Raw genomic sequence first — 119,556 nt, forward strand, 5'->3', positions numbered from 1 at the left:
ACACACACACAAGAAATCTCCCTTTATTCATAAGAAACATAGATTTAGGTATTCTATTAAACTGAACAACAGAACTAAGTGGGAGTGACCGCATACGCTCTATCACAAATTGCCTGAATGTCTGAAAAGGTCAGTGGGCCATTTCGCTCCGTGCTGTGCCACAGGCAAACCACAAGAGCTGTCAGTGACTCACTGCGTGGGTCACCCAGGGCATGTGGTGCTGAGGCTGTCAAAGAGCAAGACGGGGCTGCATCTAAACTCAGGCCTCTGCTAAGTGTCCGAACTCGGGCGAGATGCTAAAGACTTTAGAGACGTTTCCTTTTCTATAGATGGGGTTATAACACTCACCCTGTCAGGTTCTCGTGTGTGTTGACAAGGCCGGCACGTGACACACCAGGGGCAGAGTTGGATGGGAACCGTCTTCCTCAGACAACATGGTCCTCATAAGCATCAACAAAATAAGGAAAGCAGGAGAGCAGGGTGTCTCCAGCTGTGTCAGGACTGCAGCAGGGACTCAGCAACAGTCAGTCTCTTTCTCTTGTTTCATCCAAATCATACATTCAAAAAAAAAAGGTGGGGTTATCATGGATGTTTATATGGATTCCTGGGATCAGGCAAATATACCTTTCCTTGTCATTCCTTCAAGAGTTATGTCCACACACAAACTCGCACACAAATGTTCAGAGCTTTACTCAGGATTACCAGAAACTGGAGGCAACCAACATGTCCTTCAGTAGGTGAATGGATAAATAAATTCTGGTACCTACAGACAATGGAATATCATTCAGTGAGAAAATAAATGAGCTATCTAATCATGAAAAGGCACACAGGGACCCAAAATGCATACCACTAAGTGAAAGAAGCCAAAAAGGCTACATACTGTATGATTCCAATTACATGACATTTTGGAAAAGGGAAAATTACAAAGATAGTAAAACAATCAATGGTTGACAGGGGTTGGGAAGAGGAAAGGATGGATAGGCAGAGAGCCCTGGCTGCTTAGGGCAGTGAGACCACTGTGTGCGATTTCACCACAACGGTGGACCCACGACAGCGTGCAGATGCCCACACCCATTGAATTAAGACCACAAAAAGGTATTAATTACATCAACTATGAACTTTCATAATGAAATAAATCATGTTTTTTAGAAGTGGACAGTTTTGTTCAGTTTCTGTCTACTTTCTGAAATGGAGACGGTGGAGCGCTTCCATGGTTGTGAGGATAAAAACAGCTTAGAGAATGTAATAACTAAAATAGGTGCGTAAACATTGTTAAACTATTTTATTCTCATTAAAAAGCATTGCTTAAATATATTTATATTTAAAAATTGAGCAAGGAGTGCAAACACATTAACGTAATTCTCCTCTAGCTCCACTCAGAAGTCAGGACTGCACGGCTCCGCTTGCACCTGCGAAACACAACAACCTTTTTCAGCGTCATTAAAATATTTCAATGGGAGGATTGACTTTAGACTCAACCTGTGTTTTCTCCCCTGGAAAACAAAGGTTTTGTGAAACAAACAAAGCCTTTACCGTCCTCAACCGAAACACTCAGACATCTGTGATGTCTGCTGTAAGTGCCACCAGGCTCTCCTCTGAAATCTCGTAATGGGAAAATAGAGACTGTAGATTCTTTTAGAAAGGGGAGAATCAGAACTAATGTCGAAAGGCCACATCCTCATTCATAAACACCTTTTACAAATTCCACAGGTTTAGTTACTTTGGGATTAATATGGACCTATTTTAAAGTGCATTTATTAATTTAGCATGAATTGTTCAAATTCATTCTGGATCCTAAGCCAACATCCAGCAATGCCGGGTGTGCGCCTGGGAGAGTCACCAGCCCTGATGAGCCTCAGATTATTGTATTTGTAAAATGAAGGTTAGGCTTGCTCCAATTTTTTTAAAACCATTTTTAATAGTAAAAACTTTTTTCTTGTTACATAAAAATGTACAAGAAAAACTCAAACATTACCAATGATAATCATTTTATTAATATAAATATTTTTGTGAGCTCAATTTATGACTTATAGAAGAAATAAGCAACATGAGGTGCCATTATAAAATATGGTAACCATACTTTCCTACTTTGTCTATATGTTATTGATAAATCTTGATGTATACAGAAAAGGAGTTTCAAAGAATAATAATTTAAGGCCGGGCGCGGTGGCTCAAGCCTGTAATCCCAGCACTTTGGGAGGCCGAGACGGGCGGATCACGAGGTCAGGAGATCGAGACCATCCTGGCTAACACGATGAAACCCCGTCTCTACCAAAAAATACAAAAAACGCCGGGCGCGGTGGCTCAAGCCTGTAATCCCAGCACTTTGGGAGGCCGAGGCGGGCGGATCACAAGGTCAGGAGATCGAGACCCCAGTGAAACCTCGTCTCTACTAAAAATACAAAAAATTAGCCGGGCGCGGTGGCGGGCGCCTGTGGTCCCAGCTACTCGGGAGGCTGAGGCAGGAGAATGGCGTAAACTCGGGAGGCGGAGCTTGCAGCGAGCTGAGATCCAGCCACTGCACTCCAGCCTGGGCAACAGAGCGAGACTCCGTCTCAAAAAAAAAAAAAAAAAAAAAAAAAAAGAATAATAATTTAAAATAATGTCTTGACTTGTAATTTCAGGGACTTTAAAAAAATTCCTGCAACTGCTTTTTAAAGGTTCTAGAACAGTTTTCTATGTCTTCCAGCTAAATAACTACAAAGAGCTAACTCTTCTCACATTCTGTATTATAAATATGAGTCAAAAAAGGAACAAACAACATCACAAAACACATGCATGAACAAATGGGCCTTGGCTCACATTTAATTGCATCTGCCAATGCACATAGGTTATAGCAGAATTGTGTGTAATTTTACGAGTGGATTTCTGTCAAAATAAAAATTGTCTACTATCTCTATTCAGTGGTATATTTGCACAAATCGTAAACATATTCATAGAGATAGTGGGAGAAATTTATTTCACGGCTTACAAGAAGACAGGTTAAGTTGGGACATTCGATTGTTTCATTAATGCTACATTTTATAATGCGCTTGTATGGGCAAGGTATTTAAATGTATTATAACAACTTTTAAATGCTCATTGTTACAGATGGAATTACTAGAGAAAGTACTAACTGATATTGTCTTTGTGTGTGCTTTGAAGGCACAAGGAAATCATAAAGCAGCCCTTTTCCCTTTTCCCATCTATTTCCTGAAGGCCAAGCTGTGCTTTTGCAGATTAGGCCTCTCTGTAATACACACACACACACACACACACACACACACACACACACACACACACACACACACATGCATATGGCCTTTATGGTTTTAAAGGAGGAAAAGAGAATTTGCCGGGATAACTCTCACCTAGGTATTTTCAGGGGAGATCTAGAATCATCTAAGGGGTTAAGCTGGACTAGCCAATGGGAAAACAAAATGAAGATACCGGGGAGATATTTCCAGAAGAGAAGCATTCCTAATGGGCTAGGCCCTAGTCACATGCGGTTCCCCAGATGTGGTTGGTGTGGCCAAGGTTCCGGCATGTGACGGCTGCCTTCCTGGCACTTCCCGTGCTGTGAGGAGCATCCCCTCCCCAGTGCCAGGGCAGTGGTCCTCTCACCCCCTTCAGAGCAAAGGGCCAGCAGTCGGCAGTCACAGGAAAAGTAGTGAGACAGGAAGGTGAGGAGCATGAAGTGCCACCATCCCAGCCTCCAGTGTCTGGCACAGGATATGACGAGGAACCTCCGTGAATTGGAATCTTCCACATCTCGACACTTGGGAGTTTCTGCTAGATATAATTTGGCTTATAAAAAGAAAGAAATATTGTCTTCTTGCATGTAAATCTTGTAGAAGAGTTAATGATTGTAACCTGGATGTTTTACATTCTGAGATGCTATTAAATCAATATTCATCACAAAACTATTGATAATTTTTTAGAATAACAGATCTCATCATATTTAATGCAGTGGATCAATTGTAAGATGCAGGCTAACTCCAGAAAAAGTAAAGCATAAAAAAATCTGTCTTAGAATGGAAAAATACAGTAAACTATTTTTAACTAGAATTTAAATGCAACATTTTAGGATATGAAGCCATCAGCTCATTTTGAAAACTACTGGCTCAGATGACCTCAGCGATAGGAAACCTCTAACAGATCACAAATCTCATAATGAGATAATTTTCTGTGTCTTTGCCTAAGAGTCTTTCTGAAAGTGGTGCAGTTTTTACAGAAGAGGAATAACGTGTCCCAGACTGAGAACGATTCACAGGCCACCATTCTGGGCAGTGCTTCAGTGTGGAGTTTTAGCAGTGAGTATTCAGAAACAGTGGAATAATTTGTACTTTTTATAAAAAATATTATCTTGTCTATTTTTCTTTAAATATGCAGCAGAAGCTTACTATTATACAACTAAATTATGTGGGTTCTCTAACTACCCACTTATTCTACCTGGATTAACATGTGGTTTATTTCACTTGATGTTTTTTAAAGACACGCATGTGCTGTGTGAGGGTTAGAACATGAGCCATAAATAAGGAGGCTTGAGATGGCAGTGCCTCCCCAAAAATGCAGTACCCCAGGGCCTGCGCAGAGAACACTGCTTGGAACCTTAACACTTCTGAAATGGCTGGACATCTCTGCATGAGCTGTGCTTACCCAGTTGTTCCATTTATTCTTATATTTTACAAGTATTTACTCAATTCTGGAGCTAGGCCATGTGGTCTACCAAAGGAATAAGATATCTGTTGTTCTTATTTTATTTTATTTTATTTTATTTTATTTCAACAGTTTTGGGGAACAGGTGGTTTTGGTTAAATGCTAAAGTTCTTTATTGATGGTTTCTGAGATTTTGGTCCACCCATAGCCCAAGCAGAGTACAATGTACCCAATGTGTAGGGTTTTATCCCTCACCTCCCTCTCACCTTTCCCCCTAAGTCCCCAAAGCCCACTTATCATTCTTAGGCCTTGGACTCATCATCATAGCTTATGTCCCACTTATAAGTAAGAACATACAGCCTGGTTAGGTCAGCAGAGGGCTCCAGGGGACTGGTGGGGCAGGCCAGGACATAAAAGAGGGCCTAGAGCCAGGGTTACCCAGGAGAGGGTGGACCCATTTTGCCAAGCACCCTAACCCTAAAAGCTGTAATCCTTACCCTTAACCCCAACCCTAACCCTAAACCTTAACCCTAACCTTTAACACCTTACCATAACCCCAACCCTAACCCCTAACCATAACGCTAAAACGCTAACGCTAAAACCCTAACCCCTAACACTAAACCCTAATCATAACCCTAAACACAACCCCAACCCTAACCCTAACCCTAACCACAATCCCAACCCCAGCCCCAAGCCTAACCTTAACCCTAACGCCTACCCCCAGCCTTTCTTACCTTTTACGTCTGTCCAGATTCTCCAGTAGAAGCAGGAACGCTTGGTTCCCAGGTGTGCACCACTGCATCTGGCACAAGACTCCGTATCAGTCCCCAAATAAGCACCTGAATGCTCACAGTGCAGCCATGCAGTGGAGGCCCAGGGTGTATTCTCACCTCCAGAACCAGGGCCCAGCGCCTGCGTCAGGCTGATCAGGGCTGAAGTGAGCTGTGGCACCCAAGGTCTTCGTAAGACCAAGGCCACATTGTGCCTCCTATCACGGAGCGAGACGCAGAAGCCTTCAAAGTCGGGGCCCTTCCCTGATGACACTCCGAGCACAAAGTACTGGACTTTCACACAATGAGGCTGCACACATTATTCTGTTTAAGTTCCCACCTAGGCCACTGGGAGAAATGGTGATAGAGGGACCCTCGTGTTGCCCTGTGGTATACATGCTCTGGGTTCATACGACTGCAAGCCATTTACAAGAAACTCAAGCTGAAACGCTACTTGTTTCCAACTTCTTGTTTGCAGAGGATTTACAATTTACACCCCAAAACAGACAGCCACAGAGCACACTACTTCTCCTCTGAAGTCGCTCTGAGGGCCTCCGCATCAGTCCTAGAACTGGAAGATTGGTGGACAAGAACTGGGATGTTGATGGGGCACTGGATACTTGCTGGACACCAACCTCCTCTCACCTAACCTTACAGACGGCCCAGATCTCACCTGCCTGAATCAGACATTTTAACACACACAGCTCTCAACAGCAGGACTTACAGACACAAAACTCCAAGGTAAAGAATTGTCTCAACTCCTTGGTGTCTCAACGAACTAAAACACTGCCTAGCACAGGTGCACCATCAACCTTATTCACTAAATAAACCTCCGTATATTTTATTCATCTTTGATTGTGGAAATGATATAATGAACAAAAAGATGTTTTATAAATTGGATTAAAGACCTTTGAGGTGTCTTCACAGGATCCTATCTGGTGGACCCCCAAATCTGCCAACACAGAGAAGTCATTCGTAAACACGTGCAGGGCAGAGGCCAGACAAAACCACCTCTCTCAGCCTCAAAGTGGCCTGGCAGTCACAGGAACGGCCATGTGGGGTCTGGCCTGTACGAGGAAGTCAGGCTTTTGGTTTGAGGCGCCCCACTGCACCACAAAACCAAGTTCTGCCTAACAAAGAAAAAACAGCCCACTCACTCTCCCTAATATCCCAGCTGGTAATCTAAGAGCAATATCTGCTTGACACCCCTCCTGCTCCGCCCTCCACATCCAAGCTATCACCAAGGCCCCGGCAATCCTACCTCCTAAATGTCTCTCAAATCCACTTCTCTCTCTTTGGAGTCCAGGCCACCAGTGTGACTTCTGCATGTGTGTAGCAGCCTCCTCGCAGGATCTAAACATGCAAATCTAGTCATAGGCTCTGTGAAAAGAAAATCTTGGGGCCCCAAAATTACTAAGCTAAAGGGAAAAGCCAAGCTGGGAACGGCTCAACGCAAACCTGCCTCCCATTCTATTCCAAATCACCTATCTCCTCACTAAGATAGGTGCACATCCGATCGCCTCCTTTGGAGAGACTAACCAGAAACTCAAAACAACGCAACATTTGTCTCTCACCTACCTGTGACCTTGGAAGCCCCCTCCCTGCTTCCAGTTGTCCCCACCTTTCTGGATGGAAGCAAGGTACTTCTGACATGTACTGACTGATGTCTCATGTCTCCCTAAAACCAAGCTGTGCCCTGACCACCTTAGGCACTTGTCGTCAGGATCTCCTGAGCCTGTCACGGGTGCACGTCCTCAACCTTGGCAAAATAAACTTTCTAAACTGACTGAGATCATCTCAGATAATCGGGGTTCACAAGTCCATGTATGTGGACGTCCCCTGGGGTAGTGCCCCTCCTCCACTGAGCTCATTCCAGTCCTCCTTGTGTGTTTTCTTCAGAAGAAATTTCACAGCTACTTGGTCCACACCTGTCGGCCCTACAGGAACGCTGTTCTCCACAGGCACATGGGCAGTGGACCAGCTGGGCTGTGTGGAGAAGAACAGGCTCCTCTCCTAATTCCCGCTCAGTTAAAAACAAAGATCGAGAAGTGAAGAAATTTGCTAACCCTAACCCTAACACCAACCCCAACCCCAAACTGAACCCTAACCCAGCCCTAACCCCAACCCCAACCGTAAACCCAACCCCAACCCCAACTCTAACCCTAAACCCTAACCATAACTCTAAACCCAAACCCCTAACCCCTAACCCTAACCCTACCCCACCCCAACCCTACCCTAACGCTAACCTAACCCTAACCCTCACCCTCACCCTGCCCCTGCCCCGACCCAACCCTGCCCATAGCCCTAGCCCTAGCCCTAACCATAACCCTAGCCCGAGTGCGAACCCCAGCCCTAACCCGAACCCTAGCCTTAGCCCAAACCCGAACCCGAACCCAAACCCAAACCCTAACCCGACCCCGATCCCCACCCTGACCCTAACCCAAACCCTTAACCCAAACCCTTAACCCAAACCCTAACCCTAACCCAAACCCAAACCCGGACCCGGACCCGAACCCAAACCCAGCCCTAACCCCAACCCTAACCCTAACCCTAGCCCTAGCCCTAACCCTAACCCTGACCCTGACCCCCAATCCTGACCCTGACCCCCGACCCTGACTCGAACCCGAACCCCGACCCTTAACCCAAACCCGAACCCGAACCTGACCCTGGCCCTAAGAGGCATAGCTAAGGCTTCCTCTTGGGGTCAGGAGTCCGAGACTAGCCTGGCCTACATGGCAAAACCCAGTCTCTACTAAAAATACAAAAATTTGCCAGGCCTGGTGGCACATGCCTGTAATCTCAGTTACTCCGGAGGCTAAGGCAGGGGAATCACTTGAACTTGGGAGGCAGTGGTTGCAGTGAGCCGAGATCACGCCACTGCACTCCAGCTTGGGCAACAAGAGCAAAACTCCGTCCCAAAAAAAAAAAAGAAAAAAAACCATAGTATCTCAGCCGGGCGCAGTGGCTCATACCTGTAATCCCAGCACTTCGGGAGCCCAAGGCGAGTGGATCATGAGGTCAGAGTTCAAGACCTGCTTGGCCAATATGGTGAAACCCCGTCACTACTAAAAATACAAAAATTAGCTGAGTGTGGTGGCATGCGCCTGTAGTCCCAGTTGCTTGGGAGGCTGAGGCAGGAGAATCCCTTGAACCCGGGAGGCAGAGGCTGCAGTGAGCCGCATTCATGCCACTGCACTCCAGCCTTGGCGACAGAGCAAGACTCTGTCTCAAATAAATATATATATATATATATATATATATATATATATATATATATATATATAAATAAAAATAGTATCTTATACATTTAAGCAACCCTAGGAAGCAAATCAGGGAAGGTTCAAAAAAATGAATAAGGGAGTAAGTATAGGAATAAAGAAAGAAATTGAAATCTCAGTGATTAGTATTTTCATAGCCTGTTCAAATCTAAGTATGTAGTCAATTCTGGGATCACTGTGATTTGGGGTTTGCTTTCTACCTCTTAAGCTATTTAAAACACTGAGAACGCAATATTAGAACTTTCATTTGAATGAAATACTCAGAATTGTGATTAAAATAAATAATAAATTACACAAGTTTACAAGTAACAGTTAAATATTTAGGGTTAAGTTTTGCAAACAGTACAAATGTTTAAGAGTGTTGATTGGGAGTAAGGGAATGTCAACTGCCAATAAATATGGAAGATGAAAGAACAGGACTTTAAACAGAGCATATTTACTTATGGGTCTCTGTCTCCTCCCCACACAGAAAAACTCCCAGACATTCATGACTTCATCCACTCTGACTGGCAGATAGATCACATTTCCTGACCCCCCAGCTCTTCACCTCAAAAGGTTTATCTTTCCACCACACCAGCAAAAACCCTCAGGACACACGATTCATACTGCCAGCTAAGCATCTACGCCAAGGGACAAGGTAAGCACATGCTAAGGCAGCTGGGCCATCCTGGCCCTAATCCCTCCAGCGGTGTCCACACTGAGCATTGCAGCACTTGTAGAAGGTGGTCATCGGCTCATCTGCAGAGCGGGTCTGAAGCTGCATGAAGTAAGCACGAGGATGTTCGCATTTGGGACACGGCTCTGGCAATGAGAAAAAAGAAGTGACCCACATTAAAAGAAACATGATGCTCATGACTGTTAAAAGTAGGTATTACTTAATATGTGCGAGGCGAAAGCGGGCGGATCATCTGAGGTCAGGAGTTCAAGACCATCCTGGCCAACATGGTGAAACCCCGTCTCTACCAAAAATATAAAATTAGCCGGGCGTGGTGGCAGGCCTTTAATCCCAGCTGCTTGGGACGCTGAGACAGGAGAATCTCTTGAACCTGGAAGGCAGAGATTGCAGCGAGCTGAGATTGTGCCACTGTACTCCAGCCTGGCGACTAAGTGAGACTCCATATCAAAAAAAAAAAAAAAAAAAAAAAAAAAGAAGTAGGTATTATTTAATGTCTTTTTTTTTTTTTTTTTTTTTTTGAGATGAAATCTCACACTGTCACCCAGGCTGGAGGGCAATGGGGTGATCTCGGCTCACTGCAACCTCTGCCTTTCGGGTTCATGCAATTCTCCTTGCCTCAGCCTCCCAAGTAGATGGGATTAAAGGTGCCCGTCACCGCACTCGGCTAATTTTTTTGTATTTTTAGTAGAGACGGGTTTTCATTATGTTGGCCAGGCTGGTCTGGAACTCCTGAACTTTTGATCTGCCCACCTCAGCCTCCCAAAGTGCTGGGATTACAGGCGTGAGCCACCGTGCCCAGCCTACTTAATATCTTTAAATATGGTAAAGAACCTCCCTGCTCATTTGATGCCCCTTGACAAGGGTAGGTCTACAAACAGTGATGTCATTCCTACTACACTCTAACACTAAGGGAATCTGAGAGACCTGTGACTCACAAACGCCGCTCCTCCTCTCCCTGATTCCCACAGTTCTTCTCAAGTCCAGCTGAAGGCTGGTTGGAAACATAACATGGAAGGTGACTGCTCTGGTGTATTTTGTGCTGCTGTAACAAAATGCCTAAGACTAAGTCACGGTTAGACAGTACAAGAGTTTTGAAGTAAATGCTGGGAAAAGTCTGCATTGTTAAGAATTGAGCATTAAGGGCGATTCTGGTGTGGACTCAAAAGAAGAGAAAAGGCTGGGTATGGTGGCTCATGCCTGTAATCCCAGAACTTTGGGAGGCTGAGGTCAGGAGTTCAAGACCAGCCTAGCCAAGATGGTGAAACCCCGTCTCTATCAAAACTACAAAAATTAGCCAGACGCAGTAGCAGGTGCCCGTAATCCCAGCTACTAGGGAGGATGAGCAGGAGAATCGCGTGAACCCAGGCAGCAGAGATTGCGTCACTACACGCCAGCCTGGGGGAAAGAGACTCTGTCTCAAAAAAAAAAAAAAAAAAGGCCAGGCACGGTGGCTCACGCCTGTAATCCCAGCACTTTGGTAAGCCGAGGCCAGCAGATCACCTGAGGCTGGGAGTTCGTGACCAGACTGACCAACATGGAGAAACCCTGTCTCTACTAAAAATACAAAATTAGCCAGGCGTGGTGCCACATGCCTGTAATCCCAGCTACTTGGGAGGCTGAGGCAGGAGAATCGTTTGAACCTGGGATGTGGAGGTCACGGTGAGCCGAGATCGCGCCACTGCACTCCAGCCTGGGCAACAAGACTGAAACTCAGTCCCAGCCCAAAAAAAAAGAATAAAAAGTAGACTGGGCATAGTGGCTCACACCTGTAATTCCATTAACTTGGGGGCTGAGGCAGGAGGATTGCTTGACCCAAGGAGTTCAAGACCAGCCTGGGCAACATGGCAAGATCTAGTCTCTACAAATAATAATAATTATTATTAATTATTATTAGCTGGATATGGTGGCAAGCACCTACGGTCTCAGCTACTCAGGAGGCTGAGGTCGGAGGAATGCTTGAGACTGGGTGGTGGAGGCTGCAGTGAGTCATGATCGCACCACTAGAACTTGGGCACCAGAGCAAGACCCTGTCTCAAAAAACAAAAAAAACAAAAAAGTGGATTTAGGAGAGAAAACCAAGGGTATGGTCAAGGGACCATGTGATACAGAGATGAGTACGGACAGAAGGAAGCCAGATGCTATTCGTCAAGCAATGGGAGGATGACCTCTTCAAGGCATTTTGGAGATCTTGGGGTGGGATGAAGGGATGCCATGCCCATCACAGGCCCAGAGTGGTTTCGAGGGACCTCAGGGTTTCCTATAGCTCCCCTGGCTCTCTGCTCCCTGTATTCCAGGGCACCATTACTAAGCCAGACCCTACCAGACACCAAACCTGCTGGTGATTTGTACAAGGACTTCTCAACCTCCAGAATTGTGAGCAATAAATTTCTGTTCTTTATAAATTACCCGGTATGTGGTATTCTGTTATAGCAGTGCAAATAAAGATAGTGATTTATGGGCTGAGTGCGGTGGCTCATGCCTGTAATCCCAGCACTTTGGGAGGCCGAGGCAAGCGGGATCACGAGGTCAGGAGATCGAGACCATCCTGGCCAATATGGTGAAACCTGTCTCTATTAAAAAAACAAAAAATTAGCCGGGCATGGTGGTGAGCATCTGTAATCCCAGCTACTTGGGAGCCTCGGGCAAGAGAATTGTTTGAACCCAGGAGGTGGACATTGCAGTGAGCCGAGATCACGCCATTGCACTCCAGCCTGGGTGACAGAGCAAGACTCCGTCAAAAAAAAAGAGAGAGAAGTACATATTTCCCTTCAAAGCGATTTCACTTTGAGAAACTTATTCCACACCTGATAGAAATGACTTCAAACACTCTAACACTATTTCTGACATTAGGTACTTAATCTTTTTTTTTTTTTTTTTTTTGAGACGGAGTCTCGCTCTGCCGCCCAGGCTGGAGTGCAGTGGCCGGATCTCAGCTCACTGCAAGCTCCGCCTCCCAGGTTCACGCCATTCTCCTGCCTCAGCCTCCCGAGTAGCTGGGACTACAGGCGCCCGCCACCTCGCCCGGCTAGTTTTTTGTATTTTTTTAGTAGAGACGGGGTTTCACCGTGTCAGCCAGGATGGTCTCGATCTCCTGACCTCATGATCCACCGGCCTCGGCCTCCCAAAGTGCTGGGATTACAGGCTTGAGCCACCGCGCCCGGCCTTAATCTTTTTCTTTTAAGACAGTCTTACTCAAGCTGGAGTGCAGTGGCATGGTCTCGGCTCACTGCAACCTTTGCCTTCTGGTTCAAGCAATTCTCCTGCCTCAACCTCCCAAGTAGCTGGGATTACAGGCATGGACCACCACACCCAGCTACTTTTTGTATTTTTAAAAGAAACAGGGTTTCACCATGTTGGCCAGGATGGTCTTGATGTCTTGACCTCATGATCCACCCGCACTGGCTTCCCAAAGTGCTGAGATTATAGGTGTGAGCCACCGCGCTGGCCACTAACTTTTTCACATAGCAGATTAGATTTCTATGTTCTTCTTTTTTTTTTTTTTTTTTTTTTTTTGACAGTTTCCCTCTTGTTGCCCAAGCTGGAGTGCAATGACGCAATCTCGGCTCACTGCAACCTCTGCTTCCCGGGCTCAAGTGATTCACCTGTGCCAGCCTCCCGAGTAGCTGGCATTACCAGTGCCCGCCACCACACCTGCCTAATTTTTTGTATTTTTAGTAGAAACGGGGTTTCTTCATGTTAGCCAGGCTGCTTTCAAACTCCTGACCTCAGGCGATCCGCCCGCACTGGCCTCCCAAAGTGCTGGGATTGCAGGTGTGAGCCACCGCACCCGGCCTATATGTTCTTCTATCGGGGGAAAAACACAGTACTAACCATCAGTTCTCTCTCCCCTCTCAATACAACTTATATTTAGGGCCTTCCCCTTTCCTCTGCTGGTCACATCTATCTCTATCAGACATGCAATACACATTTATTTTACCCAATCTGCAGTTTAATGCTCATGCTCATTGGTATTAACTTCTAGAAATCTATATGAGCACAGTGTATTAGTCCGTTCTCACACTGATATGAATACCTGAGACTGGGTAATTTACATAGAAAAAAGCGGTTTCGTTTGTTGGTTTGTTTGTTTGTTTTGAGACAGACTCTCACTCTTGTCATCAAGGCTGGAGCACAATAGTGCGATCTCAGCTCACTGCAACCTCTGCCTCCCGGGTTCAAGCAATTCTCGTGCCTCAGCCTCCTGAGCAGCTGGGTCTACAGGCTCGCACCACCACGACCGACTAATTATTTTATTTTTAGCAGAGACAGGGTTTCGCCATGTGGGCCAGGCTGGTCTGGAACTCCTGACCTCAAGTGATTTGCCAACCTTGGCCTCCCAAACTGCTGGGATTACAGGCGTGAGCCACCGCGCCCAGCCAAGAAAAGGGGTCTAAATTTACTCACAGTTCTGTGTGGTTGCGGATGCCTCAGGAAACCTACAATCATGGAGGAAGGTACCTCTTCACACAGGCAGCAAAAGACAGAATGAGTGTGAGCAGGGGAAATGCCAAACGCTCATAAAACAATCAGATCTTGTGAGAACAGCACGGCGGGGGGGGGGGGGGGGGGGGACCACTCCCATGACTCAATTCCTTCCCAGTGAGCCCCTCCCAGGACACCTGGGGATTACAAGAACCATAATTCAAGATGTTTGGGTGGTGGCCGGGCACGGTGGCTCAAGCCTGTAATCCCAGCACTTTGGGAGGCCGAGACGGGTGGATCACGAGGTCAGGAGATCGAGACCATCCTGGCGAACACGGTGAAACCCTGTCTCTACTAAAAAATACAAAAAACTAGCCGGGCGAAGTGGCGGGCGCCTGTAGTCCCAGCTACTCGGGAGGCTGAGGCAGGAGAATGGCGTAAACCCGGGAGGCGGAGCTTGCAGTGAGCTGAGATCCGGCCACTGCACTCCAGCCTGGACGACAGAGCCAGACTCAGTCTCAAAAAAAAAAAAAAAAAAAAAAAAAAGATGTTTGGGTGAAGACACAGCCAAACCATATCAAACAGAAAGAACATACTTTTTTCCTTAGATTCTTATTTTTATTAATCTACTCATCATTGCCATTATCAAAGCTATCACCTGCTCACTGCCTCTTATATACCAAGCACGGTATAACTCACTTTATGCTCTCACGATCTACGAATATGGATTAGCCCCAGAGAAGTCAAGAGACCCAAGGAAGGTCCTGCCACAGTACAAGGGCCTGAGGATCTAACATGGGCCTGTATGACTCCAAGGCTTGTATAAATATTGCTTGTGTAACAGATTACTAAACAGTAACAAATACTAATAAATTATTCAAAAACCATTTCTATTTTTAGAAACCTACATCATTTATATGACATCACAGACTCTGCCATGCAGTGGCATCAACAGCCTCATAATTATCCAGTTTAGCAACAGAAACAGTGTTCCCTCTTACCTGCAGTAGAGTCAACATTCTCCCAGGCAGCTGCTCCACCAAGCACATCATCCACTTCTTTCAGTTTTGGGTACTTCCGATTTGTTACCTAACAAAAACAACACTTCAGACTCCAGGTAACTGCATAGCGCAAACCTGGGCTGCCAAACCTCGAATTTCAGGATTATATAAGAGTTCACTCTTCCCACAGTTTCCAACTCCAAACTCCCACAACACAGTACAAAATGTAGTAGCATGCAAACATTAAGACTGAGGTAGCACCAACACATTCTAACTTCTAAAAATAAAGGTATTCTGGCCAGACGTCGTGGCTCATGCCTGTAATCCCAGCACTTTGGGAGACCAAGGCAAGTGGATCACCTGAGGTCAGGAGTTCGAGACCAGCCTGGTCACCGTGGTGAAACCCCGTCTTTACCAAAAATACAAAAATTAGCTGGGGGGTGGTGGCAGGAGCCTGTAATCCCAGCTACTCAGGAAGCTAAGGCAGAAGAATTGTTTGAACCCGGGAGGCAGAGGTGGCAGTGAGCCGAGATTGCACCATTGCACTCCAGCCTGGGAAGCAAAGCCAGACTGTGTCTCAAAAAAAAAAAAAAAAAAGCTGGGCACGGTGGCTCGCGCCTGTAATCCCAGCACTTTGGGAGGCCAAGGCAGGCGGATCACAAGGTCAGGAGATTGAGACCATCCTGGCTAATACACGGGGAAAGCCTGTCCACTAAAAACACAAAAAAAATTGGCCAGACGTGGTGGCTCACACCTGTAATCCCAGCACTTTGGGAGGCCGAGGCGGGCGGATCACAAGGTCAGGAGATTGAGACCATCCTGGCTAACACGGTGAAACCCTGTCTCTACTAAAAATATTAAAAATTAGCCGGGCGTGGTGGTGGGCGCCTATAGTCCCAGCTACTAGGGAGGCTGAGGCAGGAGAATGGCGTGAACACGGGAGGCGAAGCTTGCAGTGAACCGAGATTGCGCCACTGCACTCCAGCCTGGGCGACAGAGGGAGACTCCGTCTCAAAAAAAAAAAAAAAGTAAAAGTATTCTAAAAAGTAAAAAGAAAATATGTATTATCAAAGGAAAACAACAAGTTATAATAAAGCATGCATCATCTGCTTACTGAACACCTACTATATTCTAGGTTTCATTTTAGTTGTTCAGAATATAACATAGAAGGGAACAAAACGGAAAAACTCTGCCCTCCTAGACCTTAGGTCCTACTTTTTTTTTCTTTTTTTTGAAACGGAGTTTCACTCTTGTTGCCCAGGCTGGAGTGCAGTGGCGCGATCTTGGCTCACTGAAACCTCCGCCGCCCAAGTTCAAGCGATTCTCCTGCCTCGGTCTCCCGAATAGCTGGGATTACAGGCGCCTGCCACCATGCCCGGCTAATTTTTGTATTTTTAGTAGAGATGGGGTTTCATCATGTCAGTCAGGCTGGTCTCGAACTCCTAACCTCAAGTGATACACCCGCCTCGGCCTCCGAAAGTGCTGGGATTAGAGGCGTGAGCCACGGCGCCCGGCCAGGTCCTACTATTAATAAACAAAGCACACGATACATTACGTAATGTATTCGAAGGTAACAAGCCCTGTGGAAACAATTACAAAGGGAAGGAGGATACATTGGACGGAGGGGCTGCAATTTAAAATACGGTAAAGACAAGACCAATGAGTAAGGTGGCTATCTAGGGGAAGAGCGAAGTTAGTAACAGTAAGTGCAAAGGCCCTGCGAGCGCCATGTGCACAATGAGAGATCGTCCAGGAGGCTGGTGTTGATGGGGCAAAGGGCAATAGGACTTGAAATCGGAGAAGCAAGTCGGGGAGGGGGTCAGTGTCTGAACATGGTAGGCCCTGGAAGAATTCCGGCTTTTCGTCTGCACGAGCTGGGGAACGGCCGAAGGTTTCTGCGCACAGCACGGACCTACGTGCCTCAGCTTTAAGGGAATCGCCGTGGCCGCTGCTGTGAACGCAGAGGAGGGCGCAAGCGTGGGAGCAGGAACCCAAGGAGGCGGGAAACGGTGGGGCTTTCTGAGTGTGCTGGAGCCCACAGCAAGAGCCCACAGATCTGCTGCAGACCGGAAGGGGGCGCGAGAAGGAGCGGACAGAGGCAGACGCCGGGGCTGGCGGCGATGGCGCCGCAGTCGGAGGAAGGGGAAGGCCTGCGAGAGGCGCCCGCGGCCCAGCGCCGGCCTTCGGGTCCCACCTTGCGGGTGATGTTGTGCACGTAGGGGCACGTGTTGCAGGCGAAGCGGTGGCAGCGTTGTCCCTCCTCCACGATCAGCCCGTTCCCGCAGCCGGGGCAGAATAGCAGCATGGTCTCGAACTCCGCAGGCGCCAACCACCGGCAGCTCACACTGCCGCTCAGCGCCGACGCGCGGCCCGCCTCGAGCTTACATTGGTCCTGGCGGCCGCCTCGCCCCGCCCACCAACCAATAGACAGGGCGATTCTGCGCTCCCAGCCCTGCGGCTGGCTGTCTCGCACTTGTCATTGGTCACTGCAGCCGCCCCACCCCTCGGCGCACCAATGGCTGGGCGGCCTCGCTGGGACCGGCCGCAGTTCCTGCGCGTGCGCGCTTGGCCTCCCTAGTGCGTACTGGAAGTGCCGGCAGAGACCGGCTGAGACGTGCGGCCCTGGAGGAGATGGAGGCCGCGGGTGGGTCCGAGGCGCAAGAGGAAGATGAGGACGAAGAAGAGGCGCTGCCGCACTCCGAGGCCATGGACGTGTTCCAGGAGGGTCTGGCTATGGTGGTGCAGGACCCGCTGCTCTGCGATCTGCCGATCCAGGTGTGTGCTGGCGGGGGCCGGGGGGCGGGAGTCGTTCCCCGGGGGCCGGGCGTCCGGGCGCGCGCAGCCTCTGAAGGTGCTGGTGGGAGGCTGCGGCCCAAGGCTGAGGAAGGCGCCTCTGGGCGTAAACAAGGGTCTTTACCTTGGCCAGGCACACTCGCCTGCGGCGCGAAGTTTAAAGAGGAACCAAAAACCTCATTAGTGAGTGACATTAAATGAAATTTTAATGTAATTGTATTTAGGGGGCTGGGGGGACAGGGTCTTGCTCTGTCGCCCAGGCTGGAGTGCAGTGGCGCGATCTTGGCTCACTGCAGCCTGCACCTCCTGAGCTCAAGCCATCTTCCCACCTCAGCCTCCGGAGTAATTGGGACCACAGATGCGCGCCACCACACCCGGCTAATTTTTAAATTTTTTGTTCAGAGGGAGTCCCACTATGTTGCCCAGGCTGGTGTCAAACTCCTAGGCTCAGGCGATTCTCCTACCTCAGCCTCCCAAAAAGCTGGGATTATAGGTGTGAGCCACCCACTCGGCCTGTAATAGCTTTAAAAGTCAAAGGTGATGCAAAAAAAAAAAAACAAAACCCTACGATAAACGAAAAAACTTAGTTCCATTTGCCTCAAGCGTCAATATGCTTTGGCACGATACTTTTTATTTATTTGAGACTGAGTCTTGATTTGTCGCCAGGCTGGAGTGTAGTGGTGCGATCTTGGCTCACTGCAACCTCCCACTCCCAGGTTCACTACAGGAACACGGCACAACGCCCGGCTAATTTTTTGTATTTTAGTGGAGACGGGGTTTCACCATGTTGGCCAGGATGGTCTCGATCTCCTGATCTAGTGATCCGCTGGCCTCGGCCTCCCAAGTGCTGGGATTACAGGCGTGGACCACCGCACCCGGCCAGTTTTAAATGTTTTATATTTTGCTCATCATGGATATTTTAATTGCCTTGTATTTCTTAAATGTTGTATTAAAATATTTGTTATTACCATTTTTTGTGTACACCTGCCTTACTCAGTCCTGGGCCCTGGCCTGGGTCCTGATGATCAGGGATACTCAGGGTGAACTGACAGGCCCCCACCCACCCCTGGGGATGGATCCTCATGTGAGTTTATTCTCTTGCCTGTTTTTTAGCACCTCTTTCCCCCAGAGACTCTGTCCACTTTGGACATTAAAATGTGAGTGGAACATGAGATTGGGGCTCTGATGAATTGGGAAACCCTAACATATATGCAAGTACCCTTCCTTGCCCTTCGTAAAATGGAGCACCACTTTTTGGCCACTGTCAGCTTGTTCTTTGTTGTTGTAAAGACAGCCAGGGTTCCCACTTCTGCCCTTGGTCTTTTCTAGGTTACTTTGGAAGAAGTCAACTCCCAAATAGCCCTAGAATATGGCCAGGCAATGACGGTCCGAGTGTGCAAGATGGATGGAGAAGTAATGCGTAAGTGTGCCCTCCTCCCTTCAGGTTATGTGGTCCAGGCTTTCACAGCAGCAAAATGTAACAGTGCTGGTCAGCCTGCTCCGCAACTCACAGGCCATGCCCAGGGGTACTGGGGCAACCACAAACCTGCCCTGTGCACAGAGCTTCCGGGTTCCTTTCCTGCCATCGGAGGCTATGGCTTTGGGTTCTCACTGTGGATCTTCTCCATCTGTGTCCGTGGTTGCAGCTGTGGTGGTAGTGCAGAGTGCCACCGTCCTGGACCTGAAGAAGGCCATCCAGAGATACGTGCAGCTCAAGCAGGAGCGTGAAGGGGGCATTCAGCACATCAGCTGGTAAGTGGAACGACAATCCCTTCATTATAGCCCTTCCTGGGGCTAGTGCTGTTCTTGGCACTGTCACCAGGCACCACCTGGAAACAGCTCTCAACTCTGCATGAGTACAGCACCACTGAAGTGATGAGCTCCCCGTCACAAGAGTTCAGACAGTGCAGGTCCTTCTGTGCCTGGGACTCCTGCCTCGGCCATCCCTAACATACTGCTTTCATCGCCATCACCCCATCCAAGCTGCTGGATATCCTCACTTGGGGACCCCGTCGGGCATTTCCAGTGTGTCTGGAAGTGGCCTCCCTAGTTATGGATGGTACACCTGTAGTGGCTACCATCCCCTTCTCACCTGGGTGCTGGCAGCCCTCGCTCTCCTATTGGATCAACTGTCCTGTTCACTGAGTCTCAACACTGTCACCTATTGCATTAGCAAGGTGTGTTTGTCCAAGCCGCCCCATACAAGCCTCTGAGAACAGAGCCTCCGTGCAGCCGCCTCAGAGCCAATTTGCACATTGTACAGAACAGCCCAGGTAGGGAGGACAGCTGCCCCAGGTCCCATAGGGCTGAATGCCTCAAGCCCACGCCATGCACAGCCACTCAGCTCACCCTGCTCAGGGCGTGTGGTTTACCTGCGTTCCCCTCTTGCAGGTCTTATGTGTGGAGGACGTACCATCTGACCTCTGCCGGAGAGAAACTCACAGAAGATAAAAAGAAGCTCCGAGAGTAAGTGCCGGCCACATCTTGAGCTGTAGGGGACAGCTGTTCTGTTGCCCCCTAGTCCCCCGTGCTCTGCCAGAGGGCTGCGGCTCACTCTCTGGAGGTAACACCCTCCTCCAAGGAGCTTCCTTGGGGCCCTCCCCACTAGGAGAATGGCAGGCAGAGGGCACTGGAGGGGCCTTGCTGCTTCCCACCAGTGGCAGCTTAGGGCTACACAGTGCCAGGAGGGAGGAAATCAGAGTGGGCATGGAAGCGAAAGGCTATGACTATCTGACACTCAGTTCCCTGCCCCAGGGACTTATGAGTCAGAGTGCTTCTGGGTCTGTGAGAGGATGGCCACTACCACTTCCTGGCCTTCCCAGAGGCCACATGCCTCCCCTCTGTTGTTTCTTCGTGGCCCCCCACAAGCCTCAGGAGGGGAGTCACAGATGTGTCCTTCTGTAGGGCAGGTGCTTTACGCCTTTCCTTCTTTTTCAGTTATGGCATCCGGAATCGAGATGAGGTTTCCTTCATCAAAAAGCTGAGGCAAAAGTGAGCCTCCAGACAGGACAACTCTCTTTATCACTGGTGGCTGAGCTTTTTCCCAGCAGGATCAGATCCTCGAGTCATTGTGCCTCTTTCACACAAAGGCACCCAACAGGAACTGTCAGCATGAACCTGGGGGCCCTCAGGACTAGGACAGGGTGAGCCAGTGCTCCCTTCTTTCATGTACTTGGCCTGAGACTGACCTCTCCTTGGGTCCAAAGACCCTGGTCACATGGCAGAGCCACGGCCTGGCCCTGTGTATAAAATAAACCTGTGTGCTTCTAAAAGTCAAAAGCCACAGTACCCTGGGTAGCAAAGACTGAGGTTGCCCCATCACAGAGGTGAGTTAAGGGGAGAGAATTGGTACACGTGAGTCCTGTAGTCCAAGATGTCACACCACCAAAGCCTTGTGGCCACACCACTCCCCAAACCACACAACTGTGTTACCATCATCTCCACAGGAAGGAGGAAATAAAAGCAGAGTGGCTTTAGGGTCTGCGTCCTGGAGCTCACAGTGGCAGGTGGCAGCGAGCACAGCACGGCTATGTGTGGGCCCTCCAGCGTCAGCCTTTAGGGTTCGCCTGTAGCAGTGCCTTCAGCAGATTCAGTGGACAGGGAGGTAGTGCAGGGTGGAAATTGGAGCTGCTGAGGGTAGGGGCGGGGTGTTTCCCAGCACGTGGGGAGGGTGTGACAGCACATCCCTAGGTCCTTGTCCCAGCGTCGGCTACCAGGCACTCTAAGGAGAAAGAGCAAGGTGCACGTGCCCGGCTGAAGGATTTCACTGGGAAGCAAAAGAGCCTGTTGACTGTATCTGACACTCAGTTCCCTGCCCAGTGAGTTGGCTGCAGGCCCCTCCACAGCTCCCAGCCAGAAACAAAGAAGGAAGGGGAAGCCCTGGTCAAGTTAATGGCAGCTAAAACGCTGCCAGTCCATTTATTGGCCACATGAGGTGGTCGTCAAGAAACAAGTTAGAAGGTTATCACGGGAAGTAGTATAATAAATGCCCAGCAGTACGAGGGGTTCAACAGAAGTGAACAAGGCACAAGAAAGAGGTCTGTGTTCAGGAAACAGGCCAGTCCCCGCATGGAGCAGGTGACTCCTGTAAGCCTGTGAGGCTCAGAGTTGTGTCTGGCTCTGGCCTGCTGGAGCACACGACCCCCGGAGCCCGCAGCCAGCTCAGTGGAGCTGAGCGTCCAGTTCGTACTTCTCGCAGAACTTGTCAGTGAAGGGGATGCAAGTGAGGAACTCGCACCACTCACAGCGGACAGGATAGAAGTAGAAGAGGACCACCAGGCCAGCCAGGAGGCCCAGGAAGACCACCTGAAAGATGATGATCTGGCAGCGTTTCCGGTACAGGTCGAACTTGCCAAAGCTGATGTAGGGCAAGAAGGCGAAGGAGAGGAAGAGGCCACTGATGAACCCTGAGATGTGGGCAAAGTTGTCGATCCAGGGCAGCAGTCCAAAGGTGAAGAGGAAGAGCACCACAGCCAGCAGCTTGAAGAAGGCACGCCAGGGCCGCGCCAGGATCTGCCAGCTCTGGAAGAGCTCCACAAAGAGGCAGGCCAGGATGCCAAACTGGGAGCCAGCCGGACCCACCTGGGGGATGGTTGGGGTAGCTATAAGGCTGTGGGGCTGGGCAGGCCCCGTGGACCCCAGGCCTCATCTTTGTGCCCCACTTCCCATGGCCCAGAGCATATTGGGACCGAGGCCCCAACTGGAGATGCTCCCAGACAGTGCTCCATATGGACAGGTTCACAGCAGGCTGCAGATGCACACGGAGGATCCCCACCCCGAGGGCCAGCCTTACCTCTGCTCGGTACGGCAGGAAGATGGCACTGGCCAGGTTGCCGGTGACACCACTCAGCAGGTAGATGATGGCTATGCGGTGCCAGCCTGCCAGCTTCTCCAGGTCCCGCAGGACGGTCATCTGGAAGCAGATGGACACCAGGCAGTGCAGGATCCTGTAGTCAGTAGCAGGTGGAGGTTGGGAGACATTCAGCAGGGGTGACCTCTCTGCCACCCCCAGCCAGCCAATCCTGGGGACCCTGAGTCCCCCACCCAGCCCACAGTGTCACTTGCCCGGCGTGCAGGAAGAGGGACAGCCACAGGCGGTAGAACTGGTCAGGCACCTCGGGGTTGAGGAAAGGCAGGAGCCCACACACATCATCCATGCAGTGCACCTGTGCAGAGCAGCATATCAGCACTCACAGCAGCTGGGGGAGGGGAAAGACGGACACTCCGGACACCTACCTGAGAGCAGAGCGTGGCCTCCTCATGGAAGTAGCCCCTCATGAAGTCACAGTACTCCCGGGAGGTGATCTCACACCTAGAAAGGCAGGCCGGGGTTCGGAGGCTGCTGCCTTGCCGAGGGGGATTGCTGACATCCCGGGAAAGTTTCAGCCGCACCTACCCACCTTTGTTGGCCCCGAAGAAGTCCAGACCCCCTCTAACCCCACACCCTTGGTATAGTGGGCTATTTCAGGGTTTAGTTAGGGAGAAGGCACAGCCCTAGGGCGATGCTCTGAGCCCAGAGACCAGCTGCACTCGCTCACACGCACACCTACCTGCCCTTGGTGCCAATGCAGCAGGGCCGTCCTGTGATGACACAGTCCATATGGGGATGGTTAGTGTGGTTCCCGGCGCTGTTTTTGGTGCAGATCTGGGTCACAAATGGGGACGAGCTGGGTCAGGATCTCCCCCAACCTTTGGCCCCACACCATGTTTGGGGGTAGAGGCAAAGATGGGTAGGCTCATAAAGTAGAAAATGGTGTGGCTTCCTTGACTTCAAGCCACCACACTCTGAGTCTATCAAACTGGAATCATGTCACTTGACCTTTCAAGTCTCCATCTAGTTCTCTTGATCTACTTGCTCAGAGGGGCAGGCGTTGGTTGATGGACAGGCTGTGCAAAGGCCAGGTGCACAGCATCTGAAAACGTGAGGTGGTCCCATGATGGGAATCTCTGGCATCGCCAGTGGGTGGGGTGTGGCATTCTCCCCACATGACAAGGAGGATTCCCTAACCACCCCCGACTGCAGCTCACCGGCCACTTGGTGATATCTTCTGGCCACTCATGGGGGTCTTCAGAGGAGGGCTCATCACATACCCTGCACAAGCCAAGTATGTGGTCAGGCCCTGCTTCGAGCCCCTAGCATTGGCACCCTTCCAGCTAAGTCCCCAACAAGGGGAGCCCCTACACCCTCTGCACCACGCCCCCCGGGGAAGATGTGGACAAAGGCAGGTGAGAGAGCTGCCGGCGGGACCAACCTGGGATCCTGGTGGCAGACAGAGCCAAACTGTCTCTTGTGGCCGGCAAGCTCTGGGGCGCTGGGATGGATGGGCCACTTCACCCACACTGCCAGCGTGGACTGTGGGAGGGGGACACAGGGTCAGGTCCAGATGGGTCAGGGCAATGAGGGGCACTCAGGGAGTCAGGAGTCAAAGGTAAAACCACTGAGCTCTTCCCTCGGCTTCTACAAGTCACCCCCACTCTTGAGATACACATGTATGTTGGAAAAGACTCTTAGAAAGAGTTCAACAGCATAATTCCTGTTAGCTGAAAATCAGAAACAACCTCTGTCCTAAATCAGGGAACTGGTATGGACTACGGCATCTCCATATAAGATGATGTGATTAAAGTTTGGATGAATCTTTTTCAAAAAATTGCTTAGTGGAAAAGAGGCCAATACCACTTATGTAAGCTTTAAGACACATGCTTGAAGAGTACCCCCAAATCAAAAGACCAAATCAGGTGATGGTCTCTGGAGCCAGGAGCTGGAGATGGGGGAGGGTGGGGATAAGGAGGAATGAATATGACAAGAAAGGCCTTGCACATAGGGACGGCGGGATGTGCCAGGAACGAGGGCGAAGGATCACTCTGCTGAGTCCATCTGAAATCTGAAGGAAAGAGCGACCACGAGGCAGACGAGGGCGGGAGCCCAGGGCGGGAAACGCACCGAGCATTCCTCCTCCGAGGTCTGCACGCAGCCCGACCTGTCGTTGCGCACGCAGCAGGCCGAGTGCTTCTCGCGCTCACGAGCTGAGCGAATGAAGCTGTGCACCTGCGGGTCCTGGCGCATGCAGGGCGAAAACTTGGCGCCCAGGTGGATGAGGGCCTCCTGCGGGCGAGGGAGACGAGCAGCTTCAGTCCGGGCCTCCTGCCCGCCGGGCACCTCCACGTCCCGCCCCCGCCGGCCCCGCCCCAACCCCGTCCTCACCGAGCTGGGCCCGATCCAGAAGTTCTCCTGCTGCACGTACTTGACGTTCTCGTAGACCCCGCGGTTCCGCAGCACCTGGGAGGTTGGGGAGCGGGATCAGACGGCCCGACTCGGGCCCTCTCCTCCCAGAGCGGGGCGGGAGGGGGTCCAGTGCCCAGACTCCACTCGTCTGGGCCCAGCAAAGGCACAGGGGCTCACCGAGTCCACCGTTTCATGCTGCGAGAAGCCCACTGGCGCGATGCCATAGATGCACACGGCTAGAATGGTGACGAGCGAGTGCACGAAGGTAAGCCAGTAGGTGAAGAAGGGCCTGCGGGGTGGAGCGTCAGCAGGGGCCTCATCCCCAACCCGGAGCCGCACCCTCCCCCAGGAGCCTCCATCCCAACCCAGGCCTTGCCTGCCACGCCTACCTGTGGTCGTCCATGTCCTCGATCTGGCGCTTCACAAAGCTGTCGATGCGCTTGCGGTAGGTGCGGTTGGTGAGCCGTCCCACCATGCCCAGCCCATACGGCCGCTTCTCCCGGGCGAAGAGCTTGCGCACCGGCACCGCGATGCGCTGGCCCCGCCGCGGCCCGGCGGTGCTCACCACCTCCTGTCGGAGCCGCACCTTGGGCTGCGGGGCTGCGGCGCCCTCCTTCTGCTTCCGCCAGCCTCGCTCCAGGGGCCTGGAGGGAGCCGGCGTTCATCCCCGCCCCAGCCCCCCAAGCTGCTGCCGTCCCTCCCCGGGGGTACCAGGGCACCCTGTCTCTATCCTGGTGAAGATGCGCCCAGCATCTGCCTCCTCCTTGCCCCCAACACTGCGCGCCTCCGGGGATGGCAGGGAGCCGGAACCCGGGCCCACTGAGTTCTGCAACTCAGCAAGTATCACCTGTCACCTCCGCCTCCCCATTGGATTCTGTCTAGCCCCTGGGCTCTAAGATTGCTGTCCCATTCACAGGCTAGCCATGAGGCCATGCCCAGCCCTGGGTCTCCCACCCCCGGTGGCCAGTGAGTTCCCAGTCCATCAGTCCATGGGGCTACCCCTTCCATCGCCCACAGAGGTGAATGCGATACTCGCTCAGCTGTTCCTGAGGGGCCCCCCGGGTCTGTCTCTGGCCCCCTTCCCTGCCTGGGGCACTCACAGCATCAGATGGCTACGCTCAAGCTCACTGCGGTCCAGGGCCCCGCCGGTGAGGTCCGCCTGCTCCGGTGCCTTCTCCCAGTCCTTTAGTGCTGCCTCTGATGGGGACTCAAAAACTTCGTCTGGGTATGTGGAGAGCTCTTCATGGAGGATACCTTCCTGAGCAAACACATGAGGTCAGGGTGGACGCAGGGAGAAGGGAACAGGGAGGGGGGGTGACGCCCTGGGCGCTTCTTACCCGGGCAAAGAAGGATGTGTCCAGCTCATCGGGGAAATCAGTTGTGTCCTCCTCCAGAAAGCTAGCTGGAGTGAAGCTTCGGCGCTGTGCGCGGCGCAAGGTGCCATCCCTAACAGAGCGGCCCTGGGGAGGGGAAGTGAGCATGAGACCCGGCTGCTGGCTCAGCCCCCACCCCCACCTTTCGCCCCTGCACCCACTTTCATCAGTGCTGCAGCCGCCCGGAAGCTCATCTTGGCCACCGACTCTCGCTTGCGCCGCCGCGGGAGCCGGTGGAAACCGGAGCGGGAGCTGGAGAAGGAGCAGAGGGAGGCAGCACCCGGTGTGACGGGAGTGTGAGGGGCACTCAGGCCTTCTGCAGTATCATCTGCCACACGGAAGGCCCGACCACGGGCCAGGGGGTCTATGATCTGGAGGAGGGGAGGAGATGCTGGAGTCAGGACCATGGGGGCTCCTTGCTCACCCAGACACACAGAGGCCTTGCACAGACAGTGTGACTACTGCTCCTGACTCCTCATCGGCCCCTGGACAGCTGTATGGGCACCACTCCCACCCCACAGCACCTAGAGGTCCTGCCTGGAATGCTCCCCCATCCAGACACTGGTCCCCTGGTGCAATCCCAAGACCATGTCCCCATCCCAAGGTGCCCCTTCCCAGAGACTGTTTCAGGTGCCTTCACGGGCAGGCTGTCTGACTGCCCTTCAAGACAGTGAACTCCCAAAGAGTCTCCTCTGCTCAGGCTAGCTGTGTCTGCAGCCCCAGCCCCTGGGAGCAGAAGGAGGGGCCTGCAGGAGGCAGCAAGAGGCAGGCATACCTTCTGCATGCCCAGCTGGCATGGCCCCACATAGAGTGGGGGTGGCGTCTCGGTGCTGGTCAGCGACACGTTGTCCTGGCTGGGCAGGTCCAGCTCCCGGAGGACCTGGGGCTTCAGCTTTCCGTAGCGCTGGCTGCAGTGACGGATGCTCTTGCGCTGCCATTTCTGGGTGCTGTCACTGTCCTTGCTCACTCCAAACCAGTCAGCGGTCCCCCTGGCATGGCAGGGACTCAGCAAGGGGCAGCCAGATCGCCCCCTCCCAGGCAGGGGACTTCAAAGGCCCTCCTCTGGGGCGGCATGCCCTGCCCTAGGCCTGCAGTCAATCCAGGGGCCAGGGTCTGGGTGGGCAAGGTCTAATAAGAGGATGAGTGGGTTCCAGCCACCCCCTGAACTGTTAGCCAACTTCAAGTTCCCACTAGACCACAGCTGGCAGGCCCTGCCCAGCTGAGTGCTTCACAGAGGCCCTAATCCCACCATCCCTGAGGGGCAGTTGAGGGGAGACACTGAGTCCAGAGAGGGAGCGGAGAGCTCAACCCAAGAGAGCTTGGCCCCAGGACACCACAGAGCTCAGACAGCAGGTGCTCACAGGCCCAGGCAGGCTGTCCACAGCACTTGGACATGCAAACAAAAACACTGCCAGCACCTGCCGTTAGGAGCCCCAGGGAATGCCAACCACGCTGGCAGCTCCCAAGAGGCCACATGCCAAACACATGCCAGAAGCACCAACACACTCATGACCTGTATGAGATACCTGAGCAGGGACCGAGAGACAGACTGGCGCTGTGGGAAGGCCCTGCGGGCAGCCCAGGGACCCAAGAGGGGTAGAGTGTGGACACGGCCGAAGTGTACTTGTCGGCTGCTAAGAGGCCAGAGCATCCGGGTGGTGGAGACAGAGAAGGAGAGAGTGAGTGCTGAAGAGAAGGGAGTGGAGCACGGTAGTGGGGTGAGAGCGGTCAGTCTCCAGAACAGGAGGAGGGCAAGGGGGTGTGGGGACCAACATGGAGGAGGAAGCTGAGACAGGAGGGTCCCTTGTTCTCATTCCCATCCTCAGTGTACCTGCCTCTGCCCCGCCAGCCCCCAGCTCCCACCCCGTGGAGCAGTTGGGAAGCGTCGGTACCTGCGGATGGTCTGTGTGATGGACGTCTGGCGCTGCAGCACCGACCGCCGGAGCTCATGGTGGGGCGAAGAGATGTGGGCTGTCTCGGCTGGCATACTCACACTCCTCAGGAAAGCCTGTCGCCTCAGGGGCTGGGCAACAGGGTCATGGTGAGGGTATTGGACAGGGGGCGCCCACAGTCCCTGCTGGCCGGGACCTACCTGCAGAAAGCTGGGCTCTTCTGCTGTCGGGGGCACCGCAGAGGGAATGTCCAGCTTTAGCCACGGTGGCTTCTTGCGCTGCAGGCTGCTCGTGCTGTCCCTGCGGGCCTCACTCATGGTTCCCGGCAGAGCAAGGCAGGCCTGCAGGGCGTGGTGTGTTATTCAATAATGACAACGCTGACAGCTGAAGATTCATTGTGCCCAGACCCAGGAGGGAAAAGCAGTGATAAGCCCAACTGTGGTGCTCATGTCCCCTATTGTCAGAGCCCTACTATGTGCTCAGCACTGACTTGCTCTGTGCCAGCCTTGTTCACTCCAACAGACAGTGCTGGGCACATCCTAGGTCCTCAGACAACATAAGTCCATGGGACAACAATCTGAGCACCCACTGTGATCAGGATACTGCTCTAGGTGCTTGAGGCACATTGGTGGAAAAACGAGACAAAATCCTTGCCCTCCTGGAGCTTATAGACTAGACAATAAACTTTTTAAATAAGTGAATGTACTGGTTAAAAGATGCTAAGCGTGATGGGGGAAAGAAAACAAACTAGGGTTGCTTGACAGGGGGCAGTGAGGCCTCACTGTGGAGTGACATCTGAGCAAAGGTTTGAAGGAGGGGAGTGAGCACAGCTGGGGTCCAGGGGTTTACACACACAAGGAACAGCCAATGTGAGGTCTTACTGACATGGGGCTCACCCTAGTCCGTGCCCAGGGCAAATCTCAGACCTGTCTTACCCAGGCCTCACCCTCTTACCCACCAAAACTTCCACTCCAGAGACAAAGGGCCCACTATGCACATGACAGCCTGTAAGGGGTGTGTGATCGGTCCACTGCATAGAGTCACCACATTCAGGAAAGAGGGTGACAGAGCAGCAGCTGGTGGCCCAGGCTCCCGTGTACAAATGACTTTCCAGAAACCACCTGGGCGCAGACGCCATAGTGACCACCAGGTGGCAGCACGTGCCCAGAAACAGCAGCGAAGCTGCTCGGTGCTGGGGCTGCCGGGCATTGCGTGGTCAGCTCCACCATGAGCATCCCAGGCACCGTGCCAGAGCCCAGGGAAGGCCCCAGAGCAGAAAGACCAGGGTTCGATTCTGGCCACCACTGCCTGGCTGTGTGACTATGACTCCATTTCCCCCTTACACCTTCCTGGCAGACCTGCAGCTGTCCCCAACCCAGGGGGACCACACAGGGATTCCAGTGGAGACCCAAGTTGAGAAGGGCCCCTGAGCATGACATGAGACAGATAGTAGGGGGTTGGCCAGAGCTTCCTGAAGCAATTTTGGACAGAAAACCCCAAATTCCTCAGCCTCTTTAAGGAGCTGCAGCCTCTGACAGGCTCGGAGCTGCAGGGTCTGCAACCCACCCACTAAGGCCCCAGAAATGGCTTTCACTCACAGGTCTCACTCTCAACTGCTTGAAGGAAAGTCTCACCTATGCTGTACAAATAGGGAAACTGAGGCCAGGAGAACACAGGCTTGCCTTGCTCAAGGTCATATATGGAGGGTAGCACAATTAGAGACAGCCCAGGGTGCTGTTCACAGTTCCTGATGGCCTCATGCCAACCAGGGGCAGGCCTGGGACAGAGCTCACGGCTTCTTCCGACCCTGCACTACCAGGGAAACGCTGGGAATGCTGCTCACAGCTCCTACGGGTCCTACATGGACCAGGACACAGGTGGGAGGGGGTCCTTCAGGGATGCCTTCTATTGGCTCCTATCCTACCCCTCACACTCCAGCCCCTGATCTGAGCTGACTGTGCACTTCAGGTCCCAGGTGAGAGTTGGGGGGCAAAGCTTTGGGGCACTCCCCAGACATGGTGCCCAGGGGTCGTTCCATCCACATGGCCCCCTAAGGCTGAGTTCCTGTCCCTGGCCCATACTTGGCCTGGAATCAGGGGCAAGAGCCAAGGGCGGCAGCTTGCCTCCACATCACTGGGAATCCCTCCAGGGCTCCTCGCCCATGCAGAGCCCCAGAGTGCAACAGGGTCAGACAGGAAGGCATCCTGAGAACTGGGTGGGTCAAGATCCCTCTGGGAACAGCACCAGGAGACCCCCCTGCATCTGACGCATGGCCCAAACCCAGCCCAGACCTGCGTGTCCTGGATACGGCCCAGCCACAGTGTGAAGGGGTCACAGCTCAATTTCCTCATCATCCCCCAGCCCTCTCTCCGCAGAGCATATGGACTGCAGCACCATCACCCTGCTAGTAAGGAATAGTCAGGAGGGGCCACCTCTGAGTCTCAGACACTAGGGGTGGAATTTCAGACAGCGTCAGGCATGTTGGGAAGGCAGGTCGTGCTTGGGAAGGGGCTTCGAGAACCCATAGTGCTGGGACAGCATTCTGAGTACACCCCCAGCATGTTCTCACCCAGAAAACGGACAACTGCTCTTAGTGAGGTCATTATAGGGGCCAGAGAGGAGCAGGGCGCAGAGTAGAGACTGGGGCCACTGCCATGAATCAGCAGGCTGAATCCAGGGGGCCAGCCTCTCCAGGAGTCTCCACCTGTGCCCAGCGGCACTAGGCGACATCCAGCTGGTTCTTCACTCAGGAGTGTGAATGACTTTTGCCAACAGAGACCTTTGCCAGCTGATGGGCTCACATACACCCATGACTCCCATGGCTCCTGCTCTCCACCGCTCCTCACACCTGACTCCCTCCCATCGCAGAGCCCCGCAAATGCGCTCTGCCCGACCTACCCTGCGTTGCAGGACCTGCAGCCTCAGGCTGCCCCACTCCCCAGAGGTGGTCCTTGGCCTGGATCTCCGGGTACAGCACAGGACAGGAGTTCATTCACATGTGTATGGGCCACTGTCCTGTCACTGCTGGTTCCACAGTGCTCAGGACCAGCCTGGTCTGAAGCCACCAATGGGTAAACTGATCACTGAAGAACACAGGCCATCTGGTCCCTAACCTGGGGTAATGGGGGATTCCTCAAGATGACCCCTCAACTGGCTCTGGGAGGAGAAGCTGTCTGGCATAAGCGGGTGCGAGCAGGAACAGTTAGAGGGTGAGAAGAGCTGAGAGCTGTGAGCGTGTACGGGGAACCTGACCTCCCAGTACTGTCTCAGCCGGGGCCCACAGGCGGCCCCAGGAGGCAGTAGAGTACTCAGCTCATGAGGGAGGCACCAGCCGCCATGCCTGTACATCCAGGTCTCCTGGGGTTCCCCCACCTCCACAAAAACCACTCCTGTGCTAGGAGTGCAGGCAGAAGGGAACCTGAGAACCCACTCAGTTACAGGTCCTGCGGGTGGGCAGTGCTGGGTGTTCCGGCCTGCCCCACCCCTGTGCCTAGATCCCCATCTGGGCCTCGAGTGGGTGGGATTCACAAAGGAAGAGCCAGAGTAGGCGTGGGGAGAGGCTGGCCCAGGCTGGACAAAGAGTCTGGCCAGGGAGCGGCACATTGCCCTCCCAGAGACAGTGGCTCAGTGTCCAGGCCTTCCCCAGGCACACAGTGGGCTCTTGTTCCCAGAAAACCCCTCGGGGGGATCCAAACAGTGTCTCCCCCACCCCGCTGACCCCTCAGTGTATGGGGAAACCGTGGCCCATGGAAGGCCTGACTGCCTGGGGTCACACAGTATCTGAGTCACTGCAGCAGCATCACAGCTGCCAGCCCAGGCCCAGCCCCATCAGGAGACACCCAAAGCCACAGTGCATCCCAGGACCAGCTTGGGGACTGGGGGCAGGACTCTCAATGAGGCTGAGGGACGAGGAGGGTCAAGGGAGCCACTGGCGCCATGCACAATGAAGTCCACTCTGGCGGCCTGCGGAGCCTGGTGTGGAAGAGCTGGGTGGGGGATGGTGGAGAGTCCTGTTAACTCAGGTTTTTACTCTGGGGATGTCTGGGGACCCATCAAGCTGGCCGCGTGCACAGGTGCAGGGAGAGCCAGAAAGCAGGAGCTGATGCAAGGAGGCCACTGGGTACAGCCCAGGCTGATGCTCAGGCCCCATGTGTCTCCACCACCTACAACCCTAAGCAAGCCTCAGCTTTCCCATCTGGAAATCAGGGGTCACAGCAGTGCCTGGCACAACAGGCAGCAGCTGACTCCACCACAGAGTGTCTGGTGCAGCCTGTGGGCACTTGGTACTCTCTGAGGGGCAGGAGCTGGGGGGTGAAAGGGCCCTAACTAGAGCATATGTAACAAGAGGGCAGCCCTGGGGACACCTGAGGACAGGACCCTCCAAAGGTGTCGAGTTTGGGAAAAGACTAGAGAGAAGCTCTGGCCAGTCCAGGCACAGACAGTGGCCACAGCCAGGGTGGAGCTGCATCCTCAGGTGTGAGCAGCAACCGCCTCTGTGCTCAGGCCTGCCCTGCACACTCACAGGACCATGCTGGCAGGGACAACCGGCGGCAGAGTTGACTACCAACCCCAGGACCAGAACCATCAAGCCTGGGCTCTGCTCCGCCCAGGGAACTGCCTGCTGCCAAGGTCAGCTGAAGCAAGGGGCCTCACCCCGGGACACCTGCCCAGAAGTGTCCTCAGCTCACCTGAGCCTCATCCCAGGGGGAGGTGGCTGCTCCAGCATCCCCACCCACACGCTGCTCTCTGACCCTCAGTCTTCTGTTTGACTCCTAATCTGAAGCTCAATCCTAGATCTCCCTTGAGAAGGGGGTCGCCAGCTGTCTGGCAGCCTAGCATCCAGGTCTTCTGGATTAATGAAGGGAGAGTCACCTGGCCTCTCTGCCTTGTCTGTTAATGGCATCATGCTGAGAATGATATTTGCTAGGCCCTTTGCAAACCCCAAAGTGCTCTTCAACCCTCCCAGTGAAGCCTCTTCTTTTCTGTGGAAGAAATTAGGTTTAGGGTGGAACAGGGCAGGCCTAAGACCTTTGCAGGGTCCTCTCCAGGTCCCCAGCAGGACACACTGGCTCCCTACCTCCCCTCATCACCCTAGACAAGTAGACAGAACAAGAGGTTTCCTGCTACAGGCCATCTGTGAGGGAAGCCGCCCTAGGGCCTGGAGACACGGGAATCCCTGAGGACCTGACCTGGGAGGGTAGTGCACAAAGGGGCCAGCATTGGGGAGGGGGTGGGGTGCTGTCCCAAGGTTCAGCTACCAAATGTAGCACAGGGGTCACCAAAACTAAACCCCCAACTCAGTTGGGTCTGACAGTGGCTGACATGGCAGACACACCCAGGAATCAGGGGATGCCAAGTGCAGGTCAGGGCACCTGTCCAAGCCACACAGTCAGAAAGGGGATGGCAGCAAGGACTTAGCTACACTAGATCCTGGGTGTAAACTGTCTGGTAAGCTGGTCACTTCTAGTCCCCAGTCTGGAGTCTAGCTGGGTCCCAGGTGTTAGGCAAAAGCACTCTTCCCAGGCTGGAGGTGGGAAAGGCCCACATCCCATGCACATGTCTGACCAGAGGACAGATGGACAGCCCAGTTACCAGTCAGAGCCCTCCAGAGGTATCCCTGACTGACCCTACACACATGCTCCTGGGTGCCCAGGCACCCAGGCGACCCCGCAACCCCCTCCCAGAACCCACCAGAAGCAGGACAGGACTGGAGAGGCCCCAGCAGAAACCAAGTCAGAGCAGAAATGGCTTCGGTCCTCAGCAGCCTGGCTCAGTTTCTTCAAACCAGATCCTGACTGATCACATTGGTCTGTCTAACCCCTGGGAGGGGTCCTCCGTATCCATCTTCCAGATAAGGAAACTGAGGCTCAGGGAAGCCAGTCACTGCCTGAGGTCCCAAAGCCTATAAGGGAGTTCAAAGCCTTGGGCCAGGTCTGCCCAGGAGCTGTGGTAGAAGGGACCCTGTCTGCAGACCCCCAGAAGACAAGGCAGACCACCCGAGTTCTTCAGCCTTGTGGCTGTGGACAGCTGTCAGACCCCTCTAAGACCCCTTGCCACATGCTCCATCAGGGGCATCTCAGTTGAAGGAGGAAGGAGTCACCCCCAAAATCGTCCAACTCAGAAAACAGGCAGAGAAGCCGAGGAATCCGATCATTAGGCAAAATGTGATCCTGGCACAGACACTGAGGTGAGGGAACTGGAGCCAGTGTCGGGGAGGCCCTCACAGCTGAGAGCAACTGGGGGTGCCCTGGGCAGGGACTGTAGCTGGGAAGATCCTAGGGAGGGCCTGATGGTCCCTGAAATGCAGGAGAGACCTGGGCGACTCCCCCTAAACCAAGAGTGCCCCCTAGAAAGTCAGTTCCCCAAAGTGGGGGTTTGTCTGGCCAGCTCATGAGAGGTGCTGGTTGAGGGACAACAGCAACCCCCCTACCCTGCTCCAGGGGCCTGTTTGTGCAATGGAGGCCAGCCAGCCAGTGAAGGCTGCTTGGAAGGGCTGGGAAAGGGTCTGAGGCCCAGTGTCTTCAATCTGGGACCACCAGACTCCCATGCACTCCATTTGCCCCTGCCCCATTCTCAGGAAAAGGGGCCCAGCTTACCCAGAATGACCCCTGGTGGCAGGGGGCTCTGCCTCAGGGACTCCTTGAGCCCCAGCCAGCTGCTAGGTCCCCAGCTTCTGCCCACCCTTGGGGTGGGGGCTAGGAGGTTGGGGTTGGCTCCACAGGGGTGGGGAGAACTCAGCCTGGGACTGCCCGGGCATCTAGCTGGGTCAAACCTGAAAAGCCAGTTTCATCCTTGAATCTTCTCCCGGTCTCCAACAGGAAGTCCCGTTGGCGGGTGGGAGTTCCCAGGATAGGAGTAGGGCCTCCAGACCTAGGCCCCACCCACCCAGACAGACACACACATTCACAATCTTAAGTGGCACACACAGAAGGAACTCTGGTCAGGACCACCTGGACTGGAAGCAGGACTTGGGGGGCCAGGGAAGATCCCCTGCCCATTCCCCACCCAGCCCCACAAACATGCCCCCAGCATGACAGCCAGCCAGGCCCTCTGCCAATGCCCTGAGCATCCGGGGTCTGGCTGTCACGCGAGCTGGGAGATGGCCTGTCGCTGTTGGCCTCTGCACCCAGAGTGAGGGTCTGTCTTTGGGAGTCGCTCCCAGACCACCCTGGAGCTTCGATGTTTACAGATCGGGGAGTCAGCGTTGTGGGGCAGAAGGTGGAGTCAGTCCCCCACCCCCAGCTCCACGGCTCCTGCTATTCCCATCGGTGAGGGCGGCTGGGACAGGGACCATCCCGCCTTTAGCTGGAGTTTCAACTTGGAGGCACCACCCACCGGTGGTGGCCGGGAAGGAAAATGTAGTGGGGGGAGCTCAGAGGAGCCTGGGGCACCCCCGGACTTCAGCCTCCCGCTCCTGGGACCCTCAGCTGTTGGGCGGGGGCTGGAGCCGAGCTGTCCGGCCAGGCCAGGCCGCTGGGACTGCTAATCCGGCCACGGGCTATTTTTGCGGCGCGCCGGGCGAGGAATCCGGGGCTGGGCCGCCTCGGCGGGCGACTCGGAAAACTTCGGGAAGAAGAGTCCGGCCGCCCCAGCGAAGACTCGCCGCGATCCCTCCCCGGCCCCGGCCCCGGCCCCGGCCCCGGCCCCGGCCCCGGCCCCGACCGCTCAGAGCAGCTCCGGCCACGGGGTGCTGAGGACGCGCCCCGCGCTCGGCGGACGCTGCCCCGGAACCCGCCCGTCCCCGGAGCCCTGCGCTCCCGGTCGCGCTCACTCACCGCCGCCGCCGGGGGTCCTTGGGGGGTCCTGAGGGCTCCAGGGAGGAGGGGCTGCCGCCGCTGGCCGGGAGGGCGCCCGCGCCGAGTCCCCGCCCGCCCGCCGGTCCGGCCCGCCCGGGAATGCCATGGAGTGAGGGGCGTGCGCGCCGGGGGCGGGCCCGGCCGGAGGGGGCGGCCGCGCTGACTCAGGGCTCAGGAATGCGCGCCGCCCGCCTGCCCGGCCCAAGTCACCTCCTCCCGGAAGGCCGCTGGGCTCCCTTCTCCCCAGAGTCCGCCCGTGGGGACGCCTGGGGCTGAGGTCTCCAGCGCCTTGACCCAACGGAGGGCCTGGTGGGAGCTCCGCCTCTCCCCTGGCTCCAGATTGAGGCCTGACCTGTCGTCCTGCCCAGATTTGTGCTGAGAAGACCGGGAGTAAGGAGGGAGGGCAGGTACAGGGTAGAGGGTGGAGGATGGGTGGGTATCCCTGGCTCCCCTAAACCCGACCTCCTCCAGAGGCCCACACTCACCCAATCCCACTGAGCACTCAGTTCCCTCACACACATTCATGTGCACCGATCACTCACAATCACACACACACCTTCCCACATTCTTCCACTTCATGGGTTCATTCGCCCACACGTGCACAGCCTCACATGCACCCACCTAGTCATGTACATCTTTCTATGGGTACATACTCATACCACTCACACATGTACACGTGTGCTGTATACGGTGATGCACACACTCAGTTCAGGACCACAGTAATTACCCCTCCCCCTGCCCCGTGCCCCCACCCCCAGAAGCCCTGCCCCACCAGCAAGCCCTCAGGCCAGCCTGCACCAGGCCCCACCTGAAGCCACTGAGCAGAGGCAGCGCAGTGTCTGGTGTCCACTCTGGGCTCTTGTCACTGTCTCAGAGCTTAGCGGCCACCCCGGGGTGGGCTCATATCCCTGCACAATCTGGGCTGCACTCAAAATGACCCTCTGCTTTCAGCTGGGGCTGCTAGTGGGAGTTTCCCAGCATTTCTCTCCTGACACTGGGTGGGTTGACCCACCCAGGGCACATCCCAGGGTGGGGCACAGGGGTGCCAACAGCAGAGTACAGGCAGGGTTGTCCAGGAGCTCTGAGTGGTAGGGGCCGAGGCTTCCTCTGGAGAGAGGGTACAGGATCCCTTCTTCCCATGGGTCCCTAAGGATCCCTCTACAGGGTGCCCCCTCAGGCCTCGGACAAGTGTGTCTTCAGGTCCTGTGCTGGTCACAAGGCTGCTGCTGCTTCAGTGCCATCCTCTGGGTCTGGGTGGCACCAGTCCTCTCCAAACTGAGCTGTTGCACCCAGTGCCCAATGCAGACAGTGGCCTGGTCCTTGGCTACACAGAAAAGAAAGGGGACAATTTGAACGAAAGGTGCTGGTACACTTATGGGTAGATCCCAGAGCCTGGGCAAGAATCCTCTGCCCGTATCCTTGTCCGTGCCATGGAACAGGGTGGTGCCTGCACATAGTGGGTCCTCGCTGAACACAAGCAATATCAACACAATTCTCATGGAGAAGGAGACAATGAAAGCTTTGGAGGGGGTGGAGGGGAACTCCACCAGAGGGATGACTGCCAGTGCATCAGGGACACCAGGTGAGAGGGAGCCTGCCCCGGTGCCAACACTCAGTGCTCCTGTAGCCTGCATGTGCCACCCCTCCCATGCCAGGCTCACAGCCAGAGACAGGACAGTCTCCGTGCTTAGCAATATTGACCCCTGCCAGGGATAAGCAAGCCCTACTGGGCCTGGATGCCCAGACTAGGCTGGCAGGGCCACAAGTGGTGTCCTCTCTGGAAAGCTGGGGACTGGGCTTGCCTCCAAAGCATGCCACAGCTGGGCATCTGATGTCAGCAGGTCTCCTCCTGCAGTGGACGCTGTCAGACCCCACCCAGACACGCTCCAAGTCCCAGACACTCACTGCCAGCTGCCAGGAGCACCAGCCACAGCTGGCTCTGAGCTGAAACACCCACACCCAGCAGTCACCTTCGGTGGAGAGCATGCCCCAGTCTGCCCCTGCAGACAAATCCCCATCTTACAGCCTGTGTCCAGGAATCCCCAGGTTCTCAGCCCACCCTGGCCTCCTGAGTGAGGTCATCAGAAGGATGATCACAGGGGGTTCAATACATGTGTGCTCAGTGTCAGGCCTCTGAGCCTTCAGATGGCCTGAAGCAAGTGAAGAATCACAGAAGAAGTGAAAATGACCGGTTCCTGCCTTAACTGATGACATTACCTTGTGAAGTTCCTTCTCCTGGCTCAGAAGCTCTCCCACTGGGCACCTTGTGACCCCCACCCTGCCCACCAGAGAACAACCCCCTTTGACTGTAATTTTCCACTACCTACCCAAATCCTATAAAACGGCCCCACCCGTATCTCCCATTGCTGACTTTGTTTTCGGACTCAGCCCACCTGCACCCAGGTGAAATAAACAGCCTTGTGCTCACACAAAGCCTGTTTGGTGGTCTCTTCACACAGACATGCATGAAACTCAGGACTGTACCCAGTCCACATGGACAACTGTGTGCACATATGTGTGCTCTGCCTCATGCCTGCCCTACTACTCTCTGTTCTGGTGGAGGAGCCCCCCTATACGGAAACCCAGCTCCTGGCCCCTCTCCTCCCACTTCCTGCACCCTGGAGAAATGGAAAACAGATACAGTTGCCCAGCACTCACAGGGCTGCTGGGCAGGTGTCTTGAGAATGGGTGGGTATCTACACCAACCCCAGGGTTTGTGGACCTCACACCAGGACACGAGAGAACAGGAGCCCTGACCAGTAAGAGGAGTGTTCCCAACAACTACCCCAGAATCCTCAGCTACCCCAGAATCCTCAGCTCAGCTTTCAGGCCACAAGTAATCACCCAAGGGGTCAGACTCTGGGCTTTGGAGAGTCCCTGGAATGATCAGAACTGCCCCTGCCTGGGGAGCTCCAGGGATGGGCCCATGACCAGCTCCTGGCTATTTGGGGAAGAGGCAGAAGTGGGCCAGGCCAGCCAGTGGCCTGAAGTCATAGGGCTATTTCTGAGGCAGCTGCCCCTCCCCATATCCCAGGGTTTGGCAAGGGGTTCCCATAAGCACCTGGGCCCAGGGCCCAGCAGCACAGACCCAGGCAGGGAGGATGTAGCTCACACACACCCCACTTTGGCCTGCCCAGTGGCTGCCTTCTCTGCCCAAGGAAGCTTTGACCCTCCAGGGATCACCAGACACAGAGGGCGCTGGGGACCAGTCAAGAGGCCAGCAGCCACCCTGCTGGGAAGCTGCCAGCTCAAAGCTGTGTAGAGGAGCCCATGGGCTCTGACTTGACACCCGCTTCAACAGTTGTCAGCACCCCCCTCCATCAGAGAGAAGACAGAGCCAGTGTGCTGGGCACCCTGGGGTCCTGAGGCTGATACTAGAACCCTGGCCCCTGTGGCCGATAGAGCCACATCTCTCAAGGACTTGCTTATAAAGGCTCCAGTGACTGATGGCCACGCCTCCTACAGCTAGAGGCAGCTCCAGCCCGTCCACAGCCTATGGCCTGTTGTGGAGGTCGGGGGTCAGGGCTGCTCACCCCAGCACCAATACTAGCCTTCACTCCTTTCAAAGCCTCGAGGGTGTCCTCCATCTTCCACTGATATCCTTGCCTCCTCCAACAAGCCTGTTCCAGCCCAGCAGTGGGGCAAACTGGGGACAGAGGAGGCCCCAGGCCCCCCTCCTCTCACCTGGCACCACTTTCTCTTGCCCCGGACCAGCCCGCCAGCCCACTCTGCAGGCCACAGTTGGAACTCTCATCCCACCACTTCCAGCCTGTGGTGGCAGCCTTAAGACCACAAACCAGGAAGTCGGGGGGGTTGTGGAGGGGTGGGGGGGGTGCCCAGAGATTGCGCAACCCGCAGCACTCAGGCCAGACATCTGGAGAAGTTGGTTGCTGGCGCCCCAGCGCCAGCCTCTCCACCTCCTGGGGCAGGGGCCAGTCTGCCCTTCAAGTGGTTCTCTTTCCTCATAAGAAAGGTGGGGATAAAAACACCCCTCTGGGAGCTCCTGGACTCCCCATGATTTCTGCAAGGACCACGTATCACTTGTAAAACCAGAATAAATATAAGTACAAAGTAACACCCATCCTCTCCCTGCCCATCAAGAAGACAAAGGCTCAACTGGGGCCTCAGTTTCCCTACTAGACTGAGGGGGAGCGCTGGGAGGACGGGGGACTATTGCCACCGGAAGGAGAGACTTATTGTTTGGAAGGCATGGCTGCAGGGGATAAGCAGGGAGGGTGTGGGATCACATCCAGGGCTGCTTTATAAACATGGATTGATGACACATTGTGCCCCCACCCCCGGAAGCGGCACACAGTGCTACAAACAGCTGGTGGCTTCCAGCAGCTCATGGCCCCTCCCTCCCCAGGAAGTCCTGGCTGGGGCCCATGGGAGTGGGACGGCTGGTCAGAGGAGAAGACGCAGTTGGAGACCAGGGTCCTGCTCTGTTAGCCTTTCTGTAGGACCAGGTGTCACCCTCATCTGAGGGCTCCAGACACATGGCCTGTGCGTCTGTCCTGCCCAGTGTCTCCCAGCTGACACAGTCAGGTGCCCAGTTGCTCAAGCCCTTTTCAGGTGCCCCTTTCCAGGACCAGGGTCACAGAAGTCAAAGACACCTCAGGAAAAGCCCCTCAAGAGTTTTTGTATGGCAGAAGTGGATTGTGGGGTGGGATTGTGCCTGCCATAGGGGAGGGGCCCTGCAGACCCAGATAAACCCCCAAGTGGCCAGAAGTTGGGGACGGCTCTGCTGGGTGCTGGGGCTGCCATGAACCGTGGGAGCCAGCAGTGTTCCCGGCTCCCTCAGGGCCCGTCCCCTAGGCCCTTCTTTCCACTGGGCCAAGCACCATCCCTGCCCCTGCCTAGGGGCATGGATCTGACCTGAGAGGTAGTGAGAGGTTACAGGCCGCTGGGGCTTGGGGAGGCCTCAGAAGGCTGCGCACTGACAGGCTGTGTTCAGCCCTGGTTTGGCCTCAGTCTCTAGAAGAGGCTGGCTGCGCTCCAGCAGGCCCAACCCAGAAAGTGGGCGAACTCCCTTCAGCATCCTTGGGCAGAAAGAGGGATGGGGGCTCTGCGGCCGACGCAGAATCCGCGCCGCTCCCTCCTTCCTTCCCCCCACCAGGCTGTGACAACCCCGGACCAGGGGCGGGGGCTTCCGCAGAGGCCCGGAGTCCACTTCCTGGATAAGGACTCCCTGGCCCACTCCGGACTAGGGCTGGGGCGGTCTCCCAGGCGCGCACTCCGCAGGCACCCCACCGGAAAACACGTCTGCGGCCTGCACCCTCCCCCAAAGCACGACCACTCCGCCCTGGCCCCTCGAGGACCCACTCAGGTTCACGATGGGCCCGTCCTCTTGGTGGTCTGACCACCCGCTGGTGGAGTGGGCTCTGAGGCCGCCAGGCGACCAGGGCGCAGGCGGGGACTGACAGCGGGTCATTGGGAGGGGCGCCGGGGCACAGTGGGGTGCTCGCCCCACCCCCACCTGCCCCTTCCCGGCTGTCGCTCCGCAGGCGCCGCATCAGGCCCGGGCCTGGGTCCAGAACTGGTGGTGGGCGCTGGGAAGACGACCCACCTCCCTGTGGTCTGCCCCGCCCCGGGGCCGCAGCCCGTTCCCTGCGCTCACTGCCCCCGCCTTCCCGGCTTCCGTCCCGTTCTGCGCAGGCGCCGCTCCGCCCCGGTACCAGCGGTGCTTCCGGGCTCGGCGGCGGCTGGGGTCGGCGGCTGCTGGTCTCTGTGCCGGGGTCCGAGCCCCACGAAGCCCCGACCCGAGCTGCCGGATGCCTGCGCGCAGCGGGGCCCAGGTGAGCGCGCGCCTCGGCCGCCCCGCGGAACAGACGCGCCCACCCCAAGGCGCAGCAGCGAGCGCGGCCGCCGGAGCGGGAGTACCGGGGACGGGCGTACCGCCCACCGCCCCGAGGGTTGGGGCAGAGCCAGAGCGTAGGCAAGGGCCAAGCTCGGGCCGAAAGCAGGGGCCGCAGCGCCCGGGGGCTGAGCCCACGGCGCGCTGGCAGCGCTGGCCGAGTGCGGAGACAGTCACGTCAGCGTCCTTTCCAGGCCGACTGGCAGTCTCCGTTCGACATGAACGTCAGCACTCCCGTTAAAAATAATGCATCTCTCCCATGCCAGGAGGACTTAGGTGCTGCTGAAGACCAGCCCTCTGGGTGCTGCCAGGCCGACGCGCACCCGCCTCCTGTATCTTCCCTCCTCCTTTGCCTCAGGACAGCTGAGGATGTGTGGTCAGGTTCCGCCTAAACATGGGGAGGCCACAGGTGGGAGACTGGGGCCTGCTGGGTCTCAGCAGACCCTCCTGGTCCCTCAGGAGACCTTGCCTTTGCCCCACTTGCTCGTTATCCAACCTGGGCCATGAAGCAGAGGACAGTTAGGGACCCTGAGCACATGGGATGGGGCCAGGCCAGTGGTCACCCCGGTACTCACTCCTCCCTGTGTGTCAGGCCTTGGGGGCCATTCCAAGGATTCTGACACACTGGGATCCCTGCTAAGGCCCTGCCAAGGTCCTGGCTGTGTTTTGAATTCCTGGTAAGGGTTGGATGAAAGGGCAGGGTTCCAGAAACCAGCTCAGACGTTTGCTTGGGACCTGCATGATGAGTGGGAATCAGAGGGCCCCAGCCCTGCTGTCCCAGGCTCCGGCCACCATTTGCTCCCCAGGTCGTGCAGCCTGGGCCCCCACGCTGTGCAGCTCGCACATGTGTGGGGCAGAGCAGCCACCCTGCCACCAGCAGCAGCCGTCCATCAGATGTAATCATTTCCTGAGGCCTCGAGTGTGTCGGGGTGTTTGTGCCTTATAACTACCCACAGGATGGTCACCCCCGCTTTGCAGATGAAGAAACCGAAGCAGGTGGTCAAATCCAGTCTTTGCACTTCCTGAGCCTGACCTTACCAGACAGCTGTCTTCTATTCGGATGCTTATTTATTTATTTTTCCCATTACAGTTTTCCCGAAGGATGGGGCAAAAAAAGCAGCGACTAGCCAAAGCAGAGCAGCCACACAGCCCGTCTGACACAGCCCAGGCACCTTGCCCCAAGGAGCCCTGTTTGGGACCACCCACCACCCTGGGCCCATACCGCAGCATCTATTTCTCAAGCCCGAAGGGCCACCTTACCCGACTGGGGTTGGAGTTTTTCGACCAGCCAGCAGTCCCCCTGGCCCGGGCATTTCTGGGACAGGTAATGTGAACATAGCAACGTGGTGTCTCCTAAAGTGCCTGTCACTGCAGTTGTCCCTGAAGCCCTGTCCGCTGCCTGCTGGGCTTGGCCCTCAGTTAGTCCTCCTTGTCCTCGTGCAGTTAGCTGCTTTGCTCACACTGGTCCCTGGATAGCTCCTCTCAGTAGCCTGAGATCATCTGGGAAGAATGTGAAGATTGTCAGTGTTGTTTGCCCAGGGTGCAGCAGGGGTGCCACTGTCTACCCCCCGGCTTCTGGCATCTAGGGCAGGAGCACTTGCACTGTTAGCCTTCCTCACCTGGAATCCACCTCACAGTTTTTCCACACATGGGAACTGTGGCTGTGGCCAGTGTTCGGCTGCCCGTTCCCACTGTAGTGGCTCTCAGTGCAGTGCTGGCTTCCCAGGGCCCCTGCAGCTCAGTGTAGGTCCAGGATCTGGGCTCTGCCTATCAGACTTGGAGTAAGAAGGAGGGACTGCCCAGGGCCCATTCTGGTGGGGCCTGCGGTGCAGGCTGTCCCCACAAGCAAATGCTCACACAGCCACGGCATCTTGGCTGGATCTGTTGGGAGCACTGTCTGGGTGGTGGTCCTTGATGCCAAAGCCCCAGGTCTGCCTTTCTGGTTCTCCAGAGGCTCCAAGGCCTTCTCTTTGTCCTTTAATGAGCCTACTTTTAGGTTATAATCACCAAAAAGAGCCAGAAAAGAAATATCAGTGGCAGGAATTGGGTGCTAAAGAGCAGACCCTAGAATGTGGGCTTGATCTCGTGGAGAACAAACAACATTCTGTCCCCATGTGGATCCTTCTAAAAGCACCTTAAATGGGCATTTGTGGCCAGGCATGGTGGCTCACACCAGTAATCCCAGCACTGTGGGAAGCCGAGGTGGGCAGATCACGAGGTCAGGAGATCGAGACCATCCTGGCTAACACAGTGAAACCCTGTCTCTACTAAAAATACAAAAAACAATTAGCCAGGTGTGGTGGCAGGCGCCTGTAGTCGCAGCTACTCAGGAGGCTGAAGCAAGAGAATGGTGTGAACCCGGGAGGTGGAGCTTGCAGTGAGCCAAGATCACGCCATTGCACTCCAGCCTGGGCGACAGAGCGAGACTCTGTCTCAAAAAAAAAAAAAATAAAAATTATCTGGGTGTGATGGTGGGTGCCTGTAATCCCAGCTACTTGGGAGACTGAGGCAGGAGAATCGCTTGAACCCAGGAGGCAGAGGTTGCAGTGAGCTGAGGTCACGCCATTGCACCCCAGCCTGGGTGACAGGGCAAGACTCTGTCTCAAAAATAAAAAATAAAATGATGGGCATTTGTGATACAACAAAACGGTACATGTGGCAGGTGCATCATAGGAGCAGGGCAAGGGCCCAGTGTGGCATCAGGGACCACAATACGTTTGTCTCTATTCAGCATCCTTGGCAGGCCACAGTCATGCCCACTTGAGCTCATTGGTGGACAAGATGATGTCCAGCAGAGAAGAGGGTGTTTCACCGTGTCCCTTGGATTAGGGACAGCCCTCTCCATAACCTCCCAGTGGATGCCCTTGCAGACCCCTCAGCCGGGCTTGGGTCATGCACTCATCCCTAAAAGCGTCACTGCAGTGAGTTGCCATGAAATCCCAGGCCACTCTCTGGGCTGAGGAGGGTGTGGTGTCCCCCAGGAGGCTCTGCCAGCAAGGAAGAGGGTGTGGGTGTTGGCAATGGGGGTGGAGTGAGAGGCCCCAGTATCTGCCATTGGTGGAAATGGTATCAGAGTGAAATCCAGATCAGAAATTTGGGATGGAAAAGGAAACAGTGAGAAAAGGGCTGTGGGAACCTCCTCTCCAGAATGGTACTTGGGCCCCCACAGTGTGCCCCCATGGAGGCAGAGGAGTGCGCAGCGTGAAGTCCCTGGAGGGGCATTCCCTCTAAGCTACAGGGAAGATGGAACAGGGCCACCCTTTCTCCCCTGGACGTGGTCTGGCCAAGCCTGGCCTGTTCACTTCTGTCCTCACGGCTCTGGATGCCTAAGGATTTCTGGGCTTCCAGCACAGGCACTGACCCCTTCTTTCCTCCACCCTATCTCCAGGAAGGCCTCCTGAATGCTCCCCCAGCAAGCATCTGAGCTCCAGTGCCCCTCCTCCCCAGCCCATGATACTGACCATGGCCTCTGGCACCGCAGGGCTTCATGGGCTGAGGTGAAGGTGGTCTGGCTGTCCAGCTGATGCCTCTGGCCTAAAAACAAGACAGGTGCTGGGGATGTGGCTGGTCCCCAGTGCTCTGCTATTAACTCGGGCTCCAAGCACTGAGGGCACAACTGTTGGCCGTTACCAAGACCATGGTCCAGGCTGGGGCACCGTGGGGCAGCTGGGCCTACTGCTCAGAAAGGCCTTAGAGCCGGAGGGTGGGAGCTTAGTATGAGGGTCCCTTGTGGCCACCTCAGCAGCCCAGGTTTAGGGGACTTCACAGGCTCTGGGATTTCCCAGGTAGCTGGTGTGGGGACATCCTTGGGGTCCTGTGCCTTCCGTGATGCCTGGCCTCATGCTAAATGCTGATGGTTTTCTCAAGGGTACTTGGGAAAGGAGGAAGCTGGGGAATGGAGGGCCCTGCTGAGAGGACTTGGAGGTTGACCTGCAAGGTGAATCCATGACTGCTGGTTCCCAGCCCCGCCCTGGCTGTGGCCTGAGGTGTCTTTGGCTTGCGGTCTGGTGGTCTAGCAGGGCTGGAGCAGACAACTGGTACCCTCGACAGCCATATTCAGGCTCAGCAGGAGCAAGAGAAGAGGCAGGATGGAGACGGGGCAAGGTCCATGGCTAGACCTGGGTGGCTGACACACCCTGAGCTGGGGAGATGAGGTCCAGGCTGGGCACTGTTAGGGTGAGTGGACCCCCGTTCCTTCCTGCCCTGAGCAGAAACTGACTTCGCACAGGTCCTAGTCCGGCGACTTCCTAATGGCACAGAACTCCGAGGCCGCATCGTGGAGACTGAGGCATACCTGGGGCCAGAGGATGAAGCTGCCCACTCAAGGGGTGGCCGGCAGACCCCCCGCAACCGAGGCATGTTCATGAAGCCGGGGACCCTGTACGTGTACATCATTTATGGCATGTACTTCTGCATGAACATCTCCAGCCAAGGTGAGCAGTGCTGGGGCATGGGGGGTTGGCGGTTGAGGGGGCTGGAGGGCTGGCAGAGCCCCGTCAACTAACAGCCAGCAGACCACCAGGAGGACTGAGGTGGGGCAGATATTTGAGCAAGGAAGTGCCATTTCCAGGGCCAGGTCAGGGTTTCAGGAGCTCTGGCTGCATTGACAGGGCAAGGTTGGTTAGAGAAGTAGAAAGGGTTGGTTGGGGCCAGTCGTGGTGGCTCACACCTGTAATCCCAGCACTTTGGGAGGCTAAAGCAGGCAGATCACCTGAGGTCAGGAGTTCAACACCAGCCCGGCCAACATGGTAAAACTCCGTCTCTACAAAAAATACAAAATTTAGATGGTCATGGTGGTGGGCACCTGTAATCCCAGCTACTAGTGAGGCTGAGGCAGGAAAATCACTTGAACCCGGGAGGTGGAGGTTGTGGTGAGCCGAGATCACGCCACCGCACTCCAGCCTGGGCGACAAGAGCGAAACTCCGTCTCAAAATAAAAAGAAAGGGTTGGTTGAAGTGGAGGCAGAAAGGAGGCCGAGGACACAGGTGTCACCTGCCCTTGATGGAGGCAGCACATGAGGATTACAAGCCAGTTTGAGAAGAGGATGATCGCAGTGCTAAGAAGAGCAGAGTGGTCAGGTTGCCAAGGATGGAGCAGTGGGCATAGCAGCGGGGAGTTAGGGTGGGCAGAGAAGTAGGCGAGGACAGGGAGGTTTGGTAAGAAGAGATCAAAGGGTCGTATTTTTGTCAGGATGTGGGACTTGGATGTGTTGTGTGTGAAGGAGCCAGGGCAGGGGGGTGTGGTGATGAGGGCGGCCAGGCTTTGACTCATTTGCAGGCGGCTCTGTGGGGGCTCAGTGGGACCGTGAGGGGCATGTGTTTTGCACTCACAGGGATGTAGAGGGTCCCGCTCCTTCCTACTGAGGTGGATCAGGGTGGGCAGCGGGTGCCCCACCTGGTGAGGTGGAAGCAGCGTGGGAATCACAGAATGGACGGGAACTTAAAGGCTTTGCTTGGCCTTGATTTTAGCTTGAAATACTTTGACAACTGGCTGGTCAAGGGTATCTGCTGAGAGGAATGCCGCACTTGCTGGCTTTGCTGGAGGGCATGGCCTCGTCCGCTAGTGCTCGCCCCTGGCTGCTGATGCAGAGGCTCACATGGCCACAGCCCAAGAGTGGGGACTGGCTTGGCCACCTCTGGGCTAAGCCTCTGACTCCCAGGTGGCTGGGAGGGCCAGGGGTGCACAGGTGAGTCACAGCAGGTGTCTCCAGGGAGCTGCCTTGCTGGAGGGCTAGGGCTCCTCTGGCCAGGGTCCAGGTCATCATTGTCCCCAGCTGGGAATCCAAGGGACCTTTCCAAACCTGCAGGGCAGAGGAAATTCAGATATCTGTGCTTGAGTGAGCCCCTGGGCCCGGGAGCCTTCACTTGCTGTCTCTGCTTCTCAAGTGGCCTGGCCTGGTGAGGGAGGGGCTAGGCTGGAGGAAGGATCCCAAGGGAGGTGAGGGGCGCTTCGCCAGCCTTCTCCTGCCCTGCCTGTGCAGGGTGTGGCAGTCAGTCTTTCCACTGAGTCACTGCATGGGCTCTCCCGACATCCGGTGCACACTGACAGCTGCTCTAAGCCAACCCCTAGCCCCCACCACTTGACCAACACAAATGCTGAGTGGGTGAGGCAGAAGGGGAGCCCTGGGGCCTGGGTAGGCCCAAGGTTTCCTGCTTCCTGGCAGAATGATCGCAACCGAGGACTGGCTCTCTGGAGCTTCCTTTGCTGGCCTCATGGCTGCTGCCAGTCACAAGACCAGGGGAAGCCAGGTAGAAAGGAGCTGGTATCCGGCATTCATCATGTGTTTTTAACAGTCTGGCTTTGTGAGGGCGGCCACAGTGGTGGAGGCACTGCCTGGTGGTGGCAGCCAGAGGTGCCCACAGGAGGCACACCTCATGGTGCAGGCATGGAGGATGGCAAGGTAGGCAGAGGGGTCTGGACACAGTGAGGTGCAGCCCCCTCCCACCAGGTCAGACCCAGGAGACGGTGCAGGTGCATAGAGCAGGTCCCTGGCCCAGGCAGGAAGGCAGCTGTCTGGATGTGCACTAGGGCAGAGAAGACAGGAGCCTAGGGAGGCTCCACTTCCAAATTGTCCATCCATCCCACAGGGGACGGGGCTTGCGTCTTGCTGCGAGCACTGGAGCCCCTGGAAGGTCTGGAGACCATGCGTCAGCTTCGCAGCACCCTCCGGAAAGGCACCGCCAGCCGTGTCCTCAAGGACCGTGAGCTCTGCAGTGGCCCCTCCAAGCTGTGCCAGGCCCTGGCCATCAACAAGAGCTTTGACCAGAGGGACCTGGCACAGGATGAAGCTATATGGCTGGAGCGTGGTCGCTTGGAGCCCAGTGAGCCAGCTGTAGTGACAGCAGCCCGGGTGGGCATTGGCTATGCAGGGGAGTGGGCCCGGAAACCCCTCCGCTTCTATGTCCGGGGCAGCCCCTGGGTCAGTGTGGTCGACAGAGTGGCTGAGCAGGACACACAGGCCTAAGCAAAGGGCCTGCCCAGACAATATTTTTTAATTGTTTAAAAAACAAATAAATGTTTTATTTCTAGAAAACTGCGCTTTAGCCAGAGCTCTTCTAGGTGATCAGCATGTGTCTGGAGCCAGCTCTTCCTCCAGGACACGAGGGCTGGGGGCCCTGAGTACGTAGTGCCAGACCCAGTGTGGATGCTGGGGAGAATCATCAGTGTGGGAGCAGAGAGCCCCCGAGGGTGGGGTCCTGCACAGTGGGCCATGCCTCCACCAGCAAGATGTGCACAGGTGACAGGGCTGCTCCAGCCTAGCAGGGGAGCTCAGGCCCTCACGCCCCAGATGGTCAGGACCAGGTCACAGCTTGGCTATGAGCCTGTTTGTGGCTTCCATGGACTGTGGTGAGGGCTGGGCCAGGAAAGGCTCATGGCAGCCTGGGAGGAAGAAGTGCATGGCAGACAGAGGTGGTGCTAGGGACAGGGCCACAGGGCACTTCACAAATGGAAGGCTGTCAGAGAGACGGGGACAGGCCACACAAGTGTTTCAGCACATTCTTCAGGGTGGCCACAGAGGGGGGTTCCATGGAGCAGGTGTAGGGACAAAAGGAGGGTCTGAGAAACGCACAGCTCACATGGGCCTAGAAGGATGCAGCCCTCACCCAGAGACAGGAGTTCTGGCAGGCCCCCTCCAGCGTGGAGACGCCTACACATGCGGCGAGGACTGGAGGGAAGCATAGGAAAGCGGAGGGCAGCGGCCTCACAGCTGAACCACCAGGGGCCAGTACAGCGGGGCTCTGCAGGCTTCACTGGGCCATGGCTGGCCGGCATCCACCCAGTGCCAGGCCTCAGGGCTAAGAGGGCTCAGCCTCAGCAGGGAGGAAGCCCTGGGTGGGAAGACGCGAGCGCCCACCTGCACACCCCAGCAGCCTTCCGCCCTCTGCCTGGGCTCAGGGAAGCAGAGCCTGGAAGACGGCAATCACGGGGTCCTCGTGGGTGGTCACCACCAGCACGCTGCGGAACTTGTCAAACAGCATGAGCAGCTGGGAGCGCCGAGTGTTCTCGTTGTACATAATCTCCTCCAGGTGGTGGCGGCCTCGGAAGTAGTGAAGGAGCCTAGAAGGGATGGGTGGGCGTGAGCCCAACCTGATGCCAGCCCCCAAAGGCCTCTGCTGAATAGCTACTGTTGGGAATCAACTCTGAGCTGCCCATAGGCCTGAGCAGAGCTGGCAGTGAAGGCCAGGGAGGCAGCCACAGACCCCCAACAAGGGCAGGCAGGCCCCCAGGACCGCACACCCACCATGGTCCTGCTGACCAGCAGGTGGGCAAAGTGGGTCCAGGAGGATAGACAGCTGTTCACACCCAGAGCTGCCCCAGCCTATGTCCTGATGTTGGGATCAGGGGTCTGCTGGTGGCTTTTTTTTCATGCTATGGTGAGTCCCACATAGCTCTGAAGCCAAAAGGTCACAGCTTTTATTTCCCCCCCCCCCAAGAAATGGAGTCTCACTGTCACCCAGGCTGGAGTGCGGTGGCTCGATCTCGGCTCACTGCAACCTCCACCTCCCAGATTCAAGCAATTCTCCTGCCTCAGCTTCCCAAGTAAGCTGGGACTACAGGAGTGTGCTACCATGCCTGCCTAATTTTTGTATTTTTTAGTAGAGACAGGGTTTCACTATATTTTGGCCAGGCTGGTCTCGAACTCCTGACCTCAGGTGATCCACCCACCTTGGCCTCCCAAAGTGCTGGGATTACAAGTGTGAGCCACTGTGCCTGGCCTGGTTTTTTTTTTTTTTTTTTTTAATGTCACCATCATTTGGAAAGTCACTGCTTCAGGGTGGTTTCTGCAACTGAGGCTGGCACAGAGGATGCTAGAATGCAGGTGAGACCTGGACCAGCTGCTCAGAAGCATTGCAAGTGGTCCTCTCAAGGGCCTGGAGTGTGGTTCTTAACAGGGAACTCAGTCCCTGACAACCTGACCACTCCCGGAAAAGTGTGCCACTACACTATCCCCCACATCAGGGTGGGGCTGACAGAGACCACTGAGCCACATCACCTATAACGTGGGGGATCCTGGGTGCCCCCCGGGGCTTAGAGTCCTGGGCAAACCCCTGCCAAGTCTCCTGAGGGTGAGAACTTGGCACTGCCTCTCAAGGGACAAGAAATATCTAAGAAGTAGTGGAGAGCGAAGAGGCCCAAAAACAGGCACGCCAGGCCCCCAGCCCGGGGTCTTGGTGACAAGCTGCATCCCCATGCCTGGGCAGTGGCACCTGCCCCTACACACCTGATTGCAGAGACTCCATCTCGAACAGGGCCCCATTTGTTCTCAGTGGATTTGGTCCCGTTGCGTACGTCCCTATCCACTTTCTGCCCTGACCCTGCAACTGGCCCCAGTCCCAACGGTCAACCTGCACCCACCTGGCAAACATGCGGAGGTCCTCAGGGTTCTGGGCTGCGGGTACACTGAGGATGGCTGCGCGTTCATGCTCTGACAGGCTGGCCAGCAGGTTTTCCGTCATCCTCTGGTTCAGTGGTGAGTCCCCGCTGGGAAGCAGCTCTGCGCTGGAGTTGTCCATGCTGGGGCTGGTGAGGGTCATGTCATCACTGCTGGCTGTGGGGGCCATGGGTCAGGGTGACCAAGTGAAATTCCAGGACACCCAGGGGAACAGCGAGGGCAGAGCCAGCAGCCAGCCTCCAATGACACCCCTAACTCCCACAAGGGCCCTATCTGGTACCCCAGCTGCAACATCTGCCTGCAAGCATCCACGGCTGCCCCACCTCCTGGGTGTGACACACGCCCCTCATATGGCTGACTTGGGAAATGGGTAGCCTCCCCTCTGGGGGCACCCTCAAGGGACCTGAACAGAGGTGCAATGTGTGCCCCACAAACACCCCAAGGTGGGCCTGGGCATCTTGCCCCTCACCCAGGATGGAGGACAAAGCACCCTGGGCAAGCGGGGTCCTCACATGAAGCATGAACCCTACAGCCAGACCTCAGCCAGGGGAGGACTTTCAAAGTCTTCCACCCCCTTCCGTCTCGAAGCCTGGGGACCTGGGACCTGGCAACAGGCTGCCGCCCTTGAGCCACACTGGCCATGACAGCTGTTCTGGGGCACAGAGGTGTCAGCTGTCCGGGTAGTGCTGTGAGATCCTGCTCTGATCCCAGGCTGGGACAGAGATTCCAGCACTGATTTGGTGGGCTGGGAGCTGCTCCTGACTCTAGCAAGCCTGCTGAAGAGCCTGGAGGCAGAGCTGCCACCTCAGAGTCATGGTGGTGCTAGGAGACAGGAGAGGTGTCTCCACGGGGGACACAAGGCGTGTGCCTGTGACTGTGTGTGTGCAGCCATGTGGAGGCCCCTCAACACTCACAGCAGGGCCCATGTTGAGCCTCCTGGGCACCACCCCCAAGCATCTCCCCTGACTACCACAGCGATGCCCTGGGGGCCCTACTTGGGGAGCCAAAGCTGAGGGCGTTGGGCGTGCTAAGGCTGCGACCGCCGACCCGGGCAGTGAAGGGGACGTCGTCCTCTCGCGGGCGGGGCTCCTCCTCGCTGGGTGAGGCCATCAAGCAGACATAGGTGTGCAGCTGGATGAGAAGCCGGCGCTGTAGCATCCACACCACCATCTGGATAAGCTGGGTCTGCGGGTGGCAGCAGGTGAGGCTGGTCCCCCTCCCCACTCCAACTTCTTCCTGGGGGATCAGGGACCCATGGCCCTAGACATGGCCACAGCACACTCCCTGTGCTGACTCACAGGCAGAAAGACCCTCTTCTCAGAAAGGGAGCCCCCAGCTGCCAGCCAGCTCTGCAAGGCCAGCTCACCCTCCTGGGAAGGGAGAGGGGCCAGGGGACATCTGGATCACACCTGCATGGGCTCCCACCACACACCTGGGCCGCCCAGCATCTGGCTGAGGAGCAGGACCTGAGATGTGGAGGCCCCGTGACCGCTGCTCTGAGCAAATCCCCCACACTGTGCTGCTGCAGCTGGCCTGTGCCTCCTCTCTCCTTCGGCCCACTGGCCCTGTAGTTGGTCCCAGCCAGCCAGTCCACCTCCAGACAAGCCCAGACACTGTTTAGAAAGAGGCTGTGGGCAGGCACCCTGAGAGCAGAAAGTCCTCTCCTTGGATCTACCTGAAAGTCCACCCTGAGCACAAGGGTGGATCCACAAGAAAGCTGAAGCCAGTGACCCTGGGCTTGGGGGTGGAGCACCCCCCTCCCCATCCCCACCGTGAGAAGGCACATCCTGGCCAGGCTGTCCAGTGTCTCTGGGTTAGCAGGTGGGGCTGGCAGTGAGAAGAAGTGAGGAGCCTTGTGCCAGGTAGAGTCCAGTCCCCATGAGAAAGCACTGCCCAGACACAGGCACTGAGCAGCGAGGAGTGTGAGACAGCATCAGTGTCCTCAGATACACATCTGTCTCCTCATCTCTGGGAGAGTCGACAAGGAGCTGCTGGCCAGTGTTACCTCCTGGGAGGGGGCTGGGGAACTGGGGATGGGAATGGGGGATATACACCAGGTAAGTAAGAAGACGACCTGGTCAAACGGACTGCAAAATATCCAGACTTAACGCGAAATTAAGAAATAAAACAGATGGGGCTGGGCGTGGTGGCTCACGCTTGTAATCCCAGCACTTTGGGAGGCTGAGGCGGGTGGATCACTTGAGCTCAGGGGTTTGAGACCAGCCTTGCCAACATGGTGAAACCCCATCTCCACTAAAAATATAAAAATTAGCTGGGCATGGTGGTACATGCCTGTAATCCCAGCTACTTGGGAGGCTGAGGCAGGAGAATCACTTGAACCCGGTAGGCGGAGGTTGCAGTGAGCCAAGATCATGCCACTGCACTTCAGCCTGGACAACAGAGCAGGTTTGTTTCTTTCTTTCTTTCTTTTTTTTTTTAATACTTTACTTATTTATTTATTTATTTTTTGAGATAGAGTTTCGCTCTTTTTGCCCAGGCTGGAGTGCAATGGTGCGATCTCAGCTCACCACAACCTCCGCCTCCCGGGTTCAAGCAATTCTCCTGCCTTAGCCTCTCGAGTAGCTGGGATTACAGGCATGCGCCACCATGCCTGGTTAATTTTTGTATTTTTAGTAGAGACAGGATTTCTCCACGTTGGTCAGGCTGGTCTGGAACTCCTGACCTCAGGTGATCCACCCGCCTCAGCCTCCCAAAGTGCTGGGATTACAGGCGTGAGCCACCGCGCCCGGCCAACAGAGCAAGTTTCTATATCAAAACAATAAAAAAAGCTGTGCATGGTGGCTCACACCTATAATCCCAGCACTTTGAGAGGATGAGGTGGGTGGATCACCTGAGGTCGGGAGTTCGAGACCACCCTGGTCAACATGGTGAAACCCTGTCTCTACTAAAAATACAAAAAATTAGCCAGGCGTGGTGGCAGGCATCTGTAATCCCAGCTACTTGGGAGGCTGAGGCAGCAGACTGCTTGAACCCGGGAGGCAATGGTTGCAGTAAGCCGAGATCATGCCATTGCACACCAGCCTGGAGTGCAATCAAAAATAAATAAAATCAATGAACAAAAAATAAAACTGAGGGGCTTTCCGGCACTGGAGCCCAGGCAGAACCTGGCTCCATCTAGGCCCTTGACAAGGCCTGGAGCAACCACTCAGTCGTGGCCTGGAAAAGCCACCCCGTCATCTAGACCACAGGAGGCCTCTGGGATGGAAGCACCAGCAGCTCCTCCCTAAGCACTGGCCCAAGAGAAGGGGTGCAGAGAGTGCCTCTTATTCAGCTGATACAATCTGGCTCAGCTCCCAGAAACCAAGGGCTCTATGAAAGACCGCACTAAGAACTCTGTCAGGTTTGGCATCTAAAGGAGCTGAAAAACCAGAATCATTCTCATTCACAATTTGAGAACGGAAAGGGTTTGACTTTAAGGACTGGTTTTGCCTAATAGATCTGGCACTTACTCAAATACTTTTGGAGACAAAGACGTGAGAACACCCAGTTCGTCTGTCTCCAACATTCTGTCCTATCTGGCCCTGCTCTGAGTCTCTGCCCAGAACTCAGTGGAGGGGAGGATGGCAAAGCCACCTCACCACGAGGCTGAGGCACCTGCAGCCCACAGGGGAAGCCACTGGCCCTGCTACAGATACCGGTGCACCAGTCCATCCCACAGATCTGCAGGAGGCCTCCTATCCCCCAGCCACTCCTAGCTCTCAACCTGCCTGCCCATTGCCCTGACCCAGGCCCACTAGGGTCTTCTCTAGGCTCTCTTGGATGAGGAGATTCTGGGGACCAGTGACCCCAGAACTCATACCCACAGACCCTGTGGCCACCTGAGCCATGGCAGGGAGTGAAGGCAGAAGCAAAACTCTCAGAGGGTCAGGCCCCAGCCCAGTGAGAACAAAGCTGCCTTTGCACCCTCATCTGTAGGCAGTCCCCAGTCCCAAAGGGGTACAAGGCAGGTCTGTAGGGCCAGAAAAGGTAAGCACTCTCCTGCCAAGCTTAACTCAGTTCTAACCCTAAAAACTGCCTGCCACAGCCAGGGTGGGCTCTATGGGGAGGGGACAACTGCCCAAGTGTTGGGTCACTGGCCAAGCATCTGCAGCTGACTTTTGCGCCCTGCTGAGCACATAGCACTTGCATGGCAACCCCCAAAACCAAGGAGAAGCAGCTAGCAGTGGTAAGGGCTCAGATCAGAACCAACAGCCAGGCAGGTAGTGCCTATCCACTACGCACCTGCCACTCCAGGCTCCTCGAGCTTCTGTGACTCACCTCCTGCACAGCGGGGGCCAGGGGATTCCTAAATTCTGATAAGGAGACCGGCAAGGAGAACTTGGCAAGGACGGACGGCAGGTCATGAGATGGGAACTGATGGGAGAACTGCTCGGCTAGCGGGGAGTACCTGGAGGCAGACGAGCATGCCCGTGAGTGCAGCAGAACCCCCACCGTGTTCTCAGACCCCCCACTGTGTTCTCAACACTGGCCTCAGTGGGCAGCAGAGAAGCAAAGTGTGGCAGGTGGACCAGGACGGTGCAATGAGGGCAGAACAGTATGATGCCAGGCAGGCCTCCAGGTGGACAGAACCTGGGCACTTCTCCTTGAGCAGCAGCAGGAGCCATGGGCACAGTTCACCCTGCATCTCACCTCTGATCCCTCAAGGTGGATTAGGAGAGCCAGCCTGGAGGAGGGGGCCCGGCATAGGGGGGATACAGGAGAGTCACACAGCACAGAGCCAGACCAGAATTGGGACCTGGGCACGCTGGTGGCCAGGAGTTAGGCTGAAGTGAGAGCCTGGCCTTGGGGCTTCCACAGCCTTTGGTGCCTGGTCAACACAGAGAACAGCATCTGGAGGGCCCTGCCGGCCTCACCCCTTCCCACTCAGGGCTCCAGGCTCTGGCAGCCAGCAGCACTCACAGACATGCGCTGGCATTGGGAGACAGCATGTAGACGTTGTTCTCGCACAGCGGGTAGATGATGATGGCCTTGCCCCAGTACACCAGATGAGCTGCAAGCTGGAAAACCTGCAGGCAGAGGGGAAGCTGCAAGGACCATGCCTGAGGCTGGCCCACTGGGAGCTGTCAGAGGCTCTCAGCATGGGTGGCCACAGCCTACCAACCCGGAGAAGCTGGTCCCAGGCTCGTGCAGAACACACGTGGTGGCTGTGGCCCGCGACTTCCTCCCTAATGTGGAACAGCACCTTCCCAACCTCTCACTAGGATGTGGGGCACAGCCAGCACACAGCACACAGCACTCTCTGCGAGCAATGGCTTTTTTTTTTTTTTTTTTTTTGAGACAGTCTTGCTCTGTCATCCAGGCTGGAGCGCAGTTGTGCAATCTCAGCTCACTGCAACCTCTACCTCCCAGGTTCAAGCGATTCTCCTGCCTCAGCCTCCCAAGTAGCTGAGATTACAGGCACATGCCACCACGCCCAGCTAATTTTTGTATTTCTAGTAGAGACAGGGTTTCACCATGTTGGCCAGGTTGGTCTCGATTTCCTGATCTCGTGATCCACCCGCCTCAGCCTCCCAAAGTGTGGGATTACAGGCGTGAGACACTGTACCTGGCCACAATGGCCTTTTTATCACTGCTCCCTGTGCTGTTTGGTGCCACTGTTTTCCCATCCTGTACTGTCTTGACTCCCACTGAAGAATGGTGGTCTCAGGCCACAAGCATGGGAATGTCTGGGGTGCTGGGAACACAGGGCTGGCCCAGCTGGGCAGGGGTCTTAGCTGGATGTCCTGGCAGGGCACAGCCCTCTCATACCCCCTAAAACTCCAGCATGGCCTTGCCCCAGTGATGGGTGTGGAGTCACTCAGCATGCCACTCCTACATACCCAAAGGCCCCAGGTCTGCCCCACCTCCCAGCTTTGCTCTTGTGGACCCTTGAACAGCAGGAAACACAAACACACCCAAAACCCCTTCCAGAGGAAACTTCAGGCCTGAGGTCTGAGAGCACAGTACCACAGCACTTCATGAAAAGGTGTGTGCAATCCTAAGCACTTGCACTTCTGCCTCTGCATCACCCCAAGACACCACTCCACCCTCTTGGCCAGTAGGCCTCTGTGTGGGTGAGTCACCCCTGCCTGGACACAGTGCTGCCTGCTGCTAAGGACACTTATACCTCAGCTCAGAAAACAGGGCCTCCAGACTGAGTGCAGTGGCTCATGCCTGTAGTCCTAGCATTTTGGGAGGGCAAGGCAGGCGGATCACCTGAACCTCAGAGTTCGAGACCAGCCTGGGCGATATAGTGAGACCCTCATCTCTACCAAAAATTTTTATTTAATTAGCCGTGCACTGCGGCACATGCCTGTAGTCCCAGCTACTCGGAGGCTGAGACAGGAGGATTGCTTGAACCTGGAAGGTGGGGGTTGCAGTGAGCCGAGATTGTGCGAGTGGTGCCTCCAATGGCACTGCTAACCCCAACATGGCAGGTTTCAGTTCCATCACCACCCTGCTGCCTCACCCCACGTGCCACTGGCATGTGCTCTCTCAAAAAGACACACCCACTTTCCCCCAGCTCTGCTCAGCATAGTGGTCTCCACCTCCTGCCTCTCCCTGCAGCAGCCTCTCCAAGATGCTGTCCATTCTGGAAATTGAAAGTCCAAAATCAGTACTTCAGGGCCAGCATAAGGTGCCAGCAGGACCAGGCTCCCTCTGGAAGCTCCAGAGGGAATTCATCCTGCCTCTTCAACTGCCAGTGTCTCTTGGCTTGTGGCCACATCACTCCACTCTGCCTCTGTGGTCACGTCGCTGCCTCTTTTCAGTCAGAGCTTCCTCCGCCTCCCTCTGATAAGGGCCTTAGTGATTACATTTAGGGCTTAACAGGATGATCTTCCCATCTCAAGATCTTTAACTTAGTAATATCTCCAAAGTGCCACATGAGTTCACATTCATAGATTTTGGGGATTAGGATGTGTATGTCTCTGGGGGCCGTTATTCAGCCAATCACAACGAATGTACAGCACGATCCTAATTTTCATAATACAAAATAAAATGTTTGTATACACACACACACACACAGATAAAAAACCTGGAGGGATCTAGGTTACCTGTGGGATATGGGACTGTGGGAACTTTTTGTGTCTATAATTTGTGTAGAGTTTGAAGTCTTATAACATTAATTTTATCATGACAAACCCAAAATTTACTTGTAGATTCTCTCTGGATTGATGTAAACATGAATTATTTTATTTTATTTTATTTTATTTTTTGGGACTGGGTCTTGCTCTTTGGCCCAGACTGGAAGTGTGTGCAGTCACAACTCACTGCAGCCTCGAACGCCAGGGCTCAAGTGATCCTCCCACCTCAGCCTCCTGAGTAGCTGGGACCACAGGCACACACCACCATGCCCAGCTAATTATTTAATTTTCTGTAAAGACAGGGTCTTCCTATGTTGTCCAGGCTGGTCGTGACCTCCTGGGTTTAGGCAGTCCTCCTGCCTCATCCTCCCAAAGTGCTGGGATTATAGGCATGAGCCACTGCACCCAGCCACATAAGGGACTTTAAACTACCTGGTGACATTCACACCTGAGGCAGATGCTCCCCAGGGGACTATCTCAAGGAAACAGAGTGACCCATCAGGGATGGGCCCCAGGGGCTTGTGCACTGCCACACCAGCAGCAAAGCTCTGCTGACCTGCAGCAGGGACAGCAGGGAAGGGTTACAGACACAGGAAAACAATGACAGCCTTCCCTCTCCCCAGTCAAGGCCACGGCAGGGAAGTGAAGGGGACCTCAAAGGGAGACCAAAGCTTTGTCCAAGGAGACTGACAGCAAGGGTGAGAGGCACAGTGTCCACACAAACTCCTGCCAGACAACCTCAGAAGAGGACATCAAAGCCTTGTCCAAGGAGACTCTGATAGCAAGGATGAGAGGCACAGTGTCCAGCACAAACTCCTGCCAGACAGCCTCAGAAAAGCCAGGCCCAGTTCCTTTCAAAAGCTCAACACAGGACCTGTGAACAGCCACACGCATTTACCATGTGGCTGGTGCTCATCAGGACACGGGGGTACACTGACTCCCTCACTCTGCAGGGTTGTATGGAGCAGTGACTTCTTTTACAATTCTGTGTCTCCTGGATGCTATGAAGGTGGGCAGGACATGGTCTTTACTGGGTCCTGTCCAGCCCACGAAGTCGAAAGGCACAGCTGGGCATGGTGCCTCATGCCTATTAATCCCAGCACTTTAGGAGGCCAAGGTGTTACGATCACTTGAGCCCAGGAGCTTGATGTCAGCCAGGGCAACCTAGGGAGACCCCATCTCTACCAAAAAAAAAAAAAAAAGCCAGGGGCACACCTGTAGTCTCAGCTACTTGGGAGGATGCTTGAGCCTGGGTGAACCATGATGGCACCACTGCATGCCAGCCTGGGAGACAGAGCAAGAACCTGTCTCAGAAAAGAAAAAAGAAATACAAGGGCACAATCTGGTAAAAGGTCTCACAGAGGATAGATAAAGGGTCCCTGAGATACAGAGGCGGGAGAGACTTACTCTCAAAGACAGAATCCAAAAAGGCTGCTTTTGGGGAAAAGTGGCCTGAGAGTCAGGCCTTGCTGGACAAGTTCACCTAACGTGCTAAGAAGCAAAGGCCTGTTTCACAGGCCAAAACAGCATGGAAGCTCAGCCAGAGGGACCCAGGCAGGCCCACCTCACGCCTGGGTTCCTTGGCAGCCTCTGCTGCCCCCTGGTGGCCATGCCGTGCACACCGCCACCAGACGAGGGCGCCACCCACAGGCACCACCTGCTCCGCCCTCAGGCAACACTTCAATGGTCCCGTAGCTCTGGGCCACTCCACATGACTAGCAGCCACAGATGACCCCATGGCCTGTTGGCCACCCCATCAGCAGCCCCTGCTTCTGATTTCTCCCTGTGCTTTTTTTTTTTTTTTTTTGGAAACACAGTCACCCAGGCTGGAGTGCAGTGGCACGATCTCAGCTCACTGCAACCTCTGCCTCCCAGGCCCAAGTGATCCTCCCACCTCATACCCCCAAGTAGCTGGGACTACAGGTGCATGCCACCATGCCAAGCTATTTTTCTTTCTTTTTTTCTGTACTTTCTGTAGAGATGGGGTATTGCCATGTTGCTGAGGCCAGTCTCAAAGTCCTTGGCTCAAGCGCTCCGCCTGCCTCGGCCTCCTGAAGGGCTGGGATGACAGGCATAAGCCACCGTGCCCAGCCTTCCCTGTGCTTTTCCTCCCACGCTTCACCCACACTCCAACCAGATCTGCAGACACGGCTGAGGGGCCCTCCATCTAATCAGAAAGGGCAGCCCTTTGCATGGACAGGCCCATAAGCATGTGGCTCAGCAAAGAAGTGGCATCTTGTACAGAGTGCACAGGCCAACACATGTGCACACAGAGCGGGTAAGGCCACCAGGTTAGGTCTTTGTTCTGCATATGGGAAGGCCCTGCATCCAAGCTTCCTCCCTCAGTTCCCATATGCTTGTTAATCACCACTGTGAGGCCCCCAGGACCCTGCCCACTCCTGCCCTGCCCACCCACTAGCTCTGGTATCTCGACCTCCAATATTGGGAGCACCCCAGTCCTTTCTCTCACAGACTTGTCTTACCTCTCTGAGACAGAAGAACAAGTCAGTCCCATGGCTCATTCACAGAGCCAGCCCTGAACCCAGGTCTGACTCAGATGCCAAAACTCCAGCCATCCCACGGACTGGCCCCACCCCATGGTGGGCTGTGCCACAGCTCTCAGCTGGACAGAGCCCCTATGGATGTAGTGTGGCAGATGGCCTGCCTTTCCTGATGTCCCAGCACCTGCCACATGCCACCCATCCAGGCCCCCAGAGCTATACCTGCAGCAAGGCCAGGTCCGCATCCTGAGCTAGCTGCTGCAGGTTCTTCACAGCAGATGTGGTCTTGATCACCCGCACTAGGGCAGGGGAGCAGTCGATAGGAAGTTCACCCAGCAAGGACTTCTCATCACTGAGCAGCAGCAGGGCATGGTAGGGGCTGCAAAACAATCACCTGTTACGGAACACACGAAGTACAGGAACCTGCACCACATATGCACCAGGTATGCACCAGGTATGCACCAGGGACACAACCGTGCAGCTGGAGCCTCCCAGCCCTCAACTGCGGAGAGAAGGGCCAAGAGTGGGATCTGAGAAAAGGTCAGTGGTCTGTTTAGAGGCCTTCACAAAATCTGCCAAGGATTGGCTCATGTCTGTAATCCCGGCACTTTGGGGAGGCCAAGGCAGGCAGTCACGTGAGGTCAGGAGTTTGAGACCAACCTGGCCAACATGGTGAAACCCCATCTCTACTAAAAATACAAAAATTATCCGGGTGTGGTTGCACCCACCTGGGGTCCCAGCTACTCAGGAGGCTGAGGCAGGAGAATCGCTTGAGCCTGGGAGGCGGAGGTTGCAGTGAGCCGAGATTGCGCCATTGCACTCCAGCCTGGCGAGAGCGAGACTCTGTCTCAAAAACAACAAAAACAAAAACCTGCAAGGATTATGTCACCCTCAGAAAAAAACACATGACAAAAGTGGGGAAGGTTTGAAGACTGGACTCCATATCCCACCGCAGAGACACCCAGCAAACATTTGTTGATTGAAGAAATGAATGAATTTTTCCTAAGGAAATTGTCCCAAATATGAGAAAAGCAAAATCCCCTTCACAGACTAAGAACAGAAGTATGTTAAAATATGCTTAGCTAAGACTGAAAGGAAAGAGCACGAACTGGGGAGGGTGGAACTAGGCAGTGCTTTGCTTTCTGTCATTTCCAAATTTCAGCAATGTACCCAGATATATATATATATATATATATATATATATATATTTTTTTTTTTTTTTTTTTTTTTTTTTTTTGAGACGGAGTCTGGCTCTGTTGCCCAGGCTGGAGTGTAGTGGCCGGATCTCAGCTCACTGCAAGCCCCGCCTCCCGGGTTCACGCCATCCTCCTGCCTCAGCCTCCTGAGTAGCTGGGACTACAGGCGCCCGCCACCTCGCCCGGCTAATTTTTTTTTGTATTTTAGTAGAGACGGGGTTTCACTGTGTTAGCCAGGATGGTCTCAATCTCCTGACCTCATGATCCGCCCGTCTCGGCCTCCCAAAGTGCTGGGATTACACACTTGAGCCACCGCTCCCGGACGATATATTTTTTTAATTAAAAAATGTTCAAGGGGCCGGGCGCGGTGGCTCAAGCCTGTAATCCCAGCACTTTGGGAGGCCGAGACGGGCGGATCATGAGGTGAGGAGCTCGAGACCATCCTGGCTAACACGGTGAAACCCCCTCTCTACTAAAAAATACAAAAAACTAGCCGGGCGAGGTGGCGGGCGCCTGTAGTCCCAGCTACTCGGAAGGCTGAGGCAGGAGAATGGCGTAAACCCGGGAGTCATAGCTTGCAGTGAGCTGAGATCCGGCCACTGCACTCCAGCCTGGGCGACAGAGCGAGACTCCGTCTCAAAAAAAAAAAAAAAAAAAAAATGTTCAAGGAACTGGGGGACTTGGGAACGGGTGGTGCCAGAAGACTGGGCTCAGTTCTTTCCTTGCAGAAAATCAATTAAATTGCCAGGGCACAGTGGCTCACGCCTGTAATCTCAGCACTCTGGCAGGCCGAGGTGGGTGGATCATGAGGTCAGGAGTTCAAGACCAGCCTGGCCAACATGGTGAAACCCCATCTCTACCAAAAATACAAAAATTAGCCAGGTGTGGTGGTGTGCACCCATAATCCCAGCTACTAAGGAGGCTGAGGCAGGAGAATCGCTTGAACCTGGGAGACAGAGGCTGCAGTGAATGGAGATTGCGCCACTGCACTCGAACCCAGAACAAGACTCCGTCTCAAAAAAAATAAAAAATAAAAAATAAAAAATAAAAAAACAAAGTCAATTAAATTAAGAAAGTATAGTTTGGGAGGCCGAGATGGGCGTATCACCTGAGGTCAGGAGTTCGAGACCAGCCTGGCCAACATGGTGAAACCCTGTCTCTACTAAAAATACCAAAAAAATTAGCCGGGCATGGCAGTGGGCACCTGTAATCCCAGCTACTTGGGAGGCTGAGGCAGGAGAATCGCTTGAACCCAGGAGGTAGAGGTAGTGGTGAGCCGAGATCGCGCCACTACACTCCAGCCTGGGCGATAAGAGCAAAACTCTGTCTTTCTCTCACACACACACAAAGAAAAAGAAAGTAACTGAGATCCCACGAGTGCTGACTGAAATGCAAAAGACTGGGGTGGGGGCAACACCATCAAGCTGAAGTCCCTTCAGCCCTCCAGCCTCCCCCAGGACACTCAGCCCCACATCCAGGCTGCCCTGCCCAGGCCTAAGGTGGTGCCAGGAGGGCCCAGGGGAAACCTGGGATTGGTCATTTCTGGACACAACTGGATACAAAACTATGTGTTTTAACATCTATAAACAGCAGAGCCCCACCTGCCAGCTTCCGCAGAGGGACGAAGAAAAGAGAATTTTTGGAACAAAGTTAACTGGTAAAATCTCAGGCAGAAGCTAAAGGAAAGGGCCCTGGCAGGGAGTGAGCACGTGGGGCTGGGCACTCACCGGATGGCTTTCAGGCTCCGTTCGATGGCCTCTGGGGGGATCAGGCTAGAGGCCGCATAGTGGATCTTGTGGGGCAGGCAGAAGCTCACCTCCAGCCAGCTGTTGATGTGAAGCCGAACCACACCCGACGTGCACAGGCTGCGGAGAGTGGGCGCTGTTACCCCTTCACACAAACGTTCCAACCACACACATCAGAAAACACCCTGCTCAATGGTGCTGATTCCCCTGCTGTTGAGAGGAAACTGCAGGTGGAGACCTGGGCAGGAGCGCATCTCTTAACATCACATTATGTTTAAGAAAACAAGGGGGCCGGGCGCAGTGGCTCACACCTGTAATCCCAGCACTTTGGGAGGCCGAGGTGGGTGGATCATGAGGTCAGCAGTTCGAGACCAGCCTGGCCAACATGGTGAAATCCTGTCTCTACTAAAAATACAAAAATTAGCCAGGCGTGGTGGCACACACCTGTAGTCCCAGCTACCTGGGAGGCTGAGGCAGGAGAATCACTTGAACCCAGGAGGCAGAGGTTGCAGTGAGCTGAGATCATGCCACTGCACTCCAACCTGAGCAACAAGGCAAGACTGTCTCAAAAAAAAAAAAAAAAAAAGAAGAAGAAGAAAGAAGAAATATATTTCTGGCTAGTCCTGGATTCTGTAGTCCAACCAGACTGCCAGGGCTTGAGAGAAGCTGTAGCCCTGTCCTGGAGACTCAGTGCACTAGAGGCACTCTAACTCAGGCCCCTGCCCGTCCAGACCCCTGACAGACACCCAACACCCAGAGCAAAACCTCCCTGTGAATGGGCCTGCCCTGCACACCTTACGAAGATCCAGTCACAGGTGCACGTCCAGGTAGAGCAGTGGCTGTCTCAGAGGGAGAGGAGGGCAGGGAAGGGGTGCCAAGTCCCCCCAGAGTGTTCCAGTGGTGAGAAGCACACAGTGCCCACCTCCCTGCACTCTGCAGATGCCCACAGCACCCCAGTTGCAGTGCATGTGGATACCAAGTGATCACCACAAGCCAACCGTCCTAGTCAGCCCCAACACTTCATTACCACGGAAACCCTCTCACTCCACATTCTATCAGTAATGGCAACTTGGTTCTTTCAGGTCCCAAAGCTTGCTCAGGCCAAACATAGCAACACCATCCCAGATTCCTTATTTCTTTCACAATCCACTTTAAACCATCAGCAAATCCTGTCTGCTCCACCTGCAGGGATGTCCAAAATTCAGGCCTTTTCAGCACCACCAGGCCCAAGACACCCAGAGCACTGGCCCCTCTGCCTACCCCTCCCCACACTCCCACCTGGACAGTCCCAGCCATGGGCCTGCAACACCCACATTCCTGTGACCTCACCTCCTGTGCCCAGTCACTCAGGTTCAGCTGTGCTCAGGGCCCTGGCATTTGCCCTTGCCCACGAACTCTCTGCAGACACCCCAAGGCTCCTTTACTCCATCGGTCTCCACTCAAGTGTCACATTCTCACTGAAGCCATCCCTGACTCCAAGCCCACTGGCACTCCAACCCCTGACTTGCTGCCTAATGCTGTCTCCCCAACCAGAACTCACTCCTCAGGAGAGGGGCTTGTGGGTTTCATTCTCTGCTCTCTACACATTGTAAAATGTGTCAGGCACGCAGGCACAGAGCTGCATTTCCTGAATGAAGCCAAGGAACACACCGCCCTCCCTGTGTGCACTGTCTTTCCTAGGAAGCCCTGCCCCAAGAACGGGCTCCACACTGGGGATGCAGCCCACGTCATCCCCTGGGGGAACCACACAAAACAAGGAAGGAGTCGTTTTCACCAGGAGCTTCTAAAACTCCCTGATGGAGAAACCAAGGCCCCCACCCTGCTCCACCGCTCACCACAAAGCCCCCTTGCCTTAAATAAGAGCCAACAGCACTTGTTCTATGACACAGAGGACATGCAACTGCTCGAGCAAAGCTGTCTGCAGCTGGCCTTCACCGCATCCCTGGGGGCTCCAGGCACCAGGGGTGGGATCTCCACCCACTCTTGTCAAGGCCTGGCCACTCGAAGTAGCCGGCACCTTCCTCGTGTCCTGCACAGGGAACACAGCATGTAAAGCCTCACAGTGACACCAGTTCTAAAATAGAAGCAAAATACATACAAGTTCTTCTCCAAACTGCCCATTTCTACAGCACCTCCCCCCATCATGTTTCCTCTGTTCACTGCCCCACCACCCAGGAGAGCAGCCAACTGGTGCTTTTCCCATCACCCCCTGACCCTATTCCACTATTCTCAGCTCCCAGTTGGCAGGACAGGCCAACACACTCACATCCGGCTAAGTCCGGGAGGCCTGGCCAGACTTCTGGCCGCCCCAGGCCAGAAGGTACAAACGGCCCCTCCAACGTCTCTCAGGACACGTCAATATGGGTGCTGAGAGAACACCACGGCCCCAAGGTCCCAGAGGAGGGCACCAGTCTCAGCTTCTTCCAGAACTGCATGCTAACCAAGTATGTCAGAGCAGAGCGAGGCTCCCAGAACCTTACCTCTCTTTGTTCAGGGTCTTTGCAGGGTGAAAAAATATCAAACCCTGAGAAATGTCCCAGCCTCTAAGGAATTAAAGATCATACCAGGAGAGATTTGTCCAGGGGATTCAGGTTAGTTACTCAACTTGAGTGAGCAATAGTTAGGATCTTGGCATCCGTACGCAACAGGGAAGAAAGCACAAGTGAGAGGTGGCCCCAAGCACTGTGCTGTTACCATCTGGGTCAGCAAGAAGGGCCACTGGAAATAAACAGCCTATTTTTTTTTTCTTTTTTCTGAGACAGGGTCTCACTGTTGCTCAGGCTGGAGTGCAGTGGTGCCATCTCCGCTCACTGTAGCCTCGATCTTCTGGGCTCAAGACAAACTCCCAGGTAGCTGGGACTACAGACATGTACCACTACACCCGGGTATTTTTTTTTTTAAGGGACGGGGTCTCACTATGTTGCCCAGGCTAGTCTCAAACTCCTGGGCTAAAGCGATCCTCCCACCTTGGCTTTTCAAAGTGCTGAGATTACAGGCATGAGCCACCACACCCACCCAAGACCTTTCTGTTTCTGTACTATTTAGGATGTAGCTCAAAGTGGCTGTTGGGACACCACAGAATCAGAATACTGAGGCTCCTATCGTTTCAAAGGTAGCTGTCCTTGCTCCGCCTAGGAGCACAGTGAGGCCTTATGACAAGTGCTGTGGCTCCCAGCACCAGCTTAGGTACTTAGAGTGCAGCAGGGAAGGAAACAACTTGGCTGCTCTGCACGTTGGGGGCTTCATTTGGTGGCATCAAGACAGACACATAGGCCGGGCGTGGAGGCTCACGCCTGTAATCCCAGCACTTTGGGAGGCCGAGGCGGGCGGATCACGAGGTCAGGAGATCAAGACCATCCTGGCTAACACGGTGAAACCCCATCTCTACTAAAAATACAAAAAAATTAGCCAGGCGTGGTGGCGGGCGCCTGTAGTCCCAGCTACTCAGGAGGCTGAGGCAGAATAGCGTAAACCCGGGAGGCGGAGCTTGCAGTGGGCCGAGATGGCGCCACTGCACTCCAGCCTGGGTGACAGAATGAGACTCCACCTCAAAAAAAAACAAAAAACAAAAAAAAAAAAAACACAAACACATAATTGGCTGGGTGCAGCAGCTCACGCCTGTAATCCCAAAACCTGGGAGGCCAGGTGGGCCGATCACTTGAGGTCAGGAGTTCAAGACCAGCCTGGCCAACATGGTGAAACCCCGTCTCTACTAAAAATACAAAAATTAGGCCAGGCGCGGTGGCTTACCCCTGTAATCCCAGCACTCTGGGAGCCTGAGGCGGGCGGATCACCTGAGATCAGGAGTTCCAGACCAGACTGACCAACAGGGAGAAACCCCGTCTCTACTAAAAGTACAAAATTAGCTGGGCGTGGTGGCACATGCCTGTAATCCCAGCTACTCGGGAGGCTGAGACAGAAGAATCACTTGAACCTGGGAGGCAGAGGTAGAGGTGGAGGTTGCAGTGAGCTGAGATCGTGCCATTGCACTCCAGCCTGGGCAACGAGAGTGCAACTCCATCTAAAAAAAAAAAGAATTAGCTGGGTATAGTGGCAGGCACCTGTAATCCCAGCTACTTAGGAGGCTGAGGCAGGAGAATCACTTTAACCAGGGAGGCAGAGGTTGCAGTGAGCTGAGATCACACCACTGCACTCTAGCCTGGGTGACAGAGCAAGACCGTGTCTCAAAAAAAAATTGAAATTAAAATTTTTTAAAAAGACACATTGGCTATGTGCGGTGGCTCACTGAGCCTGTAATCCCAGCACTTTGGGAGGCCGAGACAGGTGGATCATCTGAGGTCGGGAGTTCGAGACCAGCGTGACCAACATGGAAAAACCCCATCTCTACTAAAAATACAAAATTAGCCGGGTGCGGTGGTGCATTCCCGTAATCCCAGCTACTCAGGAGGCTGAGGCAAGAAAACCGCTCAAACCCGGGAGGCAGAGGTTGCAGTGAGCCGAGATTGTGCCATTGCACTCCAGCATGGGCACAAGAGTGAAACTCCATCTCAAAAAAAAAAAAAAAAATTAGCCGGGTGTGGTGGCAGGCACCTGTAATCCCAGCTACTTGGGAGGCTGAGGCAGGAGAATCACTTGAACCCAGGAGGCAGAGGTTCCAGTGAGCCAAGATTGCGCCATTGCACTCAAGCCTGGGTGACAGAGCGAGACCCTGTCTCAAAAAAAATTGAAATTAAAGTTTTTTGAAAAAGACACATAATTGTAATCAAATTGTATGGAGCATTAGAAACTGGAGAGAGTTATAGGAAAAGGAATAGGGGCTTGGAACACACCTCATGGAAAGCCAGGAACAAGTGCCAGCTACGGGCATGGAGAAATGAGGGCAAGAGGGAGAACACATCAAGGTTCTTCTAGTGACTTCCCAGCTTGGTCACCTCTGCTGCCCTCATCATGCCAGCTGTCTTTGGAGCTGCAGTCATGCGGTCTGTTTTGTACACTGGCGTGGGGCCCTCACCTTTGGCAGAGACATGCCATGTTGGTTCCTCTAATTTCCATGTGGACTTTACTCCATTTTCCCAGGCATCAGCTCACCCACCTGCTGCTTTCTCCCTCAGAGCACTCTGCACTGAGGCTGCTGCTTCTTTATGAACTAACCCAGCTCCCTAGAGCGGTGACAAGTGCTGCCACCAGGAGTGCCCCAAGGGCCATGGGCAGACCTGGGCAAATTCCCTGAACACGTCAGAGAGACCACTGCTCGGGAAAGGTGCCGGCCCAGCCTCCAGCCTGTAACCCCCACAGCAAGGCGGAAAGCCAGGAGCTGCACGAAAGTCTGTCAAGAGGAGGAAGAGAAAGGTTTGCCCCTGTTTTTAAGTCCGCAGCTTTAAGACAAGAGCGCTTAGCAAAAGCAGGGATTGGGCCCTGAAAGGTTTCCTGCCGAGCTTATACTTCTATTTGCAAGGTATTTAATGGTTTGGTCTGAAAACACTCTGAAGGAAAATACTGTCCTCCTCAAGGCTTATCCAGCCCCTCACACAGCTCTGGGCCAGCCAAGAGGGTCCAGCCCAGTCTGTGACACGAGATAAGTGCCCCAGCCAAAGCCCTGCATCCTGACGATGACTGTGCAAAAGGGAATGGCTGGCTTCAAACACACTCTCACCACTTATCTCCAAGACAGAAATGTGCACACGCTTATTCTAGTCCCCTCAGCTTTTAGCCTCTGAGAAAGTATCCATTCCTAACCTTAGAACTGGACAGGACCTCTGAAGCTATCCCACACACCTCTGCATCCTCTGGTCCCAAGGATGGGCCCGGCTTCCTACTCTAAGTAGTGGGATGCTGCATAACCCAAAAGATCTATGTGGGTTCCAAACAGCTTACGTTGAAATTTCACACAAAAGTTTATATACAGGTTCATTTTTATGGAAAACTCTCAGGATATTCACAGAGGGTCCATGGGACCAACCCTGCTCTCAACACTTCGCAATGCAAGGCTCCGCACCAAGTACCACATATCCAGCCAGACCCTGGACAGCGCTCCCCGCCACAGGTCCTGTTAACTGGGAGAACCATTCAGCAAATCACTCTTCACACTCCATAAACCTACACTGCTGTTATTCCCACCCACACATTCCGTCGACCCCTAGTGGATGAGCTGTGCTCCTCCACAGGCTGAGTGTAGGGGCTGTGCTGCAGAAACTGAGGAGACATCCCTGCCCTCCTGGGAGACACAATTCAATGGTCATATGAATGAGTGACACGCTGTCACCGAGGCCACTGGGCTCCACAGGGAGACACAAGTGCTAGGTCTGGCACAAGTGTTGGGGTAGCCTCCTGAGAGAGTCACATTCCCAGACTATATTCACAGATGTTAGGTCCCGCAGGACAGGGCCAACAGGCTATTCAGCCACACCATAACCCAAGCTTTAATTAAAATAGCAACTGGGGACTGCGCACAGTGGCTCACGCCTATAGTCCTAGCACTTTGGGAGGCTGAGGTTGGCGGATCACAAGGTCAGGAGTTCAAGACCAGGCTGGCCAACGTGCAGAAACCCCATCTCTACTAAAAATACAAAAATTAGCCGGGCATAGTGGCAGGCGCCTGTAATCCCAGCTGCTCAGGAGGCTGAGGCTGGAGAATCGCTTGAGCCTGGGAGACAGAGGCTGCAGTGAACCAAGATCATGCCATTGCACTCCAGCCTGGGTGACAAAGCAAGATTCCGTCTCAAATAAATAAATAAATACAGCAACTGGGGGCCAGGCATGGTGGCTCATGCCTATAAACTCAGTACTTTGGGAGGCTAAGGCGGGTAGATTGCTTGAGTCCTGGAATTCAAGATCAGCCAGGGCAACATGGCAAAATCCCATTTCCACAAAAAAATACAAAAACTAATCAAGAGTGGTGGTACGTGCCTATAGTCCCAGCTACTCGGGAGGCTGAGATGGGAGGATCACCTGAGCCTGGGAGGCAGATGTTGCAGTGAGCCAAGATTGCGTTCCAACCTGCTGGCAACAGAGTGAGACCCTGTCTTAAATAAAAAGAAAAAAAGAAGGAACCAGGAACAATTTCTTTGAAAAATCCCACCCCAATCTCCAACCTCATTAAGTCTCACAGCTTCTGGTCTTTCAGTTCTGTTCTGAAATTTTCCCAGATCTGGCAGTAAGTCACCATCAGAAGAAAGGGGGCTCTGTGTCCTATGTCACCTGATCAGCAATGGAAACTCAATTTCCTCTTCTTAGTGCAGAAGAGTGAGCAGCAGCAGACCAGACCCTCAAGGCCAACCATGGACCTGATGGGATGACAGAGAAGAGGCCACAGCCCAGAGGGGCTCCTGGATGGCTGCAGAGCCATGCCAGTGCCAGACAAGGATGGGGTACAGGGAGAATACTACTGCCTGGACCCCTGCCAGAGAAACATAGCTCCCAGCATCCCTGGGATGAACAACAGCTTAGGAGCCTTTTTCACCAAAACTCAGATTCCTGTCCTCCTTTAATATCCACTAGGTGGCGCTGGGTTGCCTCAAGTTCTGAGCTACTCTGCAGCCCACAGATCACACAACAGGCAGTCCAAGGTTTTGTCTCCTTTCAACTTTCCAGCACAATTCAAACCTAAGAAATCATAGTCCATTCCTCCTTTAGAAATACAGTCAATGGGCTGGGCACAGTGGCTCACACCTGTAATCCCAACACTTTGGGAGGCCGAGGCAGGCAGATCTACAAGGTCAGGAGTTTGAGACCAGCCTGGCCAATATGGTGAAACCCCGTGTCTACTAAAAATACAAAAATTAGCCGGGCGTGGTGGTGTGCACCTGTAGTCCCAGCTACTCGGGAAGCTGAGGCAGAAGAATGCACTCCAGCCTGGGCGACAGAGGGATATTCCATCTCAAAAAAAAAAAGAAATATAGTCAATGGTTTGGCTTTTATTTATACACATTTTTAAGAGACAGGGTCTCACCATGTTGCTGGGGCTGGAGTACAGTGGCTATTCATTCAGACACCAGCATAGAGCACTACAAGCTCGAACTCCTCGGCTCAAGTGATGGCCTCGACTGTAAGATGGGACTACAGGAACACACCACCACACCAGCTTGGTTTTTATTTTAATTCCAAGTTAGCCTGATTTTTGCTTGTAATCTAATCCTAGTTGAGGCATACACTCAGAATAAGGGAACAATTTCCAAGAAAGAGATTGGATACCAGGCAATTCAAGACCAGAGGATAGTAATTCTCTCAACACAGAGAAAACATCAGTGTGATAACAATGAATAAAAGACACGGTCAGACTACATGACCACAAAGGTCCCATTCTCCAACACAGAAGGGGCCAGAAAACAAAGCAATCACCTGGCAAGGGCTGATGTTCTCTCACACCTGGGGAGGCTCAGTCCCCAGGGTCACCAAGAGACAAACAAATGCTAGTTGTAACTTATATCACAAAAGGCAAATCACTCTCTTATATTTAAGGACTTATATTTCCCAATAGAAGAATGAACAAGGGCTCTGAGCAGCGAGTTCACAGATAAGGCAGGCGGTTCAAACATGTGAAGACACGCATCAATGCATTGCAGGAGAGCTACACAGACACGCCATTCCCCACCTATTATCCTGCTTAAGAGCCACAATTTCACGAGACTCGATGTTGGCAAAGCTTGCGGGAAGAGGCATATCTCATGTGTTGCTGGTGGGAGTGTAGACAGAGGTACAAACCCCTGAGAAGGAAACCCAACATTACAAATGCCATTTTCCCCATTCGTAGTGGCTTTAGGAATTTACCTTATAGATACAGAGGCGCACATACAAAATAACACAGGTAAATGGTTAGCACTGGAAGGGTGGAACAAACTCAATGATGGGGCAGTTGCAGCTCACTAGGCAACCAAAAAAAGAATTAAAAAGTATTTTTAAAATTTTATTTATTTTTTATTTTACTTAAAAATTTTTTATTATTATTATTATTATATTTGAGACAAAGTCTAGCTCTGTCACCCAGGTTGGAGTGCAGTGGCTCAATCTCAGTTCACTGCAACCTCTGCCTCCCAGATTCAAGCAATTCTTTTGCCTCGACCTCCTGAGTAGCTGGGACTACAGGCATGCACCACCACGCCTAGCTAATGTTTTGTATTTTTAATAGAGATGGGGTTTCACCATGTTGGCCAGGCTGGTCTTGAACTCCTGACCTCATGATCCGCCCGCCTTTGCCTCCCAAAGCGCTGGGATGACAGGCGTGAGCCGCCGTGCCTGGGCTTTTGTTTTTATTTTTGATATACGGTCTTGCTCTGTTGCCAGGGCCAGAGTACATGCTATAACCACGGCTCACCGTTATCTTGATTTCCCAGGCTTAAGTGACCCTCCCACCTCAGCTTCCTGAGTAGCTGAAACTACACTCGTGCCACCACACTCAGATATTTTTTTAAAATTTTTTGTAGAAATGGAATCTCACATTGTTGCTCAGGCTGATCTTGAACTTCTGACCTCAAGCAGTCCGCCCACCTCAGCCTCCCAAAGTGCTGGGATTACAGGCGTGAGTCATCACGCCCAGCCTGCTTGTCCACATTTAATAAAGGTGATGTTCAGCCAATATAATCAGAACAATTGTGAGGTTTATATGGTATCCTCAAGGCTTGCTGCCCTCACACAATCAGTGTCACAAATCCCAACTCTCTCAGAGCGAGGAAGAGACAGCTGGCTCCAGCTCCACCCACCGAGCCTCAATTTCCTCATGAGTGACTGGAGTCAGTGACACCCACCTAGTGAAGGCGGGCCCAGAACTTGGTGTTGCATCATTCTCAGTAAAATGTCATTTTGCAGTTGTGTGATTTCAAAACACTTTCAGACTCTCATGTATAACTTCAGACTCGTTTTCTGTTTTAAGAGGAGTCTGGAGGTGGTGGTTCCAGCAGACAGAGTGTGTGCTACTCGGCAAAGGGGCTGGCATTTAAAAAACGGCCACCAGCCAGGCATGATGGCGCACACCTGTAATCCCAGCACTTTGGGAGGCTGAGGCGGGCGGATCACACCTGAGGTCGGGAGTTCAAGACCAGCCTGACCAATATGCAGAAACCCTGTCTCTACTAAAAATACAAAATTAGCTGGGTGTGGTGGCACATGCCTGTAATCCCAGCTACTGGAGAGGCTGAGGCAGGAGAATCTCTTGAACCCGGGAGGCGGAGGTTGCTGTGACCTGAGATCACACCATTGCACTCTAGCCTGGGCAACAAGAGCAAAACTCCATCTCGAAAAAAATAAACAGAAATAGAAGGAAAAAATAAATTACAAAACGGCCACCAAGGTCACTTCTTTCAAGAGCAGCCACATGACTATCCCTTCCCAGTCCTCTCTGGCCCTAACCTCAGGGAACTCTGATGCTCATACCCCAGGAGAATAGTGGTCAGTACCAGAGAGCCCTACCTGTTGACACTGTTCCTCAGGCCCCAGCAGCCTGGCCCAGAAGAAGGATGTTAATAAGCACACCCACGTGTCTTACCTGTCGTAAGCTTCCTTGAGGTCCCTGGCCAGCTTGCACTTGGGCAGGATGTGATGGAATGGGGACTGAGGACCTTCATTTCCTACAAGAATCACAACACAAGATTTACAGCTCCCAAAGCAAGGAAACTTTTTGTTTTTGTTTTTGAGACAGAGTTTCACTCTTTTTTGCCCAGGCTGGAGTACAATGGCACAATCTCGGCTCACTGCAACCTCTGCCTCCTGGGTTCAAGCAATTCTTCTGCCTCAGCCTCCCAAGTAGCTGGGACTACAGGCGCCTGCCACCACACCCAGCTAATTTTGTATTTTTTACTAGAGATGGAGTTTCACTATGTTGTCCAGGCTGGTCTCGAACTCCTGACCTCAGGTGATCCGCCCACCTCGGCCTCCTAAAGTGCTGGGATTACAGGCATGAGCCACCACGCCCGGCCTTTTTTTTGAGACAGGGTCTCACTCTGTCACCTGAGCTGGTGTGCAATGGTGTGATCATAGCTAACTTCTGTCTCAACTTCCCAGGCTCAAGCGATACTCCCACCTAGTTGGGACCACACACATGCACCACCAGACCTGCTAATTTTTTTTTTTTTTTTTTTTTTTTTGAGATGGAGTTTCACTCTTGTTGCCCGAGATAGATTGCAATGGTGTGATCTCAGCTCACTGCAACCTCTGCCTCCTGGGTTCAAGCAATTCTCCTGCCTCAGGCTCCCAAGTAGCTGGGATTACAGGTGCCCACCATCATGCCTGGTTAATTTTTTTGTATTTTTAGTAGAGACAGGTATTCACCATGGCCAGGCTGGTCTCGAACTCCTGTCCTCAAGTGATCCACCCACCTGGGCCTCCCAAACTGCTGGGATTATAAGCATGAGCCACCACACCTGCCCTAGACCTGCTGATTTTTAAATTTTTTGTAGAGATGGAGTCTCGCTATGTGGCCCAGGCTGGTCTCAAACTCCTGGGCTCAAGTGATCCTCCCATCTCGTCCTCCCAAAGTGCTGGGATTACAGATGTGAGCTACCACGTCTAGCCAAAAAGTCTTTTATTCATCCTTTTTCATAAATTTCTAACAAAATATATGCAGACTTAAAATTTTTTTTACTTCCTGTGATAAAGTCACAGACTCTAAAAAGACAATGTTTAAAAAAACAAAACTTTTGGATCGTTATTATGATAATTATAATTAGTACACAATTGGCCAAAACAGAAACATATTGTAAATTTGGACAGATAATTGCCAAACATAAAAAGTTTTTCTTTTGTTTTTTTGTTTTTTGAGACAGGGTCTCACTCTGTCACCCTTGCTAGAATGCAGTGGTGCAATCTCAGCTCACTGCAACCTCCGCCTCCCAGGGCTCAGGTGATTCTCCCACCTCAGCATACCGAGTAGCTAGAACTATGGGCACACATGACTGTACCCGGCTAATTTTTGGGTTTTTTTGGTAGAGGCAGGATTTCACCATGTTCCCCGCACTGATCCTGAATTCCTGAGCTCAAGCAATCTACCCGCCTCAGCCTCCCTAAGTGCTGGGATTACAGGCATGAGCCACCACACCCAGCCACAAGTAAATTTTTACTGAAAATGCACCTGAGTCAGAGAGGCTGTTCTTTTATTATTTGTTCATGTCAATAGCTACTTTTACTTATTGCTACAACAACTAGGTCTGACTTTAGTTTTGTCCTAATTCTCTCTTTTTTATAGATGTGCTTGCCAAAGAAAATGGAGATGGAGAGTTTGTTACAGGCGTCCCTCTGTTTTGAAATCTTTACAGTAGGCCAAAAACCACTCAATGTTCTATCTGCAAACATTATTTTTAATAATTGGTTATTTGATAGCCCAGTTAGGTCCTCCTTCCATCTGGCTGAAAGCAAAGAACTGGAAACTGTCCACCTCACCAGCTGGGTATTTCCAACGCCCTCTCCTGCCCTGGGGAATAAATACTTTCTTCAACATGTCCCACAGGGCCAGGGCTAGGCAGAGCTGCCTGACCTATGTGAACAGTGATCATGCAGCAGTGTGTGGAAAGAAAGAACATTTCTGGTTGGGAAATCTATTTCAGTACATCCATCCAGGAAAGTTCATCTACAAATGCGCCCCTTGGGAGTCTTCCTGTGCCCCCACAGGCACAATTGGTCCAGTGTGAAGATCATGTAACTTCTCTTAGCCTTAGTTTCCACATCTGCAAAATGGGGATGATCATGGACCCTGCCTTGCAAAGCTATTGTGAGGACTTCATTTTCAATGCCCAGCTCACCAAAAGCTGATGCTTGCAAGCTTCTGACTGCTCTGCTGGTGTTGGGGTGGGTGACGCCCCACCAACACGTGCACCATTAACACTGAATGACAGCCCTCCACAGAGGTCTGCACTGCAGAGAGGCCACCAGCTAGCCCAGACACACGCCCATCACGCCCTGCTGCACTCACCATCAGCCATGGCGGACACCTCATCCTGGAGCGCCAGGATCAGCTTGGCCTCCCGGGTGAGGTACTGGCAGCGGCGCTCCTCGTGCTGCAGCACAGTGGCAATGCGACGGGACAGGTTATGCAGACAGTTTATCACTGACGGGTCTGCATTGGCCTGCGGGAGAGAGACCATGCACAGACTCAAACGTATGCACAGGGACACAGCTGGACAGTTTAAATGGAGCTAATACGTGTACACAGCAAAATCTCAAACCATGAAAGAAAGTGTCTCTACTCCTTTCCCCCAGGCTCCTTTGCAGAGGCCATTGCTGCTCATTTCCTGAGTCCCCTCCAGGGCCCATCCACAGAAACGCTGGCTGTCAGCTCCCATGCTCTATTCCTGGGAGTGGCTGCCTGAATAGTAGCAGAGATGGCTCTGGAAATGTTGTTCTTAAGAACGAACAATGGTGCCTCCCTCACAAAGGACTGAATGGAAGAAATTAGTGAGCCATGTCACAAACTAGGAATAGAGCCTGCCCTGAGCAAAGACCCTGGTAGTGTCTGTGGTCACCACTGTACTGCTGACTACTGGTAGGCAGAACTAGTCTACAATATGTAAGAATTCAGTCACAACAGGCCACATTACTACAGGGACGCACGGTACAAAAACAGAGGTGCCTGGCCAATTGTTCACTGAATACTTTTGGTCCTCAAGGATGCGAAGCTCTTCCCAGCAAAAGTGACACTGGTTAACAAGAAAACCAGCAGGCTCCTGGCCCACATCTCTGCCCCAGCACTCCTTCTGCAACCATGTTGACTGGGTCAAAGGACAGTGCAGGAGGCTCTCAGGAACAAAAGGGGCCCTCGCCCCTCTGGAACCTATCAGGCACCACAGTCAGCCAGGCAAGCACATCTGCCCAAGCCAAGGGCGGAGGCATGCAGCTGTGGGGATCTGTGAAAACATCTGAGGGAGCAGATAACTGGGCCAACCATGACTCAGTGCTTCTGGAGGCCAACAGGACTGCTGAATCATCCTGTGGGGGTGAAGATGGGACAAGGGAAAGGGGTGAATGGTACTGCTGATTACAACCTCTGGTGCTGCCTCCTCCTCCTGTTTATCTGAGAGGGAAGGCCATGCCCAAAGTGTTCACAGCCAGGCTTCAGGGGCAAAGCCTGACCCAGACAGTAAATACTTTCTTCACGTGGAGCTGAAGAAATTCTCTATACTCTCATCAGATCCCATGTTCACAAACAGAACTCACACCTGGGTGGACTTACAACAAGGCAGCATCCCTTGCCAGAGAAAGGACCGACTGGTGCTCCCATGCCATGCCCACCACTGGGCAGCAGGCCTACTCCTCCATGTCAAGGGCATCCCCTCAACAGTGTCCCTGGAACCAAAGGGCTGACATATGGGGTATATACAATTGCCTCAAAACAAAACACCCATTTAGAAGAAGAATCTGTGTACAAATACTTCTATGAGCAAAGCAAGGAGGAGGAGAATGATCCTGGATATGTGATTATTCAGCTGAGGCACAACACCGTCCATGAGTTGGATGTCCAGGGCCCATATGCTTGACCTTTCCAGACATACAAGGGGATGCAGTCCCCAGTGACGCCCAATGACCTGCACTCCGTGCAAACCCAGCATGTCCGTTTGCAAAGGTCTGACACTGAGTGAGGGACATGCTGAGAAAGGTAACACCTAGGGTGTGCCAGCACTAAAAGGAACTCTTAGAGACATCGTATTTTCACCATACACAACGTAAAAAGGCATGAAGTTTAAGGCGTCATCCATGAGACCTTCTCATCCCCAAAACTTGTACCCAAAGAGAACCAAGCCTTCAGAGTTAACTTCTAGTTTACAGGAAACACAGGGACAGAGAGCAAGTCTGACTGCACAATGAGATGAATCCAAATGTGGAACATTTGATGGAACAAAGGAAGGGCAGACCTCTGGATTGGCAGAGACATAAAGACACCATGTGCACTAGCTGCACCGGGTTTGCATCCTGGTTCAGACAGTCCAGCTGCGAAAATGCTTTAGCAATCAGGAAAAGCTTCAGCGGAGCAGGTACTAGGTGATGCCAACTTATTACAGTAAATTTTTTCAGATGTACAAAGGGTATCATGGCCAAAAATTAAGTGCCCATATTTTACACAGATACCTTCGGAAGTATGTAGGGATGAACAGACATAAGGTCTGGTACTTGCCTTGAAATAGAGAGAGGGAAGGAAATATATGGAACCAGGGTATAAAGGCACCTGAGACAGGCATATAAGGTTTATCAGTCTGCTTTCTCTAGTTAAGGGTTTAAAATTTTTCAAAGTAAAAAAAAAAAAAGGATACATATATATTTTTTAAGATAGGGTCTCACTCTGTTGCCCAAGCTGGGGTGCAGTGGCATGATCACTGCTCACTGCCACTTTGACCTTCCAGGCTCAGGTGATCCTCCCACTTCAGCCTCAAAAATAGCTGGGACTACAGGCGCGCATCAACATGCCTGGATAATTTTTGTATTTTTTGTAGAGACGGGATTTCGCTATGTTGCCCAGGCTGGTCTCAAACTCCTGGGCTCAAGTGATCCACCTACCTTGGCCTCCCGAAGTGCTAGGATTACAGGAGTGAGCCACTGTGCCTGGCCAAAAGTGTATATTTTAAAAAGAAAGACTTGTCCACCCAAAAAATACAAACTCTTACATTATCCAAATTTCTCCCACTTGTCAATATCACCGCCAGCTGAAGCCCTAGACTATCTTGTTTCCTGTTGCTTTTTTTTTTTTTTTTTTTTGAGATGGAGTTTCGCTCTTGTCACCCAGACTGGAGTGCAATGGCGCGATCTTGGCTCACTGCAACCTCTGCCTCCCGGGTTCAGGCGATTCTACTGCCTCAGCCACCCGAGTAGCTGGGATTACAGGCACCCACCACCACACCCGGCTAATTTCATATTTTTTAGTAAAGACGGGGTATCTCCATGCTGGTCAGGCTGGTCTCAAACTTCTGACCTCAGGTGATCCACCCACTTCGGCCTCCCAAAGTGCTGGGATTACAGGCGTAAGCCATTGTGCTCAGCTCCCGTTGCTTTTACCTGTCCATAATCAATCCATACTTCTCCAGGTTCTGGTCTGATCTCCATTTCTCATCCTCAATGCCAAGAGAATGGGCCAGTGTATAATAATTACCACATTGTTTAATCATTCCCCAAGTACTAGACACCACGATTATCTCCAGTTTAATTACTGTTATAAAAATCTTTATTCTTGGCCGGGCGCGGTGGCTCAAGCCTGTAATCCCAGCACTTTGGGAGGCCGAGACGGGCGGATCACGAGGTCGGGAGATCGAGACCATCCTGGTTAACACGGTGAAACCCCGTCTCTACTAAAAAATACAAAAAACTAGCCGGGCGAGGTGGCGGGCGCCTGTAGTCCCAGCTACTCGGGAAGCTGAGGCAGGAGAATGGCGTAAACCCGGGAGGCGGAGCTTGCAGTGAGCTGAGATCCGGCCACTGCACTCCAGCCTGGGCTACGGAGCGAGACTCCGTCTCCAAAAAAAAAAAAAAAAAATCTTTATTCTTGCTGAGAACAAGCCGGAGGGAAATCTTTATGCAGTTGTAAAAGTTGCTTGTTTTCTTGATAATACTCCTAACAGTGGGATTGCTAGATCTAAGGGCATCATATGCTCTGCTGTCACTGTTCCCCAGAGCTGAGGGCCTGCCTGCAGCATCCTGGGTGGGGCTGTGGCTGCTTCTCATCGACTGACCCACAGGGGTTATCGGTGTTGACAGGTGGACATTTGTCATGGATTTTGTTTATTCATTTGCTTGTTTTTTGACTTACTTCATTTTTCTTTGTGACTCTTTATATTATGTAATTATGTAAGAAATACAAAGATACTATGAAAATGCAAATACTACAAAAGTGTATCAAGCAGAAAGGGAAGAACTTCTCCCAGAACCCTATGCCCCAGAAGCAATTAACAAATCATTTTGTTTTAATTTGTAGCTCCTTATTTACCAACAAGGCAGGCCTGTCTTAAAAATTAAGCTCCAGCTGGGCGTGGTGGCTCACACCTGGAATCTCAGCACTTTGGGTGGCCAAGGAGGGAAGATCATTTGAGCCCAGGAGTTCAATATCAGCCTGGGCAATAAGGTGAAAACTCATCTCTACAAAAAATACAAAAATTAGCAGGGGCTGCACGCAATGGGTCACGCCTGTAATCCCAACAGTCTGGGAGGCCAAAGTGGGAGGATTACCTGAGGTCAGGAGTTCAAGACCAGCCTGGCCAACATGGCGAGACCCCGTCTCTACTAAAAATACAAAAATTAGCTGGGCATGGTGGCGTATGCCTGTAATCCCAGCTACTCGGGAGGCTGAGGCATCAGAGTCACTTGAGCCTGGGAGGCGGGGTTTGCACTGAGCCAAGATTGTGCTACCACACTCCAGCCTGGGTGACACAGTGAGATTCTGTCTCAAAAGAAAAAAAAAAAAAAAGAGAATAACTGCTAATGGGTATGGGGTTTCCTTCTGGGGTGGTTAAAGTGTTCTAGATCTAAATAGTGGTGATGGTTATATGACATGAATGTACCAGATGCCACTGAAGCATAGCCTTCAAAATGACAAATAGTGTCATGTGTATTCTACCAAAACAAAAAGTGGTAAACAATGAAGTGCAGTCTGTCTGCACCCCAAGAGGGGCCAGCACCATGCCCACTGCAGTCCAAGCTCCGAGTCAATGACACGCTCGTAGGAAGAAAGAGCTGCTTCTCCCCAGCCCCACTCCCTGATCTTAACCATTTATATAAACACTCACCCTCAGTGCAAACACCACATTAAAAAGAATCATAGTAGGTGCTTCCCTCTTCGGGGAAGGATCTGTTTTGGAGACCTGTAAAAGATGCATAATTCTAATTAATTGAGACGACTTTCTAAGGAAAGAAGCTGTTTAGAGCTATTCTACTTCAGGCATAGGAAAAGTCCCCAGAATATGGCACCAAGGTCTTGGAAAAGCAATGAATGCCTTTGTTCTAGAGGCGTGCCTACTGCATGGACAGTCACAACTATGACAAGAGTGAGAAGGTCAGTGCTCTGACCCCTCCACCCCCACAACCGCTAACAGAAGTGAGCTGACAATGCCCACAGGGGACGGGGATGGGATGGAGAGGGGCATAAATGGGTGGATGACCCAGACCACACCCCCACTGCTGTCCCGTGTCCACCTGCGTCCACCCAGGCTGTATCTGCTAAGTGTGACGCATACTGAGAACAATTTAGGGACAAGACAATGATCAGGGACAGCCAAGTCCTGAGCAGGGCCCAGGTGAGGCAGGCCAGCAAGTCCTAATCTCTGTACTCCCAGTTCTGGCATCTAGCCAGCTTCACAAGGACCAGGGCACTCAAGTGAAGCATTCCAAGGGGCACAAGGGAACTCTTCAAAGCCAACTACAAGTTCTGCCACCAGGGGGAGCTGGGGCCCCAGGCGGCCCTTGCACTCATGCCCTACCCGACTGCAACTCCTGTCTACAGGGTGTGACCGCAGGCAGGCTGCCAACTCTCCCCTCCATTGCCTCCAGGTAGGGGACTGTGCCCCAGCTGTGGGGGCTGTGATGAGAAAGGAGGGTGAGGTCCAGGGGACCAGGCACATCAATGGCCTCAGAAACTCCTTCCATGGAGGTTCACGAATAACACCACAGAACCTCACACAATTGCTGGATCTGTATAAATGTAGCTAAATCCTATGTTATGTGTTCTACCCTTCAGAATCTGAGTAATGCCATCACTGATCCTGCCTATATGCAGAGAGCTGACTGGCAGGCTCTGGTGTACAAGTTCCCTTCATCCTGCTAGCAAGATGAATTCCTCAGTGCTATGACACTGATTCATCAGAGAACACATAGAGAGGGTTTAGCAGAAAAATAAGTGCTAAATAATACTAATATTAGCTACTAGAGTGTCTTGTAATAAATAAGAGGAAATGCTTGCACCACATTGTAGAAAATTCAAGGGTCTGACAGATGCTAGTTAACTCATCTTGGCCTCCCCTGGAAGCAGACATCCTATATATAAAGGGCAGGACCACAGTCAGTAGAGACCTAGAATGCAGACTGCAAAAGCTAGGGGCAGGGACTGAAGCACCTGTCTTCAGGGGCAAGAACACCTGTCTCTTTTTCCACTGGACTCTCAGGGTTTATGAAGATGCACAATTCATAGCAAGTGTCTAATCAGGTCTCCTGCCTAACAGTTACTTTCACCAGAGCTGGTGTCAGCCTCAGTTCTGAGCCCCCCAGAGCCAGAATGGACCAGGCCTGCCAGCCCAGGGAGAGCCACATCTACCTAGAGGGTCTTTGCGTGCCCAGGGAGAACCCAACCTGCCCAAGGAGAGTCCTATCTGCCCAGGGAGAGCCACACCTGCCCAGGGAGAGCCATACCTGCCCAGGGAGAGCCATACCTGCCCCAGAGCATGCTGTAGCAGTGTTGGGTGCCCAACAAACCGCACATTATCAATCTTCAGTTCAAATTTTTGGCCACACATTTCAGACTTGGTTGCCAAAATTGTTGCCAGAATAACATCTGAAAACCTTAAAATTTAAAAGAGGTAGAATAAAAATAAGTTAACAAAGTACCACAGCACCATGCCCTGCTGGCCCCAGAGCGGAAGGGTCTCAGTAAACTGCACCTTCATGGAGTTGCTCTGCCCCGACTGCTGATGAAAGCTACTAACAGTTGCCCTTCTGTAGCAATCCCAGAGGTTACGGATGTAAGATCACCAGAATTACAAGGTAAAAGGCATGAGAAGCACAGACTGAAGGCACATGCTGTCATTTTTTGGCATGCTCTATTAAATTCAGGAGAGAAGCAGTTGCAGTTTGCTTTCAAAGGGAGGATCAGCTGGAGCCAGCACTGCCCTGAGGAGCTGCTCTTTAAGGGTCACAGGCAGAGGGGGCCTCTCCCAATTATACTCAGGTTTGCTGGGCTGCACCTTCAACTCCCAGGACCCTGGCCCTTCACCCACAGAACCGCATGGAGGGCAAGGGGACGGTGCACAGGGAGGCGTGCAGAGCGCTGACTTCCTTCCTCATAGCGTGGCTGCCCAGCCATTCTCTTATCCCCAACACTTAAACTTCCCAGTTTTTATCATGGAAGAAACTTTGTGTAAGATGTGCAAGCCCACCGTGATCACAGCTATTTCCAAATGGCAGAAATACAGGGTTGTACAGGTGCCATGGAAAAGTGGGAACAGCTGTGGTGTGGGAGGGAGGGCATCCCTTTTCAAGATCATCTGTGCCCTTATGTCTCCTTACTGGCAATGCTGATGTCTCCTGCCTGGGGGGATCCGGATAAGGGAGCATCACCGGCAGGGGTGCTGTGGGTGGTGCTGACTCTTATCTTAGAACCCAGGGCTCTGAAGGCTCTAGAAACACAAATGTACTACCTCTGATCTGGACCCAGAAGGGAGAGAAGTCCCATGCATATCTCTCCACCCAGGAAAAATATTTCTAATATCTAGGTCAGGAGGATACACTATCTTGGGGAAGGCAGCTCTAGCCTCCCCGGGGCCATATTCTGCCCCTGGACAGGGAGACCCCCTAAGGTCCTAGAAGAGACCATTGAGGACAGACATTTTAGTGTGATCCCTGGTCATGCTTCCTCCCCGGAGGCCCTCTTGGCGAAGGGGTGGGAGAGACTAACATAACTCCTCCATATTGTGATAAAAAAGGAAGGTCTGCTTTGAACTGCACTGTAGCTCAGCTCTGTAATAGCAAATGGCAAGTAGCTACAGGATTCTTTGCAAGTCTACCATGGGCTGTGGGGCTCACGCTGTTTTCCAGCCTTCCTCCTGCACTGGCACGACCCTCTAACCATCTGAAGTCACCCCAAACAAGCCCACAAACAAACCACATACGAGGGTTTGGTCAAACCTATTTGTGCCATTTGGAAACAGCCTCTCAACCCAGTCAGCTTGCAGTTGGACCTTCTGAAATCAATCTCGTTAGAGATATCCTGGGAAATGCAGGACCCACAGCCAAGTCCTCAGCAACCCACTGCAGGTCTCTGCTGCAGAGATGGAGGATTCAAGTGCCTTACACCACAGGCATAACATGCTTTCTTCAAAAACCCTAAATGGCTCACTCTGTCCTATAACTCCCATGTGTGGGACATGGTAATGTTGAAGGAGGGGTTGAGGTATTAAACCACCACCAAACACTTCGGCTCTAGCAACTGACCCAGGGCCAACACCTCACCTCCTATCTAAACAGTGCCCCTCCACTCTGCCACCAAGTGACTCGGGGACACAGAGATAACAGAAAAATAACCACCACCACTCCAGAAAGGTCCCTTGCTCTGACAGCCCAAAATCTCCACTAAAAACTGCTGCTCTGTCATAAAGAGTCACGGCCATGTCTCAGCCTCAGTCCTCAAGCACCAGTCCAGGGACCAAATTTAGTTTGGCTGTAAGATGGTTCCTGGGATTTTCAGAGGCAAGCAGTGGTAGCCCAATTCACATTTATAAATACCTAAACTTCAAGGCGCCCTCACAACAGCCAAATAAAAGGTCTTTCCCTGCTAGAGGCCAGGGTCTGCAGAAACAGCCAACTGGAAATCTGTGAGCTGAAGTAAAAAAGTCACATTGGGCTGGGCACGGTAGTTCACGCCTGTAATCCCAGCACTTTGGGAGGCTGACGCAGGTGGATCACCTGAAGTCAGGAGTTCGAGACCAGCCTGACCAACATGGTGAAACCCTGTCTCTACTAAAAATACAAAAATTAGCCGGGTGCAGTGGTACACGCCTGTAGTCCCAGCTAGTCGGGAGGCTGAGGCAGGAGAATCGCTTGAACCTGGACAGCGGAGTTTGAAGTGAGCGGAGATGGTGCCACTGCACTCCAGCCTGGGTGACAGAGCAAAACTCGTCTCAAAAAAAAAAAAAAAAATCACATTGACTTAGTGGCTGTTCATGGAGCCCTCTGAGGCAGCCAGCAGGGTGGTAGTTAGCCACTCTGTTTATCTGAGCAAATCTGGCCCACAGAGAAATCTATTCCTCACACCTTAATATTACACACATATAATGACAGAACACTTTTTTTTTTTTTTTTTTTTTGAGACAAAGTCTTGCTCTTGTCCCCCAGGCTGGAGTGCAATGGTATAATCTCAGCTCACTTCAACCTCCGCCTCCCGGGTTCAAGCGATTCTCCTGCCTCAACCTCCCGAGTAGCTGGGATTACAGGCGCCCACCACCACGCCCGGCTAATTTTTGTATTTTTAGTAGTGACGGGGTGTCACCATGTTGGTCAGGCTGGTCTTGAACTCCTGACCTCAGGTGATCTGCCTGTCTTGGCCTCTCAAAGTGCTGGGATTACAGGCATGAGCCACTGCGCCCAGCCCCATGACAAAACACTTGAGTGGCTTTTTTTTTTTTTTCCCTGGAGACGGAGTCTTGCTCTGTCACCCAGGCTGGAGTGTAGTGGCGCAATCTTGGCTCACTGAAGCCTCCGCCTCCTGGGTTCAAGCGATCCTCCTGCCTCAGCCTCCCAAATAGCTGGGATTACAGGCACGCGCCACCACGCCCAGCTAATTTTTCGTATTTTTTAGTAGAGACGGGATTTCACCACATTGGCCAGGCTGGTCTTGACCTCCTGACCTCGTGATCTGCCCGCCTCGGCCTTCCAAAGTGCTGGGATTACAGGCGTGAGCCACCGCGCCCATCTGGCTTTATACTTTATATAGTGGGTCTGGTAAAGGAATATGCATAAAGACAGAGTTATATTCATGATATTAGGGGTGGGGCAAAACTTACAAACAGCAAACTGAACCATAAACAAAGTGTCTTTTTGTTTTATTGGCTTCCAACATTTATAAAAATCCTTTTCCCTCATTCTGATGGTGAAAGGCCTAATAAACGTACTGCAATACAATAAAACATCTGTTACAAAAACTGAATATTCCTGGAATAACTTGGATATTCAAGAGAAACACGTTTAGGAAGATGAACCAACCCAGCCAGAAAACAGGCCAGACCTTCTATCACTGCCAAGCTATTCTGGAGCAGGGCTTGCTCTCTAGCTTGGGCAAAAAAAGGGATGGAAGGACATCCTGGAAAGGAGCTCAACTCTGCTCCCCCCACCCACCTTGCTAGAAGCTCACAGATGCTGTGTGTACCTCCAAGGCCCAGAGGACAGGCACTGTCAAGGGGAATGGAAGAGTCGCACTTCATCCACGCCCTCCGGACAAGCAACATATCAATTCTATGAGAACATTTCTGCCTCTATTAAGCACACTCAATAGCATCTAGGCCTGAGCATCACACTTACTACCTAACCCTTGGGAGAGGCCACCACAAAACCCCTCAGAAATATAAAAACAAGGAGCAATAGTCACAGGTCTCTCTAGGGTAGCAGCTGCTTGCCCACCACCCTCACAGGACTACGTGTGCCTACCTGGAGGAAGAGGTTTGTGTGACATGCCTGGTCCCAGAAGTCTCCCGGGTGCCAGCCTTGGCCTCTCAGGTGATGTGAAACAGCTAAATGACTGGGTGGAGAAAAAGCGGGGGTGGTGGAAAGTCTGGGCATTCGCGGGGGAACTGGGGCAGGGAGGTCCACGCCTGTGTGCCTCATCAGTCACTCTCAACATTGAGGGAAACCAGGAATTAAGCACAATTAAAGAAGAGAAGGCAGCGGAATCAAGACAGAAAGATGGTGGAGAGGTCTCGGTCTTACCCTGCAACCAATTGCTCATCGGTTGGAGGACATGGCTCGCTGAAATGGGAACAGGACCATCAAGACCAAACAAAAACATATCGCTTTTTTAAAAACCATGAAAACTTACAAGCCTATTTTATAAAAAAGTGTACTAAAGTCTAGCAGAAGTGCCACCATTAAGCATTACCATTGAGCATCATGACTAAGCAACTTACCAGACAAGAAACAGGGTCACACACACCCCAGGCTGAGAAACAGGATCACACACTCCCCACGCGGAGAAACAGGGTCACACACTCCCCACACTGAGAAACAGGATCACACACTCCCCACACTGAGAAACAGGATCACACACTCCCCACGCTGAGAAACAGGGTCACACACTCCCCACGCTGAACTCTTACCATGGGGTTTTCTCACTAAAGGTCAAACTCTCACACAGAAGTACGGGCTGGGCAGGAATGAAAGTCGTTTTTCAGAAGTAAGCACAAGGCTGGAAAAGCTGGGTCAGACCCAGCGCCATATGTATTAGCTGGATGCCTGTGCACAAGTATCTCATCTTCTCTCTCTTTTTTTTCCTTTTTTCTTTTTTGTCTTCAAAAGAGATGGGGCCGGGTGCGGTGGCTCACGCCTGTAATCCCAGCACTTTGGGAGGCCGAGGCGGGCGGATCACGAGGTCAGGAGATCGAGACCATCCTGGCTAACATGGTAAAACCCTGTCTCTACTAAAAATACAAAAAATTAGCCAGGCGCGGTGGCGGGCGCCTGTAGTCCCAGCTACTCAGGAGGCTGAGGCAGGAGAATGGCGGGAACCCGGGAGGCGAAGCTTGCAGTGAGCCGAGATCGCACCACTATACTCCAGCCTGGGTGACAGAGCGAGACTCCTTCTCAAAAAAAAAAAAAAAAAAAAAAAGAGAGACGGGGTCTCACAATGTTACCCAGGCTGGTCTCATACTCCCGCCTCGGCCTCCCAAAGTGCTGGGATTACAGGCGTGAGCCACTGCACCCAGCCTAAAACTAATCTTTTCAGTAAAAGTTTTCTCACCTGCATGGCGAGAAATCTCCTACAGAAGATCACATAAGACTCCCAGAGGCAAAAGCCTTCTGAAAAGTATAGCATGTCATGTGAATGTCACCAGCACCAATTCTTGAGATACTGTGACTGCCAGCACACCTGACTTCCCTAAGCCTCTGCCTGGAACAACAAGGTAGTCGTGGGAGATCCATATATATTTGTCAGAAAACATCTGGGCTTCTGCACTATCTAGTTGAGATTTTTCGAAACAGTTTAGGAGTTGACTTTCTGGCCAGGCGCGGTGCCTCACGCCTGTAACCCTAGCACTTTGGGAGGCCGTGGTGGGTGGATCGCTTGAAGTCAGGAGTTTGAGACCAGCCTGGCCAACATGGCGAAACCCTGTCTCTACTTAAAAAGAAAAAATGAGCTGGGTGTGGTGGTGGATGCCTGTAATCCCAGCTACTCAGGAGGCTGAGGCAGGAGAATCGCTTGAACCCCAGAGGTGAGGCTGCAGTGAGCCGAGATCGCACCACTGCACTCCAGCCTTGGGCGACAGAGTGAAACTCTATCTCAAAAAAACAAAACAAAACAAAACAAAACAACTTTATTTTCCTCTGCAGAGATTTGTGTCCTGGGACATACTGCTTTCCGTGTATTCTGGAAAGAGAAAGGAGACCTGAATCTAGGAGTGGAAACAGTGTGGGAGCTCTGCCAAAGATCCACAGAAGGGATCTGTTTCCTCAGCAGCTGCCAAGCTCCTCACGCTGAACAGTATGGAAGCATTCAGATGTTTCATGGACTTTCCCAAGATCACCCAAGAAGTCAGAATCCTCCAAGCTGGAGCCTGACTATAAGCTCCATCTCCTACAACTACACAAGTCACAACGCAGCCCCTTTGCTCCAGAAGAAAAGGAGTAAGCACAGAGGGCTTCTGAGTCTGGCAATGCTCCATTTCCTGACAGGAGCATTTTACAGACTTGCGTCTGCCCCTCTGAGGGAGGCAGAGCCGTCAGCTAACACTCAGAGACAAGGATGCTCTTATGACATCCTGATCCGGGAGGAAGAGGTGAAGGCAACTCACCACCCTCAGGCATCTTACAGAAAACAGTGGAACTAAGGCTCATTCTAAGGAATGTGCCCAAGATCACACACTGTAGGCTGCAAAGCGAGAGTCAAACTTTGAACCCTGAACCTGCACTTGTCCCTGTACACTTCCCTGCAGCCCAGATGCAATGGCTGGGCAGGGGGAAATACCCAAGCCTGGGGATAAAAATGCCTACCTGCTTTCTTGTGTGTCAACCTCAGCTACAGAAAGGAGAGGGCATCTTTCTAACACATCAGTGTAGGGTTCTAAAAACACAAGCTAATAGAGGCAAAGCTATCAAGAGAGGCCTGGCAGAGCCTCGTGTTTGCCTGGTGGGAGGACCTGTATGTTGTGAGCTAGAGTGCCTGCCTGGCCAAGGACCCCATCTGGCCTAGGCCCAAGTGCACCCACAAGTTGGGTCCACTGCTACAAAAGTGGCCAAGCCTGAGGACAGTAGCAGTGCCACCTGATTTCACATTCCCAAGATGTCACCTGAGAATTAAAGGGTCGAGATGGTAGCTGGGTGAGGGGGCTCATGCCTGTAATCCCAGCACATTGGGAGGCCAAGGTGGGAGGATCACTTAAGCTCAGGAGTTCAATCACCTGAGGTCAGGGTTCTCTTAAAAAAAAAAAAAAAAAAAAATTAGGCTGGGTGTAGTGGCTCATGCCTGTAATCCCAGCACTTTGGGAGGCTGAGGCAGGTGGATCACCTGAGGTCAGGAGTTCAAGACCAGCCTGACCAACATGAAGAAACTCCATCTCTACCAAAAATACAAAATTAGCCAGGCGTGGTGGTGCATACCTGTAATCTCATCTATTTGGGAGGCTGAGGCAGGAGAATCACTTGAACCTGGGAGGCAGAGGTTGCGGTGAGCCAAGATCGCGCCATTACACCCCAGCCTGGGCAACAAGAGCAAAACTCCGTCTCAAAATGATGATAATAATAGTAGGATTTCAAACATTTTGAAAATGCAAGAAATCAGTTCTCTAAACCTGTAGCTCCCCATTCTCTGAAGCAGTGGCCTAAGCACTGCTCGCAGTTTCAAAGAAGGGAGCAGGAAGATGGTGTCCACACAGAGAGGGACATGCCCACACCAGCCTTTCTGAAGAACACCAGGCTATCTCTCAGACCTGGCTTGATGGCTTCTGCCCTTGCCAGTGTGGGGACACATGGTACATTTAAGCATGGGCACCATGGCCCCTAATACCCAGGGAACACTACATCTTTTCTGACCTTGGTTTCAAGTCTTAGAGACACTGAACAATATCCATTTTCTTTTCTCATAATTGAATTATAGAAGAGTTACAAAAAATAACTAACAGTTAATCTATATACCCTGAATTATATCTCAAATTGTTTTTGAGAGGGGGGTCTCACTCTGTCACCCAAGTTGGAGTGAAGCAACGTGATCTTGGCTTACTGCAATCTCTGCCTCCCAGACTCAAGCAATCCTCCCACCTCAGCCTCCTGGCAGCTGAGACCACAGGCGTGTGCCACCATGCCAGGCTAATTTTTTGTATTTTTGGTAGAGACAGGACTTCGTCGTATTGCCCATGCTGGTCTCGAACTCCTGAGCTCAAGCCATCTGCCCACCTCAGTCTCCCAAAGTGCTGGGATTACAGGCATAGGCCACTGTGCCCAGCCCTGAACCATATCTTGATGACCAGCCCCCTCTCTAAGCCAGCACTGTCCAATGTTTTTTTTTTTTTTTTTTTTTTGAGACAGGGTCTCACTCTGTCACTCAAGGCTCAGGCTGGAGTACAGCGGCATGATCTCGGCTCATTACAACCTCCACGTGCTGGGCTCAAGCTACCCTCTCCCTCAGCCTCCTCAGTGGCTGGGATCACAGGCGCAGGTCACCAACCCAGCTAAGTTTTGTATTTTTTGTAGAGATGGGGTTTCGCCCAGACTGTTCTCAAACATCTGGCCTCAAGTGATCCCCCCACCTTGGACACCCAAAGTGGTGGGATTACAGGCATGAGCTACGGCTCCCGGCCCCAGTAGAACTTTCTACTGTGATGGGACTGTTCCAAATCAGAACCATTTAATATGGTAGACACTATTTCCATGTAGACACTGAAAACCTGAAATGTGACCTGTGCAACTGAGCAAGTCAATTTTTTATTTTATTTCAGTTATTTCTTATTCTTCTTTTTTTTTTTTTTTTTTTTTTTTTTTTGAGACAGACTCTCGCTCTGTTGCCCAAACTGGAGAGCAGTGGTGCGATCTCAGCTCACTGCAACCTCCGCCTCCCAAGTTCAACTGATTCTCCTGCCGCAGCCTCAGAGTAGCTAGGATTACAGACAGACATGTGCTCCCATGCCTAATTTTTGTATTTTTAGTAGAGGCAGGGTTTTGCCATGTTGGCCAGGCTGGTCTCCTGACTTCAGGTGATCCACCTGCCTCGGCCTCCCAAAGTGCTTGGATTACAGGCATGAGCCTCACATCTGGCCTATTTCAGTTAATTTCAATTTAAATGGCCACATTCGCCAGTGTTTGTAATAGTGAGCAGCACGGCTGTGTCCTCACTTCTCTAAGGCAAGCCACGACCCCTCACAAGTTACTGTGTAGCCTGTTAATACTGTTTCAGTGTGGCAAACCGAAGCCCTGGTTTCAGAAAGAAAAGTACTTTGGGGAACAACAATCAAAGACACACAGAGTGGATTTGATGCACTTTCACTGCCTTGCTTCAGGAACATGCTCTGAGCTATGACAAGGCAGAGCAGGGGCTTGTGGGCCTACATGACAAAATAAAACAGGAGGGGAACTGAGTCCCTAAGGGAATTAACCCTGTATCTGGAAAACATGAGTGGCAGGCAGTGAGACTTACAGATATATGATGTGCTAAAATTACTGAATGAAGCAATTTTTCAATAAAAGATTCGAGAGAGAGGCACGCTCCTCCCACAGTTTTACCTCTTCATTAAGTTAAGTATTAAATTAATTCCCTAGAAAATATCCTCATGGTCATGTCACTGTAAGTCTGAAAATTAACTGCAGGAATTAAGTACTGCCAGCCTTCCTTCTGAGTCTTCAGCAGCCTGGGCCTCACATCCACTGCAGCTTGGAGTAAGGATAATGTGGGGGCTGCCCAGCAGCCAGCCCTGCTCTAAGCTGATCTGTGGCACAGCTGGAAGGAGAACAAGAAATACCTATGCACTGTGCAAGGGCAAAAGCATTCTACATGCCTGTGACAAACCAGAGTTTGTTCCACCACCACATTTAAAGGACAAGACAACCACAGGCCTCTACATCAAAATGACAGTCCAATGGGGTGTCCAGCAAGCTCCATCCCCCTTCCAAAGCCCACTCCACTCAGAGAAAGTCATTGGTCATGCCAGAGGCCCCAACATCCTCCCAAAAGAGGATAAAAATCACACTCTTAGAACCACAAATTGTGGCCAGGCATGGTGGCTTATGTACGTAATCCCAAAAATTTGGGAGGCCAAGGAAGGAAGATCACTTGAGGCCAGGAGCTCAGGACCAGCCTGGGCAACAAAGCAAGACCCCATCTCTACCATCAATCAATAAAAATTTTTTAAAAAGAACTGCAAATTGCCATGGCAGGTGTGGTGCTGCCTCGTCAGAGAACTGCAGAGAAACAGCACTACCTTGCTGCACAGCAAAGGCCCCACCTAGGGATCTTAGCTACTTTTTCCCGGGATGGTGGAGGCCAAGTCCTTGACTCCACACAGGCCTTGTCTGTGTTTAAGGGAACTCAGGGCAGGTAACTCACAATCTTCCTTCACCTGGGCCTATGTTAGCATTTACTATGCTTCAAAATGAACAGAAAGCAGAAGTGGTCATTTCTGAAGTTCCTACCCCGGTAGTGCCTCCCAGAGAGAGCAGGGGGCACAAACACAGGAAGGAACTAGATCCACCCTTCATCTGTGCTTAAAAGTACATCAAAGAACATCCAGGTTCACACCATCCCAGCTCTAAGCCTCACTGCCCACATCACCACCTAAGCCTGGACTCCAAGAAGGGACTTGACCAGCCTGAGCTACACCCAAGCACCTGCATTTGACCTCTGGGTACATGCTCAAGGAATTAAAACCAAAGACAACAACAAGGTGGCCGGGTGCGGTGGCTCAAGCCTGTAATCCCAGCACTTTGGGAGGCCGAGACAGGCGGATCACGAGGTCAGGAGATCGAGACCATCCTGGCTAACACGGTGAAACCCCGTCTCTACTAAAAAATACAAAAAACTAGCCGGGCGAGGTGGCGGGCGCCTGTAATCCCAGCTACTCAGGAGGCTGAGGCAGGAGAATGGCATGAACCTGGGAGGCGGAGCTTGCAGTGAGCTGAGATCCGGCCACTGCACTCCAGCCTGGGCGACAGAGCGAGACTCCGTCTCAAAAAAAAAAAAAAAAAAAAAAAAAAAAAAAAACAGGCCGGGCGCGGTGGCTCACGCCTGTAATCCCAGCACTTTGGGAGGCCGAGGCGGGCGGATCACAAGGTCAGGAGATCGAGACCACGGTGAAACCCCGTCTCTACTAAAAATACAAAAAATTAGCCGGGCGCGGTTGTGGGCGCCTGTAGTCCCAGCTACTCGGGAGGCTGAGGCAGGAGAATGGCATGAACCCAGGAGGCGGAGCTTGCAGTGAGCCGAGATTGCGCCACTGCACTCCAGCCTGGGCGACAGAGCGAGACTCCGTCTCAAAAAAAAAAAAAAAAAAAAAAAAAAAAAAAAACAAAGACAACAACATAGGGGTCTGCTTTCCTCTACATTTCTTTCATAGGAGATAGACATCCCACAGGGACATGGCCTCATCTGTTCTCTGACCTGCTTTACCCACCAGACAGGCCTGAAGCTGGAAGAGGTGTCCAAGACTGTCTATGCAATCCTCCACTCCACACTACCTGAAAGCACACACTAAATGGAAAAAAAAAAAAAAAAAAAACACCAGACTTCTCACGGAGAAAATATCTGGGCGAACAGGAGGGTGGGGCTTTGTCCAGGCCTGGGACCAGGACGAGCCCCCACCCTGAAGTGACCACAGAACCCTTACCTGGCATCGCCATCCTGGTCATCAGCATGGTCGCCCGTGTTGTTAACAGCATATCTGCTACGTGGCTTATCTGAGTGAGGGCAAAAAGAGGAGAAGGGCTAAGAAAACAGGATCCTTCCACATACAGGAGGATTACGGAACCGTTAAAAGCCATGTTTTCCAAAACATGGTCTATCCATACCATGGGATATTACTCAGACATAAAAAGGAATGAACATGGATGAACCTTGACAATATCATGCTGAATAAGCCAAAGACAAAAGAACAAATAGTGCACTTACAGTATATGAAACGTCTAGAAGAGGCAAATGCATCAAGACAGAAAGTAGATTAGAGTTTACCAGGGGCTGGGAGCAGGGGAAATGAAGAGTTATTGGTCAGTGGTTACAGAGTTTCAGTTTGGGTGATGAAAAAGCTTTAGAAATAGCCATAATGGTTGCAAGATATAATGAAAGTAATTAATGCCACTTAATTATACACTTAAAAATCATAAAATGACAAATCTTATGTTATCTTCAAAAACTGTGACAAGCCGGGCATGGTGGCTCACGTCTGTAATCCCAACACTTTAGGAGGCAGAGGCAGGCGGATCACCTGAGGTCAGGAGTTCGAGACCAGCCTGGCCAACATGGCGAAATCTTGTCTCTACTAAAAATACAAAAATTAGCAGGGCGTGGTGGTGGGAGCCTGTAATCCCAGCTACTGGGGAGGCTGAGGATTGTGCTACTGCACTTGAGCTTGGGCGACAGAGACTAGGTCTCCAAAAAAAAAAAAGAAAGAAAAAAAAAAACGCTAATGATCAGCTCAGCCTTCAGCAAAACAATCACTTTGCAGGTGAAAGGCCTTGCCTCAATGTTGATGGCTGTTGACCGATTAGAGTGGTGCTTGCTGAAGGCTGGCGTGCTATAGCAATTTCTTAAAATACAACAACAAGGACGTTTCCTGCATCCATCAATTTACTCTTCCTTCATGAAAGATTTCTCTGTAGTATGGGACGCTGACAGCACTTTATCCACCACAGAACTTCTTTCAGAATTGGAAGCAATGCTCTCAAACTGTACCACTGCTTTATTAACTAAGTTTATATACTATTCAAAATCTCTGTTGTCATTTTAACAATGTTTACAACATCTTTACCAGGAATACATTCCATCTCCAGAAGCTACGTTTTTTTGTTTTTTTTTTTTTCTTTTGTTTTTTGAGACAGGGTGTCACTCTGTCATCCAGGCTGGAGTGTGGTGGTGTGATCATGGCTCACTACAGTCTTGACCTCCCAAGGCTCAGGTGATCCTCCTACTTCAGATCCCTGAGTAGCTGGGACTACAGGCATATGCCACCCATGCCCGGCTAGTTTTTGTATTTTTAATAGAGATGAGCTTTTGTCATGCTGTCCAGGCTGGTCTTGAACTCCTGGGCTCAAGTGATCCACCTGCCTCAGCCTCCCAAGTATTGGGATTATAGGTGTGAGTCACCACACCCAGCCCAGAAACTGCTTTCTTTGCTCATCCATAACAATCAAGTCCTCGTCCATTCAAGTTTTATCGTGAGATTGCAGCATTTCAGTCACATCTTTAGGCCCCACTTCTAATTCTACATCTCCTGCTATTTCCACCATATCTGCAGTTACTTCCTCCACTAAAGTCTTGACTCCTTCAAAGTCATCCATGAGGGCTGCAATCAACTTTTTCCAAACTCCTGTTACTGTTGATATTTTGACATGATCACCAATGTTCTTAAGGGCATCTATAATGGCACATGCTTTCCAGAAGGTTTTCAATTTATTTTGCCCTGATCAGTCCAAGGAATCAGTATCTATGGCAGCTATAGCCTTCCAAGTTGTATTTCTTACATAATAAGACTTGAAAGTCAAAATTACTTCTTCATCCAAGGGTTACAGAATTAATCTTGTGCTAGCAGGCATGAAAACAACATTAATCTCCCTATACATCTCCCTTAGAGCTCTTGGACGACTAGTTGCATTTTCAATGAGCAGTAATATTTTGAAAGGAATATTTTTCTGAGTAGTAGGTCTCAACAGTGGGCTTAAAATATTCAGTAAACCCTCTGTAAACAGATGTACTATCATCCAGGCTTTGTTGTTCCACTGACAGAGCACAGGCAGAGTAGATTTAGCATAATTCTGAAGGGTCTTAGGATTCTTATAATGGTAAATGAGCACTGGTTTCAACTTAAGGTCACTAGCTGCATTAGCTCCTAACAAGAGAGTCAGTCCGTCCTTTGAAGTTGCCAGGTTTCTCTCTATGTATGAAAGTCATATCTGGCATCTCCTTCCAATATAAGGCTGTTTTCTCTACATTAAAAATCTGTTGCGGGGGGTGATGGCTCATGTCTATAATCCCAGCACTTTGGGAGGCCGAGACGGGCGGATCACCTGAGGTCAGGAGTTCGAGACCAACCTGACCAACATGGTGAAATCCCATCTCTACTAACAATAAAAAAAAAATGTTAAAAATTAGCCGGGCGTGGTGGCGCATGCCTGTAATCCCAGCTACTCTGGAGGCTGAGGCAGGAGAATTGCTTGAACCCAGGAGGTAGAGGTTGCAGTGAGCTGAGATTGCACCACTGCACTCCAGCCTGGGCAACAAGAGTGAAAACTCCATCAAAAAAAAGAAAGAAAGAAAAGAAAGAAAAGAAAGAAAAAAAGAGAAAAGAAAGAAAGACTGCTGTTTAATGAAGACACCTTCATCAATTATCTTAGCTAAATCTTCTGAATAACTTGTTGCAGCTTCAACATCATCAACTGCTGCTTCACTTTGCACTTTTTTTTTTTTTTTTTTTTGAGATGGAGCTCGCTCTGTTGCCCAGGCTGGAGCGCAGTGGCGCGATCTCGGTTCACTGTAAGCTCTGCCTCCTGGGTTCACGCCATTCTCCTGCCTCAGCCTCCCAAGTAGCTCGGACTACAGGTACCCGCCACCACACCCAGCTAATTTTTTGTATTTTTAGTAGAGACAGGGTTTCACTGTGTTAGCCAGGATGGTCTCCATTTCCTGACCTCTATATCCGCCCACCTCAGCCTCCCAAGTGGTGGGATTACAGGCGTTAGCCACCGCACCTGGTCCACCTTGCACTTTTACATTATAAAGATGGCTTCTTTCCTTAAATCTCATGAACCAACCTCTGCTAAGTTCCAACTTTTCTTCTGCAGCTTCCTCACCTCTCTCAGCCTTCTCAGAATTAAAGAGAGTCAGGGCCTTGTTCTGGATTAGGCTTTGGCTTAAGAGAATATTGTGGCTGGTCTGATCTATCCAGACCACTAAAACTTTGCATACCAGCAACAAACAAAGCTATTTAGCTTTTTTATCATGCACTCACTGAATAACACTTTTCGTTTGTTTGCTTTCTTTTGTTTTGAGACAGAGTCTCACTCTTGTTGCCCAGGCTGGAGTGCAATGGTGGATCTCAGCTAACTGCAACCTCCGCCTCCCAGGTTCAAGAAAGTGCAAAGTGAAGCAGCAATTGATGATGTTGAAGCTGCAACAAGTTATTCAGAAGATTTAGCTAAGATAATTGATGAAGGTGTCTTCATTAAACAGCAGTCTTTCTTTCTTTCTTTTCTCTTTCTTTCTTTCTTTTCTTTCTTTCTTTTTTTTTTTTTTTTTTTTTTTTTTTTGAGACGGAGTCTCGCTCTGTCACCCAGGCTGGAGTGCAGTGGCCGGATCTCAGCTCACTGCAAGCTCCGCCTCCCGGGTTCACGCCATTCTCCTGCCTCAGCCTCCCGAGTAGCTGGGACTACAGGCGCCTGCCACCTCGCCCGGCTAAGTTTTTGTATTTTTTAGTAGAGACGGGGTTTCACTGTGTTACCCAGGATGGTCTCGATCTCCTGACCTCGTGATCCGCCCGTCTCGGCCTCCCAAAGTGCTGGGATTACAGGCTTGAGCCACCGCGCCCGGCCTTCTTTCTTTTTTTTGATGGAGTTTTCACTCTTGTTGCCCAGGCTGGAGTGCAATGGTGGATCTCAGCTCACTGCAACCTCCGCCTCCCAGGTTCAAGCAATTCTCCTGTCTCAGCCTCCCGAGCAGCTGGGATTACAGGCATTGGCCACCATGCCCAGCTAATTTTTGTATTTTTTTTTTTTTTTTTTTGTAGAGACGGGGTTTCACCATGTTGGCCAGGCTGCTCTCGAACTCCTGACCTCGTGATCCGCCCACCTCAGCTTCCCAAAGTGCTGGGATTACAGACGTGAGCCACTGCGCCCAGCGTTTTTTTTTGTTGTTCTGGTTTGTTTGTTTGTTTGAAGAGTCAGGGTCTCCCTATGTTGCCCAGGCTAGATTTAAACTCCTGGGCTCAAGCAATTTTCCTGCCTCCACCTCCCAGGTAGCTGGGAGTACAGGTGCAGGCCTGGCTTGGGGTAACACTTTCCATTTCCTTCAAGAGCTTTTCCTTTGCATTTACTATTTGGCTGTTTAGTGCAAGTGGCCTCGCTTTGGGGCTAGTTCAGCTTTCAACATGCCTTCCTCAAGAAGCTTAATCATTTCTAGCTTTTGATTTTAAGTGAGAAACATGTGATTCTTTATTTCACTTGAACTCTTAGAGGCCACTGTAGATAACTGGCTTAATTTCAATACTGTTGTGTCTAAGGGAACAGGGTGGTCCAAGGAGATGGAAACAGATGAGGGAACAGACAATACACACATTTCTTGATGAAATTTGCTATCTTATGTGGGCATGGTTCATGGTACCCGAAAACAATCACAATAGTAACATAAAGATCACAGCTCACCATAACAGATACAGTAATAATGAAAAAGTTTGAAATAGTCCAAGAACTACCAAAACATCACACAGAGACACAAAGTGAGTGTGTACTGTTGGAAAAATGGTGCGGACAGACTTGCTGGACACAGGGTTGCCATAAACCTTCAATTTGTAAAAAACACAATAAAGTGAAGTACAATAGGACAAGGTAGGCCCCTATGCACATGTACACACACACACCCTCGCAGTGTGGGATGACAATTAGGTTGGAAAAAGCACAGACAAAATTAAAAAATTTAAATGTACATACACCAAGAGCCTTCATATACACAAACAATAATACTTTACCAGAGTAAAAAAAATTTAAAACCTAGTGATGAACCTAAGAAGAGTGCAAGAGGCCCATGAAAACAATGGAAAAGCTAATAAGGGAGAAAAGAATGAATAGAAGACATATCACGTTCCTGACAGGGAAGATTCAACATAAAGATGCTTTTTCTTCACAGTTAATCAATGGATTCAAAGCTACCTACACCAAGAGCTTGGGAGTGGGACCTAATACACTTGATGCTAAAGTTTACAGGGAAAAATAATAAAGTATAGTCAGGATAATGCTGAAAAAGAAAAGTAATGACAAAGGACTAACCTAACGTGATAGTCTAACATAATATCAAGTTATAGTAATTAATTATTATGGAACCTACACATAGACAGATCATTGGAGGAGATAAGAAAGATCAAAAAACAGATCCAAGCAAACATGAGAATTTAGCACATGATAAAGACAGAAAAATCAATTAGTGGAAGTAAGGTGAATTATTCAATAAAATTATATTGGAACCAGATAGCCATATGGACAAGAAAATTATGTTGGCCCAATCAATCACCATTTGGCCACACTGTGGCCTGTTATAACTCCTGTTCCACAGGGTTCCAAAGGCAACCAAGCAGTTCATCCACAACTCTTCCCAAGTGTCCAGAAAATATCAATTCTTAGGATGAGCCTTCACCTTATGCCAAGACAAACACATTTAAAAACAAGACATACTTTGGGAGGCCAAGGCAGGCAGATCACGAGGTCAGGAGTTCGAGACCAGCCTGGCGGATATGGTGAAACCCTGTCTCTACTAAAAATACAAAAATTAGCCGGGCGTTGTGGCACACACCTATAGACCCAGCTACTCAGGAGGCTGAGGCAGGAGAATCGCTTGAACCCGGGAAGTGGAGGTTGCAGAGAGCCGAGATCATGCCATTGCACTTCAGCCTGGGTGACAGAGACTCTGTCTCAAAAAAAAAAATAAAGACATAAATAGTCTGGAGGAAAATAAGGGAGTTTTTTATTGTTGTTGTTAATACTTTTGAAGAGCAGAGCCAGGCGCGGTGGCTCACGCCTATAATCCCAGCACTTTAAAAGGCCGAGGCAGGTGGATCACCAGGTCAGGAGATCAAGACCATCCTGGCTAACACGGTGAAACCCCTGTCTCTACTAAAAGTATGAAAAATTAGCCGGGCGCGATGGCAGGTGCCTGTACTCCCAGCTACTACAGACTAAGGCAGGAGAATGGTGTGAACCCGGGAGGCGGAGCTTGCAGTGAGCCGAGATCGGACAACTGCACTCCAGCCTGGGCACGAGAGGGAGACTCCGACTCAAAAAACTAAAATAAAATAATTTTGGAGAGCAGAACGTCTTTCTATTTAAAACAAAACTAAGAAACCACAAGAGATTAGACTGAAAACTCCATAAAAATCAAAACTCTGGCAAGAACTACACAGAAGCAAACAGGGTAACTATAGCTTTGTCACAAGACCTATTTTTACATTAAATATATAAAGAACTCCTTCAAATCTATAAGGAAAGAAAATCAAACAACCCAAGAGAACATTAGGCAAAGGTTATAAAGAAGTCACTGAAAAGGAAATCCAAAAGGCTCCAAAAACAGGAAAACACGCTTTCTATCTCAATTGAAAGCCAAATAAACATTAAAATTACTACCAGATACAATTTTTCACCTACCAGATTAACAAAGATTGAAAAATCTAACCTATTAAAAATAAATATGCAGCCGGGCGCGGTGGCTCAAGCCTGTAATCCCAGCACTTTGGGAGGCCGAGATGGGCGGATCACGAGGTCAGGAGATCGAGACCATGCTGGCTAACACGGTGAAACCCCGTCTCTACTAAAAAATACAAAAAATTAGCCGGGCGAGGTGGCGGGCGCCTGTGGTCCCAGCTACTCAGGAGGCTGAGGCGGGAGAATGGCGTGAACCCAGGAGGCGGAGCTTGCAGTGAGCTGAGATCGGGCCACTGCATTCCAGCCTGGGCGACAGAGCAAGACTCCGTCTCAAAAAAAATAAAATAAAATAAAAATAAAAAATTAAAAAATTAAAAAATTAAAAAATAAAAATAAATATGCGGCTGGGCGCGGTGGCTTAAGCCTGTAATCCCAGCACTTTGGGAGGCCTAGACGTGCGGATCACGAGGTCAGGAGATCGAGACCATCCTGGCTAACACGGTGAAACCCCGTCTCTATTAAAATACAAAAAAAATTAGCTGGGCGAGGTGGCGGGTGCCTGTACTCCCAGCTACTCGGGAGGCTGAGGCAGGAGAATGGCGTGAACCCGGGAGGCAGGGCTTGCAGTGAGCTGAGATCCAGCCACTGAACTCCAGCCTGGGCAACAGAGCCAGACTCGTCTCAAAAAAAAAAAAAAAAAAAAAAAAAAAAAATGCTCCTTATCCCTTAGGCCCAACCATGCTACTTCGGGGATTTAACATTACAATAATTCTCACTTTGGGAGGCCGAGGTGGGCGGATCACAAAGTCAGGGGATTGAGACCATCCCGGCTAACACTGTGAAACCCCGTCTTTACTAAAAAAAAAAAAAAAAAAAATTAGCCGGGCATGGTGGCAGGCACCTGTAGTCCCAGCTACTAGGGAGGCTGAGGCAGCAGAATGCCGTGAACCCAGAGGCAGAGCTTGCAGTGAGCTGAGAAGGCGCCACACTGCACTCCAGCCTGGGCGACAGAGTGAGACTCCATTTAAAAAAAAAAAAAATTACAAGAATTCTGCCAAATGACAATACATGGAAAGGACGTTTGCACTTTTCGTATTAGCAAAAGACTGAAAACAAGTTTACGTCCATCAATGAAGAGGACGAGATAAACAAATCACAATATGTTCATCTCATGGAATTCACTGTGGCCGGTAAAAAGAACAAGGATGCTCCACAGGTTCTGATTCTACATCAAAGATGCAGACATGAAGTGAAAATGAAAACAGGGGCAGAACAGTGTGTATGGTGTGCGTGCCTTTGCTTGTGCTTAGTTTTAAAAAAACGTAAGTGCAGGCTGGGTGCGGTGGCTCATGCCTGTAATCTCAGCACTTTGGGAGGCCAAGGCGGGCAGATCACGAGGTCAGGAGATCGAGACCAGCCTAGCCAACATGGTGAAACCCCATCTCTACTAAAAATACAAAAGAAAATTAGCTGGGCACAGTGGCGCATGCCTGTAATTCCAGCAACTCGGGAGGTTGAGGCAGGAGAATCGCTTGAACCAGGGGGTTGGAGGTTGCGGTGAGCCAAGATGGCGCCACTGCACTCCAGCCTGGCGAGACTGCGAGACTCGTCTCAAAAAATGAAAATAAAAAAGAAATGCATACGCCTGTATTTACACAGAAGGTCCTGGAAAGACACAGAAAAATGGTAACAGTAGTTACCCCTATGATGGAAACTGGGGGTCAGTGGTAGGAAAGAACTTTCTTTTCATAATCTAAAGTCCTTTGTATCTTTAAAACTTTCTGCCATATCAACAAGTTCAAAAGTAATTTTAGGCCAGGCGCGGTGGCTCAAGCCTGTAATCCTAGCACTTTGGGAGGCCGAGGCGGGCGGATCACGAGGTTAGGAGTTCAAGACCAGTCTGGCTAACACGGTGAAACCCCGTCTCTACTAAAAATGCAAAAAATTAGCCGGGCGTGGTGGCGGGCACCTGTGGTCCCAGCTACTCGGGAGGCTGAGGCAGGAGAATGGCGTGAACCCGGGAAGCAAAGCTTGCAGTGAGCTGAGATCGCGCCACTGAACTCCAGCCTGGGTGACAGAGCCAGACTCCGTCTCAAAAAATAAAATAAAACCAGAAACTGAACATTCATGATGATGAAAAATCAAAAGTAACCTACATGCCGTCCACAGGGGAAGGCAATAGCCTGCAGTTAAGGGTGAGGTTGATCCGTGCTTGCAAAGGCAGACAGAGTTCCAAGGTCGACGTCACAGAACAATTCGTGCAATGAAAAACCTCACGCAATGTTCTCTTTTTCTGTGGATAGATCTGCATCTATGCACAGGGCAGACAATTCCCAACACGGCCAGGGGTGATCCTTGTGCTGGCTGGAACTGGGGGTGGCAAAGACAACTTCAGATGGTCGCATAACTTTTTTTTTTTTTTTTTTTTTTTTTTTGAGACGGAGTCTCGCTCTGTCGCCCAGGCTGGAGTGCAGTGGCGCGATCTCGGCTCACTGCAAGCTCCGCCTCCCGGGTTCACGCCATTCTCCTGCCTCAGCCTCCCGAGTAGCTGGGACTACAGGCGCCCACAACCGCGCCCGGCTAATTTTTTGTATTTTTAGTAGAGACGGGGTTTCACCGTGGTCTCGATCTCCTGACCTTGTGATCCGCCCGCCTCGGCCTCCCAAAGTGCTGGGATTACAGGCGTGAGCCACCGCGCCCGGCAACCTTTTTTTTTTTTTTTTTTTTTTTTCGAGACGGAGTCTCGCTCTGTCGCCCAGACTGGAGTGCAGTGGTGTGATCTTGGTTCACTGAAACCTCCGCTTCCCGGGTTCAAGCGATTCTCCTGCCTCAGTCTCCCGAGTAGCTGCGATTATGGGCACGCACCACCACGCCCGGCTAATTTTTGGGGTTATTTTTTTTTAGTGGAGACGGGGTTTCAACCATGTTGGCCAGGCTGGTCTGTAACTCCTGACCTCAGGTGATGCGCCCGCCTCGGCCTCCCACAGTGCTGGGATTACAGGTGTGGGCCACAGCGACTGGCCTTGTTTGCGTAATTTTGTATTTTCTCAAGACGAATACATCCAAAACTCATTTTATTTTACTTTATTTTTTAAAGGCTGGAGACTGATGAAATGTCAGCAGTAGTTACTCTGGTGTGGTGAACAACGCATGATTTTAATTTTTAAATTTTTTTTCCTTTTTCTACTTTTCAAATACTCTACAACGAGCAGGTCTCGAATGCCCAGCAAAAGCTAAGCTCCGCGAGGCGGCCCGGGAAGGAGGCGGCCCCGCGAGCGCCAGGCCCCCGCCCAGCGCTCACTTACTTGTCTGGGACGCCGGGTGCTCCTGGCTTCTCTGGAAGGGGTACCTGAACAGCAGCTTATTGCCCCTGCTCCCCGAGCTCACCAGAATCACGCTGATGGGGCTGGTGTTGTCCCGCATGCCGCCGTGGGGGCGGGGCCGGGGGCGGAGGGGGCCTGGGGAGGACGGAGCCGGGGGAGGAGGAGGTCTGAGGAGGACAGAGGCGGGGGCGCAGGGGGCCTGAGGAGGACGGAGCCGGGGGAGGAGGGGGCCTGAGGAGGACGGAGCCGGGGGAGGAGGAGGCTTCAGGAGGACGGAGCCGGGGGAGGAGGAGGCCTGAGGAGGACGGAGCCGGGGGAGGAGGAGGCTTCAGGAGGACGGAGCCGGGGGAGGAGGAGGCCTGAGGAGGACGGAGCCGGGGGAGGAGGAGGCTTCAGGAGGACGGAGCCGGGGGAGGAGGAGGACTGAGGAGGACAGAGGCGGGGGCGCAGGGGGCCTGAGGAGGACGGAGCCGGGGGCGGAGGGGGCTTGTGGAGGACGGAGGCGGGGACGAAGAGGGCCTCAGGAGGGCAGGGGTGGAGGCGGAGGGGGCCTCAGGAGGACGGAGCCGGGGACGGAGGGGGCCTGAGGAGGGCAGAAGTGGAGGCGAAGGGGTCCTCAGGAGCCCGGGCCGGAGGCGGAGGGAGCAGCGCGACAGTCATCAATCCACGTGCCACCCTCCGAGCTCGCGAGAGTTCGGCGACACTGCCCGGAGGAGGTGCTGAGGCGACAGCCGGGGGAACGGCGCAGGCGCAGGCAGCGGAATGCGCAGGCGCAGGGCCTTCTGGAAGCCACCGATCCGCCCCGGTGCTGTCTGGAGCCCTCCGAGTCTCGCTTGGCGTACAGGTGCGGATGGGAAAGGCGCGGGGTCGAGTCAGCATCCCTCTTGATGTTGGTTTCTTCATTTTAAAAATAACACTTGCTTTGGAGAGAAAATTCAAACTTGGAAATATAAAGTATAAAAAGATAAAAGGAAAAAGTTAAAAATCACTTCAGTGGCTCACAGACTTAAATTAAGTGCTAAAACAGACTTAAATTAAGTGCTAAAACTGCCAAATACGGGCCGGGCGCGGTAGCTCACGCCTGTAATCCCAGCACTTTGGGAGGCCGAGGAGGGAGAAACACGAGGTCAAGAGTTGCCCAACATAGCGAAACCCCGTCTCGACTAAAAAATACAAAAAATTAGCCGGCCGTGGTGGCGGGCGCCCGTAATCCCAGCTACTAGGGAGGCTGAGGGAGGAGAATCGCTTGAACCCGGGAGGCGGAGGTTGCAGTGAGCCGAGATCACGTCATTGCCTGGGCGGCAGAGCGACGAGATTCCGAATTAAAAAAAAAAAGAAAGAAAGAAAAAGGCCGTTAGAAGTGGCTCACGCCTGCAATCCCAGCACTTTGGGAGGCCGAGACGGATGGATCACGAGGTCAGGAGATCGAGACCATCCTGGCTAACATGGTGAAACCCCGTCTCTACTAAAAATACAAAAAAAAAAAATTAGCTGGGTGTGGTGGTGCGTGCCTGTAATCCCAGATACTCGGGAGGCTGCGACAGGAAAATCGCTCGGACCCGGGAGGCGGAGCTTGCAGTGAGCCGAGATTGCACCACTGCACTACAGCCTGGGCCACAGAGCGAGACTCCGACTCAAAAAAAAAAAAAAAAAAAAAAAAAAGCAAACACTTGGAAGCTGATAGGAGATCTTTGAGACCTTGGACGAGGCAGTGCAGCAGCGACTGCAGAAAAATAAATTAAACTTCAGATTAAAAACTTTAGTGCGGCCGGACATGGTGGCTCACGCCTGAAATCCCAGCACTTTGGGAGGCTGAGGTGGGTGGATCAGGAGATCAGGAGATCTAGACCCGCCTGGTCAACATGATGAAACCCCGTCTCTCTACTAAAAATACAAAAATTAGCCAGGTGTGGTGGCGCCTTCTTGTAATCCCAGAGGCTGAGGCAGGAGAATCACTTGAACCCAGGAGGCGGAGGTTGCAGTGAGCCGAGATCATGACACTGAACTCCCGCCTGGTGACAGTGCAAGACTCCATCTCAAAACAAAACAAAAACGTGTGCTTTAAAGGACGCCACCAAGAAAATTAAAAGTCTACCTACAGAATGGGAGAAAATATTTGTAAGTCACATATCTGATAAGGGAATTGTATCTAGAATGTGGGAACCTTACAACTCAACAATAAAAAGACAATCAATTGAAAAATGCACAAAGGATATGAATTTTTTCCAGTGCATTATGCAAAGAGCCAATAAGCACCAGAAGATGCTCAGCTCACGGTGGAGGCTCGTGCCTGTGACCCCAGCGCTGAGAGGCCGGGAGCTCCAGACCAGCCTGGGCAAAAGTGCCAGACCCCGTCTCTACAAAAAATAGAAATTAAAAATGCTCAGCATTATTAGGCATTAGGGAAATGCAAATCAAAACTACAAATAGATGCCACATCACACCTCCTACGACGCCTATAATCAAAAAGACAAAATAAGCGTCAGCAGAGGTGTGGAGAAACAGGAATCTCTCTCCTGTTGCTGGGAATGTAACAGGCTACACTCGCTGTGGAAAACAGGCCGGCAGTTCCTGAAAGGTTAGAGTTAACATGACACTCAGCAAATCCCACTTTTACATATATAGCCAAGAGAAATGAAAGCATATGTCTACACAAAAACATGTGTGTTCTTAGTAATATTATTCATAATAGCCCAAAGTGGAAGTATTCCGAGGGTATATCAACTGATGAATGGGTGAATATGGTATAGTTCGTTTAAGGGAATACCATTCAGCCATAAAAAGGAATGAAGTGCGGCACATGAATTCATCTTGAAGACACGGTAATATATGATTCCATTTATATAAGATGCCCAGAATAGGCGAATCCATAGAGACAGAAAGATTAGTGGCTGCCTAGAGCTGCGGGGGGGTCAGGGGAAATACGGAGCTATTGTTAATAGATACGGGTTTTTTGAAGGGGAACGTTGACTGTGGTAATGGTCACACAGCTCTGTGAATGTGAATACACTAAAAGACGTGGAAGTGTACACTTCAAGTGGATAAGCTTTATGGCATGCAAATTGGTATGGTATAGTAAATTATATATCAATAAAGTTGTTCTTTAAAAAATCACCCCACCCACCCTATCCCAGGCTTCTCCAGGTGGTGACTAAAGTTAATAGTCTTCTTTGGCTGCTTCCAGAACTTTCCCAAGCACATCAAAGGCATCAGAACCTAACCACTAGACTGAGGGGTGAGCATTTTCACTGTTGCAAGTAACCCTCTTGCACCAACACTGACACTAATGTGTATTTTGCAGAACAGATTTTTGGGTTGGCCTCACCAGGGTGAAGGGTATGTGTATTTGAAATGGCTCAGCACTACCAACAGGTGTGTTTTCTTGCACAGGGCTGCATAAGTTGTTTTTTTTTTTTGAGACGGAGTCTTGCTCTGTCACCCAGGCTGGAGGGCAGTGGCACGATCTCAGCTCACTGCAAGCTCCGCCTCCCGGGTTCAAGCGATTCTCCTGCCTCAGCCTCCTGAGTACCTGGGATTACAGGCGCCCACCATCACACCCAGCTAATTTTTTGTATTTTAAGTAGAGATGGGGTTTCACCATGTTACTCAGGATGGTCTCGATCTCCTGACCTTGTGATCCACCCGCCTCGGCCTCTCAAAGTGCTGGGATTACAGGCGTGAGCCACTACGCCCGGACTGCATAACTTTTTTTTTTTTTTTTTTTTTCCTGAAATTCCCAGAAAGGAAAATGGCGTCTTGTTCTATGTTGCATTTCTTTGATTGAGAGAGTGAGCTGCATCACTTGATTATTTGCAGAGAATTGCTTTTCTTATTTTCTTTACAGGTTTTCTGTTCTTGGATGGTTTGGCTCTGTTCTTTCTAAGGAATAGATAACCTCTGTTACAGATTTTGCAAGTCTTTATCCCAGTTGTGTGTGTTTTGATTTCATGTATAATCAAAAGGTTTGTGAGTTCTCCCACACTTCCCAGGAGTGCCTCTGGGATGGAAATGAGAATGCAGGAGCAGGGCTTGAGGCTGGAAGGGTGAGATGGGACAGATGGGGGTGGGGGAACCCAGGGCAGTGGCCGGTGGTGGTAATGGAGGACTCCTCACAGGGACACGGGGCGTCTGTGTGCGACCGACCATGCGAATGGAGCAAGACTGTGACTCAGACCTCCCTCTTCTGACCTAATCATGCTGCTGCTCTGATGGGCAGAACCTTGGGGCTCCAGACTGGCCATCTCTGGGCTCAAAGGATCCCACTGTTCCCCAGTTACCCTCTCAGGGTTGGCCTCCTGACACTCATTGTTCATTCTTTTGACTATAGTCAATAATAATGAGCGCTCGAACTGGTGAAAGCGCAGGGAGCTCACTATGACCCCAGCCCACAGAGGTCCTGGGTGTGTCCCTGGCCTCGCAGCAGCACTCTGGATCCCAGTGCCACCCTCATGTCCATGTTTGCACCTCATCGGCTGTTAGAAATGAGACATCATTGCCACACCCTGGCCTGAGGGTCAGTGGGCCTTACTTTGGACCTCAGTTTCCCAACCAGTAATAAGGTTCAGAGCAGATGGTCCCAGAGTGAGTCCCAGCTCTAAGTTCTCCCAGTGTCTCCTGGACAATGAAGTGCCAGGGCCAACCTCCACTTGCTACAGGGGACATCCTCAGTCTCTTCTCTGCGAAGACCCCACACCTCTTAAGTCCTCCTCATTTTACATTTAAATAACTGTTTCATAACCTGCTTTTTTGAAGGTAAGTAGATTTTTGGAAACTGAAACCCCTGACCCTTCTTCCCAGCCTGGGCCTGCCCTTGGCAGGACAAGAGGCCTTATCAGTCCTGCCACTTGGTCTGGGCCTCATAGGGACACCACCATCTGCAGGAGGGCCGGGTGGGGTTCACAGACGCTATCTGGGACTTGCCTGGCCACCTCCACCATCTCAGCTGAGTGTTAGTACCCCACCATGGAGAACCACTCACACACAGTAGTAATAAAAATAATATAAAATTCATGCTGCACGTTGCTGAGCGCCTTCCCAACACTGAGGTGGGGGCTAGTCTAATCCCCATCATAGAGGTTAAAACAGTGAAACTAGGACTTACAAGGCAAATCAGCCTGTTCAGGGTCACTGAGGTTCCGCTCTCATAGGAGGGTTTGCAGATGCCCAATCCAGCATTCTACAGAGTGTCCAATGGCTTGTCAATGGCCAGACACCCTCTGAGCTCAGCCTCAGCTGCTCAGGCACAGAACATGCCTGGAACTTGGAATTCAGGCCAGAAACCAGTGGACACCAGCATCCTATACTCGCTGCACAGGCTCAGGCTCAAACCAAGACTCAGGGACAAGAAGAGACAAGTCCCAGCCCCAGCCAGCCTCTCAGCCCACACAAACCATGAGGGCTTGTTTTCTGCTTCATGGAAGCCTCAGACATGTTTCATAACCTCCTGGAGCCTCTGTTTCCTTATCTTTCCAATGTAATGATGGCCAGGTGCAGTGTCTCATGCCTGTAATTCCAAGCACTTTAGGAGGCCGAGGCGGGTGGATCGGCTGAGGCGGGTGGATCGGCCCAGGCGGGCTGGCCTCAAACTTGAGCTCAGGAGTTTGAGGCCAGCCTGGGCAACATGGCAAAACCCCGTCTCTACTAAAAATACAAATATTACCCAGGCTTAGTGGTGCGTGCCTGTAGTCCCAGCTACTCAGGAGGCTGAGGTGGGAGGATCACCTGAGCTTGGGAAGTTGAACCTGCACTGAGCCAAGATTGTCACACTGCACTCTAGCCTAGAGGACAGAGTAAGAAGATCTGTCACAAAGCAAAGCAAAACAAAACCCAACTAATGATAATAAAATAAACCCTCCCTCACAGGGTGGTTGTGAGGGTCAAGTACCCAGAATGAAGAGTGTTGGTGCCATGTGCAGAACTTAGAAAGTGCTCAACAAATCTCAGCCAAGCAGACATGGACTCCCTTCAACACAGTCAATCCCAGGTGGACTATTGCCAAATGCAAAAGACAACACAGTAAAGCTTTTAGAAATGTGGTCTAGTGGCCGGGCGCCGTGGCTCATGCCTGTAATCTCAGCACCTTGGAAAGCTGAGGCGGGCAGATCACAAGGTCAGGAGTTCAAGACCAGTCTGACCAACATGGGGAAACCCTGTCTCTACTAAAGATTCAAAAAATTAGCTGGGTGTGGTGGTGTGCACCTGTAATCCCAGCTGCTTGGGAGGCTGAGGCAGGAGAATTGCTTGAACCTGGGAGGCGGAGGTTACAGTGAGCTGAGATTATGCCATGCACTCCAGCCTATGAGACAGAGTGAGACTCCATCTCAAAAAAAAAAAAAAAAAAAAAAAAACGAAAATTTAGCCGATGGTAGTGGCACGTACCTGTAATCCCAGCTACTCGGGAGGCTGAGGTAGGAGAATTGCTTGAGCCTGGGAGGCAGAAGGTTGTGGTGAGCCAAGATGGAGCCACTGCACTCCAATCTGGGTGAGAGAGTGAGACCCTGTCAAAAAAAAAAAAAAAAAAAAAAGAAATGTGGTCTAAAAGACTCTCTTCACTTTGAGAGAAAATTTGCATGACATAAAGATAACCATTTTAACGAGAACAATTCAGTGGCATTTAGCACATTCAGAGTGTTGTGCAACAACCACCTCTCCCTAGTTCCAGAATTTTCATCGCCCCAGCCGGAAACGCCCTCCTCACTGAGGAGTCCCTCCCCGCCTTTCTCCTCCCCGGCCCTAACAACCACTGATCTACTTTCTGCCAGGATTTGCCCCTTCTGGACATTTCCTAAAAATGGCTTATCTAAGCCCCACCACTTCATGCAGCACGCAGCCTCTTGTGTGTGACTTCTTTAACTTGTTGTAATATCTCGAGGCTCGTCCATGTGGTAGCCTGGGCCAGAACTTCGTTTCCATGGCTGAATAATATCTCACGGTGTGGAAATACCGCCATTTCCTTCTCTGTTCATCCAGTGATGGACATTTGTATTGTTTTCACCTTTTGGCTATTGGGAATGGAAGGGAATAACATTTTTTAACTGGATTTTTAAAGTCACTAGTTTGACTGCATTAAAATTACAAACTTTTGTTTAACTAAAATATCATTAAGATACAGAGTTGGGGGAGATCTAACACATAAAAGTGACAAAGGAATTATATCCAGAATATTTTTGAAATTTCTACAAATCAATGACTGGCAACACAGTGGGAAAGTGGCCATGACTAAAATACTTTAATAAAGAGGAAACCAAAATGGCCAGTAAACATGGGCTCAACCTCACTAGTTATCAGGAAAATGTAAATTAAGACCACAAGAGAAACCACTACACACTCACCAAAAATTACACACCCATCAAAAGGCTAATTTTTTTTTTTTTTTTTTTTTTGAGATGAAGTCTCACTCTGTTGCCCAGGCTGGAGTGCAATGGAACGATCTCAGCTCACTGCAATCTCCGCCTCGTGGGTTCAAGCAATTCTACTGCCTCAGCCTCCCGAGTAGCTGGGATTACAGGCGTGCACCACCACACCCAGCTAATTTTGCATTTTTAAGTAGAGACGGGGCTTCACTATGTCGGCAAGGCTACTCTCGAACTCCTGACCTCATGATCTGCCCGCCTCGGCCTCCCAAAGTGCTGAGATTACAGGCATAAGCCACCATGCCCAGCCTAAAAAAGGCTCAAATTTAAGAAGACCAGAAGTTTGACAGCTATGGTTAGAATGTTTATCTCCTCTAAAACTCTTGCTGAAGCTTAATCACCCTGTGGCAGCGCTGAGAGGTGGGGTCTTTTGGGTAAGGAGGTTGGATCATGAGGGTCCTCCCTGCAGGAATGGATTAATGAGTTGTCATGGGAGTGGGGCTGGTGGCTTTATAAGAAGAGAGACCTGGCCGGGCGCGGTGGCTCACGCCTATAATCCCAGCACTTTGGGAGGCCAAGAAGGGTGGATCACGAGGTCAGGAGATCGAGATCATCCTGGTTACATAGTGAAGCCCTGTCTCTACTAAAAATACAAAAAATTAGCTGGGCATGGTGGTGGGCGCCTGTAGTCTCAGCTACTCAGGAGGCTGAGGCAGGAGAATGGTGGGAACCCGGGAGGCGGAGCTTGCAGTGAGCTGAAATCGCGCCACTGCACTCCAGCCTGGGTGACAGAGCGAGACTCCATCTCAAAAAAAAAAAAAAAGAAGAAGAAGAAGAAAAAGAGAGACCTGAGGTGGCGCACAGCATGCTCGACCCCTACAACCTGCGATTAATACTCTGTGCCACTTTGGGAATCTGCACAGAGTCCCCACTGGGCTTGGAACGTCTCAGCCTCCATAACTGTAGGAAATAAATTCCTTTTAAAATAAATTCCACAGTCTCAGGTATTCTATTATAAGCAACAAAAAATGGAGTACTACATCCACTATATCAAATGTTTAGAAGGAGTTGGAGCAAGGAGAATGCTCGCACACCCCTAGGGAAAACATGAGCTGGCTAACCACTCTGAAAAACAATTCGGCATTATTTACTAAAGTTGAAAATATACATGCCCTATGACCCAGCAGCTTTACTCCTAGGTATGTACGTACAAAATAGAATTTCAGGCGTGTGGGCACCAGGTGACATGTAAAGGGATATTTACTGCAGCATTATTCATAATAGCCAAGAACTAAATAACGCAAAGTTCTAGCCCCAGTACAATGAATAAATTGTAGTATATTCCTACAAGGAAATATTAATAGATACAGCAATGAAAATGAACACATATAACATGGCTGGTAAATCTGATAGACATGAGAGAGTGAAAACAGACAAACATTCAGTGTGCAGACAGTTGGGTTAAAAATATTTTTTTTTTTTCCTTTTGAGGCAGAGTCTCGCTCTGTCACCCAGGCTGGAGTGCAGTGGCCAGATCTCAGCTCACTGCAAGCTCTGCCTCCCGAGTTTACGCCATTCTCCTGCCTCAGCCTCCGGAGTAGCTGGGACTACAGGCGCCCACCACCTCGCCCGGCTAGTTTTTTGTATTTTTAGTAGAGACGGGGTTTCACCGTGTTAGCCAGGATGGTCTCGATCTCCTGACCTCGTGATCCGCCCGTCTCAGCCTCCTAAAGTGCTGGGATTACAGGCTTGAGCCACCATGCCCAGCAAAAATATTATTTTAAAGGCCAGGCTCGGTGGCTCACACCTATAATCCTAGCACTTACAGAGGCTGAGGCGGGAGGATCATTTGAGGTCAGGAGTTCAGGACCAGCCTGGTCAACATGGCGAAACCCCATCTCTATTAAAAAATACAAAAATTAGCCAGGTGTGGTGGTACATGCCTGTCATCCTAACTACTTGGGAGGCTGAGGCAGGAGAATCACTTGAACCTGGGAGGCAGAGGTTCAGTGAGCCAAGATCGCACCACTGCACTCCAGCCTGGGTGACAGAGTGAGACTCCGTCTCGAAAATAAATAAATAAATAAATAACCAACAGATTGCGTAAAGTGGCTCATACGTGTAATCCAAGCACTTTGAGAGATCAAGGCAGAAGGATCACTTGAGCCCAGTAGTTCAGGACAAACTTGAGCAACATGGTGAAACTATACCTCTACAAAAAAAAAAAAATTAGCTGGGCATGGTGGCATGTCCCTGTGATCCCAGCTACTTGGAAGGCTGAGGCAGGAGGATAATTTAAGCCTGGGAGGTCGAGGCTGCAATAAGCTATAATCGTACCACTGCACTCCAGCCTGGGCAATAGAGCAAGACCGTGTCTCAAAACAAACAAATAAACAAAAGCCAGACAGACACAAATGAGAGCATTCTATATTGATTCATTTCTATGAAGGTCAAAAGAGGCAAAAACAACCAAAGTGCTTGCAGATGCATATCTGAGTAGTTAAAAATTTACTGAAAAGTGGCCGGACGCGGTGGCTCACGCCTGTAATCCCAACACTTTGGGAGGCCGAGGCAGGTGGATCACGAGGTCAGGAGATCGAGACCATCCTGGCTAACACGGTGAAACCCCATCTCTACTAAAAATACAAAAAAATTAAGTCCCAGCTCCTCGGGAGGCTGAGGGAGGAGAATGTTGTGAACCCAGAAGGTGGAGCTTGCAGTGAGCCGAGATGGCACCACCGCACTTCAGCCTGAGAGACAGCGAGACTCCATCTCAAAAAAAAAAACTTACTGAAAAGCAAGAAGTTAGGTGGAGTTACCTTTGGGGAGGATCGGGGTGCCATCTGCTTTCTAATAATTCATTAAACTATACTACATCTTGTGTTATATTTCACAATGGAAAAATAGAAAAGAGCTCCTGCCCACAATGACGCTTCGCAGGGTTTGGAAATTTCAGATTCAATTCCTCTCCTTGTGGGGGCCAAGGATGGGAAGGGCAGGTGGTTCCAGGAGGAAAAGAGGAGGCCCTGGGGCCTGAAAGTAGCTAAGGACCGTCCCCCAGCATGGGCGGCACCTACTCTGGAAACAGGACTCTACTTCCCTCCTCCATTAGGGAGCAGGGCAGCCCTGAAGTGCCTTCTGGTCCGGGTCCTCCCACTGCAGCTGGAGGGATTCTCCCAGGCACTGAGAGCCCTTCACGACCCAAATGCCCCATGCGGTTGGCCTCTGGACTTGCCTTCCCTGCTCTGTGATCTCCCTCTGTCTAGCCCTCAGCCTCCTCCATCACTCACTCTGTCTTCTCTGCCAGTGTATTCATCTGTCTCTGTCCCTCTCTCTGCCGCCTTCTCTCCTATCAAGGAGCCAAAACCTCAAGCACAGACTCACACCCTCCTCACAGGCCCATGTGCCCAAGGAGCCCAGAGGTGCCAGGCTGAGATGAACCAGGAGTGTCCTTCTGAACCAAGCAACAGCGTAGGGTGACCAGGGAGGGCCAGTTCATCTCAGTCTGAAAGAAGACCCAGATGAGGAAAGGATACACTGGCCTCCCGCGGTCAGCAGCAGCACTTCCCAGGACAGTGAGCAAGCCAGGTGCCCTCTCAGAGTGGGTGGGCACACCCCTGGGAGAGGGGAGCCCTGCCACACAAGAAGAGGAGCAGCTGTGACATATGCGCAAGGAACAGACCAGCAAGGAGGACCCAGGCAGTGCTAGAAGGGAGTTCCTGGAAGCTTGGTAGGAGAGCCCCTCAACCTCTGACAATCTCATCATCTCACATCTCACATCTCACATCTCACATCTCAGGCATGGAAGAATGAGGGCCTTTAGAGAATAAAACATCAAGTACACTCCAACCTGGGCAACAGAGCCAGGCTCCATCTTAAAAAAAGGAAAAAAAAAGGCCTGTGGTCAATGCTCTCCGTACAGGGGAAAACAAAACAAAACAAACTTCTCCTTTTTTTTTTTTTTTTTTTTTTTGAGACGGACTCTCGCTCTGTCACCCAGGCTGGAGTGCAGTGGTTGGATTTCAGCTCACTGCAAGCTCCGCCTCCCGGGTTTACGCCATTCTCCTGCCTCAGCCTCCCAAGTAGCTGGGACTACAGGCACCCGCCACCTCGCCCAGCTAGTTTTTTGTATTTTTTAGTCGAGACGGGGTTTCACCGTGTTAGCCAGGATGGTCTCGATCTCCTGACCTTGTGATCCACCCACCTCGGCCTCCCAAAGTGCTGGGATTACAGGCGTGAGCCACCGCGCCTGGCCAACAAACTTCTCCTTAAAGAAAACATTTGCCTTTGATTGCACCAAAATTCCAGCAGGATTTTGTTGCAGATAACTCTTTAGCTAACTCTAAAATTCATACAGAAAGGTAAAGAAATTAGAATAGCCAAAGAAATTTTGAAAAGGAAGAATAAACAATGAGGAATCACATTCCTCACTTTTTAACAGTTCTTTTGAGATAAAATTCAGATACCATACAGTTCACCTATTTAAAGTGTATAATTCGGCCGGGCGCGGTGGCTCAAGCCTGTAATCCCAGCACTTTGGGAGGCCGAGACGGGCAGATCACGAGGTCAGGAGATCGAGACCATCCTGGCTAACACGGTGAAACCCCGTCTCTACTAAAAATACAAAAAAAAAAACTAGCCGGGCGAGGTGGCGGGCGCCTGTAGTCCCAGCTACTCGGGAGACTGAGGCAGGAGAATGGCGTAAACGCGGGAGGCGGAGCTTGCAGTGAGCTGAGATCCGGCCACTGTACTCCAACCTGGGCGGCAGAGCGAGACTCCGTCTCAAAAAAAAAAAAAAAATACAAAAAACTAGCCGGGCGAGGTGGCGGGCGCCTGTAGTCCCAGCTACTCGGGAGACTGAGGCAGGAGAATGGCGTAAACCTGGGAGGCGGAGCTTGCAGTGAGCTGAGATCCGGCCACTGCACTCCAGCCTGGGCTACAGAGCGAGAATTCGCCTCAAAAAAAAATAAAGTGTATAATTCAGGCTGGGTGCGGTGGCTCACACCTGTGATCCCAGCACTTTGGGAGGCTAAAGCGGGAAGATCACTTGAGGTTGGGAATTCGAGACCAGCCTGACCAACATGGAGAAACCCCATCTCTACTAAAAATACAAAATTAGCCAGGCATGGTGGCTCATGCCTGTAATCCCAGGTACTTGGGAGACTGAGGCAGGAGAATCGCTTGAACCCGGGAGACAGGTTGCAGTGAGCCAAGATCGCGCCACTGCACTCCAGCCTGGGCAACAAAAGCAAAACTCCGTCTCAAAAAGATAAATAAAAATAAATAAAGTGTATGATTCAGTGGGTTTTAGTATATTGACAGTTACGCAACCATTATCATAGCCAATTTTAGAACATTTTCATTACCCAAAAAGCAAATCCATGTGTTAAATACACTAGCAGTCACAACCCCCATGACGCCAGCACTAGAGAACCACAATCTACTTTCGTGTCTGTGGATTTGCCCATTCTGGACACGTCATGTATGTGGAATCATACAACATATGGCCTTTTGTGTCTGGCTTCTCTCCCTGAGTGTGTTTCCAAGGCCCATTCATGCTATACAATTCAACAGTTAATGGACATTATTTTTGACAAATATGAATAATGTTATTACATACAAACTTTTTTTTTTTTTTGAAACAGAGTCTCACTCTGTTGCCCAGGCTAGAGTGCAATGGCGCGATCTCAGCTCACTGCAACCTCTGCCTCCCGGGTTCAAGCGATTCTCCTGCCTCAGCTTCCCAAGTAGCTGGGATTACAGGCTCCTGCCACCACACCCGGCTAATTTTTGTGTTTTTAGTAGAGACAGGGTTTCACCATGTTGGCCAGGCTGGTCTCGAACTCCTGACCTCAGGTGATCCGCCCACCTCGGCCTCTCAAAGTGCTAGGATTACATGTGTGAGCCACGTGATTCCACTGCTTCAGCCTCCCAAGTAGCTGGGGTCACAGGTGAGTGCATGCATCACCACACCGGGCTAATTTTTTTTTTTTGTATTTTAGTAGAGACGGGGTTTCACTATGGGGGCCAGGTTGAGCACAAACTCCCGATCTCAGGTGATCTGCCCGCCTTGTCCTCCCAAAGTGCTGGGATTACAGGCCTGAGCCACCGCCCCTGGCCACAAACTTTTTTTAAGGTAGTAAATTTTTTAATCCACTTAACAAAAATAAACTTTTTTTTTTTTTTTTGAGATGAAGTGTTGTCCTGTCAGCCAGGCTGGAGGGCAGTGGTGCAATCTTGGCTTACTGCAAACTTCGCCTCCCGGGTTCAAGTGATTCTCCTGCCTCAGCCTCCCAAGTACCTGGGATTACAGGCATGTGCCACCACACCCGATAATTTTTGTATTTTTAGTAGGTAATTTTTGTATTTTCAGTAGAGATGGGGTTTCTCCATGTTGGCCAGGCTGGCATCAAACTCCCGACCTCAGGTTATCTGCCTGCCTTGGCCTCTCAAAAGGCTGGGATTATACACACAAACTTTTGTACGGACATATGCTTTTGTTTTTTGTTTGTTTGTTTGTCTGTTTGTTTTTTGAGATGTAATCTGGCTCTGTCACCAGACTGGAGCGCAGTGGCTCCATCTCAGCTCACTGCAACCTCCGCCTCCCAGGTTCAAGCGATTCTCCTGCCTTAGCAGCCTCCCGAGTAGCTGGGATTACAGGTGCACATTGCTAGGCCTGGCTAATTTTTGTATTTTTAGTAGAGATGGGGTTTCACCATATTGGCCAGACTGGTCTAGAACTTCTGATCTCAAGCAATCCACCTGCCTCGGCCTCCCACAGTGTTGGGATTACAGGTGTGAGCCACTGCACCTGGCCTGCTTATGTTTCTTTCTTACTTTTTTGAGACGGAGTCTTGCTCTGTCTCCCAGGCTACAGTGCAGTGGCGCGATCTAGGCTCACTGCAAGCTCACTGTAAACCCGGGAGGCGGAGCTTGCAGTGAGCTGAGATCAGGCCCCTGCACTCCAGCCAGGGCGATAGAGCAAGACTCCGTCTCAAAAAAAAAAAAAAAAAATTCATTTAAAATTTTTTGATAAATTGGACTTTATTAAAACTTTTACTCTAAAAAGGCAGTGTTGGCCGGACACGGTGGCTCACGCCTGTAATCCCAGCACTTTGGGAGGCCGAGGCGGGCGGATCACAAGGTCAGGAGATCGAGACCACGGTGAAACCCCGTCTCTACTAAAAATACAAAAAATTAGCCAGGCGCGGTGGCGGGCGCCTGTAGTCCCAGCTACTCAGGAGGCTGAGGCAGGAGAATGGCGTAAACCCAGGAGGCGGAGCTTGCAGTGAGCCGAGATCCCGCCACTGCACTCCAGCCTGGGCGACAGAGCGAGACTCCATCTCAAAAAACAAAACAAAAAAAAAAATAAAATAAAATAAATAAAAAGGCAGTGTTAAGAGAATGAACTAACAAGCTACAAACTAGGAGAAAACATTTGCAAATTGCATATCTGACAAGGGACTGCATCCAGAAGACACACAGAATTCTAAAAATTCATCCGTGTGAGAAAAAAGCATTCAATTTAAAAATGGGCAAAATACTTGAAAAGATATTGGCCGGGCGTGGTGGCTCATGCCTGTAATCCCAGCACTTTGGGAGGCCAAGGCGGGTAGATCACAAGGTAAGGAGTTCAAGACCAGCCTGGCCAAGATGGTGAAACCCCTTCTCTACTAAAAAAAAAAAAAAAAAAATTGGCCAGGCACAGTGGCTCACACCTGTAATCCTAGCACTTTGGGAGGCTGAGGTAGATGAATCAGGAGGTCAGGAGATCAAGACCATCCTGGCCAACATGGTGAAACCCTGTCTCTACAAAAATACAAAAATTAGCCAAGCATGATGCTGGGTGCCTATAATCACAGCTACTTGGGAGGCT

General features: G+C 51.9%; 5 protein-coding genes across 27 annotated transcripts; 2 read left to right on the top strand and 3 right to left on the bottom strand.

The window, feature by feature from the left end:
• Positions 1-8,915: 8,915 nt before the first annotated feature.
• On the bottom strand, positions 8,916-17,143 carry LOC105485935 (RNA polymerase III subunit K). Its single transcript, XM_071083757.1, has 3 exons — positions 16,980-17,143; positions 14,786-14,873; positions 8,916-9,487 (listed from the first exon to the last, which is right to left on the bottom strand). The coding sequence occupies exons 1-3, from the start codon at positions 17,088-17,090 to the stop codon at positions 9,360-9,362; spliced, it is 327 nt and encodes a 108-aa protein (XP_070939858.1). The 5' UTR covers positions 17,091-17,143; the 3' UTR covers positions 8,916-9,359.
• Positions 17,144-17,328: 185 nt separating this feature from the next.
• Positions 17,329-28,766, top strand: LOC105485936 (small nuclear ribonucleoprotein U11/U12 subunit 25). 2 transcript variants are annotated; one of them, XR_011616219.1, is made up of 6 exons: positions 17,349-17,560; positions 18,908-18,998; positions 19,225-19,330; positions 19,970-20,044; positions 24,400-26,025; positions 28,000-28,766. XR_011616219.1 is itself a non-coding variant. In XM_011748581.3 (5 exons), the coding sequence occupies exons 1-5, from the start codon at positions 17,417-17,419 to the stop codon at positions 20,571-20,573; spliced, it is 474 nt and encodes a 157-aa protein (XP_011746883.1). In that variant the 5' UTR covers positions 17,329-17,416; the 3' UTR covers positions 20,574-21,054. The 2 variants fall into 2 exon arrangements, 1 of the variants encoding a protein (XP_011746883.1); XM_011748581.3 differs by lacking the exons at positions 24,400-26,025; positions 28,000-28,766 and adding an exon at positions 20,516-21,054 and having other exon boundaries at positions 17,329-17,560.
• On the bottom strand, positions 21,462-28,398 carry LOC105485933 (rhomboid 5 homolog 1). Of its 6 annotated transcripts, none has more exons than XM_071083748.1 (17): positions 28,266-28,398; positions 28,066-28,196; positions 26,949-27,162; positions 26,335-26,544; positions 26,138-26,260; positions 25,901-26,058; positions 25,190-25,444; positions 24,978-25,089; positions 24,780-24,854; positions 24,519-24,680; positions 23,830-23,930; positions 23,606-23,669; positions 23,128-23,222; positions 22,814-22,889; positions 22,643-22,743; positions 22,371-22,524; positions 21,462-22,159 (listed from the first exon to the last, which is right to left on the bottom strand). In XM_071083748.1, exons 1-17 carry the CDS (start codon positions 28,380-28,382, stop codon positions 21,740-21,742), a joined length of 2,568 nt encoding a protein of 855 aa, XP_070939849.1. In that variant the 5' UTR covers positions 28,383-28,398; the 3' UTR covers positions 21,462-21,739. The 6 variants fall into 6 exon arrangements, with proteins under 6 accessions (XP_070939849.1, XP_070939845.1, XP_070939847.1 ...); XM_071083744.1 differs by adding an exon at positions 27,700-27,807 and having other exon boundaries at positions 21,462-22,524; XM_071083746.1 differs by adding an exon at positions 27,700-27,807 and having other exon boundaries at positions 28,066-28,382.
• A 12,757-nt stretch (positions 28,767-41,523) lies between the features above and the next one.
• Positions 41,524-48,749, top strand: LOC105485930 (N-methylpurine DNA glycosylase). Of its 4 annotated transcripts, XM_071083755.1 has the most exons (6): positions 41,530-41,656; positions 41,982-42,124; positions 42,522-42,711; positions 42,806-43,039; positions 45,944-46,148; positions 48,304-48,749. In XM_071083755.1, the coding sequence occupies exons 3-6, from the start codon at positions 42,673-42,675 to the stop codon at positions 48,678-48,680; spliced, it is 855 nt and encodes a 284-aa protein (XP_070939856.1). In that variant the 5' UTR covers positions 41,530-41,656; positions 41,982-42,124; positions 42,522-42,672; the 3' UTR covers positions 48,681-48,749. The 4 variants fall into 4 exon arrangements, with proteins under 4 accessions (XP_011746871.2, XP_070939856.1, XP_024649919.2 ...); XM_024794151.2 differs by lacking the exon at positions 42,522-42,711; XM_011748569.3 differs by lacking the exons at positions 41,982-42,124; positions 42,522-42,711 and having other exon boundaries at positions 41,524-41,656.
• On the bottom strand, positions 42,766-104,590 carry LOC105485931 (NPR3 like, GATOR1 complex subunit). 14 transcript variants are annotated; one of them, XR_011616213.1, is made up of 18 exons: positions 104,311-104,476; positions 94,279-94,348; positions 87,185-87,223; positions 82,921-83,050; positions 81,286-81,360; positions 76,494-76,647; positions 74,076-74,157; positions 63,620-63,757; positions 60,919-61,075; positions 56,031-56,137; positions 55,389-55,518; positions 52,106-52,295; positions 51,074-51,266; positions 49,572-49,774; positions 47,047-47,516; positions 45,177-45,249; positions 43,335-43,482; positions 42,766-43,215 (listed from the first exon to the last, which is right to left on the bottom strand). XR_011616213.1 is itself a non-coding variant. In XM_071083750.1 (14 exons), the coding sequence occupies exons 1-14, from the start codon at positions 104,426-104,428 to the stop codon at positions 49,609-49,611; spliced, it is 1,749 nt and encodes a 582-aa protein (XP_070939851.1). In that variant the 5' UTR covers positions 104,429-104,476; the 3' UTR covers positions 49,202-49,608. The 14 variants fall into 14 exon arrangements, 5 of the variants coding, with proteins under 5 accessions (XP_070939851.1, XP_070939855.1, XP_070939853.1 ...); XR_011616212.1 differs by having other exon boundaries at positions 45,646-47,516; XR_011616215.1 differs by lacking the exon at positions 47,047-47,516.
• Positions 104,591-119,556: the final 14,966 nt, after the last annotated feature.

This window comes from Macaca nemestrina, chromosome 18 (genome assembly GCF_043159975.1).
Source record: "Macaca nemestrina isolate mMacNem1 chromosome 18, mMacNem.hap1, whole genome shotgun sequence".
In the NCBI taxonomy this organism is placed as follows: Eukaryota; Metazoa; Chordata; class Mammalia; order Primates; family Cercopithecidae; genus Macaca; species Macaca nemestrina.

Bases quoted from the DNA above. Each gene is read 5' to 3' on its own strand.
- LOC105485930 (XM_071083755.1), top strand. From the start codon at position 42,673: ATGGTCACCCCCGCTTTGCAGATGAAGAAACCGAAGCAG. The intron at 42,712-42,805 runs GTGGTCAAATCC...TTCCCATTACAG, and splicing joins AGATGAAGAAACCGAAGCAG to TTTTCCCGAAGGATGGGGCA. The intron at 46,149-48,303 runs GTGAGCAGTGCT...TCCATCCCACAG, and splicing joins CATGAACATCTCCAGCCAAG to GGGACGGGGCTTGCGTCTTG.
- LOC105485931 (XM_071083750.1), bottom strand. From the start codon at position 104,428: ATGCGGGACAACACCAGCCCCATCAGCGTGATTCTGGTGAGCTCGGGG. The intron at 87,224-94,278 runs GTAAGGGTTCTG...TTCCCATTTCAG, and splicing joins GACCAGGATGGCGATGCCAG to CGAGCCATGTCCTCCAACCG. The intron at 51,267-52,105 runs GTAGGGCCCCCA...TGGCCCCCACAG, and splicing joins CCTCAGCTTTGGCTCCCCAA to CCAGCAGTGATGACATGACC.
- LOC105485933 (XM_071083743.1), bottom strand. From the start codon at position 28,382: ATGAGTGAGGCCCGCAGGGACAGCACGAGCAGCCTGCAGCGCAAGAAG. The intron at 22,890-23,127 runs GTAGGTGTGCGT...CTGCCTTTCTAG, and splicing joins TGCATTGGCACCAAGGGCAG to GTGTGAGATCACCTCCCGGG. The intron at 22,744-22,813 runs GTAGGTGTCCGG...TGCTCTGCACAG, and splicing joins AGGCCACGCTCTGCTCTCAG to GTGCACTGCATGGATGATGT.
- LOC105485935 (XM_071083757.1), bottom strand. From the start codon at position 17,090: ATGCTGCTATTCTGCCCCGGCTGCGGGAACGGGCTGATCGTGGAGGAG. The intron at 14,874-16,979 runs GTGGGACCCGAA...TGTTTTTGTTAG, and splicing joins TGCACAACATCACCCGCAAG to GTAACAAATCGGAAGTACCC. The intron at 9,488-14,785 runs GTAAGAGGGAAC...TCTCATTGCCAG, and splicing joins GAATGTTGACTCTACTGCAG to AGCCGTGTCCCAAATGCGAA.
- LOC105485936 (XM_011748581.3), top strand. From the start codon at position 17,417: ATGGAGGCCGCGGGTGGGTCCGAGGCGCAAGAGGAAGATGAGGACGAA. The intron at 17,561-18,907 runs GTGTGTGCTGGC...GGTCTTTTCTAG, and splicing joins TCTGCGATCTGCCGATCCAG to GTTACTTTGGAAGAAGTCAA. The intron at 20,045-20,515 runs GTAAGTGCCGGC...CTTCTTTTTCAG, and splicing joins GATAAAAAGAAGCTCCGAGA to TTATGGCATCCGGAATCGAG.